This window comes from Falco rusticolus, chromosome 8 (genome assembly GCF_015220075.1).
Source record: "Falco rusticolus isolate bFalRus1 chromosome 8, bFalRus1.pri, whole genome shotgun sequence".
Classification (NCBI taxonomy): domain Eukaryota; kingdom Metazoa; phylum Chordata; class Aves; order Falconiformes; family Falconidae; genus Falco; species Falco rusticolus.
The window spans coordinates 59315374-59436631 of NC_051194.1; the positions used below are offsets into that span (position 1 = coordinate 59315374).

General features: G+C 55.9%; 3 protein-coding genes across 40 annotated transcripts; 2 read left to right on the forward strand and 1 right to left on the reverse strand.

The window, feature by feature from the left end:
- The first annotated feature begins 3815 nt into the window (after window positions 1-3815).
- COL18A1 (collagen type XVIII alpha 1 chain) lies at window positions 3816-45472 on the forward strand. Of its 4 annotated transcripts, XM_037396503.1 has the most exons (43): window positions 3816-3885; window positions 4218-4285; window positions 31203-31747; window positions 34669-34749; window positions 34841-34900; window positions 35083-35221; window positions 35339-35442; window positions 35530-35556; window positions 35658-35828; window positions 35911-35937; window positions 36028-36090; window positions 36198-36284; window positions 36448-36501; window positions 36580-36729; window positions 36875-36937; window positions 37104-37148; window positions 38084-38224; window positions 38315-38386; window positions 38502-38528; window positions 38657-38701; window positions 38846-38908; window positions 39313-39348; window positions 39426-39515; window positions 39690-39719; window positions 39829-39855; window positions 40047-40109; window positions 40261-40335; window positions 40437-40472; window positions 40595-40648; window positions 40923-40997; window positions 41205-41276; window positions 41484-41526; window positions 41677-41739; window positions 41829-41872; window positions 41980-42102; window positions 42198-42342; window positions 42443-42516; window positions 42596-42724; window positions 42907-42942; window positions 43136-43408; window positions 43496-43693; window positions 43897-44012; window positions 44103-45472. In XM_037396503.1, exons 1-43 carry the CDS (start codon window positions 3875-3877, stop codon window positions 44314-44316), a joined length of 4059 nt encoding a protein of 1352 aa, XP_037252400.1. In that variant the 5' UTR covers window positions 3816-3874; the 3' UTR covers window positions 44317-45472. The 4 variants fall into 4 exon arrangements, with proteins under 4 accessions (XP_037252400.1, XP_037252401.1, XP_037252398.1 ...); XM_037396504.1 differs by lacking the exons at window positions 3816-3885; window positions 4218-4285 and adding an exon at window positions 19311-19512; XM_037396501.1 differs by lacking the exons at window positions 3816-3885; window positions 4218-4285 and adding an exon at window positions 25832-26746.
- Window positions 45344-51248, reverse strand: SLC19A1 (solute carrier family 19 member 1). 6 transcript variants are annotated; one of them, XM_037396512.1, is made up of 6 exons: window positions 51022-51248; window positions 48265-48454; window positions 46754-47501; window positions 46284-46476; window positions 46059-46200; window positions 45344-45959 (listed from the first exon to the last, which is right to left on the reverse strand). In XM_037396512.1, exons 2-6 carry the CDS (start codon window positions 48439-48441, stop codon window positions 45777-45779), a joined length of 1443 nt encoding a protein of 480 aa, XP_037252409.1. In that variant the 5' UTR covers window positions 48442-48454; window positions 51022-51248; the 3' UTR covers window positions 45344-45776. The 6 variants fall into 6 exon arrangements, with proteins under 6 accessions (XP_037252409.1, XP_037252407.1, XP_037252405.1 ...); XM_037396510.1 differs by having other exon boundaries at window positions 48265-48575; XM_037396508.1 differs by lacking the exon at window positions 51022-51248 and adding an exon at window positions 50316-50853.
- A 6068-nt stretch (window positions 51249-57316) lies between these two features.
- On the forward strand, window positions 57317-119160 carry PCBP3 (poly(rC) binding protein 3). Of its 30 annotated transcripts, none has more exons than XM_037396542.1 (16): window positions 57317-57332; window positions 64562-64643; window positions 65945-66055; window positions 84780-84851; window positions 85158-85181; window positions 86085-86117; window positions 86761-86877; window positions 87300-87431; window positions 87757-87885; window positions 90451-90594; window positions 93541-93582; window positions 98594-98672; window positions 99432-99491; window positions 102575-102627; window positions 105647-105816; window positions 115807-116230. In XM_037396542.1, exons 4-16 carry the CDS (start codon window positions 84783-84785, stop codon window positions 115850-115852), a joined length of 1098 nt encoding a protein of 365 aa, XP_037252439.1. In that variant the 5' UTR covers window positions 57317-57332; window positions 64562-64643; window positions 65945-66055; window positions 84780-84782; the 3' UTR covers window positions 115853-116230. The 30 variants fall into 30 exon arrangements, 29 of the variants coding, with proteins under 29 accessions (XP_037252439.1, XP_037252440.1, XP_037252410.1 ...); XM_037396543.1 differs by having other exon boundaries at window positions 65945-66050; XR_005105643.1 differs by lacking the exons at window positions 57317-57332; window positions 115807-116230 and adding an exon at window positions 101190-101360 and having other exon boundaries at window positions 65945-66050; window positions 105647-105688.
- The last annotated feature ends 2098 nt before the right edge of the window (window positions 119161-121258 follow it).

The following is a 121258-nucleotide window of genomic DNA, read 5'->3' on the forward strand; positions in this document are numbered from 1 at the left end:
AATCCACACTGTCCTGTCCTCCTCACATCTGCAGGAGGGATGCGGGTGAGACCCTGGAGCATTTCTGCTGCCGGCCAGGCCTCCTGCCGCCCCCATGACACCTCCTTCTGCCCTCTGCAGCTCCTCACTAATGCATCCACCAGATCTGGCTGCTGGGGCCAGACACAGTGCTGCTACACACCTAGTCTCCCGGCACCCCAACCTGGCTTAGCTCATCCCCCGCCTACATGGGCGGGTAACGTGCTCCCCACTCAGTAAAGCTCTTGTGCTTGCCAGCTTTCCTTGTTGGGAGAGTATCTGGATTTCCAATTATTCCCACTCCCTGTCTGAGCTCCTTGGGTCCTTCCCAAACACCCACCTTTGTGGCTGTGCATGCTTCGCCTCCGGAAAGGAGGGATGCCTTTTTTAGACCAAAATGCTGTCACATCATCCCTTGCCAGATCCTCATTGAAAGTGTCAGCTGAAGGGAGAGCATGGTGCTGCCCTTTGCAGCAGACATCCTTCCTGAGCCAGCTCACCCACCACTGTCTTGGTGGGTCTGGGCCATGAGCAGACACTGGCTTCTGAGCCAGAGCAAAAGATGTGGCAGAGATGCAAAACTGACTGGTGCCAGTGGTTCTGAGCACTCACACCCAGGGGCTGCAGCCAAGAGGTGGCTTTAACACAGACAAATGGCACATCAAAGTGGCAGGACCATCCACGGCCACCACTTGGGAACTGGCACAGATGGGACAGCCCTGCCTGTTGCTGCTTTTCTGCTCCCTGTTTGCCGCAGCCTTTGTTTTTCTGTATGGACACTTGCCAAATACTGTCTTTTGCCTTCTTGTCCCTTATTGCCCCCTTAGCCCTAATCCTGTGGCTCCTGCTGCTCCCCACCCTTCCCACTAAGCCCCCCGTGGAAAAGTGGTGCCACAGTGGTGGCAGGACTAAGCCCCCTGCCCACATCCCAGCTGCGATTCCTAGGAGCATCTCAAGGCAAACTGGCACTCCCACAGCACACGTGGGTCACGGCTCCTTGGGCCACCCAGCAGCCTGGGGACACACTGCCCTTCACAGTGCAGGGGCAGCACCGTGCCAACGCCACTTCGGGAGGGGGACATGGGCAGAGGTCATGTGTGCTGGCCCCAGAGCCACTGCCAGGGATGTGTCTGGGCCATGGCGGCTGGTGTTTCCAACCCCTCCTCTCTGCCCAAAGGAGGGAAAAACAGGCCAGTCGTCCTGCAGGGTTGCCAGGGTGACATTTTTTTGGCTGCCGCTCTGTCCCAGCCGCTGAGCTGGCAGGGTCTGTGTACTGGGAGCTGGGGCAGTCCCTCTGTCCCCACACCAGGGTGCCCCTACCCAGGGCCACCCAGCAGCATGGAACCACCAGCCACAGGATGCAGCCGTGAGGGAGACTGTGGGAGCCAGACGCAGGGGTGGGGGTACAGCAGGACCCTGCAGGAGCCATGCAGAGATGAAAAATGCCAAAGCTTTGCTGGAGCTTGAAGCCTGCGGGGCAGGAGGGCCTTTTTGGCTGGGGCTTGGGAAGTCGTGGCTGCAAGCGGCTGAGCCTCCATCGGAACACTGCTGGTTTCCATTTGGTCGGCTTTCGAAAGAGCTGTCTCCCTGGCAGCATGTCCCCCCCTCCCCACGGCGGGCAGTGTTTGTTTGTTTGGGAAAAGATGAGCCTCATTATCTGTCCTTTGTGGATCTCCAACTTTAAAGCACAGCAGGAGGAAATTTTACGATGGGAAACTGCCCTGGTGTCAGCCAAGCGCTTTGCACGGAGGTCTGCTGGGGGGAGACAGCCCCATGGTCATGGGGCCGGCACTGGGGCAGAGACCCGCTGGCAGGCACAGGGAAGGCAGGAGGGTGGGCAAAAGGTGATGCACTTGAACCTGCCCTGTGTCTCTCCCTGGAGAACAAGCACAGCAAGAGCTGGGGGAGCGTGGCAAGGTCAGGCAGAGCCCGGAGGTGCAGCAAGGAGGAAGTCTGGGCTGTAAAGCAGCTCCACATTCACCTGCACGTGGGTGCTGGCAGCACCCAGCGATAACATCTCTGCTCTCGGTCAAGTGCCGGCCACGAAAGTGTGTGGGAAGGTCTGGGCAGGTGGTTGGGGTAGCCCTCTCCAGGTTTGCACCTCCTGGCCCACGCAGCACTGATAACGATAGGAAGAGCCAGAGCCGCAGTTCCCCGCTGAGCTACAGCAATGCCCGGAGCAGCCGCCCCGGAGCCTCCCACAGGCTCTCCCACCCACTGGAGCATTTACCTGCCTGCTCCCATCAAGCCCATTAAAAGCCGGCTTACTTTGAAGAGACCTCTGCTATCGGGGAGGATCATTTTCTGTTTTCAAGGCGATTTTTCCAAGCACCATCCTTTCCCCAGGACTCTCCTCACACTTGCTCCACGCTCTCCAGGCCCAGCAGGATCAGGACCCCTCCGGCAGACCATCCACCTCTCCAAAAACCCCGTGCGAAATGGCAGCGTGGTGACTCAGGGCTGCCACGTGTTGCCTTTTGTGCAGTTCAGGTACTCGGGCAACGCACAGCAACAGCTACCTGGAGGAAAGGAATCCAGCTGTGGGAGAAGAAAGGGGCGGTAAATCACTCAGCATCCAGCCGGGGAAGCATAAATTTAACAGTCCTGACCACGTGAAATCATTCTGCACCCAAACAAAAGGCAGCTTTGGTGTCTATTCATCGCCCCCAGACTGGGGTCGTGCTGAGGGGCTGCCTGCCTTTGGATTCGCGGTGCAAGGCACAGTTAAAAGATTTACAGCTAGAAGACAAATACCGATAGCATGCATCTCTTCAAGCACAGAGCTAAGCAGCTGGATGTCATGGTTTACCCTGCTAGATCCAAACCATGGCTTAGACTAAACACCACCTCTGTCATCATCAGTGAATCACTTCTAGATCCCCTAGAAGTTTCCAGGGCTTGGATTTCAGAAGCTTGCTGCCGCGGGGCACTAAAATGCTGTGGAAGACAAAGCAAGGTGTGGCAGGTTTCCTGAGGATTATCCTGCCCTCCACGGGGCTGGGGCTGGAGGGAGATGAAAGCTGGGGTAAGGAGAGGAGGTGAAAGTGGGCAGCAGCGCCAGCTTTACCTCTTTTCCCTGCCTGGGAAAGGTGAGGTGAGGTGTGCTGCTGCCCAGGGGCTGGCACTCCAGCCCCCCAGCAAGGGCTGTCCCAGGAGGGTGCCCTGGCACCCCCAGGCCCTCCGTGCTGGGCTAGGTTCATCGCATGAACAGCCAGAGCAGCAGGGGAGGCTCACAGGGTTCCCAAGCCCCACACACACGACGAGGAGGAGCGAGGGGGCTGCTGCAGTAGGGAAGGGGCAGGAGAGGAGGGCACGAGGTGCCGGGGTGGGTGCACCCTTCCCTGCTTGGTGTCCCCAGGACTGGCACAGGGAAGAGGAAAGGGAATGAGCTCAGCTCGCTGATTCACTCCCTCCTTCAAGACCAGACCTGGCCTTGCCAGCCAAACCCCATGGGCTTGGCGGAGCAGGAGATGCCTGGTCAGGCCCGGGCTGCCGGTGCCCTTTGGGAGTGAGGGTGCTCTCCGTCCGGCGCCCCGGGGAGAGGATGCTCCTCGGGGACGGATGCTCCGGGGCGAGCCGTGCTGTGCCGCCCGCACACTGGCTGCGCTGGCGCTGGGACAGGGCCCGGCCGCCCCGGGGGGTGTCCCCGACCCCCTCGCGGCTGTAGGAGGCCAGCGGCTGTGCAAGTCCCGGGACCAGGGGCTGGGGGCGGGCTGAGCCCCGGCCCTGGCTCGCCGGCTCCTCCGCCGGCCCGGGGCGGGCCGTCCCTCCCCTGCCCGTCCCTCCCCTCCCCGCCCCCCGGGCCGCGCCGAGCCGCACCGAGCCGAGCCGCGCCGAGCCGAGCCGAGCGGGCACCATGCGCCCAGGGTGAGCGACGGGCCCGGGGCTCATCGGGACCCCGGTGCACCGGGACCCGCGAGCTACCTGGGCTTGGGGAGGGGGCACCGGTACAGCGGGGCTGGGGGGTACCGGTATGCCGTGGGGACCCCGGTACCGCGGGGACCCCGGAGCCACCGGGGCTGGGGTGCAACGAAACCCCGGTGCAGCGGTGTTGCTGAGCCTGGGGTACACTGGTGTATACCGTGGGGACCCCCGAGCTGCCCGGGAATGCAGGGGTGGGGGGCGCGCTGGCCCGGGGGGACACCCCGGAGCCGCCGGGAGAGTGGGTAACATCTTGCTCTCTCATTCCCTCCTCGCAGGTGCCCCCCGCGGCCGCTGCTGCTCGGGTTCTTTGTCCTGCTGGTCCCCACTGCTTCCCAGGAGCCGGGTAACGTGAGCGGGATGCTGGGGAGGGGGGTCCCCGCCGCCATGCCCGGGGTCCTGGACCCTCTTCCTACCCTGGAGCCCCCCATGCCATGGGATGCTCTTCGAAGGCAGCCCAGCTCCCCGGAACGCTCCCCGGCAGGCATGGGGTTGTGTCTTCTCTCGGGCCAAATCCTTCACCCAGTCTGTTGTCCCCAAAGAGAAGGATGATGGGGTGTGTGTGTGTGTTTCCCACAGCCCCCCCCCCCCCCACCCCTTCCACAGCCCCATCCCTCGTGGCTGCTGAGGGTGGCAGGGGTGGGGTCCGGTGTGCCCCATCTCATCAGCAGGGCACCGGGGAAGGATGCTGGGGAAACGCTGTGCTGGGGCAACTCTTGAGAGAGATGCCTGGCTGCAGCGCTTGGAAGCTTTACTGGGCTGAGAGTGGTCTGGTCCATTCTGGTTGTGGGACAGATGGGATGGCGTTACCCCAAAGCGGCCGTGCTCCGTGTGTTAGCGGTTTCTGCCGCGCCTGCAGAAGTCCTCCCCGTGACTGCATGTCCTTGGAAGTGTTGCGAGCGGTAGGAAGCCTCAAACGTGTGCCCCAGGGATGCAACACCTCCCACGCCACTCACCAGCTTTCCTCTGCCTTTGGGGCTCTGTGAAGCAACCCGCTCCTCTCACTCTCAAGCTGCTCTTGCCCCAGGAGAGGGGAATTCGGCGCTGACTCAGCTTTCCAACCTTTTTTTCCCCACGGGGCACGCAAGCCGGTTCTCCCACTGCCTGAGCACACGAGCTGCCTGTTTTCCGGGTGAACTTTACCTCCCCGCCGGGGAAGCTTCCTCCCGGCTGCCAGACGGGTTGAAAACCCTCCTCCCCTTGCAGCCGGTCTGGATGTGTGCCCAGCACTAGACGGCAGAGAGAGCCGTGGCTGACACCGGGACCACCCCCACCTCACTTGCAGTCTGGGAACCCCATTTGTAAAAGCAGCTGAGCTGCAAGTGATGATCCAAAACCAGGCAAGGGTGGCTTTTCTTTGGGGTAACGTTCTGGTTGTCTGCTGCTTGTGCTGAGCGTTGTCAGCTTGCTAGCACGTGGTGAGGCTTTGCCCATGCCCCCCTCTGGCATTGCAGGCTGGGCAGGATGTGTTGGTAAGTGGCTGCCCCAGGTACAGGCGAGCTGCAAGTCCGACAGGTGCTGGGCTGTGAAATTGGTGCATTATTTACTAGAGCAAGGCTTTGTGTCATCTAGGAACAGTGCTGGCATGGCTGCACAGAGCCTGGCTCTGCTGGCGGCTGGGTCACATTGTGAAGGGGAAGAGAGTGGCCTGGGCAGCCGGGATGCCCAGCACTCCCAGAGCGTGTCTGGGAACACTTGGAGAAGCTCTTGAAGTGCCCCAGGCTGGGTTTATGATGCTGCTTTCTCACTTTCTGTGGTATGGGTGCCTCCCCAGGGACTGCGGGAACAAAGCTGCTCTTGGAGGTCTTCAGAGATGGGGACATTATTCCCATGTGAAATCCTGAATTGACTATTTTAGGTCCCTGGAGACTGTCCAGTGCGGCTGAGTTGAGCTGGTTTAACAGTGGTTACTCAGAGCTATTTGTGCACTTTCCACTCCCTCTCCACCGGTGTCCCAGCTCCCAGCATGGCATTGGGGCACGCAGGGCTGGCCGGGACCCTTCGCTGAGCTGAAGCTGCATCCTCCCCACCTTTGAGCAGCTACGCAGGGGGACCCCGTGGAGGTTTCAGGTGGCGTGCAGAGGGGTTAAACGCTGGGGGAGCACCACCCGTGCTGGCAGGGTCACTGCTGGCAGGGAGGTGCCCATTTCACCCAGCTGACTTGGCTGTCTCCCAAGGCAAGCTGTGAATCGGGTTTTGAAAGAATTTGCAAGAGGGTTGGTGTGGCTTTTTTTTCTTCCTTTCTTTTTTTTTTTCTCCTTCCCTTGGTTCAATGTCCAAGGACTGCAGGGCCTGTTCTGCCAGCCCTCCTTTGTGATGGCTCCTGGGGAATGTTTGCTCTGAAGGCTGTCCTGGCGTGGAGATAACCTTTCTGTTTATCTGCCTGCCTTGTAAATTTGGGGGCTTAGCTGCCTAGAGCTGGTCTTGCCTCTTATCCTTGGATCTTTGGGATTCCTCAGCCAGGGCCATGCAGGGGATGAGTATGACACACGTAGGGCTATGGGTGTCCCCCATGCATGGGGCAGCAGCCCAGGCTGGATCAGATGCTGGGGAAATCCCTGTTCCCAGGAGGAGGGGGTGGATCCCTCCACCAGTGGAGGCATCGTGACTTCATTCATCTTCTCTCCTGCTAAGTTTCTCTGCATCAGTTTGGGGCTGGGATGGGCAAGTACATCCAGGTCTTGGTGATGATGAGGATGCAGGCAGCACCTGGGAAGTCAGGCTGCCTCCTGCTGTTAAATATAACAGGTGTCGGAGATGCTTGCTGCTTATGCCTGATTTTATTTCCATCTTCAATGGCTCGTCAGTCTCAGTGGCTGGGATTCCTTGCAAAGCATGTGCCTTCAAAGATGAAAGAGGTGCTGTGCAAAGCAATTTACAGCCTGTGACATAACTGCTTTGGCATTGGCGCCTGGGGATTTTTGACAGGTGGATTGGAGCTTTCACAAACATCGTTTTAAGAATTTCTTCTAAAGAATAGAAGGGCTGTGGGGAATTGGCCACGGGCAGCACCCACCAGCACAGGTTCAGCCTGGGGAGACTTGGCACCTCTCAGCTCTGAGAGCATCATTTGGCTGCTGAGGACCCTGGGATGTGCTGGAGGATGCTGTGCTTGGGAGGTTTTTCATCTCCTTATCAGCTGGTGGGACTTCTGTTTGCAAAACCTTATCTGGGCTGCCGCTCCATGTTGTGGGAGCTGGTGGGGAGGGAGAGCTGCCCTGGGCTGCTGGCAGCTGGAAGGAGCCAAGCCTGCAGATGTCTGCCTGCAGCACTGCTGGGTGCTCCTATGGCTCCTGGTCCATCCCCTCGCAGATGGATCCCATCCCTCCTGCCCATCCTGAGGAGGAGGCAGCAGAGGTGAAGCGGCCCCTCTTGGATGGCACTTTGGGGCTTGAAACTGGGTTTTAAAAGAGACTGAGTAGTCCTGCAGAGCAGCTGTGCTCCCACGCGGGAGTTTTCTTTGCTTCCCTTGGCACAAGCAACGTTTTCAAGCCCCAGTCCTAATTTTCCCTGTGGTTTTGCAGGTCAGTATCTGGACTCGGTCCATCCACAGCATCCTTATCCCAGAGCTCTGACTTGATTTTACGTTTCCATGTAGAGAAAGGGAGCAGCTCTGGTCTCTCCTGACTGTGGGTGCCTGGGAGCTCCCTCTGCACTGTCATGTGTACCCAGGAGGACAGAGTGAGCTGCTTTTCCCTGTAGCTGCTGAAGATCTTGCACACACACTGTGAGAAGTGGAGAACCCAGGAAAAGTGGGGTTTGTGCTCTGAATAGCAGCCTCCTTGTGACATTGCTTCTTATTTATTTTGGCCTGCAGCTGGAATAACCTCTTCCTACAGTGTTTATGTCAATACAGTTTGTGTGCTGTTAAACAGCAAACCCGAGCACTCAGAGAAGACAGAGGAACACATTTTGAAACCTGTTTCAAGTGCTATCATGTGGCATTAAAAAATACATTTTTATCATTAAAAAAATACTATAGGCTTAAAAAATCCCTAAGCACATAACTGTGCTGCTAGGAAACAGTCTTTTCTCTAGTGGGGGGATGTCATCGCTTCTTTTTAAGGAGGCAGGAGTGTGTGGAGCAGGGAGTGAGCACTGGGGTTGGGGACTGATCCAAAGCTAAAGCTGCATCTCCCTGTGAGCATGGAGCCTGCAGAGGATGCTGACCTGGGTATGCGGGCAACACGGTCACAACTGTTGGCAAACTAGCCTTCTGGGCAGCCCAGGGGGTGTCTGGTGGAGCTGAGGTCTGTCCTCGGTCCTTTGGGATAGTGAGGGAGGGCTGTTCTCACCCCAGCTTGTGCCATGGGATGCCACTGTTATGTCCTCTGGCACATCTGCTGCTTGTTGCAGCAGCTCTGGGAGGAAGCTCCCAGGCACGTGGGGCAACCTGCTCTTCTATGCAAGCCCAAGGTATCTCACCCTTGTGCACCTGCAGTCTTACTAATTTACCTACTCTTGCTTTATTGTAGAATAACAGATTGATTTGGGTCGGAGGGACCTTTGAAGACCACCTAGTCTAACCCTCCTGCCATGGGCAGGGATGTCTTTCACTAGAGCAGGTTGCTCAAAGCTCCATCCAACGTGACCTTGAATATTTTCAGTGATGGGGCATCCACAGCTGCTCTGAACAACCTGCTCCTGTGTCTCTCCACCGTCATTGTAGAAAAATTCTTTTTTATGTCCCGTTTAAACCTACCATCTTTGTTTAAAACCATTGCCCCTTGTCCTGTCACTACAGGCCCTGGTAAAAAGTCTCTCTCAGTCTTTCTTATAAGTCTCCTTTATATATTGAAAGGCTGCAGTGGAGGCCTCTCTTCTCCAGGCTGAACAACCCCAACAGCCTCTTTCCATAGGAGAAGTGTTCCAGCCCTCTGACCATCTCTGTGGCCCCCCTCTGAACCTGCTCCAACAGGTCCATGTCTGTCTTGTGCTGAGGACCACAGAGCTGGATGCAGTGCTTCAGGTGGGGTCTCAGGAGAGCAGAGGAGGAGAATCACCTCCCTTGACCTGCTGGCTATGCTTTCTACCTGCTCCCGCTCTGGTTTGTGGTCTTGGTTTAGGTTATTCCCCCATGGATATACCGCCTTCCTTCTGAGCACTGCCTATAAGATGGGGATCTGGGGTTCCCATTGCCCAGCTGTGTGGAAAGCCCCATGGTCCATGCTGGTGTGCATCCTTCTTGTGCTGGAGTCCTCATGTTTCTCACCTGGGCTCCCTCCTGGGGGAGCCGACCTGCCTGGGGGTTCCCTGGTCTCCCATGGCCATGACAGACCAGCATCCACTGTAACCAGCTCAGTAGAGCCTTAGCAGCTCTCCAGATCAGAAAGGTCCATGCAGAGCCCTGTTCAGCCAGGGGACACGTACCAGGGAGGTGGGTTCAAGGAGGGGTACTTGGCCCATGTCTGGAGAGCAGAGGGAGCAGATCCTCCATCTGCAGGCAACCTTCCCGTGTTATTCCAGCTAATGCTTCCCTGCCTTGAGAGATGCTGAGCTTGGGGCTGCTTTGCAGAGGGTGACATCTCTGGGGAGGACACATGGAGCGGGGCAGCTGGAGGAGGCTGAGGAGGCGCAGAGCCATGTGAACTGTCACATGGGGTGAGGGCTTGCTTACACCTTGCTGCTTCTGCTGTTAGACATGTACAGTGCTGGCTTTTCTCCTGCAGTAGTCTGGTCTGTGGCGACTGTTAGGGATGATGCTCTAAGCCCTGAAATAACAATCCCAGCGAGTGCGCTGTGTCTCTTCCAAACTCTGATAGTTTACCAAGAAAAGAATTAATTCTGGCATTTCAGTAGACAGTTCAAAGCACTGAAGGAGACATCTGGGATTAAGTATCGGATGTATATCAGCAGCCCAGAGGTATGGGATTAATAAAGCATTTTAACGATCTTCTAGCGTATCTGATGACATTTGAGAAAAGCGTTGGAGATTAATCCTTTCCAAGAGTGTCCTGCGCATCTCTCTGGCTGTGTATGCGGCCTGGAGGCAGCATCTTCTGTGATGGATGGGGGGGACGTGTGCTGGGCTCCAGCTCAGCCCATTGCTCCATCCCTTCTCTGCCATCTGTGGGGTGCTCTCACTGCCTCTGCTGTCCTCCAGCCACTTCCTCATCCCTTGGGTACCAACGTGTGGTGGTGCTGCCCTCTGGGAAGATGTGCCCTGTCCTGCTGAGAGCTGGTGCTCTAAGGAGGCACAGATGGGTGGGAGGTGGTGGAGAAGAAACCTGCAGTGGTGCTGGCTGGCACTAAATCCCCTTGAATACTGGGGAGTGGGAGAAAGTGCCTGACTTTGTGGATGGAGGAAGGTATGTGGTAGCAGCCCGTGTGTGGTTTTTGGCTTTAAATGTGGGACTTGATTAGCCTAGAGAGCTTGTTGCCAAAAATATAATTGAAGCAAGAAGCTGAATGGGATTAGAAAATGGTTTGGACATTTGTACAGCTAACAGGGGCTTCCGGCGTTGCCTTAATGCGGGTTTGGAGCCACTGGGAGAAACCCGAGTGTGTAGGCTGCGGGTGTGTGGGTGCTGGAGTGGGCTCGAGGGCAAATATAGGTCGTGTTGGGTGGGGGCAAGCAAAGAGCAGAGAGGGAGGGACGTGGTGGTGGGAACGAGCAGAACCTGGCAAACTCATGGATGATGCATTCTGGGTGCTGTTTGTCTAGATTTGGGTTAATGCAGAGTTGCTCAGACACTTGGGAGGCTGTCTCCTGTGCTTGGAAAGAGCTCTGCTATTAATGAGCAGGAAGCCTTCATTAAAGAGAAAGCCACTGGGTATCTTGTTGGGATGTTGCAGCCTGATGTCCCACATCCCTCCCGGTCATCAGGAGCAGGGTTGCCTGTGGGGTGGGTGGCAGCTTGGTGGCACAGCTGGTGGGTTGCCTCAGCGGTACCGGGTGCATTTGTCAGCTCTGCTCACATAACTGCACGTCTCTGTGTCGTTCAGTGTGTTTTCTGTTTCTCGTCTCTATTTCCTTCCCCGCCGGCGTGTGCGAGAGCAGACCGTGGGCCAAAAAACCTCAACAGCCTTGAGGCATGAGCGCAGTTAATAAACCCTTTGGGGATGAAGGGGTGGTTCCTGCAAGCCAAAGATGGAGTGGCTTTTGCCTCCCAGCAAGTGCTGGGGGCTGGGGGGCAAGAAGGGAACCCTCCCCAGGGTTGCATGGTGGGGCTGCTCTGGGGACAATGCTCTGGATACTTGCCATGCTCCTGGCCCTGACCAGCAGCGCCGTTTGGCAGGAGCATCCCTGAGACTGGGGGCTTTCTCAGCAAGCAACATCTGGTCCGGAACACCTCGTGTCTGCTGGTTTTCAGTTGAAAAGGTTGCTTTTGTGGAATTTTTATTGCTTTTTTTGGCATCGCCTCCTAACCCTTTTCTAAGATGGAAATTGCTCATTAGTGGATTTTATTGTATTTTTATTTTATTCCCAAGCTCAATCAGCTGGTTTCCTCCTCCTGGGGGACTGGAAGGTCTGGCTGTTCCTCTGACCCTGTCCCTAGGTTATGGGAGGCTGCTTGAACAGCCTGGGATGGGAATAGCAGCCAGAGCACCTGGAATATGCAGCTCTTAAACCCAGCACCACCATCTCCGTGGTCTTCCCACCATCACCACTGGCCTAAAACTCCATCAGCCCAATGGCCCGGGAAGCTTATCTCTGATTTTATAATTCATAAATAAGCCACCTGCCTTCCCTTCAGTAAATGCGGTAGTCAAACAAATTTATTCTTTTCCACTCTCCTCGTTAGTCTGTAACTTCATTGAGTCGGTGATTGTTGACTTTTGGATAAACAGCACCTTTTTGATAACCCCAGATAAGCTGGCGGTGCTCACTGGCTGCACCCGTGCCATGGGTGGTGGCCTGGGTCCCATCTCCTTTCCCTCCAGCCCAGTGGCGTTCCCAGCCGAGGCAATGCCATGCTGGGGTGCGTCTCCAGCAGGTCAGGGATGTCCATGTTTGATGGGTGCATGAGGCTTCGGCCGTCACTCCTGCTGGCGGGTCCCAGGCCACCACTGCCGCTGGTGGTGCCAGATCAGGGGCTCCGTGTTTTCCCGTTTACAGTAGGTTGTAAGTTATTAAATGGGCGGCATTGTGGATTGCGGGGAAGGCAAGGGGCTGCTGAAAGCCAAGGGCTTCCCCTCCTGGTGCTGATGTGGGACTCACGCCACTGGTGAGATGGGTGGTGGTGGGGTATTGCATGCTCTGCTGTGCCTGCCAGCAGTAGCATTAGCAGGGTCCCCAGGGAAGGGGTGACATGGGCCCCTCTTCTAAGCACCTGTGGTCCAGGATGAAGGCGTAATGAGCGCAAGTCAGAGTAGCAAGGCACCCACCAGTACTTCAGGGTGAAGGTGAAACATTTTGTCTTGCTCTAAGCCAGCTCCCCAGTATGGGAAGGCATCTTTTCAGCTTGGTCCTTCCCCCCCTCTGGCCCCAAAATGCTCCCCAGAGGGCCAGGACCCTCAACTTGGGGAAACCTCATCCCCTGCTGTGTGTGGATGGAGGTCCTGGGCTCAGCCTCGGTGGTGAGTGCTCACATGGCCAGCCTGGCCTGGGGTGGCAGTCACTCCCAAGGCTCCTCGCCAGACCCCAGCATAGGGTCAGCTCCCTGCTGGGGACACCCCCTGGGACCTCAACCTCCCTCTCAACATTGCTCCCAGGGATGGGGTGCCCATAGCTACTGTCCCTCCCTCCCTTTGGGCAGGGGGCTGTGCTGTGGCAATTCGATGGGCTTGCCCAGACCCAGGACCTGTGGGTGACTCAGAGCTGTGGGACACCTCATGTTACCCTCTCACTGATGCCAGCATCTCTCTAGGCAGGTTCTGAAACAGGAGAAGATCTTGCAGTGCCCATGTGCCAGGACCATACGCCTTCAATCCAGCACTCGTTAGCACATGCTCACAATTAATAACCGATTGCTTTGCTCAGGAGATACGTTCATGCTCTGCTATTGAGGTTGTTTGCTCTGGGGAGGGGACAGGTGCTCTCAGAGCCAGGAGGCCCCATGTTTTGTAAGGAGATTAAATCCTGCTGCGTCATGAGCGGGGTTTCCCTCCCTAGAGCCCCAGCATGGAGAGCACTGCATGATGTGGCCCTCCTGGGAGATGCCAGCACAAGCCAGCCTGCCGGAGGGGCCTGATCTGGTGCAGGCACGGACCTGATGGCTCAGCTCCCCGCAGCCTTGTGGAGGTAGATTGACCCGTTCCGAGAGCAGCCTGTGCATCTTCCCGTAAGTGCATCAGCCCAGAGACAGCATCTTTTGTGATGAATGAGGAGCTGGTGTTGGGCTCCACCTCATCGCACCACTCCATCTCTTCTCTGCCATCTATAGGGTGCTCTCACTGACTCTCTTGTCCTCCAACTACACTCCCCATCCCCTGGGTACCAATGTGTGTGGGGCCTCAGTGCTCCTGCCCTCCTTGAAGATGTGCCTCATCTTGCTGAAAGCCATGCTCAGAGGAGGCACTGATGTGTGTGAGGTGGTGTGAAAGAGATCTGCAGTGATTTCATGTGGTACTAAATTCCCTAGAATATCAGGGAGTGGGAGAAAATCCTAGCCCCTGGCACTGTGGATGGAGGAAAGTGTGTGGCAGCGGCACGTGTGGTTTTGGCTTTTAGGTTTTGGCTTTTAGTGTAGGACTTGATTATCCAGTTGTTATTTCTGCAGCTGCTTCAGGGACCTCTGTGGCTGGGGCTTGCTGTTAAATCACTGTGCAGGGACAAGCGAAGCACTCCAGCCTCCAAGGGCATCCTTGGGGCACAGGAAAGCCTGGGCTGGCTCCTCAGGAGCGAGTGCTGCAGCCCCACTTCACCTAGAAGCCTGGAAAGTGGTGCTCATGGGGCCTCTCCTGGCAGACCGGTGAGCTGTCCCCACATGTCCCCGTCCTGTGACTGTGCTCAGGCTGGCCTCTTGCCTGCCAAAGTCCCTGTGAGGATTTGCTCTCCAGATGGCTTTTTGCAGGGATGACTTGCATTGGGCAATGCCCCAGGATTAGGGGAGAGTGGCACTGTTGGGGTGAACAGCTCTTGGGCAGGTGACCTGTCCTGGATTTCCTTGGGGTGGGTGGCAAAAGGGACAGCTGTGGGTTTTAGGTTTTGGCATTGGAAAACAAAAGATGGCCGGAGGAAGCTTTCTAACCTCTTTCCACTAGGTACCCAGAGCACCATCCTGTGGGTTTGTTTTTACAAGCTATTGCATCTTTTTGGTGGGGAGATGGAAGCGTCAGGCCGTGAAGGTGGAGGATGTGGGGGAGCCCTGGCATCCCCCACCACATTTGGTACCCAGTGGGCTGTGATGGGCTCTCCATTGCATTACTTAGCAAGGCAGGAGGTAGAAGAGGTTCGGTGCATGGCATCCCCTGCAGCCACTTGATGGCTTGAGGGAGGATGCTGCTCGCTGAGAGCAGTGTCTGGTCTTGCAGGGACTCTTACAGGGCTGGGCTGGACATAGTGTTGTTCCCTCCCAGCCAGGATGCGGGAGAGTGGTAGTCCTGGTTCTTGCTGGGTCGAATCCAGTGTTGGAGCTCAGGGGCAGAGCGCTGCCAGCCTGCCCCAACAGCACCCAAGGGGACAGTCCTCCTTGTGGCGTCCCATGAGGCTGCGATGCCATCCTGGGTCCAGCTGGCCGCCGGCGGCTGCTGCTGTGGGTGGCTCCTTCCCCACCTGCTCCTTGGGCTCATCCGAAAGAGTTAATGAAACCATTTGAGAGGGGCCCCCAGAGGCAACTGCTGGAGGTAATAATCTTCTTTCGGCTCTTTTTTCTTTTCCCTTGCTAATTGCAGAGTTGACATCGTCTCCTCTTATGAAAGGCTCTTTTGTCAGCTGGGTTGCTGGGCAAAACCTAGGCTTGGCAGCAGGTTGCAAGACCCGGTCAGTCTCCTGCACATCCCTCTCGGGCTGCAGGTAATGAAATGGCTTTCACCGACAGTGATGTCCCTCCCTCCCTGGCTCCCATCTGAAAAAAAAAAAAAAATAAACCAACCCACTGCAAAAAAAACCCTCTTTTTAGCCAGCGGTGCCCGATTTTTCGCCCCGGTTCCACCTCGCAAGCATAGGGAAAGGTCAGCCAGTCTAGACGCTAATCCGTCAAGTGTTGTATTTCTGTGCCCGCGGGTGTCCTAGCAACAGGATTAATGCAGCGGGGTGAGGCGGACATTGGCTGGGTCCTGCTCCATCCCGGGCCGGTGGTCCGGATGTGTGCTGGCTGCTCCGCATGGCTGGGCAGGGGGGAGAGGTGGGCTGGGCTCTGGGGACAGCCCTGGCCCCGCTCCCTGCGCCTGCCCCAGGCACTGCCAGCAGCTCCTGGCAGCTGGCTTCGGTCCAGTGGCAGGGAATTTTGGTAGATGAGTGATAAAACAGGCTTAGGGATGTTTTGGCTGAGTCACATCCATCCAGGGATGGGTGGGTCCGGTCGGTGCTAAAGCATCTCTGCCCCCAGACTGACACCAGGCCTGGTTTGGGGAGCACCCTGGGGTGGGATGCTCCATGGCCAGGCACAGCCCACCCGCTGGCACGAGCTCTGCTGTGACTGCACAGGGACATTGGGGCAGCCCATGTCACCGAAAATGTGACTCTCATGGTGGAAACGGGTCTCCCAGTACATCCCTTGCATTCCAGTGCTCGGGTTTCCCAGTACATCCCCAATGCTCCAGCTATGTGAATAGTCGCTGTGCAAGGGTTGCTGTTAAGCTACCGGTGTCCCTCTGGCCTTGGGGTGCTGCTGACGTGGTTTGGTCTGATGAACCACAGTTGCACAAACACCAGTGAAAGCCCATTTGCTTGGGTGGGGAGTAAAAACTTTTCCCATTTATTTTGTTTTGCTGTTTAATTGCATTGTTGCTGTTTATTCTCTTGATGACCCTCATTTGCTTCTGAGTATTGCTGGCAATGCTTCACTGCCCATGCCTGGGTTCAGGGATGCAGCCATTGCCTGCGTTTGGCACCTGACCATCCAATGCGTGATACCCCAGTGGGTACCACAGTGTGTTGGTGGGTGCCTTGCAGCCAGAGCCCCCTGTGCATGTGGTGCCAGGGCACAGGGTAGCTGCCCACTGATAACATTGTCCTGTTTTAATCTTTTTAAGTCCTTCCTCTGCTTTCCCAGTGGCCCCTTCCGGACTTTCTCCTGCCCTCTTTTCCTTGCAGAGAGGCTAGCAAGCATTTCCCCTGCGAGCTGTACAAGCCTCCATCACTTCCTTGCTATTCCCACCATCCTGTAGTGCTCTGATATCCCTGAAAAGGGGGGTGCAAAGCAACCTCCTCTGGCCAAAAGCAGTTTAAAGAGCAAAATCTGGGTTTAATCTTTTCCCTGCAGCCATGTCACTCTCTAGCCAAGCAAGTGATGGAGAGGAGCTGGGGCCGGCTGGTTCCTGGTGCAACCCTGGAAGCTCCTCCAGGCTTCAGCATCCTTAAAAGCGGGGTGCTGGTCCAGTGGCAGGGCTCAGCCCCGGAGGTGCTGGAGCCCCTGTGCTCTGGCTGCCGGCTTTCCGCCCTGCAAGCAGCCACACGCTTTAATTAGGCAAAGGACTGGCGGGGCTCCAGGGTTGGGAGAAGGGGGGTTTCGTTCCCCCCAAAGCCCAGCTGGGTGCTGCGGGGACAGGCTGAAGCTTGCCCGGAGACCCATAGCGGAGCTCCTCCTGCCTACGTGGGCTTTTTTCTGCAGCTGGGATGGGTTAAGTGGGGTTTTAGGAGCGGTTTCTTTTCTCTTGGGTGCTTAAAACAACAACAAATAAAAACCCACCCCAGTGAAACAGGCCAGTGACGCTGCAAGGAAGGAAAGATGTTGCTCTGCTGATTTATGGGGCTTTTTTTATCTTTACAGGTCACTGCTAGCATTTGTGGAATTGGCCTTGCTGCAGGAAAAACTGGTTTCCAGCTTTCCCGTTAGGAAGAAACTTCTGAGATAGTGTAATTAAAACGCAGAAGAAAAAAAAATAATAATCCCAGAGCAGCTGGTTGTGCTGCTCTTAGCTGGGTCCTTTGGTGGCTGCGTGTTGGTGGCTGCGTGTGTCCTCTGCCTTGCTCTGTCCTTGGCTGTGCTGCCTACAGCCTGTGGCAGGAAAAAAGCACATTTTTTTGCCCCTTTTCTGGTCTTTCTGGCTCATGCACCAGGCTGCAAAAGCAGAAAAAAAATTTTAAAAATCTACATTTTGACCATGGGAGTGTTTTAATCCATCTTGAGGCTGTTTCCAGTATTTGTAATCACCTTATCTGAGCTGGTGCCGGCACTGGGCTGAACTCCTGGTGGGCTGGGGAAGTTGGGTGGGTTGGGGCTGTGACTCCCCCATCCCATAAATGAGAAGTGATGGGTCCAACTCACCCTCATTACAGCCCCTTTGCAGCAGGCAGCAGGGCAGCAGCTACTTGCAGGGCCTCATCCTAAGGGATCCAGGGTCCCCAGGCATGCCTGAGCTTTATAGGAAGGAAGGAAAACCGTGCCTCCATGGGATTATTCATTTTTTTGCAGTTTCTTCTTTGCTGCCAAGCTGGGAAAGGACACACAGTGTAGACCTGGATATCTGGGAGACCAGTATTTTTTCATCTAGGGTGGCAGTGGGTACTGCTCACTCGGGATAGGGGAGTGCCTCCTGTGTTTGGGGCACCTTGAACCCCAAGCATGGCCATCAGTAGCAAAACCATCCCAAATGGCTTCATTTTTTAGGGACTGACTAAAAGGAGGTCCCCAAATGACGTACTGTTAGGCTCGCCCAGCCTTTCCAGCCCGCCCCCCCTTTGAACCCTGTGGTATGTGAATTTCTGCTGGTGTCAGAGGGTCGGCGGCTGCAAAATCCCTCCCGGTTAAAGGGTGGGAATACCAGTGTGTGCAGCTTGGGATAATTACCAGTTGTCAGCAAAACAATAGTGGCATTGTAGGGCAGGAGCAAAGGGAAAGGGCCCCCGTCTTGAGCGTAATATTACTTTTCTATTTACGTTGCCATAGTCTTTGCCGAGAAATGGCCCTATTCTCTTTAATCCTCCTCTTCAGGCATGCCTGCTGGTTTTTTTGTGTGGTTTGGTTTGTTTTTTTTAACCCTTATGATCCCAGAAAACAGCTTGTAGGGACCCATCTCTGTGGTTCTCTGCCTTTAGCCAGTGGTGTTGTGCACATGGGCTGGCTGGCTTTGCTTTGGGACGCCGATGCCGGGGATGGTGCCCAGCCGTGGCATCGTCCCTGTGCTCAGGGCAGGGAAAACCTGCTCCTGAATCCCTGTCTGCCTGTAAGCAGGAACTCAAATTACAACCATCCTTGTTCTTGACATCTGTCACACTGTAGACATAAACTCCAGTGCGTTAAAGCTATCCATTGATGTTGTATTTTGCTTTAAAACCAAGTGATTTGTTGAAAAAGGGAATAATTGGTTAACTGATGGCTTTCAGCCCCCATCTCCTGCTTGTGCTGAGAACAAGATCTCTCACCTGGCATGTTTGGTTGTTGGTTGGAGAGGGACGATGTGTTTTCTGACTTTGTCTGGTTCCTGTTGGCTTTCCCCAGTGTTGAAGGGAACTTGCATGGAGCAGCAAAGTAGCCCCTGACAACATCGACCTGTTTGACCCCTTTACTGTCTGATGCCAGTGGTGCTTGGACTTTCTGAAAAGATCTGAATTTTGTTACTTAAATACTTGCTGTGCCTGTGGAGATGTGGGCTGTCATCCTAGTAGGGAGCAGGGGATTTCAACCTTGGCTGACAGCGAGTTGTCATCGCTCGACTTAATTTCAAGGCGTTCGACGGATTTATTTTTTTTTCTTCAACGCTGGGACATGTGTGACTGAGTAGTTTCAAGGGCTGGACAACACTTTCCCTGTTTACATGGCCCTTCATCCAGGCTGCTAATGAAGGCATTAACTAGCTTTGACCGCAGCATCCATCCGCAAAGGGCCTGCTGGGCATCTCACCCCCTTGTATCCTCACCTTGGGGGACTGAAAGCCGTGGCGAAGTCTGGTGTGAAGCATGGTGCCTGGCAGGCAGCTCTGGGATGGGATGCAATGCCAAAGCAGGATGGCCAAGCTCGGCTGCCTGGTGCAGAGGAAACTTTGGAAAGAGCAGGGAAATGATGCCAAAGTCAGCAGCACAGGCGAAGTATTGTCTGAGGAGTGCAGAGAGGTGGAAGGACCACCGAGCGGACAAGGAGTCTTATTACGAGCACAGCTGGGGGCTTCAGAGGCTCCAAGCTAAACAAAGTCCCCTGCGCTGCAGGGGAGTAGCAGTGACAAGACCAAGGCTGGTTGGACGAGCGGGAGCTTGCAGCTGAAGTCCAAAAACAAAAACTCCTCCCAGATCCCACTTTTCCTTTCCATTCCCTATCAAAATAGTGTTTCTCACCACCTGGCCCTGCAGCAACTGCATGAGCTTGGATTTTGTTCGCTGCAAGCTGCGCTGAGGATGAGGTTCATGAACTGCTGGGTGGCTTTCCCTCGCCATAAAGCTGTGGAAAGGCTCCGTAAAGCATCCACAAGCTGTGGCAGTTGCCTTTTGCAGCAGCACAGACCAGCTAGCACCCAGCATCCCTGGCTCGTGGTGAATGCAGGACGGATGCTGTACCGCAGGATGGATGCTGTACTGCTCCATTGTAGCTTCAGGTACTACTTTGTTTGGTAGCTGTTCTGTATTTTGTCTGGTGAATGGGGTTTTTTAGATGTGTTGGTATTTTCTCCTGTACTGAAGTTCCGAAAAACAGTTGGGAATGGGCTTTCATCCTGCAGCCTTCAAAGCTGGTGGAGGGTTACCCTCCCACGGTGCTCCTGCTGCTGCTCCGTGACATCGGCAGCTTAATGTCCCAGCATGGTTGAGGGGTTTTGTTGGCTTCTCTGCTGCGTGATGCTGGATTTGAGCTCTGGGGATGCATACCCTGCCTGGGTGGCTTGTCTTCCTCTTCTCTGTTTTGCTTTCTGCAAATGATCAGGTTGCGATGGCATCGAGTCAGCTTGTAAACCCTCCATCCCAGCCCTGATCTCCCCTTGTCCTGTGGCACAGCATCTGCCTACGAGGCAGGATGCCAGGTGATTGGTTTCCCTGTATTTTTAGGTAAATAGGAGCCTGGCAGTAGGGATGCACTCCCCAGCTGCAGACCCGCTCAGTCCCTCATGGAGATGGCAACCAATCCCCTCTACACTAACGGAGGGAGCCCCCTACGCCTGCCCAGAGGGTGGTCGGCACTGCTGGAGCCCTCCCGGCTGCCTGCCGAGGCAGGAATGCCAGGAACGCCATTGAAATTTGGGGCTTGCCAGGAGCGTGGCTCCCAGGCTGAGCCAGGACCTTGTGGGGGGGGGGGGGCGGTGAGGAGGGGGGCGAGATCTCCCCCTCCAAGGAGCGATTAGTCTGCAAGGTGATTTATTAACACCAGGGAGGGAGAGCGAGAGGGTCACATTCCTTCTCTCACCTCCTTTCCCCTTATCTCCGGGTGTCGGTTGGCCCCAGAGGGAGGCGAGTGATGGGAAGCAGAGTCGGTGGCCCCTGCGGAGGCAAGGCATTGGGGGGGGGGGGGGGGGGGGGGGGCGGTGATGGGGCTGGGGGCTACAGGTCACAACAAGCTCACCTTGCATTTTAAAGATGTCCTTGCACTTTTAAAGGCTTCCTTTGGGTTCAGCTGTGCCTGGAGGTTGACGGCTCTTCTCCATCATCCATCCCCTGTGGTGGCCAGGGCACCTCGTGGGGTGGCCAAAGTCACCCCAGCCCCCATTCCCTGCTCCTACTGCCTTGTCCTCCTGCTCGTGTGGGTGGGAAAAGGGGGACACCAGCATCTCTTGGCTGTGCCATCTCCAGCCTGTGGCTGCTGGTCTTTGCCAGAGGGTAACAAGTTACAAGGCAAACTCAAGATGCCTTTGGTGAGACCTGCCCCTTGGCTCACTCTTCACCCGGGGGGGGGGGGGCGGGGGGGGGGGGGGGCTCGACCCCTGTGGGTATTTTTAGCCACACTTGGAAGGAAGGCTGTTTGCTTTGCAGTTTGCTTGCCCTGCCTGCTGCCATTGCCCACATAATTTCCCATACATGCTGACAAAAATACTCCTTAGATGAGTAGGATGGATGCCCTGGTGCAGTGGGTGCCTCCGTCTCTGCTCGGTTCAGGAGCAGGAGGAGGATGCCATGCCGGTAACAACATTGGGGTCTAGGCACAGCTGCCCTTTCCCCCCCCCCTCCCCCCGAGGGTTATTTGACAGCTCCTTGAGGCAGTCATGACATTTTCACGGTTTATCTTATCGAGGAATTTTCTGGGAGGATTTTTCTGTCTCTCTGTGAGTAAATGTTTAGGAACGCTGTGGTTCCTGGGGGTCGGCGGTGTTGCGTAGCTGGAGTCAGGGGGAAACTCTGGCCCAGAGGCATGTCCTGGCAAACTGGCACCTGCTTCAGTTTTGGGGCCGTGATGGGTGCAGTAACACACACCGGCTCTTCCCCTGTGCATCCTCATCGCCAGCCCCTGCCTTCCTATCTCCCTGGCTGAGTGGCTGTCCATGCGCCGGGTCCCACTGTCTCTCCCCAGGGGCTGTCTCTGCCTGGGAGGTCAGCCCTCGGGATGTGGCAATATCCTCAGCGTGCATCTATATAAGGGCCTTTTAACTGTTGCTTGGGCTTTTAGATGAAGAACGGATTAAAATCCCAAACATCGATAGGATTTATAGATAACATCTGCTGCTGACAGTTGCTGAATGTTCTTGCTTGGTGCCTGAGTGCTCCCGCCTTCACTATTTTGGCTGTGCCAGTGTCAAGGTTTCCTTCCTTCCCCAGCAGCATCCATGGAATGGGAGATGTACAGATGGGGCATCAGTGGCAGTCCCAAGCGCTTGCTATACCGTGGTTTTGTGCCATTTGGAGGTTGTTGCTTTCTCAAGCAACTTACGGCAGTGTTGCTGTCACTGGTGTTAACCCAGCAAGCTTTCAGCAAGCTGCTGAAGTGCCGGTGGGCTTTGGAAACGTTGTGGGGCTGTGGTTTGTTTGCGTGCTGGGGCTGACCCCAGACATCCTTCATGCTGGTCCCAAGGGGCTGTTTGGTGGAGTACCCTCAATGCAGTGCTGTGTGTGGGTGGCAGTGCTGTGCGTGGGTTAGCACGGCTGCTGGCTCCAGAGGGACTGGGGACATTTTTAGTGTTCAAAAGCAAGGGGCGATTTGCAGCCATCCTGCCTGTGGGCTGGGGGAAGTCAAGGCTGGACTCAGCAAACAGAAAACGGATAAAAATAGCCTGGAAATGGGCTAATTTGTTAATTAAAGCCCCTACTTGCTAAGGGAGGCTCGCTGGGAGCTGTGTCATGGGGATGCTGTGAGCTCCATTCCTCCCTGGCTCCAGGGGCGTATAGCTGAGCAGGGGATGCCCTGGAGGGGGGTCTTTCCTGCTATGACTCAATCTCTTGGCTGTGGGATCCACTATTGGCTTTAAAGCCCTTTCTGCAGCAGAGTTTAATCTTTTTGGGCTCAAGGCTTCTCACTCAGGACATCTTGGACCCGGGGTCCCCCACCGGTTTGTGGAGATCTAAGAAAGGACTCCACAGAGTTTCGAGCAGGAGGAGGAAAGAAGCTGCAGGTCACAACTCCCTGCCTGCGCTCTGTCCTGTTTGCACCTTGCAAAAACTGCTGCCGGTCCCTGCCCGGACCTCCGTGACCTCTGGGCTTGTGGCCAGGATAGGCCACCGGCACGAGTTGGCACCCCTGGTGGGGTGCAGCAAAATGCCTCTCCTGAGGATGCTTCCGTGCTTTGCTCAGCCTGAGGCTCCCTCTGCTGTCCGGCTGCCTGTCTTATCTGTCCATCCATCTGTCCATCTCTGCCTGCCAGCTCTTGCTGAGGGGTCCGACCTTGGACTGCGGAGGAGAGGTTTGTCGGAGCTGGGCTGGGGCAGGGTCCCTGTCCCCTCCCAAACTGCTGCGGGAAGGGCAACGCGGAGCTGCCCCAGCAAGAGCTCAGGACGTGGGTTGGGGATGCAGCGCACGCTGCAGAGCCTGGTGTGGTCGTGGCCAGGTTTGCCATCCCCAGCCACCGCCACGGGTTGCTCCCCCAGCATGGGGACACGCATGGCTGGGTCGCTTGAAACCCAATCACTCAGCCCCACTTCAGCCCCCAAAGTATAACATCATTATTCCTTAACCACTGATGGGATGCTGCAGGTCTGACACCTGCATGAGAGGCTTTTCCCCACCCCCTCAATTTTTTAAAATCTTTCCCCCCCTCATTATTTTTATCTTTTTTCCCTCTTTCTTTCTTTCTCTCCCTTCCTCTCTTTTATCTGTCCCCCTCTCTCTTCCCCTCTCCTTTCCCTTCTTTCCCCCTCTTTTTTCCTCTTTCTTTTCCTCCTTTTTTTCCTCTCCTTTCCCCCCTCTTTTCTTCTCTCTCTCCCCTCCCCTGCCCTCTGCATGCTGTCTTTGCTCTCTCTCCATGCTGCCCCCCCATCTCTCACCCTTCTCCCCCACCCCTCACCCCCCCTTCTCCTTTCCCCCCTCTCCCTTTTCTTTTCTTCTCTGAACGGGACTGAGCCTGCAATGGAAAGGGCAGCCTCGTACCCCTTTTCAGGAGGGACTGAGCTGCACCAGTAGATGCTGGAACCCAGTGCGAAGACGCAGCCCTAGCCTGTTCAGGGAAGAACTGGGACCAGATTGAGGGTACAATTTTGCTTTTAGAGAAGTGCAAGGTCATGATGAGCTTGTGGCAGCATCCCCTGGAGCATGCAAAGTGCTTTTTGGGAGCCTTTAGCCTACAGGAGGCTAAACCAAAGGATTTCCCCTGCCCTGCCAGCAAGCCAGATACCATGGCTTCTCTTTGGGGAAATGCTTCTCCAAAATATTTCACCAGCTGATATGTTCCCGGTCCCTGCTGGGCTGCTTGGTCAGTGGCAGAGCTGGGCACGCTGGGTCGGGATGCTCTAGTGCCACCTGTGCCACTGGGCCACCCTCCAAGCTTTTATTTTGGAGCTCCCAGGTTCCTTATTTTGGGACACCCCAGACCTGGCTTCTTCCCTGGGAGCTGGTGGCATGGAGGTGTGCAGTGAAATGAAGATCATCGACTTAACGAGGGCTGGCGGCAGCTGCCCTCCCTGCGCACGGGGAGGTCCCATGGGATTGCTGCTCTGCTCTGCACTTCTCTGCTATCATGAGCTGTCTAATCCCAGAAGAAGGGAGAAATGGGATTTTTTCTGGCTGGGCATTGTGTCTGCACACGCTTGGGGCATCCCAGCATGGTGCCACCGCCAAAACCCTCCTGGGTGAGATGAGGCAGCTCATCAGGCCTCGTGATACTCTCTTTGGCTCCAGGAGCTGCCCTGCAGATACCATTCAGCTTCAGGGGCTTGGATCAACATCCCTGCTGCAGGCTTTTGCCCCAGTTATCTCCCCCTAGTTTGGGGGAAAGGCCATGGGAACACTGAGCTTTTCCACCTGTCCTCCCCACCAGTGGGAGATGAGATCCCTCTCGGACTTGCTGAGGACGCAGGGAGAGGGGTCCCACACCCTGCCAGGACGCCGCGCCCTTGCCCCAGGGGAGCAGGGCTGGGCCCAGCAGGGTCCTGTCCAAACACGCTGCAGTGGGTTGGCAAGCTGGCTCCTTTCATCAGGTTGATGGGAGCACATGAACATTGGGGGGGCCATATGGAAACTCTGACATACGGACAAAAATGCATCCCGCATTCAATTAGTCGTGGGCTGTTCCACAACATGCGCCCCTAACAGCATCAGTCACGGGGCAAACATATTAGCAACAGCATCCTTGCCGTGCCAGCTACAATTTTAAGGAGAAAACTAACCCGTTTCGCTTAAAAAGTAGTGTGAGAAATGTTGTGTAAAGCAAAACAGACATCTGAGCATTTGTTTCAGTGCTTTTCCTGAATAATTTTAAACCGGTGCATCAGAAGAGTTGTATCTTTTCCTGCTCCATGTTGCAGGACCACATTACCACAGACCGCAACTTTCCTGGTCGCGCAGCATCCTGGCTAGGGGGAGATGAAATCGTCACCTCCCCTTCAGTGTCCCTTCTAGGGAACACTTTTTGAGCCGTGAAAGTGACTTGCTTGGTGTCACAGCAAGAGCAGCGTGACAGTGCAGTCCGTGGGCGTGATGCATCCCTGCAGGAGACCCCCTTGAATGGGGTTTCCCAGGAGCAGGTGTCCTTGTCTCCAGAGCAGGGCAGTGCTGATGTGGGAAGATGGGCCAGATAAGTGGATTTGCAGGGATTTTTTTTTAAGCTGAGGCACAGAACAACTGAATTTTTGGGGGTGTGGGAGAGCATCAGCACTCCTGGGGGAAGATTTTCATCCCGGGCTTCAGGAAAATTTGACTGCTCAAGGCTGTGGTTGCTCAGACCTCCTGGCTTCGAGGCATCGCTGGCGCGTGATGTTTGTGTCGGGGGGGTTGCAAGCACTCCCCTCGCTGTCCTGCGACAGCACCTGGGGGGTCCTGGCCCTGTAACTGAGCCGCCAAGGAAAGTGGCTTAAAAGCACTTGACTTCTGGGACTTGTGTTTCCAGCTGGTGGAAATCTTGGAAATGTTTTCTGGGATTATTTTCCCTCCTTGTTCGGTTTTGCTCTGAGTTTATTGTATTCCCCAAAGACCTGGAGTGGGGGGATCTGTGCATCCTACCAAAGTTTAGGCACCCCTGGGGACTGTGTCCATGCATGACACCCCCATGTACAGCTCTTGACACCAGTAATTTAACCAGAGCCACCGAGCAGGGAGAGAGGATTTTGGATTTTTCTGGGCAGGAAGGAGTTAAAAAGCTGGCAGCAGCAGCTGGGACGGGGAACAGGGTGCGTCTGAGGGGCTGGCTCGGCTCCCAGAGGTTTTGGGGGGTTCAGGTGGGTTCCCAGCTGGGCGGCGGGGTTCTGGGGGGGCCGTGCCGGGTGCGGGGAGGCTGGCGCTTGGGAGAGGAGGGTTTGGCAGAGCCACTCCTCCTGCTGTTCCGCTCTGGTTTGAAGTGTTGTGTGCTGGAGCTGGGGAGGAGAGAGTGATGTGAGTGCTCTGGGAGCCTGACCAGGGCAAAATTCCTGCCTCTTCCCTCCTTTCCTTCCTCTTGCCTCTCCGTTTCACTCTCTGCAGTAACGGGCCTTGTTTTGCCTTCCTAATGGCCCCACCTCGCTTGGGGTTTCTGCTCTTCCTGGCTTGCTGCTTCTCCTCCTCCGAAACGCAGCTCCTGGACTGGATTTGGGGCAGCACGAAGACCACGGGAAACCCAGTGGCACCTGCCGAGGGAACTGCCACACTGGAGCCACTCACCTCTGCAGCAGTTGTCACCCCCAGCGCGTCCCCAGGGGCGTGGGGTGGCCAGGTGATGGACATCACCACCCCACAGCTCCAGGAGCCCGATCCCCGCACAGCAGCACCTGTGAGCCAGGGGACCACAGCTGAAAACACCCAGCAGTGGGACGGGAATGCCACGGGGCTGGTGGAGAGCACAGCACAACCAAGCATCGCTCCTCCCCGCAGCACGTCACCTACCCCTGGCCAGGATGTAGCCAGCAGCTACACCGAGGACCCACAGCTCCTGGGGACAGGGACCACCAAGGATCTGCAGCTCCTGGGGACAGGGGCCACCAAGGATCCGCAGCTCCTGAGGACAGGGTCCACCAAGGACCCGCAGCTCCTGGGAACAGGGACCACTGAGGACCTGCAGCTCCTAGGAACAGGGTCCACCGAGGACCCGCAGCTCCTGGGAACAGGGTCCACCAAGGACCCACAGCTCCTAGGAACCACTGAGGATCCGCAGCTCCTGGGGATGGGGACCACTGAGGACACACAGCTCCTGGAGACGGGGACCACCAAAGACCTACAGCTCCTGGGGACAGAGACCCCCCCAGCGATGGGGACACGAGTGTCCTTGCAGAGACCAGCAGGTCCCCGGCCAGGTAGTGCCCCTTTTCCTTTCCCACCAGGTGACAGTGCCCGTGAGCAGGCAGTGCTGCCCCGGGACCCCACGGCACAACCACTCCAACAGCGCCATGGAGCATCGCCCACCCCACCGAACATGCAGCATGGCCCTGGCCACTGGGGGCTGGCCCTGGCCAGTGTGAACGGGAGCTGGAGCCCTCCTTTGCCTAACAGGAGGATGGCTAACGGTGTGGATCGTCCTCTTGCCAATAACTCCGGTCCTCTCGAGTTTGATTTACTAACCGCCGCTATGCGACTCTATGGTAGTAGTGGCACGGGGCTTGCATCCTCCTTACCCGGACTGATACCGCCAGCCGGCCGTTGCCTGCCCATCCCAACCCGCCTGCCCTTCTGCAGCGTGCTGGGCACCAACCGTTTCAGATTACCAAATTACCTCCGCCACAGCAGCGAGGCGGAAATTCAGGTGGCTTTGCATGAGTGGGAGGGGCTGCTTGAATCGCGGTGCCATCGCTACGTGGAGTGGTTTCTCTGCTTGCTCCTGCTCCCTGGGTGTAGCGCCTCGGTCCCTGTAACCCCCCCGCCGTGCCAGGGCTTCTGCGAGGCTGTCAGAGACCTGTGTTGGATGCACTTGGCTGGTGGGCGCCTGCCTCTGCCTTGTGATGCTCTCCCCGAGGAGGACGAAGGGTATTCTTGTGTCTTTATTAATGCTTCTGCAGGTAATGTTGCTGGGTGATGTCCGTGTGTCTGTGTGTGTGTCTCCCCTCCCCAAACTCCCCCAGCTTTTTAGGTGCTAAGGGATGCTTCTGCCTTGTCCTCATGGGATGGTGGTGAGTCCAAAAACGCTTTCCATCCAGCCTCGGCTTCTTCAAACAGGGATCGTCAGGTGCTTTTGGCTCCCTCAGCAAGGCTGAGCGTCGCCACCCCATGCTCGGGCTGTTTCATCCTCGATGAAACGCAGTGGCCAGGTTCAAAGCCAGCGTCACGGTGGGCCAGGACAAGAGATGCTCCCCAAACGCATCATGCTGGCGTTCAGGGCCAGTCTGCAGGTGCTGCAGTGCACAGCAAAGGGCTTTGTGGTGTCCACCCTGGGAGCAGGGTGCTTGCAAAGCTGGCAGCTCCCCTCAGGGACAGGGGAAGGACCAGGACCCCACAGCCACCCAACAGCAGCAGTATCAGGGGCCATGGCAATGAGGAGGCTTCAAGGTGACCCATGGCTGTGCCCACATGTTCCCCTCTCCCAGAGCGGCCCTTTGCTTTGAGGTTAATGATTTACCCAACAGCTAATGTTTGATCCCCCCCTGCCTGGCAGGCAGGAGAGGTTACTTCACCTCTAGCTTCGTCATTAGGTGGTTGTGACCCTTCTGTGTGTCAGCCAGGGACCGAGACGTGCCTCTTTGGCAGGGCGGCGAAAGGAAGGGAGCGAGGCGGGGACTGGCATTCAGAGAAATGCACGTCGGGGTGCAAGAGCAAGAAGACAGTTTGGGATGAAAGCAGGAGTGGGAGCTCGCTGCTCCCCCCGCCAAGCCCTCTGAATGAGGCTGTGTTCCTGCGCTGGCCCCCTGCACCCCCGGGTGATGACCTGGGGCTGCCGACCAGGAGCAGCGAGACGCCTGCCGCCGTCACAGGGGCAATTTAGCGGGGGGGCGGCAGGCAGGGGTCACGCATGTGGTCCCCTCAGCGTCAGAGTGGCTCTGTTTGCCGGCTGACCCCAGGGGAGTGCAGCGGCATCATGGGGGAGGCATATGGTCCCGGATGGGCAGCACTGGGAATGGGTGGGGGACGTGGAGACTGTGGTGCACCCCATGCAGTGACTCAAGATGCTCCTGCGTGCTGGCGGTCCCCTGAATCCCAGCTGGGATGGGATGCACGGGGCCATGCTGGCAGCCCTGGCTCAGGCCAGCCAGGAAGGTCATGGCAGAGGGAGAAGGTGGCTTGGAGCAACCCTGGCGCCTTTCCAACAGCAACAGGAGCAAATGGCTGGGTCACTGTGTCCAGAGACACCCGTGCAGCTGTGTCATGCCAGCACCCATCCTGAAACCACTGCAGCATCAGCCGTGTCTGGCTCCCCATGCTCCCCGGTGGGTGCTGCCAGTTTGCTGCAGGGAGGGGAGAGGCTGTGATACTTGGGCTCTGGGTGCCCTATGGAGAAAGCAGGCATGGCCTGAAAGGTTTGGGGTTCAGAAGGTGTACTTGGCTTTTGCAGGGGAGCAGCTATTGGAAGGGGTCTCCCCTTACCCCCCTGCTCCCCAAGCCACACCAGACCTCACAGCCCTGGCCTCTGCTTTGTGTGTTGTGCCAGGGATAAGTGTGTCCCCATTTGCTTTGGGAAGCACCAGCACCCAGCTCTCACCCTGGGCTTGGGGGCGAGTGGCATGTTTGGAGAGGAGGGAGGATCCCAGAGCCAGCTGAAATGCCAAGGGGAGCGTGGTTGAAAATTGCATTGCTAACAAAAGCCTCTTTCAGCCTGTCCCCCCGTCATCCCAAGCTCTGGGGGCAGACAATGGCTTGTCTGGCTGCAGAAATTGCAGCACTGGCTCTTATACCCCTGCAGACCCCCGGGAGGAAGCTCTGGTTTCCTCTTCCCTTAAAGCTGCTGTGAATTCGGCTTCCTCCAACCCAAGATAAGCTCCATCCCTGCATCCTGGTATTTGCAGTCGGCTTGACCACAGCTGCCTGCTGCAGAGTGACTGGCACGACTGGGGATGGCACAGCTGGGGCTGGGCAGTGGGAGCAAGCTTGTGGGGTGTCTGAGAATGGGGTGCCTCAAGGGTGGGTGCCAGTCTGGAGCTCACTGCGGGTCTGGGGAGCCCTGCTTGCTCACCCTATAATTTTTGGTGTAGGGCTGCCAGCATCTGGGTGCAAAAGGATGCTGGACTCCAGGATCCAGAGGACCCCACGGACAGCGAGGCAGGGGGACTGCGCTGAGCCCTTTTCCTCTGAGCAGGCTGGGGTTGCACCATGGGCAAGCCCAGTCCGGTGCAGGGCAGATGAGGGGGTCAGCAGCGCTGGTGCAAGACCGGGAGGGAGGTTTCCTTCCATCTGGATGCTCAGTTTTGGCGTGCCAAGCTTGGGAGGGCCTGGGGGAGCAGGGTGGGCACAGGGTAGTTTCAGACCAGCTGGCTCAGGAGAAGATCAGTGGGTCTGGGGTCTGGCGGAGAGAAACTTGCCTCTGCCTCTAATCAGTGGCATTTCTGATGTCCCAGCTGCCTGGGTCCCTGTCACGGGGCTGGTGCTGGCACTGGGGCTCAGCAGTGGGGAGAGGCTCAGGATGTTCTGCGTGTGCAGGTACCCCCAGGCTTTGGAAGAGGCATCCAGGTTTTCATCTCCTCCCACTATCCCAAGAGATGTGTTTTCCTTCCAGACTGGGAGAGGCTGGGCCGATATCTTCTTCTTTTTTTTTTTTTTTTTCTTATGCTCTTTTAGTTCTTTTTTAAGAGCTCTGGAGGACAATGCCTAGCTCCAGAGCAGGGTGGAGGTTCCTGACTGGTGCTCCTGGGCTCAGCACACCTCTGATACCCACTGTTGCTCACATGAAACCTCAGGGATGGAGCTGGGGACACTGAATTGTCTCAGCTCCTGCTCCTGAGTCAGGTCCTGCTCCTGACTCAGGATGGGGCCAAAATCGGCACTAAGCTTGCATGCCCAGTGTGGAGCCCTTAGCCATTTCAAAGCTGAGGTGGCTGGGTTTGCTCACTCCCGGAAAACACAGAGTTAAAAAGCACCCTGCGTGCTCCCATCGAGTTGGCACCAGCCCGAGCAGTTGACATAGGAGAGGAGGAATCCAGCGCCCGGTGTGTGGGCGATGAGGATGTGCCTGCTGCCAAAACAACGGGAGCTGGCGTACAGAGGGCCGGCTCGTCTCGGCCAGATGTTCAGCTGCATCGGGTAGGAGAGACCGTCCCAAGCAGAACTTCCCCAAGCGCCTTGAGAAAAAGGAGTCGGGAAAGCAGGCGAGCTCCAAATTGAGATCATCTGGGAAGCTGACAGGGCGCGCCGGCTGGAGCCTTCTTCCCAGGGTGTTGCAAGGGGATGGCTCTGATTTATTCCCAACCGGGGTGACACTGTGAGCTTGTCCCTGGATGACATGAGGGGTCACCATGACCCAGAGTGGGTACAGATGCAAGACATTTCCTCATGACTCTGTGGTTGTTCAGCATGAGGTGCTCCAGCAGCATTCCCCACTGCCTGCATGGGCATGTTGCTACCACAGGCAAGATCCCTTTGGTTTTATTGCACCTCAGGGGTGTCCCAGCTGCAGTTGGAGCCAGCAGCAGGGAATGGGTGGTGTTTTGGGAGTCACAGCCGAACAGTGCAGTGGGAGTGGCTCAAGGAGTTGCCTGAAGGAAAGTCCTGGGCCTTGGGGAGGGTGAGCAGGGGGGAGGCTGGACAGTGGCATCCCCTCAAGGCATCTTGCTGAGAGTCACCATCCTTGCTGAGCTGGTTGTGACCATCCCCTTTCCCTTCCTCTTGCAGAGGACCTCAGCGCTGACGTCAGCCTCCTGGAGCTGATTGGAGACCCCCCACCAGAGGAGATCCTCAAAATTTATGGCCCCGACAACAACCCCGGCTATGTCTTTGGCCCCAATGCCAACACAGGCCAGGTGGCCCGGTACCACCTGCCGAGCCCTTTCTACCGGGACTTTTCCCTCCTGTTCCACATCCAGCCCACCACCCCCCGGGCTGGCGTGCTTTTTGCTGTCACGGACTCCTCGCAGAGCATCATCTATGTGGGTGTCAAGCTCTCGGAGCTGCAGGCGGGCAAGCAGCAAATCATCTTCTACTACACAGAGCCGGGCTCTCCAAGCTCATATGCAGCAGCCACCTTCACCGTGCCCACCTTACTCAACCAGTGGACGCGCTTTGCCATCAGTGTGGAGGAGGATGAAGTCATCCTCTACCTGGACTGTGAAGAGCATGAGCGGGTCCGCTTCGAGCGCTCCCCGGATGAGATGGAGCTGGAAGATGGCTCAGGGCTATTTGTTGCTCAGGCTGGAGGGGCCGACCCAGATAAATACCAGGTAAGGCCTCGGGGCACCCCAAAGAACGTCTCCAAGAAGCCTGGGTGAGGCTGGGGGGACGTGACACCAGTTTGTGCCTGTTGAACCAACCTTTTTATCCAGAAGACAAACCAGCAGCCATGCTCCGTGTGTGTCCCTGGGAAAGGAGACACTTGATCTGGGGGGGGAAGGGTGGCTTCAGATGCCACCAGCTATTGTCTTGGGTCTCACCAAAGCAAAGCTCCCAAGGTAGGCTGGCAAGGAGGAGATGAGGCTGTGCTACAGCAGCCACCATTGCCCGTACCTTTTCCAGCAAACGGACAGAGCCTCTTTGAATCTCCCCACTGCTAAAAATACCCAACTCCTTTGGTGGAGGAACTGGTTTGGCTGGAGAAATGTCTCTCTTAGCTGGAAAAAATGCTTGGGCTGGAGTATATCTTTGTTGGCTGACATTGGGTGGTATCAGCAGGAAGACTTTGGAGAGCAAGGAGAGAAGGTGATAGCTCAGCCCATGATTTGAGCATGACTTATGTTCTAGATAAGGTTTATGGAAAGTGTGGGGAAAATGCCTGTCTGACGTGGAAATCCCCCACGGTGCTTGAGGAGAGAAAAGTTCAGGATTGCACTGCCGGTTCTCCCTGTGTTGAGCATGGTTTGCCCAGCAACAGAGGCTCTGCTGAGTGGAGCAATGCTTTTCCTGGGGAGCTTTGCAAAGCACGGTTCAGAGCTTAAACGTCATCTTGACTAATGAGCAGCTGCCGCGGTCCCAGTTAAATGGCTTCAGGCAGGGAAAGCTCCCCCAGCAAGGGCTTAATGATTGATGGGCTAGAGACTGGTTTGCACTGGGATTTGCGTTGGTCCACTGAGATTTCAAGAGCAACTTTTTGCTCTTGAACATGCTGGGAGGGCCAGGTCGTGGCCGTGGAGGCCCAGCTGGAGAGGGTTTGACACCATTTGGAAGGCAAAGCAACAGCCCAGAGCAGAGCGAAGCACTGCTGCCTTTCGAACAGGTGATGTTCCCAAGCTTGCCAAACACTCGATCCCACCGCCCACCCCCGGTTTTCCCATGGGGAATAGCCAGCCATCGAGGGAAGGAGTCTGACTGCCTTGGCCGGCTGAGAAGGGAGTGGGGAGCACAGGCTGGGACGTCTCCTTGGCATCTGACTGCCTCGTGGTATTGCCATCGCTGACCAGCCCTGACTTGCATTATCTGGAACTAACGGGGCATCAAGCTGATTAAAACCTGGCTCTCGGTCAAGCCACAAGATGAGCTGCTTGCAGGCAGCTGGTGGGCTCTCAGCTGGCATTGGTGCTTCTTCTCGAGTTGCCTTTGTGTCAACCACATGAAACCTGGAGGGGCAGAGCCTGCAGGTAACGCAGAAGCCCCTGGGGCAGCAGATATCAAGGGGGTTACTGTAAATGGGGTCTCACCTGGGGTCTGGCAGGAGGCTTTGTTTGCAAGTGGATGCATGATACGACCTACGGTGCTGCTGGCCCCTTTACTGGGGCAAATGGGCTGCAAAGGCCCCTTAAAAGCATCCCTCATGGGGATGCCTCGGTTCAGGGCTGGAATCAGATTATTGCTGGTGCCTCCACCAGACCCCAGGATGGGGAAGACTAGGCTGGAGTGTTGCATTTATCAAAGCTTGGGCTTGCTGCTGGTGCTCGGTGGGGAAGAGAGGGATGGATTAGAGTCAGCTGTCACAAGGGTGAGCAGCTGGAGGAGGTCACAACCCACCTGGGGGGCATTTGCTTGTGGGAGGGATTTATATATATATAATAAATATATAAAAATACAAAATGCATATATTTGTAATATATGTATTTCATATATCTATAATATAATGTATTTATAATATATTCATATTATAATGTCACAGCCAGCCTGGCTGAACTGCAGCTGCCCCTGATTCTTGTTTTCTTAAACCCATCATGTTTCCTGAGCACAGCTCTCTTTCCCGGACGTGGTGTGCTCTGCTTTTGACGGAGCCCAAATATTTTTTTAGGTGTCTTGCCCAGAGAAGAGACACCAAGTGGGAGGTATCTGCCCTCTCTGAGCTCGCTTCCCAGCGTGGTCTCCATTACCTCCCCACCAGGATCAGAGGGATGGGCAGCATCCCATCCCAGCAGTTTCCCATCCTGGCAGCATCCCTGTGTCCCATCCCAGCAGTGAGGACCTGGGACAGGCTCTGAGATGCACTGGGTGACCCTGATCACCATAGGAGCTGCTGGTACCCACACACCCTCCCCAGATGAGGCAGGGATGCTGCCCTCCCAGGTAGTACAGGTAGCTTAGCTGTGGGGCTTTGTCTGGATGCAGCATCCTTAGGAAGGAATTTTTGGCCATTTCTTGTGTAAACAAGCAGCTTGGATGCACACAGTGCTTGCAAAACCCAAATAAATGGTAAGGAAGTGCAGATTAGCCTAAGAAATACAAAACTGGGGCTGCGGTGGACTGGGACCTGCCAGCTGTCCTTGCTTGGGACAGAGAGGTTGTCTGTGGCCGGGGAGCCCTCCGGAGAGGGGAAACAAGGAGTACAGCCAAAAAAGTTCCTTTAAAAGCATTGCTGTCTGGCTGCATAGATCCTGGCTGCTACCTCCGCTCAGCTTGCTGGGTGCCAGAGCTGGCATGTGGCTTCTTCCCATGGCTTGTCAAGCCATGCTGGTGGTGCTGGGCACCAGGGCTGCGACTTTGAAACCTCTCAGTGGTGGGTTATGGATGGATGCTCAGGTGGAGAGCGTGCTCTGCACCAGGCAAAAGAGCCTGATGTACACAGGGCCCTCGAGGACGTGGTGGCTGAGTGGCATGGCAGGTCACATCATGCCGCAGGGTGGCTTGCGACACACATGCACGTCCATCCGTGGCATGCGTCCATCTGTGGCACGCATCCATCCATGGCACCTGGCCATCCGTGGCAGCCCTCGGCGTGTTTTCCTTCCAGGGGGTGATTGCTGATTTGAAGCTGCAAGGAGACCCGCGGGCAGCCGAACGCCAGTGCGAGGAGGAGGAGGATGACACCGAGGTGAGCGCTGGCAGCCCGGCTGGGGCAGGCTCAGGGCTGCTGCCCCGTGCTCATGGCTCACCCCTCACCCCGTCTCCCCGGGCAAACGCAGGTCTCTGGTGATTTTGGCAGCGGGGCAGAAGGCGGACACCAGCCCTCAGGGAAAGTTGCGGTGAGTTGGTGCCCATGGGTGCTGCACTCGGTGGCAGGACCCCAAGATTTTAGGGATGAGGAAGGCTGAGTGCCCTCCATGGTCAAGGTCCCGGGATGCCCCATGGGGTCCTGGCGCCTGTCCCTTTTGGGAGGGCACTGGGAAGTGAACAGAACCGCGGTGTCCCCTTGTTGTTGGCACAGGGTGTCCCAGGGCTGGTGGATGCCATCCCCGTCAACTCTCCCCCCGTGGCAGCGGGCAACAGGCCGAGGAGCAGCGGAGGCTCCCCACAGCAAGCTGAGAGGACAAGAGTGGAGGAGACACTGCGGGTCTCCACGGGAGGTGATGCCAGCAGGTTTCCCCTCCCCCACCATGCTGGCCAGCCCCCGGACACACCAGCAAGGACATGGTGGGGTGGCCGTCCCCAAGCACAACTGGGTCCCTTTTCCCTTCCCACAGGCACCGGCCCCAAAGGCGAAAAGGGGGAGAAGGGTGAGCGTGGCCTGAAAGGGGACTCAGGGACCAGCGGCATCGTGGGGACAGGCAGTGTCAAGGGTGAAAAGGTGGGTGAGAGAGTAGACCCCAGGGGCTCAAGGATGTCAGTGACATGTCTGTGTTTCACTCCACTCCTCTTTGTTTCTGTCCCCCAGGGGGAGAAAGGAGAACTGGGCGTTAAGGTGAGCATCGCTGGGGGAGCTGGGGCAAAGCCATGCCTGGCTGAACTGTCACCCCTGGGGATGTGCTACCCATCCCTGTTTCCATCTCCTTGTCTCCCCAGGGCAGCGCTGGATTTGGCTACCCTGGCTCCAAGGGCCAGAAAGGGGAACCGGGTGACCCCGGCCCCCCTGGGACCCTCTCACGGCACGCTGATGGCTCAGTGGTGGAGCAGGTCACCGGTCCCCCAGGGCCACCAGGGAAGGATGGAGCCCCCGGCAGGGACGGCGAGCCCGTGAGTCCCCCACCCCTTGGGTATCCCCTCTCCCCCGACCCTTGCCTGCCTGTGCACTGACCTCTCCCCTCTCCATCCCTAGGGCGATCCTGGTGAGGACGGCAAACCTGTAAGTGGGGTGGGGGGAATGGCAGGGTGATGGGTGCCAGCCACTCCTTTGCCTTGCCACCCACTGACCCGCCACCACTCTCCTTTGCAGGGCGATATGGGGCCCCAGGGGTTCCCTGGGACACCAGGGGAGCCTGGTCTGAAGGGGGAGAAGGTGAGTGCCAGTGCCAGTAGGGGGGGGGCAGCACACACTGCTGTCCCCCCTTCTTCTTGCCATTGGTTTGGCTGCAGTAACAAGCCATGCTCTCTCCTCTGTGCCAGGGTGACCCAGGTGTGGGACCAAGGGGACCCCCTGGACCACCTGGCCCCCCGGGACCACCAGGACCCTCCTCCAAGCACGACAAGCTGGTGGGTGCCCCCTGGGATGCAGGGATTTGAGGATGGGGGGGCGGTCCATCAAGCCATAGAGGAGTGGGATGCTGCCACCAGCCCCTGGGCAGCATCACCACAACATCAGGTACCCTGACCCTGGCCATCTATGCCTGACATCATCTTTGTGCTTCTCCCCCAGACCTTCATCGACATGGAGGGCTCTGGCTTCGGCAGTGACCTGGAGAGCCTGCGGGTGAGTGTGGGTGAATGTTTGTCCTGCCGGCAGGGAGCAGGGGGACACACTCAGCCACTGTCCCCGTCTTCCTTCTAGGGTCCGCGAGGGCCGCCTGGTCCCCCAGGGCCACCTGGTGTGCCTGGTTTGCCCGGGGAGCCGGGGCGGTTTGGAATGAACCGCACGGATCTGCCAGGACCACCAGGGCTGCCAGGCAGGGATGGGATCCCTGGACCCCCAGGGCCAGCGGTAGGTGTATGGGGTGGCCAAGAGGACCCATCCCAGAGCCACTCTGTAGTGGTGGGGCTGTAACTGCCCCCTGTGGTGGTGGGGGGCTGAGTGCCCACCCACCCCGTAGCATTTCCCCTGGTGTCAGCTCTTGGGCATCTTGCAGGGTCCTCAAGGTCCTCCTGGAAGAGATGGGGCAGCTGGGCAGCCGGGACCCAAAGGAGAGCAGGTGAGTGTCTCCTGTCCCTCGGGAGGATGTCGTGGCTCCGCTGTCTGACACTCCTGGCACACCTCCAGGAGGTCCCAGGTCCCTCCATCCCCAGGCTGGGGAGCACCTACCTGCTCCTGCCTAGAGCTGGACAGCTTCTTCATACCCTCTTCCTCCTCCTCCCCAGGGTGACATAGGTGACCTCGGCCTCCCCGGTGTACCAGGACCCAAGGTACTGTGCATAGGGCAGGTTTCTTAGGAGGGTCCCACATGCGTTGCAGATGGGAGGCAAGGATGCTGCATGGGGGGCCACCTTGCACCCGAGCTGGGAGGGGGTGTGCTAGTATTTGAGTTCCTCCCAGAGCAGAGCAATGCCGCAGCTTAAGGGTGCATGGAGCTGCTGACCATCCCCAGGATGCTCACCTGGCTCCCACCACCCTCGTTTGGCTTTGCTCTGGGTGCTGCCGCCTCAGAAAGTGGGCAGGAAAGACGAGCAGGGTGTTTCGAGGCACTAAAGAGGGTTTTCTTGGGGGAGTTTGGGTGCCCACACCCCGCTGGAAAACATCCCATCTACGCATCACTCACCTGCCTGCCCGCTCCAGCTTCTTCCTGCCCCGAATCCCCAAGAGTGGAGGTAGAGGCTTGGTGGGATGCTTCCCTCCCTTGGGGGCTAGGATGCCCCTTGGGATGACCCATCCACCGCAGCCTGAGCTGGGGGCAAAAGCCTCAAGAATTAAGGTTTCTTGATGATGCCAGCACCGAGACGGGGCAGCAGCGGGCATAGGCACTGATCCTGCCACTCCAAGAGCCACAGCACCCCTAGCATACAGCGAGGTGCCTGCCAGCATCCCCCTCGGCACTGAGCTCTGCTGCAGCATCGGAGCCAGCAACATGTGCAAAAAAAATCATATTTATGATTTTAGATGAGCCTCTGGTGGCCACTGTGCACATTGCATGGGGAGCCGGGGCCATCCGAGGACAGCCAGGTTGAAGGATGCCTGAGACGGACAGTGTCCCTTCCCGCAAAGCCCCTCTGCCCTGGGGACAGGGGAGCATCTGTGCCCTGTCCCAAGGGACAGTTTGGGGATGCAAGAGGGGATGCGCTGCCCCCAGCTTGCAGGCTCTGGTCAGGGATCGTTGTCACCTTGTCTCTTGTCCCCTTTGCAGGGCAGCAAAGGAGAAGCGGGACCAGCAGGAGCCCCAGGAGAAATGGGCTTAGCTGGTCTTCCTGGGCCCATCGGACCCCGAGGGCAGCCAGGGCCCCCCGGTCCCCCAGGACCACCAGGGCCAGGCTACGAGGCTGGATTTGTAAGTGATCACCCTTGTGATGGGGGGGTGGGATGAACTGGAGCAGGGGGGAGCAGACATGGCTCAGCCCCTCCTCCTCCTTCCACCTAGGGCGACATGGAGGGCTCAGGGCTGCCATTCACCTCCGGCTCCCCTGGACCACCAGGACCTGAAGGACCACAGGTAGCTCCACTCTTTCCCCTTCCTTCTCCTCCATCCTGGGCTCCCCAGGGCATCCCCTGCCATTGTGTCCCCTGCCACCACCCAATGCTCATGGCCCCCTTCTTGTTGCTTGCAGGGGGTACCGGGACTGCCGGGGGTGAAGGTGAGGAACCCTTCAAACACCTTCCTTGCCCCTCGCCGGAGCCAGCTGCAGGAGCCTGGCTCTATTCAGGCAGGATGCCCACAGCAGCTTGTGGGGATGCTCCTGCTCTGACATGTCTTTCCTTGCAGGGTGAGGTCGGCAGCCCTGGGCAGCCCGGCTTGCCGGGACTGAAGGTAGGAGCACTGGGAGGTTGGGACAGGCTCTGTGTGAGCACCTGGGTTTGCAGGGCACTGGGCAGGACCCCTGTGCTCCCCGACCTGGGGCTGTCGGGAGGATGCTCTGTGCTGCATCTTGCCCTTTCCCATACCTCGTTGCAGGGAGATGCTGGTGTGCCTGGCGTGGATGGCCGCCCTGGCCTGGAGGGCTTCCCCGGACCACAGGTAGGACCATCAGCTCCTCCTTTCCGAAAGCCCCCTCGCTCCAGGCAGGGCACCCATGGTCATTTCAGGGCCACTGGCAGCAGCTCCATGCCCAGCAGCTGAAATTTGCGCCCCCCACCACCAGTGCTCTTGGCTGTTCCCCTGCTCTGGGACCAGGCTCACTGCGTGTCAGGAGTGTCCATGCTGCTTAGGACCCCATCGCCATCAGCTCACCACCCTGTTTGCCACCACCTCCACCCAAAAGCGTCCCAACGTGGCCCACTGCCTGGACGTTGCAGGCAGAGGGGGGTGGCCTGAAAGATTTTGCTGAGCCGTGGGCAGGAGGGGTTCCCTACCTGTGAGCCAGGGTCCGGCTGTATGTGGTGCCAAGCAGAAAGTTCACCCCTACCTGCTCCTCCTTCCAGGGCCCCAAGGGTGACAGAGGCAGCCCCGGCGAGAAGGTAGGTGCCACCAGGCTGGGGACAAGGATGGGGACCGGCTGGGAGTGGCCCAGGGCCTGATGGCTTGTGTCTTCCAGGGTGAGCGAGGCCAAGATGGTGTGGGACTACCTGGCCCCCCCGGTCCGCCTGGTCCTCCTGGACAGGTCATCACTCTCTCAAGTGAAGACGTAAGTGATGACACCTGGCGTCACCACAGCTGGGGGAAGCTAAAATTGGCAGGGGGGAAGTGGTCTGCCCAGCACCCATTGTGGGGGGGGACCGAGGGAGGTCTCTCCAGGAGCTCTGACCTCTTCAGAGCAAAGCTCAGGGTAAAATAACCCCATTTTTGCCTCTTTTTCCAGAAGTCTTTGGCAGTTTTGCCTGGTCCAGAGGTAGGTGCCCTCCTGCCAGCCATACCCACCTCTCCAGCAGTGCCTGGAGGGCACCCAGGTTCTTGGAAAGGAGGGGTTTGCTCTTACAAGCATCTGCTTCTCTCTGCAGGGCCGACCAGGTCACGCTGGCTTCCCGGTGAGTTGTTGGCAGGGCTGGGGACCACAGGGGTGGCCCCGGTGAAAGCTCCGGGCATGGTTTGGTGAAACCTCTGCTTGTCGGTCCTGCCGCACTTTGTCACAGCGGTGCTGGGGGGTGCTGGAGGGTGGGGTTTGGGGTCTGCTTTTAGTGGGTCAGGGCTGACGTGGGCTCTGTGCTCCTCTTTGCAGGGACCAGTGGGACCAAAAGGAGACCAAGGGTCATCTGGTCCCCAGGGCCCCCCAGGGTTGAAGGTAATTGCTCTGGGTCACCTCTGCCCGTGGGGTGGTTGCACTCCTGGTCCCCCATTCTGCGTGACCACTGGGTTCCAGTGGTGATGCCAGCCCTGCCACGGGAGGGAGCCTGGTCCCTTCATCTCCTCTCATGCCTCTGTCTCTCTTGCAGGGGGAGAAGGGGGAGCCTGGCGTCATCATCAGCCCCGATGGGACCGTGGTCACTGCGAAGGTGAAAGGAGAAAAGGTGGGTGTGCTGCAGGAATGGGGGGGGGGGGGGCACATCCCTATGCAATGGGTGCCACATGGTCCCGGTGGTGATGCCCTTTCCTTTTCCACTGTCTGAAGGGGGAGCCAGGGCTACGGGGACCGATGGGACCTTCGGTAAGTCACCATCACCATCCTCCTCATATCCCTTGGGGAGCGACGGGGCTGATCCAGGACAGTGGGGCAAGGGGTTGCCCCCACTCTTGAGTACCCTCATCCTCATCTTCTCTCCCCTGCAGGGTCCCCAGGGACGAGCAGGGATGAAAGGAGAGATCGGCTTTCCAGGCAGACCCGTAAGACCTACTCCTGGTTTGTTTGTCCCCTCAGCCACCCTCCGCCTGTCCCCCTCCACCTCGTCCACCACATCCCTCTACCCTGTTTGCACGTCTTGCACTTGCTGAACCCCAAACCTTGTCATATCCCCAAGGGACGGGGTGATGCCAGGGTGTCGGAGGCAATGCCTGGGTGTCAGAGGTGATGCAAGGGCATCAGAGGTGACACCAGGGACATCACCCTAGGATTGTCAAGGGGATAGGGAGGAGGCTTACCTGTGCTACTCATCCACAGGGACGTCCTGGCATGAATGGGCTGAAGGGTGAGAAAGGTGACCCTGCGGATGTCAGTAGCATGCTGGGCTTGCGGGTGAGCACTGGTGCAGCCCCCTCCCCTGACCACTGGCCCAGCAGAGCTGGGGAGACGCACTGAGGATCTCCCTGTGGACCCAAATCCCTTTGGCAAAGGGCACGTGCCTCACTGGTTGCTCCTCTGGGGCAGGGCATGCCTCCAGTGTCCCCTCCACAGGGACTGTCCACTTTGCAGAACCCTGACACATCTTCTTTCCCCCTGCAGGGTCCCCCAGGACCCCCAGGACCTCCTGGCCCCCCTGGGCCACCTGGCAGCATAGTCTATGACAGCAGCAATGTGAGTAACAACATGGTCACCATGATAGGGGTGCTGAGGACTGGTGACTGTCCCCCCAGTGCCCCCTGCCTGGTTGGAAGGGATGGAGGATGCTCTGGTGGCATCCCAGCCAGGGCTGGTACATGAGGCTGTCATCAGCATCACATTGAGGGGTGTCCCCCCGAGAATGCTGCTGTCTCTGCAGCTGCTTCCTTTGCATCCCTGCAGGCCTTCAGCGACTCTGGCCATCCCATGCTGCCAGCCTTCCCTGGTAAGGGAGTCCCAGCCCCCTCTGAGCAGTCTGGGGACCCCGGCAAGGCAGGAGGGAGGGGAGGTGGAGGGGAGGAGGGCAGACCCCTTCTGTTAGAGCTGGGGCTAGGATGCTGCAATGCTGAAATGGCATCTCCACTGCACCCCACAGGTTTCCACCAGCTTCCAGGACAAAAGGGAGAGAAAGGCGATCCAGGAGCCCCGGGACCCCCAGGTAGGTGACAGGTCCCTGCAGGCAGAGGTGCGCAGGGGGTGGCTCTTGCCCATCCCGGCTCTCCTCTTCCCTCCTCTCCCTCTCCGCAGGCCACTTCCCCTACGACCCAAGTCACTTCGGTGCCAACCTGCGGGTAAGCCCTTTGCCTGCTGGTGGTGGCTCGCAGGGCTGGCACTCAGCACAATTTGGGGTACCAGGGTGCGCCCCAGTCGCTCACCCAAAGGCTGTGTCATCCCGCAGGGTGACAAGGGAGATGCAGGTCCCAAGGGTGAGAAGGGAGAGCCAGGCAGCACCCCACTCTATGGTCCCAGCATCTCTGGGCTGCCAGGGCCTCCAGGGCCCCAGGGCTACCCTGGGCTGCCGGTGAGTACCCCATGGCACAGCGTGCGAAGAGGGGCAGGGGTGGGGGCAGCATCCCCGGGTGCTTTGCTCCAGGGATGCTCTTTTGCACTGCCTAGGGTCCCAAGGGGGACAGTATCGTTGGGCCACCAGGGCCTCCTGGACCTCAGGGCCCCCCTGGTATCGGATACGAGGGGCGGCAGGGCCCTCCTGGCCCGCCTGGGCCACCTGGGCCACCCTCCTTCCCAGGTCCCCACAGACAAGGTGAGTACCTGCCCTGCCACCCTCACATCCCTCCCTGCACCCCCTGCATCCCTCCCTGTGCTGCAGCCCTCTCTATTCCACCCTTCTTCCCTGCTCCCAGCTATCAGCATCCCTGGACCCCCTGGACCACCAGGACCCCCGGGACCGCCAGGCACTAGCACGGTGTCCTTGGGGGTGAGTCGGGGCTCTGGCAGAGGGTTGCCCATGGGCTGGCTGGCCGAGCCCTGAGCCGCCCGCTGGGTTGTGCCTGCAGCTGCGTGCCCTGCCAACCTACCAGGCGATGCTGAGCAGCGCAAACGAGCTGCCTGAGGGCAGCCTTGTCTTCCTGACCGACCGGCAAGAGCTCTACGTCCGCCTGCGCGGGGGCTTCCGACGGGTGCTGGTGAGTGGTGGGGGCTGGAGAGGCACCCCGCCTTGGGTTGCACTGTCTGGCTCTGTGGGAGTGCAGATGACATCGCCCTGGGGTTTCGGTGGTGTCTTTTGGCGATGCTTGGGGGTCCCCCACCCATGCGCAAGGAAGAGGAGAGGGGGGCAGCAGGGATCTGATGTGCTGTGCTCTTGCAGCTGGAGGAACACAACCTGATCCCCAGTTCAGCTCTGGTGAGTCCCCTGTCCCCCATGCTCATCTTTCCTCATCCCATCCCCATCTCTATCCACCCCTGTCTCCATCCTCATCCCATCCCCATCTCCATCCATCCCCAGCCACCTCAATCCCCATCCCCATCTCCATCCTCATCCCCATCCCCACCCTGGGCAGCGCCAACCCTCAGCCTGTCTCCCCTTCCGTCCCCAGGACAACGAGGTGTATGACAAGCCACCCAGTGTCCACTATGCTGGTGCCCAGTCCCCCCTCCAGCCCCGTGGACCCCTGCATCCCCTCCGCAACCATGGCCTACCACCCACTGCCCGACCCTGGCGTGGGGATGAGGTGGTGGCCAACCAGCACCGCCTGCCAGAGCAGCCTCTGCTCCATCACCAGCACGAGCTTCTCAACAGCTACTACATCCACCGCCGGCCGGATCCAGCCCCCGTGGCTGCCCACGTGCACCAGGACTTCCAGCCCGCTGTGAGTGCCAAGTGCCAACTGACAGGAGGTGGTGACAGTGGCCAAAGCCATGTATGTCCCTCAAGCCCTGTTGTCCCTTCTTTGCAGCTTCACCTGGTGGCCCTGAACGCCCCGCTGAGCGGTGGCATGCGTGGCATTCGAGGTGCTGATTTCCAGTGCTTCCAGCAAGCCCGGCAGGTCGGGCTGGCCGGCACCTTCCGCGCCTTCCTCTCCTCCCGCCTGCAGGACCTCTACAGCATCGTGCGCAGGGCCGACCGTGCCGCCGTGCCCATCGTCAACCTCCGGGTATTTGTGTGTCCCCATCCCCTTCCCAGCACCCTGTGAGCTCCAAGGGATGCAGGGCATCCCAAAACTTCCATCTCTCTGCATGGCAGTGACCATGAAGCATCGCCTGCCTGGAGGCTGCTGGGGCGATGCTCTCGGGGTGCAGGCAGGGTTGACACTCCCCCTTCCCCCCCCCCCCCTCCTTTCTCCACCCCCTCCACCAGGACGAAGTGCTCTTCAGTAACTGGGAAGCCCTTTTCACGGGTAGTGGGGCCCCACTGCGAGCCGGAGCCCGCATCCTCTCCTTCGATGGCCGGGATGTGCTGCGGGATGCGGGATGGTGAGTGCAGGATTGAATGATGGGGAAAGAGGGGAGATGGGGTCTAGAGCGTGGGGGCCAACAGCTGCCCCCCACCTTTCTCCTTTCCAGGCCACAGAAGAGTGTCTGGCACGGCTCAGATGCCAAGGGCCGGCGCTTGCCTGAGAGCTACTGCGAGACGTGGCGGACAGAGGAGCATACCGCCACCGGCCAGGCTTCCTCGCTGGGCTCTGGCAAGCTGCTGGAGCAAGTGGCCAGCAGCTGCCAGCACACCTTTGTCGTCCTCTGCATTGAGAACAGCTTCATGACTGCTGCCAAAAAGTGACACCTTCCCATCCCCTGGGTACCCCGCATCTCCCTGGGGAGGGGAGGGCCAGCCTGCACCCCAGCACTTCTGTGGTCCTCAGCCCCCTCCATGCACCCACCCTCGCCCCACAGGGTTTTCTTCTCCCGCAGACCTGAAGCCAAAGAGTACTGCCATCGCCCCTGCCCTGGGTTGGCAGGGGCTAGTGTCCCACCTGCAGCAGGGCAGCTGTGGGCTGGCTGCCTTCCTCCCCCTCCTCTCGCTCCACTTCTAACGCCTAATATTTAACCACTTCAGCTCAGATGCTCTTTTTGGGGTGGCTGGGCAGGAGGATGCTCAGCAGGGAGATTTTGGTGCTGCCATGCGGTGTGCCCTCCTGGAGAGCCTGGGGGTGTTCCTCTGACCACTCCGCAGCCCTGCAATGTCCTCGCCAGGAGCTTGGGGTCAGACCCAAATCCCTGCTGCTGGGGCCAGGGGGTCTTCTCCAGCCAAAACTCCGGCATCCCACCCAAGCAAGGGACCATCCCGTGGCAGTGCTGGGGCTCCCCCAGATGGTCTCCGTCCTCCCCAGGTAAGGACCATTCCACCCAGTCCCCCATCATCATCCTCACGTTCACCTCACAGCCAGCAAGCTCACGAGCCCAGGGGAGGGGGTCTGGTCGCCCCCATCCCCTCTGCACACCCTCGGGACTCCCAGCCGTGCCCCCACACCCCGGGTACAGACACACGCAGGCCAGCGCCGGGAGCGGGGCAATGGGGTGGCTCCGATGTGGGGCCAAGCACGCCCTTGGCATGTGTTTACGTGCATGTGCGTGTTGAGCACATGTGGTACCGAGGGCACTGCCATCACCCCCCCTCCCCATGCCACCTTTGCTGCGCCCCAAGGGCCAAGGCACAGCAAAGCTGGTTTGAATCGGTGTGGGCAAAACCAAGGTGCTAAAAAACAAGAAAGAAAGAAAGAAAAAAAAGACAAATCTGTAACTAGCTTTTTGTTATTGTATGGAAATTATTACCATAAAAGCTGTGCGAGTCACACAGTCTCCATTTCTTACAGTCTACTGTATTTTGTGTAATTAATGCAATTTAAAGCCTGTGGATCTTTATTTTTTTTTTTGACAGTTGTGTTCTATAAACCATTTTCTAAAGGCACTGAATAAAGAAATGTTATCCTCTTGTAGCCTGACTCTGCACAATGATGGGGAGCTGGTAGCCGGGAGACCCCCTGGACCCCAGCATCGTACCTGGTGGTGGCAGCCGCGGACATCCTGCCTCTGCTCTGGCAGTGTCTGCAGGTTGGGGGGGGGGGGGGGGGGGCACAGCCCTGCCCCCACGGATCAGAAAACTGATCCCAAGGGGTTATGTCCTCAACGGACCGGCGCAGAGGACAGACGGTGGGACAGGAGACCAAGTACACATTGACAGTGATGCTCATTTATGGAGCTGCGACCCAGCCCCGGGGGTCACAGTGCCAGCACTCAGGCTCACACGGCGCCTGCCTCCAGGCTCTTCTCCGGTGCTGGCACCTCAGCGGGGAGCTGGCACAACTCCTTGGCCAAGGCCTGCTCCGCTGGCTGCTTGTGGCGGCTGTGCCGGATGCCCACGCTGACAGCTGACAGCAGGTAGGTGACCGCCAGTAGTGTGAAATAACCAAAATACACGTAAAACTGCAGGAGAGGAAGGGGGAGAGAATGACACTTGCAGCCCCACCTTTATCCCACACCATTAGGGGACCACCTCCATCCTAGATGTCCCCCAGTCCTTACCTGGGGATGCACAGACAAGCCCAAGCCCCTCCTGTCAGCCACGATGATGGTGATGATGGTCTTCAGCACGGTGGCGAAGAAGGTGTTGACCCCGAAGACCAGTGCACAGAGCTCTTTCGAGAGGGAAGTAGCGATCTGGAAACTGGGAAACAGAAGGGCATCAGTGAACCCCTGGTACCAGCCTGGCTGCCAGGGTGGGAGCAGCTCCCTAGGGGTACCACGCACATGGCAATGGGTACCAGGAACTGGTAGGAGCCACGGAAGAGAACGTAGGCAGTGTAGCACAGCCAGATGTTGCTAGTAGTGTTCATCAGCAGGAGCAGCCCCGCCTGGAAAGCTGTCACCACGCCGATCACCAGCTCTGACCACAGCGCCCAGTGGATCTTCACATAGCCAGCAGCAAAAGAAGCACCAGCCCCTGGGGAGGAGATGAAGGATGGTGTGAGCACCTCGTCAGCTTGGGACCACCTTGTGTTCCCCAGCCTAGTGATGCTCATCTCATCTAATGATGCTCATCTCATCACTACTGCCACTCCCTGCACCCCCCAAAATGCCATAAGGACCGCCAGTTGCAGGAATGCAGCAGGATGGGAGTGTCCCCCTGCATCCCCGGTGTCCCCAGCCACTCCCAGGGGAAGCAGTCAAACTGGGGTGTCCTCCCACATATCTGGTGTCCCCAGCCCAGGCAAGCATACCCAGCAGCGTGGAGGCAGCATCCACCCCTCCATTGTACACCTGGCGTTTGTCTGTGGCAGGGTAGATCTCGTTCCAGAGGATCTGCACATAGTACAGCATCAGGTAGTAACCAGCTGAGTTGAAGACCCACCACAAGGACCAGAGCCGGAGCTGGGGTTGCCTGGCCAACACTCCCACCTCCCGCAGCATACGGCACAGTACCACCTCCCGCCAGCCCCGCGTCCCCCCACCACCACCCCCCCCAGCCATCTCGTCCAGCTCAGCGGGTGCAGCCTCGTCAGCAGCCCCCTCGGGCCGGTTGAAGAAAAGACTGCGCCGGGGCCGCTCGAGGAAGAGGGTGAGGATGAGGCCAAAGCTGACGAAGCCCAACGAGATGTAGTTGAGGGTGAGGAAGGAGACGCCGCCCAAGGTGACACAGAGCTGGCCCAGCACTGAGCTGGTGAAGACACCCAGGAGGACAGCAGAGCGAGAGTAGCTGGCCATACGCTGGTAGCGGGATGGAGTGACAAGGGAGAAGATGTAGGAGGAGTAGGCGATGCGGGCAGCCATGGTGATGCTGTAGAAGAACTCCATCAGCTGCATGGCCAGGACAGAGGTGCCCAACACAAGCAGCAGCCAAATGGAGATATGGCTTAGGCTCTGCAGCACCAGCACCGGCTTGTAGCGCAGGTAGTCCGTCAGCAGGAAAATGGGTACCAGTACGGCCATGTAGGAGTAGGTCAGCACCGGTGTGATCACGTTGGTCACCTGCCGTGCGTGCAAGGAGGGGCTAAGCACGGGACACATCCCTGGGGGGTGCCCCCAGCCCAGAGGAACGCGGTTCGGGTGGGCGTCAGCTGCTGACTACCATCGTGGCGCTTCCTTGGGGAAGAATGTGTCCTGCGGCGTGCTCGGCCGGGGGCCTGGCTGACCCTTGCCCCCTTCCTGTGCCGAGAACGCAGCGTTCCCACAGATGCAGAGCTTGCTGGACTGGGGCCAGCATCCCTTGGTCAGGGCACAACAACACATGGCCCTTCCTCATCTAACCCCATCGCTGCCAGCAGCCTGGTGGTGCCCAGCCCCGCGCCCCCCACTCTGCACCGCGCCAGCATGGGAGGGTCTCGCTGGTGGGATGGGATGGGGCTCCTCCCAGCCACCCCCCCCACCCAGCCACCCTCCGCCATCCCACTGGCTGCCCAGGTGGGCAGGGTTCAGGCATCACCCCCCAGAATTGGCTGCCACCCTGGCCACACGGTCTTACGCCAGGGAAAGTTCAGCCTGGGACTTTGGGGACAGGGCAACCTCACAGCCCAGTGAGACGGGGACATGCTGCCACCTGGACCCATACTGCACCACCTTCTCCCTCCCAAAAAGCATCGCCACGCCTCACCGCGTGCCACCTTGCCCAGGACGTGGCACACCTGCACCCCTCCATGCCCCAGGACCACAGGAGGATGCTCCGGCCAGCCCCAGGGTGGTGACTGTGGCCACAAAGGGGGATGTCGGGGAGGACACGCTGCCTGCGACTCACCTCTGGCTGTGTGAAGTTCTTGTCAGCCCCCAGGAGATATGGGGTGATGAAGCTCTCCCCGGGCCGGATCTGTGTCATAAAGCCATAGAAGCAGAGGTAGAAGACTTGTAGCTTCCAGCGCTGGTCCGGCAGCGTCTCTGATGCTGGCTTTTTGGCATCATCATCCTTCTTGGGCATGGTTCCGCCGGCTCTGCAGCAGGACAGCAGTGTTATCCTGGGGACGGTCAGCTAGATGGGCTTTGCCAGGCCAGGCAGCCCCTCTTTGGCCGCAGGCGCTCTCCGACGCATCGAAAGCCACGCCGCTGCAGTTTCTGGGGAGAAAGCATTTGGCATGGGCTCAAATTCCTCCAGAATCACAAGGCAAATAAATACCACTACCTTCTCCGCAGGACATGTTCTTGCAAGAAGAAAAGCAACTGCGTGTCTCACTGTGCAAAAGCCGGGGGGGGGGCATTTCGGGCAGCATTTGTAAATCTGGTATAAAAGAACCTGGATGCACCAAGCTCTGAAGCAGGGCATGCTTGGCTTCCATCACCTCCTCTTTCTCCCTTTTAAGAGTCAGTGGGGTTTTACCCCCTCCCCAAAGCAACACTTCCCTGAGCCGAGTCACTCTGCTGCAGACCTGGAGACAGAGGGATGCAGATGCCCTGTGCCGAGGATGCTCCGGAGGGAGACGGCAGCAGCCACAGGCACTGCGCCGGTTGTAAAAGCGAGCTAATGTGCACACCGGGCGCAGAGCCGCCCGTGCTGTTATTACACTAGCTGGGCAGTCGGCGGGACGTTAGCCAAGCCACAGAAAAGCAGCTGCCCCTTGGCAATCCCCTGGCCCTCAGCAGTCCCCCGGCAGGTCACAATGCTCGGGTGGTATCGCCTGGCCTGGGGAAAATGCAAAATGCCATGAGGTTCATGGTCTGGAGGGGGATTAAATATTCAAATCCTGAGGTTTGGCTGCAGCAAAGCTGGCAGCACAAAGTAGGGCCGATTAGCAGTCACGAGATGAAGGCAGGGAAGGGAGAAGCCTGGCCTGGGTGTCCTCCCACTGCTCCCTACTTCCTCAAAAAGTGGCGGGTTTTGAGCCATAAATGGTGCTTTTTGAGTCATAAAAATCCACGTGTGCCAATCCACACCATGGGAGCAAGGTCTAGAAACCCGATTACCCTGCTAATTGCAGAACAACTAATCACAGTCATTAAAAATAAGTCCATGGTCCCAGTCCATGCCCTTCCTCTGCCATCCTGCACGACAAGACTGGGGGCCTCACCTCTGAAGAGCCCCCCCAGAAAATGCACGTGGCTACTGGGGGAACTAGCCGGTACCAGTGCTGGCAGGGAAGAACCAGTCATGATCAGCACCAAAAGCAGCAGGGGGAAGCGGGGTGCCTATTTGCCCCAGCAAGCTCACAGGTAGGCAAACTGCCCCTACCTCTTAAATAAATACCCCTACCTCTTAAATAAATACCCCTACCTCTTTAACAGATCCCTGGGGCACGGGGCAGGGATTCAGTGCTCGCTTACCGCCAGCCAGCTATCGCCCAGAGCTGGCTTGGGTGCCAGGTGGAGCACTGCAGCCTCCCCGCTGTGCTGTGAAGGGCAAGGGGCAAGGAGAGGGGGCTAAACCCCCCCCCGAATGCCCACCCCAGTGCTGTGCCATGCCGTGCCTGCCTGGGGCCCCTGCCAGCCACAAGTGCCTGGACTATGCCCCATCACTCGCTCGTCCCCGAACTGGGCTGCGGATGTGAGCGATCGTCACCTCGCTGCGGGGCAGCTCCCCTGCCACACGTGCTGGGACCCCAGTGGGCTGTTTTCCACCCCCTGCTCTAAACCTGTTTTGGAAGCAGATGCTCCCCACTTCCTTTCACATTTACCCAGAATGGATACACGTGCTTTACCCCCAGCTCAAAGGAAACCATGTGCGCTACAGCCAGGATGCAGTTCTGTGCAGCTGCCCCCGTGCCACCGTTCCGGGGAGCGCTGTCTCCTAACTCCTGGCATGTGTACCCCCCCCATGCAGGGATGCCAGCCCTGAACCCATCTGGCCAGACCCACCTGCACCTCTGCAGACCATCCATGGAGCTGCTGCCGCTCGAGGTGAGTGGGTGCAAGTCCCAGGGGGATGCTTCCAACTCGGTGCTGTTGTCCCTCTGCCCTGGTGCAAGCCAGGCAGAGGAGAGGGAGCAGAGCTCGAGCGGTTATCACCGTGTGAACCTGGTTATCGCTGGGCTATCATGGCATGACCTTGACAAGGGATTACTGTCATGCTACCTGGCTGTCAACCCAGGGCCGTGGGCGATGTGGGTGGCCAAGCTCAGGCACGGCTCCGCGGGGACCCATAGCCATCGCAGCCCAGATGGGACAGCGGGGGGAACGCTCTCCCGGCAGCGGATGGCACAGAAGTGATGCTGCGGATGCACAACGCATTTTTGGGGTTCCACCGAGCAGGCAGGGTACGGGGTTGCACGAGCCCCTGGGGCACCTTCCCCAGATAAGGGTGGGAAGCTCCTCAAAATACTCCTTCGCCCACCGTGTGGGCACCTCTCTGCCCCCCACCCCAGCACCGAAGGGATGGGTGGCTGCTTCACGTGGCGGGCTTGGGTGCACGTGGTGGAGGGTGTTGGGGGGGGGGCGGGGCGCGGCACCCGCTAACCTTGAGGCAGGGCACCCTGCGCACCTTGGGGGCACCCCGCATCCCCGGTTCCCCGGGCACCCCAGCACCGGGGGCAGCCCAGCACCCCGCACCCCCCCGCAGCCCAGGCCGTACCTGGGGGGCGGCGGGCATGGGGGCGGCGGCCCGCACCTGCTCGGCCGCGGTGTGGGGGGGTCCCGGGATCCCCGCGGCCCCGCCGCGCCGGAGCAGGATCCGCAGCGAAGGCGAGGAGGACGAGGAGGAGGAGGGTGCGGGGGCCCTCAGGGAATGCAGTCGGGATCCATGTGCGGGGCGGCGGGGGGTGGACCACAAGGCCCACATTGCAGCGGATAGGAGGAAGGGGAGGGGAAGGGAAAGGAAGAGGAGGAGGAGCAGCCCGGCCACTCCCCGGCAAAGCGGCTCCGGCAGCCCGCGAGGTGGGGGAACCCCCCCGCAGCGCCACCTGCGCACCCCGCCGCGGGGACGGGGCACCCGGCTCCCTCCAGCCGCCGCAGCTCCCTGCCCATCCGCCGTGGCCTCTGGGCTGCGGGGCCCTGCATCCCGCCGGGCGGGCGCGGCAGCATCCCTGGGGAGACGCTGCCCGCCGCCCCGGCTCCCCCCCCGGTGATTTAACGCCCCGCTGCCCATAGCCGCTTAGATTTATTTCTGCCCCCCCTTCATCTGTTACAGTCTGGGCTGTGCCACGTCCCAGAGGGTCCCGGCCGTGCCTGCTGGGCTTAGAGCAACATTGCCGCATCCCCTCTCCCCCCGGCACAGCCCCCCCCCCCCCCCCCCCCGAGATGTGCTTTTGGGGTGAGACCCGGTCATCAGGACAACAGAGGCTGGACCACGGCCCTGCATCGGTCCCTGAGGCAAGAGCATCCATAGAGGGAAACTAAGCAGAGGTGGAGACCCTCGAGGATCAGGCCCCGGAGCTGGTGTCCCCACCTCCCGGGAGACGGCGCATCTTCTGAGAGCATCTTTCCCCCCTGCCCCCCTCCCGCCTTTCCTCCCCCTCTCCCAGCACTCACTCTGCCAGAAGCAAATGCAACCTGACAGGGCTCGGCTACTCCCCTGAAATATTTATATGTTCCCGCCTGGAAGTGCGGCAGCAGGATCCCAGATATCCAGGGGTCGTCACGGCCCCCCCGCCCAGGGCTGTGACGGGTACAGGCAGCCACTTCCCAGCCTGGGGCCTTCCCACCCAGACCACTCCCATCCCATTGAGCCCCCCAACACCCATGTGAAGATGCTCATGGCCGAACTTCTGGGGTGGGGGCTGGACCAGCATTTATGTCACTTGGGGTTTTCTCCTCCTTTTCCCCCCAGCCAAACGGACAGAGCCAGGCTGTGTGATCGAGGTGGGGGACATCCCGAGTCCTTTCCTACATGATGGTATGTTTGCTCCCCAAAGCAGTTTCTTCCCTGAGGAGGACACTGGGACAGCTTGGGTGCTGCAGAAGGACCACCTTGTGTCCCCTCCCAGGCAAGTGCTGGTCCTGCAGACGATGGCAAGACCACAGCAGACGTTGCCGGCAGGGTCCCCATGCCCAGCGTGTCCCTCCCTCGGGCCGGGGCACAGCCCTTGGGGGGGATCTGTCTCTCCATGCCCTGATTGCCAGGACGATGGCAGGGTTGGGGCCATGTGCAGCAGGACCTGGGTGCAGGAGCATGCCGGGGTGATGCTGTGCGCCTGGGCAATGCCAGCACCCTGGGAGCACCGGGTGGGCCTTAATCCCCCTGAGCAGTGTCACCTGGGACTCCCACCCCCCCACCGTGTTGTTCCTTACCAAAGTCCTGCTGCTGCTACCAGCCCCAGTCACTGGCCGGGCTCCCTCCAGCCTGGGGCAGCACCCAGGGGTGCCAGGCCCGGGATGGCGGGTGCGTTTGTGCGACGAGGGCAGGGTGCTGGCAGCACAGGGTGCCCCAGCCTCCCACTGGATGGCTCACACAGGGGGGCAACCCCCGAGGGCTAGTATCCCCTAGGGACTGGGACAGGGGCAGGGGTAGGGGCTGGGGCAGTAGCAGCAGGAGGGCAGGGCAGGAGCAGGGACTGGGGAGGGGCAAGGGCAGTGTCAGGCTCTGGTGCTGGGGAAGGGGCAGGGGCTCGAGCAGGGTCTAGGGGACAGGCAGGGGCTCGAGCGCGGCAAGGGCAGTGGCTGGGGCAGGGAACGGGGCTGGGAAAGCGCAGGGACAGGGGCGCGAAGGGGGCAGGGGCAGAGCTGGGACCTGGCAGGGGCAACGGCCGGGGTAGGAGTGCGGCTGGGGTGGGCTTAGGGGCAGGGGCGAGGACCGGGGCTTGGGGAGGAGCAGGGGGTGGGACAGGGCGCGGGGGGGGTGGGACAGGGCGCGGGGGGGGCGGGCAGGGCCGGGGGGCCGGGCGGGGCTGCGGGGGGGCCGGGCAGGGCGCACCCGCTCGGCTCCGGCTGCCGCCTCCCCGGGAGCGATCCCCGCCGCGCCCTCCCGGCCCCACGCCCGGCGCCGCTCCCGCTGCCCCGCTCGGCCCCGCTCGGTCCCGCCCGGCCCGGCCCGTCCGCCCGGCACAGGTAGGGACTCGCCTTCCCGGGGGCGCCGTTTGCTGGGCGGGGGCTCGGGGCTCGGGGGGCCCGGGACGGAGCTCCCGGTGCCGGAGGGGCTGCCCCAGCCCCGGGCGCCGCACGCTGCCCTCGCCCCCGCTCCGGCAGGGTCCGTTCCTGGGGCGGGGGTGGCGGGTGTCCTGTGTGTGAGCCCCCCACGGAGCCCCCGGGGTGGCGGAGCGGACGCGCACACACGCAGCCGCCGGGACGAGGAGGCGGCTCCCGGTGCGGCACCGCTCCGGGATCCAGCCCGGGAGCGGGAGGTGAGCACCCTCCAAAGGCAGGGCGGTGAGTCCCCCATGTCCCTGCCGAGGGAGTCCCCCCTATTCCCGGCCACCTCCCCGAGTGCGCGCCTCTGCCAGGCTGCTGAGTTACCGGTCCCTGCCTCCCAGCCTGGGATGCTGCTCAGCTCCGCAGGGGCTGGCAGCTGCCGAAACAAGCCCCGAAGTGCTTTCCCGGTGGCCCAGGCCCCCAAGTGGGGGGACACCACGGCAGGCAGCTCGCCGAGCCCCGTGCCCGCCGCTGCAGGGAGAAGTGCGGGTGGGGACGGGGACGGCAGGGATGCTGCGCAGGCAAGCCCTGGCCGCTGGCTTTCGGGTGGTGGCTTTTGGTGCGAGCATCCCGTAGGGTCCCGCTGGTGTCCGTCTGGTGGTCGTTTCTGAGACTGAGCTTCGGGCCTGCTGGTCACCAAGCACCCACCGAGCTGCTCATCTGTGCACCCAGCCAGGGCAGGTGCACCCCAACATCAGTGCCAGGGGGAGGAAGGGGGCCCAGGCCCTGTTTCTGGAGCACACACCTCCAAGCTTCCCCCACAGCTGGGCAAATCACCTCCTGGGAAGACCCTTTCTCCAGCCGGGACCTTTCTGTCCTTCCTTTAAAATTAGGCTGGTTCATCGGTATGCGCCTCATGGGAGCACAGGGTGCCCTGCTCTGGGGTTGCTCCCTGCTCCCCACTGGAGCCATCACCCCACATCACAGGAGCTAGATGGAGAGGGGTAGGTTTGTTTGGGTATCGCTCCTGGGGCAGCGGGCAGCATTTATTGCCCAGCTCCTCCTGGCGGGTCCCCCCAGGTCTGGATGAGGTCTTGCTGACCCATCCTGGGGAGGTGGGGGGGCCCGTGCCACCCTTCTCACAGCAGCCCAGCCCTGTGCAGCATCCTTTGGTGGCCGCTGCGCTGCAGAACATCCCCACCCCAGTGCGGATGCTGCATGGCCCCCCGGGAATGGCGCAGAGCCCCACGCCACACGGCCTCCTCCCCCAGCCTGCGGCACAGTGAGCCTGGGGCAGGTGGCGCAGCTCGGAGTAGAATGCCCCAGGGGCTCCCACGGTGCTGGGGGTGTGGGGTGAAGCTGGGTGCTGTGGCCACACAGTGTGGTGCAGGTGTCCCAGGCTTTCCTGGCCTGCAGCTGTGGACGGTGCGTTCTCTCCATCCTTGCAAGAGGAGAGAGCATCTGTGCATCCCCAGGGATGCAATAGCAAGGGAGTGGGTGGTCCTGGTGGGGGATGCACCAGACGCTGCTCTGCGCCAGGATCTTGGGTGGGTTCAGAGGTGGACAGGGGTTCCTGAGGGTGGAGGGGATGGATAGCGGCACTTACTGCAGACCAGCTCTAGCTGTAAGCAAGCACCTTGGGAATGGAGATCCCCGTGGGAGGTGAAGGTGGCACCCAAAATCTCTGTGACCTCATCCATGCTTTCTAGGAGCATTTCCGTATCGGCCTCCGGGAGGCTGTGAGAGCCCCATCTGAGCTCACTTTAAATGATGGCTGGGGAGGTGTAGCACCGCTGTGAAGTTCAGAGCAGGCCCATGCAGGTGCTGAAATGGCTGCCAGACACTGCTGGGGTGGCTCGAGCGATGCTCAGCCCCTGTGCTGCCTGAGCCCCGGGTCCGTGGGGCTGTGGCAGGGGACTCCAGCCCAGGTTAGTGGGTACAAGTACAGTCCTCGGCTCCTTTCCCTTCTCTTTTCAATGGCCCAGGAGAGCGCAGGCTTGTTTCAGCATCTGGCATCCCATGCAGCAGCCGCAGGGTATCATTCCCTGCATGGAGGCTGCAGGGATGCCGGAGACGCATGCCAGGCTGGGGGACAGCATCCATGTCCCCAGGGTGGACCCTTCACTGCCAGCCCTGGGGCAGTGATACCTGGGGACATCCTTCATCCTCCTGCCCCATCCTGGCACAGCGATGCCCATGCCCACTGGCATGGGTTGAGGCTCTCACCTTCCCACACCACAGAAGCAGGACCACCTTCCACCAGGCTGGCAGGCAAGCTGGGTGCCAGCACCTCTCTGACTGCCTGTGGGGAGAATGCAAAGAAGAAAAACTCTTTAATGCAGGAAGTCCCTCCTTTGAGTGTCCTCAAAGGGCTGGTTTCTGTTGAGGGGGGAATACGTGTTTTTCCAGTGGGCAAGTTCCCCCCCAAATTGGGGAAAGCCTGTCAAGACTTGGCACGCTGATCGATGGGGAGCCCTTTACAGGAGCTGTGTTTTGTTAGTGGCTTCCAAAATGCAAGGATTAAAAGTTTTCCTCCGAAAACAGCAGAACAAAGTGCCTTGAATTTTTTCCATTGCTTCTTCCTTTTGCTGAGCCCCAGCCTCTGGCCTGTTTGCTGGGTAAGCTTTGCAGTGAGATACACAGATGAGAAATGCCAGTCCCTGGGGTGGTGGTGCATTTCCAATCCCCTTTGGTCCAGCAGCAGCCCATCACCAGGGTCTCATGGCATGTGCCCCCTCACCCCCTGGGCTTGTCGGGGGAGCATTGGCATCATGTCCACCAGCCTGGTTGGGCACACATGGTGAGGAAACCCGGTGTTGACTGGAGGAGGGGAAAGGGTCCACATGTAAGGGCAAGCAGCTGATGTCTCCCAGGAAGGGGTTAATCTTGAAGCTCCAGATCTGGTATCTTATTGCTGGCTGCTTTGGGTAAAAGCTTTTTTGGCTCTGTTTCAAGGGCAGGCTGGAGGATGACTCATGCATCTCTGCCACCAAGGAGTAAACCCTCTTATTGCGACTTTCCCAGCACAAGGTGATGGTTTCCTGAAAATTCAAGTGCCCTGGAGGGCCCTGGTCTGCTGGTCCCAGGGTTTGGGAAAAGCTGCTTCCCAGCAGTGCTGGGATCAGCTTGTGCTTAGGGAATTGGGGCGGAGGGATCTCTGGCATAGGTGCTGGGTGATGCTGAAGCACCTGCGTGGGTGTCCCTGTGATGGGGACCTGCTGTGGTGGGCACAGGGTGAGCGACCAGCATCAGCGGGGTGGAAGGGAGCAGGATCTTTTCTTAAAAGCTGCTAAATAACGATAAGCTAAGCAACGCGTTTGGGAACATGAGCAACGTGCTGCTGCGAGTGGAGGTAGCAAAATGCTCTGTGTATCCTGGCATTAGCGACCAAGCTGCTGCTGGTGGAAGGGTTGCTCATCCGCTACGCGCACCTTTGCTACACGCGAGGTTTGGAGCTCCCCTCAATGTGTTCCACGTGGTGAACGCTGCGTGAACACCAGGCTCTGAAACACCCAACCACAGCCAGCATGGGGCTGGGGGTGCTGCTGGGGGTCTCCACTCTGAAACCTTCTGCCTTGTGCAAACACGGCACAACATGGATTCTGCCCCCAAGTCCTCCCATGTCACAGGTGCACATTTCCAGTTGCAACATCTTTGCTCCATCACCCTTGCAAGGATTTTGAGGGGTTGCCAAAATTGGGGGAGCACCTTGCATTGTGTTGGGCCACGTTGTTTGGAGGATGCTTTCGCCCTGGTGCAGCCTGACTCTTGTCCCTTTTGTCTGCAGGGACAAAAGCTGCCCGGCCGGCTGCACTGCCACCTTCCCAACGCCACCAGATGTGCCACCAAGTCACGCTGCTCAGGGGACCGGCCCCGGGGGTAAGAAGGCAGGAGCAGCCCTGCTGTAGGTCCAGGGCTGCCCAGGGAACTCCAGACATGGTGGTGGCATCTCCCTCCCTGGCACAGGTCGTGCCAGCTGGTGGCATGGCCAGGCCAGACCGGCCCCATGCTGCTGAGGGGTGGTGTGTGGCTGCTTCAATCCCCTCTTGCCCAGGTGACGTTAGGAAGCTGGATGATCCATGATGAGGTTCCCGCTGCTTGTTGTGCTCCTGAAATTATAAAAAGGAGGGCTTTCGGTAATGGCAGTGGATGAGGGCATCCAGGTTTCAGTGCCTGAAGTGAACATCTCCTCCCTTTTGTGTGTTTTGGGAAAGCCCACAGGAGAGCCCCTCCCTGTGCACAGGCAAAAAGCGGAGGGCTTGGAGAAAGTTTTTGGGTTTCAGGGTGAAATTATTTCATGCCAGGCAGCCTAATCCACCTCTGGAGTGACCCTGCTCAGGGCAGGAGCTGGACCAGAGGCACTCACAGCCTGACTCGCTCTGTGCCTCTGTCCTTCCTTGGAAATGATTCACTATTTAAAGGCTTTTATTTGACTGATAACATGAAGGCAATGTTTTGGAGAGCTGTAGAGAGGAAACCGCAGGGTATCTGTGAAATGAAGCCCTTCCCTGTGATGGTGTGGCTCCATGGGACATACTCCAGCCTCTTTGCTGGGGTAGCCAGTGGCCACTCCATGAAACACACCTCAGGAATTTTGGGAAGCTGTGAAGCCCAAAGCCAGCGGGCAAAATCCATACGTTTCTGACATTTCATAGCTTTGGGGGAGATTCTCCTGATCTGGCTATGTTGGACGCTTTGTGTCAGGGGAGGAGGATGCCTTGGGGATGGCCAGGGTGGGCTCACTGAGCTTGTGCAGGGCCAGGGATCTTGCAGGACACACAGGGCTGTGACGGGGAGGATGGTGAGTGCATGGTGAGGTGCAGAGAAGCAGCCCTGTAGCATCATCAGGGTTTTAGTGTCTGCTGAAAAATCTGCCTAGGGGGGACCTCTTCAGGCACCTCGCTGGTCTGGGCACCTCTGTGACTCAGTTTCCTCACCTGGAAAATGTGTTACCCCTCCAGGGGGTTTTGGGCACCAGCACGTGGCAGGGGAAGAACAAGTGAGGGACCTGAAGTTGCCTGTTTTTTCTGCACAGCTTGGGTGGCCATGGTCCCCAGGGACACACACCAATAGCTCACCCTCTCCCTCCTGGGACATTTCCTTGCATGCAGGCTCTGGGCTGAGGGTCTGGCTCCCCAGGCAAGCGGCAGAAGTGATACTGTGACGTGCTGATGTGTCTTACCCCTCAGCCAGGGCTTCACCAGCCTCTGCCGGCCTTCCATGTTCCTCCATCAGAGGACTAGGGTGCAAACCGTGCCCAGAAGCCATGCATCCCAGCCTGTATGGTTTCTGTCCTTTCCCTGCGTTGCAGCCTCCTCCTTTCAAGTGCTTCTGAGAGCTAACGTGCCTGTTGTTGGCAGCTCTCCCTGCCATGGTTAGAAAACACCCCAGAGTTTTGTGAGTAGAGCTGACAATATCTGGTGAGACATTTCTCCCTTGCAAGCACGCGGGAGTAGTTTTGCCAGCCCTTGAGCAAGGGAAGAGGGGCAATGATAAAGTAAGGATGGAAGGGAAAAAAACAACCCAGAAGAATGGAGGATGGCACTAAATTTGCTGACCTCCTTGCTCTCGATTGCCTCTGGAGCAGAAGGAAAATGAATTGGAGGGGATTGGCTGCTTGTGAATAGCCCCAGGAGCAGGATTGGGCTGTGCAGACCCTGGGGTCTCCTTGGGCTGACCTCTGCTCTGGGTTCTTTTGGGCAGCAAGAGCCTTCTGAAAGGCACAGGGTGGTCTCAGCTGTGAGTGTTGTCCTGAGGAGCTGCTGGTGGCATCTGCTGCTGGGGCTCGGCTCCGGCTCAAGTGCTTTGACGTTGGCGCATTACATCACTCCTAATCCTTTTAGTGATGTTTAGGTTTCGGAGAGAGCTTTTTTAGCTCTCCAAATCCCATCCTGAGGACCTAAACTAGCCCACTCCAATGGACATAATCCCCATTCTTCCCCAAAGGTGGGGAAGGACCAGGGATTCCACTGCAGGTGGTCCGTCTCATCCTGGTGGGCTGTTCCTAAGGCTTCCTAAGCCCACCAAGCACTTCTCGTGTGCAGTGAAGCCTCAGCCCTTCGTGGCCAGGGAGCACTCTGGAAGTTTTCAAAACTCACCAGACGCGGTTTTCCCCAAGGAAACGCCAGCAGCCGTGGCTCTCTGGGTAGGGCACTTAGGGCTTAGCTTGCTGTGACCTAAATGAAATGTGTGCTTGTCCCCAAACCAGGTCTCCACTGGGTACCCAAGCCTCTGGCACTGCCTCCTCCACCCTCCAGGATGCTGGGGTCCCTCTGGGCATGCCGGATGCTGCTGGTGTTTTCCGGAAGAGGGAGGAAAAGGTGAAACGCCAGCTTCCCCCGTCACCAACCGATTTGTCCTCTAGGAGATTAGTCCCCTTCCCTGGCTTACGGGGGGATTTGCGGCCGCTCCATCTGCTCAAGCCCAGCGGGTCAGTGCGTGCCAGGGAGGAGTGGCCGGAGTCCAGCTGCTGTCTCTGCTCCCAGCATCCCAGGCAAAGCCACCCCTGGCTTTGCACCCTGGGTTGGGCATTTCTGGCTGTATGAAAGGAGCAAAACCCCCCGGAGCTGCGCAGGTGAAAATCCTGCTTGCAATGTGGTTTAGACCTGAGGGTGTTTGTTGATGGAGCCAAGGAAAACTGTGTGGAGCAATGGCAAGTTTTTTAAGCTGCTGTTGGCTGGTAGAAAGCCTTGAGGATGCTCGAGGACCTCTCCTTCCACCCAGGATGGTCCCGAGGGGATGATTGCCCTGTAAACCCACTTGGCCTTGGGGAAAGCAGGCAGGCGGGTTGGGAGGGAAGCATCTCAGTGGGGGCTTTCCTGGATGGACCCACGACTTGCCTGCCAGAACTTTGGGGGTAAATGGGGGGAAGTTTACTGGCTCACGAGTGCTTTTAGAGCCAGGTTTTCCGGAGGGGAAAATCAGGAGGTGATGGGAGTGATAAGGGGCTCTCCCTTCTCCCGCTCTGCTGCTCCTGTCTCATCACAAGGTGCCAGTTGAAGGTGGTGGGTGGCAAGGACGCTGGAGGTAAGTTAGGGAAGAGCTGATGACAAGTGGGCTTACGGAGGCTGGATTTATAGGTACTGACTGAACTAGGTTTGTGGAAGTGGCAGGGGGGGCTGCCGGGTGATGCCGGGGGCCGGGGCTTTGCTGAGCGCCATCCTGCTCCCAGGCTGTGGGGACCATGGGGCACGGGAGACTTTGGCCATGCCCAGATCCTGGCAAAGAGTAGATCTGGTGTGTCACTGGATCCAGGAACATGCTCCCCTCATGTTGCTGCCTTTTTAGCAGGCATTGGGCCACGTGGGACCTGCCAGACCCCCCCAGGGATGCTCCTGGTGGGGCAGCTCTCAGAAAGCACTGGTTTCTCTTCTAACGTGGCAGAAAATCACAAAGGGAGCTCCGGGCGGCGGAGATGAGATGCTGAGACACCAACGCTGTCCCCATCCCGCTCACTCACTGCTGCAGAGCCTGGGGGGAACCGGTTTCAGCCCCCCATCTCCATTCTCCTTCGCTTGCTGTTTCGCCAGGAATACCGATGGAGGCTGCCAGGTGTCAGCTTGGAAATCTTTTAACTTTACCTCGTCTCCCCAAATGGACAATGTCTCCGCTCATTAGGTACCTGCCCAGGGGGCAGATGTCATCTCCGCTCATGGGTTTTCTCAGCCCATCTCTGCCGAGACTCTTGACAGCTTCAGAGCGCTCAGGTCCCATCACGTCACGCTGGCTCCTGCCCGGGGGGCTGCCCGCTCTGCCCGCCTGGAGGCCATGCCATCCCGGCAGCGGTGTACCGACACCCCCCACCTTGGGCTCATTACCTCCCCCTTTTGAGGAGTGGGGTTTTGAAGGATGTTTTGTTAAAAGGCTGGAAAATAACGGGCACCGGTGGCACATGCGTGGCGTGCGCGCGCGTGTGTGTGTGTGCGGAGCTGGAATCAGTTTTTCTTGCCCGGGCAGCGCCTGGGAGGAGAAGCCATCTCTGAAGTCTGCCCTTTGAGGCTGATGCATCCCGACAGCTTGTTCACTGGGACATTAAAATCATTGCCTCTGTCTGCGTAAAACACCCAGTAAGGCGGATGATGGGAACACAGGTCAGGGGAGGATCGTTCTCTCCCCTTCACAAGAAGCGGTGGCACTGAAAACCCCAAGCAGCAGAACAAAGTGGATCCCAGCTGCACAGGGGCTGCTGCACCCTGACGGGCTGGAAGCAGGGTCCCCTCCAACATGAAGGGGGCTGGCAGCCTGGGGGGGGCAATGCAAAGGGAGCCATCGTGCTGAGGTTCCCATCTATAAGGTCTACTGTAGCGCAGAGATTTGGTGATACGGTGGGAGAGCATCCCCATCCCCATCCCATCCAGTGCATCCTTCACCAGCTGCACAGCGTGTTTTCTCAAAGAGTTTGAGTTTTCCCTGGAGGGTTGCAGCAAAGCAAGAGGACATCTGCAAGCTCTCCATCCTCTGTAGACCGTGGACCCCACACAGGTGCCTCATGGTCTCAAACACAGTGCCAAGCAAGATGCCCTATGGGCACAAGCAGTCAAGTACTCGCAGGTGAGGGGAAGCTGAAGTCCAGCTTGGCTGAGGTTGAAGAGAGGCAGGCTGGGTGTTGGAGCAGGCTTTTTTGCGGGGGTCAGGGGGGGATACTATGTATTAGGAGATATGGGAGGACCTGCTGGCATTTGGGATGGCAGGATAAGGCAGCATGCCAGGGTCCTGAGGGGGCTGCTTCTGCATCTCCAGCCCAGAGAAGGTGCAGAGATTGGGAGACTGGGCAGGGCTGCTGAAAATCTTGTTTTGCCTGGGAAAGCTTTACTTTGAGGGGCCCTTAAAAGTGACTCCTGATGTGATCTGCCGGTTTGGTCAGGGCAGCAGCACGGCCTGTGAGCTGGAGTGCTCTGGACACCCACCAAGGCAGTGCCAGGGGCAGCCCCCATGCCTAGCTGCTGCTTTGGATGCCCACAGATGTCCCCAAGAGCAGTGCTCACCAGCTCGCTCTGGCTGAGCAAAAGCAGGGGAGTTGTCACAGCCCCATGTGACTGGGCACGGGACCTGCTCACACATGGAAGTACCCACCAGCTCACCTCCGAGGCTGAGCGCGAGCAGGGAGCTGCACACTTTGTTCACCTTTGCATCCTACTGATGCCACATGGTCAAACCCTCTCCAGAGAACGTTTGCCACATCTCTGTGATTCCTCCTTCCCCAAGCATGACTAAACGCTGTGAAATTTTGAGCCCCCTGGTATGGGGTAGCTGAGTCCTCCAGTGCAGGTGGGAAGTGTCAAGCTGAGGATGCTGCCGAGCCGTGGGGTCCCTGCTGCTCAGGGTGCTTGCTGCCTCTCTGGGACAAGTTAAGGATGTTGAAATGTTGTAGTCTACAAAGGTTGACTGTTGGGGGGGCTGGCCACATCAGTGCATTGGAATTCATGGCATTTTCAGGCGCTCTTGTCTGGGAGGAACAGGTGTCATTTTGCTGGGATCTGGACACTTCTGCTGCTCTGCTGTTCATGAGTGGCTCCTTCAGCATCCTGGGTGACCCCTCATGGACACTGCTGACCAAATCTGCTGATGGGACCTAGTCCATATGAGCTAGTGGGCAAGCTGACCATGCAGTGATGGAGCTGTGCTCTCCACTGCCATGATCAGGACAGAGAAAGCTTTTGGCGTGATAAGCTCGCTGGTGTCTTTCTCACAGCACCTATGTGTGTTTCACTGGAGAGAAACAACCAGGAAAAAAGAATAATTGACTCTGCTTGTACTGCCAAAGCAGCCACAAGGTGCGGGGGCTTTAGCTGCGCTGGAGAGAGGGTTTGGGACATGATGGTGAGGGTGATAGTCTGCCAGCAGACCAAAAAGTTTTTTGTCCATAAGCATGTCATGCTGTCTTTTAAGAGAGCTCCTGACAGCCTTGCATCGGTCACTGATGAAGAAGATTCTACTGCTGTGTGATGTGGGGATGCAGGCAGCTGCCACAGCAGCCAGTGCCTCTCTGGCCACAGTGGTGCTTCTGGGTGGCTGCACCCAACAGAGTCCTTCTGGAAACAGCCCCACAGGAGGTGACGGGGGTGCTTAAAGCAGCTGTGGTCGTCATGCTTTGCAGTGCTGAGGTTTCTGCTTGGAGGCAGCTTTTGGATTATTTGAGGTGCATGTGTACCTTTGCTGGAGCTGTGGTTCCCCCAGCATGGCAGCAGTCCTCTGGGAAATGCAGGCATGTCCGTACCTGGAGGTGACCTGCACCTTAATCACAGAGAACATGAATTAGGTGGCTAGGCAAGCGTGCAGCTCCTCTGCACGATTTGACTGACCTGCTCCTTGCATCTCAAAGGGCTGCAAGACATAGAAATGGCAGTTTTTAAGACTGGCTTATGATTCTATCTGCACCAAACATCTAGAGCAAAAACCTGTGCTGGAAACAGGAGTTTCTGTGCGTGGGTCTGCACATGGTGCCCTTGGTCGTGGCTGGGATCTTACCCTGCAGCACGTTGGTGGAAGGGTGGAAGGGTTGTAACGCAACAAGAAGCAGAGCTGCTGGGAGACGGGTCAATATTTGATTAAGAAAACTGCTGGCAAATTCTTTAATGATGTGTTTCCTGAGTGCTAAGCCTTGACTTGGGATAAACTCAAGCCTAAGACATGGAAGGCACAGAAAAGTATCTTTCCTTGTGAATTTGTGGGCTGCGTTGCTGTGGGTCGCTGCTCTGTGCCCACGTGGGTGATGAGGAGGCAGATTGTGCCTGTGGGGCTGGGATGGAGTGGCTTGCACCTCGCTGGCGCTGGGGAGGAGGGCAGTTTTCTTGCAACCCTTTGTCCTTCCAGCATCCTGAATCCTTGTCTGACCTCTCTTGTTCCTGTGTGTTTTGATGAAGCTGGTGCCGGAGTTGGGGTTTTTCCTTCTTTTTCTCAATACTGGAATCATTGACCAGAAGTTTGTGCTGATTGGCATCAAAAAATTACCAAGATTCCTCTGCCCGGGGCTGTTTTGCCCTTGTGCTTCTTCATTCCTCAAGTTGCCCTTGGCCATGGCAGCAGTGCTGGAAGGATGCTCCTGGGGGTTCCTGGGTTGGGGGGCTGGCCAGGCACTCCGAGTGCTGAGATGTCATGCTGTCTTCCAGGTCCTCCCCTGCTGCCTCCACTGCTGACCCCCAGCCCTCTGCCCCACGGGATCCCCAACCTGCCCCTGCTGCTTCTCCAACGGTGAGTTGTAGTTTGGGGTTTCCATCCTTTCTGGTTTGTTTTGGCTATTTGGATTTTGGGGGTGGGGGTGGGGTGGTGTTTGTTTTTTGTTGGGTTTTTTTGTTGTTGTTGTTCCCTCTCTATCTTTTGAGAGTCCATGGGGAAGGGTGTTATGATTGTGACAGTTAGTGGGATTTAAACTCTGTTTTGCTTGTGTAGGCTCAGTGGAGAGTAGTGAAGTTCCTCAGGATCCATCCTAGGACCTGTCCTGCTTGCAGGTGACACCAGCTGGGGATGCAGCCACTACCTTGGAGGACATGGCTGCCATTCAGAGCAACATATAGGGTATTGCAGGGAAAAACCCCATTCATTCTGAGGACAGCTGGTTGCTGAGAGAGGTTATATAGTCTCCACCCTTGGAAGTTTCAAGCCCCAAAGGGATAAAGCCTTGGCCAACCTGCTCTGACCTTAGCACTGACATTGCTGTGAGCAGCAGGCGGGACTGAAGGCTGACCTCAGGGGGTCCCATGGGCTCCCCTCCCTCCGGTGGGCTCCTTCCCATGGCAGCAGCGTCAGCCCCTCCTCGCTGGGGACAAGCACGGTGGTTGCTGACTCACTGGGAAGAGGAAGGGTTCCCCTTAAAACACACAGGCTGCCCTGGCTCGTCAAGAGCAGTACCAAGTCCAGGCAATGAGTGGTGCCTGCAGCTCACCCACCCTGCTGCCCAAAGAATATTTTGGGCAATGGAGAGGTTTTTCTGCCCTCTGGCACTCAGCTTATTAATGGCTCAGGCTGCCCGATTGATTTTATTGATGGCTAATGCATGCCCCAGTTAACTTATTGGGAGCAGCAGCAAAAATAAAGCAATAAAAATAACCCGGCGCCCATGTCACTGAAACGTGCTGGATTATTTCCATTGACGTTTGATTTCTGGAGGAAGCCGGCCCCTGGCTCGTGCTCCCCGCTGTGGGGGCAGTTCCCACAGCCAGACTGCTGGGCTGTGGTCACCTGGGGGGTCTTGCTGGGGCTGTGTCCTGGGAATCCCTTCCTCCACAGCCCAACTCTGCGTGGCTTCCCTTGGTTGATGAGTGATGGGGCAGGACCTGCCCAAACCTACTCCGAATGTAGAGAAAAATACAGGCAGGGCTTTGCTGCCTGACCCATAAACAACCTGGAGGTGACACTTCCAAGCATTTTGTTGCCCCCAACGCAAACCATGTTTTATTTCTCTCTGAAATTCACTTTTCCTTGATGGTAAGCAGCTGTTGGGTGGTGTCCTTCTTCTGTGCTGTGCCTAACCTCTGCCATGTCCTGCTCTGCAGGCTCGTGCCAGGGGCTGCCGGTTTCCACCCCGCGCTCAGCATGCCCTTTTCTGCTGCAACCGGACCCTTCGAGGAATCGCTCTGGAGCTTGAGGCCAGGCTGCAGGGTAAGGTAAGGCGAGCTCCGTCCCTTTCCAGATCCTGGGAGGGTCTTTGCAGCTGCACGAGGTCTCCCTTAGGCTATAAAATGCCTGCAGGGATGACGTGGTTGGGGTCTGCAGGGAGAGGTGCTGCTGCACCGCAGGGACTCGGCTCTGCATGAGGGGCAATGATGTGGCATGGGCAAAAGAGGGAAGGGGGTTTTACTCCCTGCACTGTGAAGTCCTACTAATAGGGCTTGCATGAGAGGTATGTTTTGCTGCTGAGGCCTCCCTCTGCAAAGGGGCCGCTGTGGTCGTGCATCCGTGCAGGTCTCCTGTCCTGCTGCCTCTGCCCTCGTTGCACTCAGCTGCCTGCTTTCCACCACATTGGTCACAGGGGTCCATTAAAACCAGCTAAAGAGCTAAGCTGGGAAGTGCATAGATGGGGTCATTTTCATCGACCACTCTGCTTTTGTTACTAAAATAGATCTGCTTTGGCCTGGGGCCATTGTGTTGTCCCAGGCATTGACTATTGCAAATGGGCGACGGGGCAACATTTTCCATTAGTGAAGAGAAGGACACATGTCTCTGAGAGAGAAGATAGCTCCATAAAGCAGAAATGTTGTAGCAACAGACAAATCCACCTCTTTTCTCTCCCTTTCCTTTTAAAAGTGTCACAAATCCCTGTTTTTTCTGCACGTAAACCCCTGTGAGAGACTGGCCAGAGCAACACCTGCAACAAGATGGTGTTTTGGATAATGGGATGGAGGTTTCTCAGAGGAGCTGCAGGTCACCCAGTAAGGTGCAGCAAGGGTAGAACTTGCCCGAAAACCTGTGAGGAGGCTTGTCCATGGTCACTGGCAGCGTGGTGGGTTCTGGTTATTGCTGCTGCTTGAGCATGCATCGTCTGAGGTCTCTGTCATCACCATCTGTGGCTCTTGTGTGCTGTGGGCAGCCTATTACAAACACATCCATCCGTAGAGGGGTGTCTGAGGGGGGGTGGAGGGCACCTTTGTCTTCCATGCTGGTAGCCCGGAGGCCACAAGCTGAAGGAAGGATGCACTTGGGAGTGCATCCCTGGAGGGCGCTGCCTCTTCCCCACTTGCTGGCATCTCCCTGAGCACGGTAGGGCTTGGAGAAGGGGTCTGCATTGCCAACCCCAGGGACACTGGGACATGTCCTTTCTGGGGGAGCTGAGTATCCTGCCTGGGACCAAGTCCCCAAACTGTCCTCCCACAAGCGCTCATAACCCCAATCTGTCCAGCAAGTGCATTTTATTCTCTGGCTTTAGTGAAGACACTTTTCTGCAGTAAGTGGTTATTAAAGCATCATTTGAATGAACATCACAACATCCCACAGCTCCCACTTCCCTCCAGGAAGGTCACCGGCCTATTTTTTCTGCCCTCCCACGCTCTCTGTCCAACATCCCATCCCTTCTCCCAGGCCTGTGCCCCGACCCCTCTCCCACACCAGCAGGCAGGAGAGGAGCCTGGTGCCCGGCTCTGTGCAAGCCAGCAGCTTCTGGCTCAAAATGCAAAGCAAGGCGTGATTTTCATTTTAAACGCTAAGCCCTCTTCAAGACTGTGTCTTGGGCCTCTTGCCCCATGGGATTTCGTCCTTTATCTCAGAGCTGATGCTATGCGTGTACTACCATGACTGTTTTATAGAAAAACTACAGGTGCGAGGGACACCTGGAAGAGGACTCTGGCTTTGGAGACCACTTGGCAGCGGGAACCTTCTGCTGCTCCATCTCACATCCAGGCAATGTGACGAGTGGTTGCTGCTGGTGCTGGGGGCCGGAGATGCTGTGGGGTTAGCAAGGTGCTCGGGTGGGAAGTGTCCATGCAGGCAAGGGGAAAAGGCTGTGACACAAGGCTGGTGGGGTGGGGGTTGGAGGGTGGGGGGGACAGGGATGTGCCCGCCAGTGGCAAACGATTTCCCAGTTTGACCCTTCTGCTTAATCTGAACTTGAAGGTGAACGAGCAAAGCTAGCAGCATCGATCTGGGATGCGGCTGATGAGTGCCGTGCCCTGCGGAGAACTCGGCCCCCAGCATCAGGTCCCTTTCTCACCATTTTTTTCCTGCCTCCCCTTCACGCCTTTCCAAAGCGATCAGTCAGAGTGCAGCACCCCAGGCCGCCGACCTTGCTGGGGGCCAGGGGGACGCCATATAGGTGCCTGCAGAAAGCTGCCCTGCTGTCTGATGGGCTTCTCCCAGCCGCGGCTGCCTCTCCGCTGCCGGTAAGCCTGGTGTCTGCCTGCCATCAGCTTGGGGGTGTGGGGAGGCACATGCTAAAGGCAAAGGCGTTGGGACTGATGAAGCCCATGCTGTGTGCCGGGAGGCATGTTTCTTGCAGGTAATGAAGTTGTCTGCCGAGCTGCACGCTGATTCTCCTGACGGAGGGGGTCTGATGTCTTAACAAGCAGCGATGTGTTGATGGTGTTTAATTCGGACCCAGCTTGCAGGGCAAAACGTAACTTGAAGCACCTCCGCGCTGCTCTTAAGTCTTTAGATAAAATGCCATATGATCCGGGAAATTGTATTTCTTTGACCCGTCAGGAAAACAAAACCTGAATGTAGGTGGAAAACCTAGAACTTGCCTTGGCTAATACGCAGAAAGCTTGATTTTAGGCAAAGAAAGATGATGCGCCTTCCCTCAACATCTTCCGTGCTTTAGCCACAGATTTTCCGCAGCTGAAAATAACAAACCATTTTAATCTAAGTATTGCTTGTTCTGATCTTTTAATCCAGCTTGCTTTCTATCAACAGAGCGGCCTAAAATTATTTCTCCGCCTGCCTCTCTATTATATAATTATTCAGAAGATTACTCGGGAGCCAGATTTAGCCGGGCATCGCTGGGGAAGGATGAGGGGGCTGCAAACAGGGTGCTGCGGGGCTGGAAGGTGTGGGGGGGTCTTCTCTCCCTTCGCACACCGGCCATGGCAACATGCAGGAGGGGAAGGCAGTGAGCTGAGCGCTTTTGGCTGTGTCCGTAGTTTGCGTTTGAGTATGGCAAGTTTCTCCCTCGCCTTGTATTTGTTGGAATAAAATGCTCCATTGTTTGGCTGGTGGCTGGAGAAGCCTGACCCTCTGAGCTAGGGAGGGTTTCAGGTGAAACCCCGCACTTCTCGGCACCATTTAGGGCGTTTTATGGCTGTATTTCTGTCTTTGGTAGCAGCGTGGTGAGACGGTCCGACCTCAGGTAGGACCTGGAAATAGGGACTGTGCTCCTGATGCTTCCCGTCCCTGTGCAGAGCCGTATGCGGGGGAACAGCTGCAAGAAGAAGCCGGTAGCTGGGCTGCGTGCTGGGTCAGGATGTGGTGGTGATGCCGAGAAGGCAAGGAGGTGGCCAGAGCTGTGCTTTTTCACCAAATCCCAAGCTCAGCTGGTTCTTTGAGGAGCCTTAGGTGTTACCCTTCGATAAGAAGGGCTGGAGCCCTTGGATGGTAGGATGGCTGGGGACAGCTGCTCTGCAGAAGTAACAGCGCTGAAATTCGAGGGCAGATGCCAGAGGCAGATTCACCTGGGGCTTTCCTTTGGCAGGGGTGATGAGCAGGAGTGTTGCTGGCATGAGATGTTGCAGCCAAGGGACTTGTTGGGTGGAGACTCAGGCTGCCAGAAAAATGCAGCTTCTGAGTGGCATGACCGATGTGCTTGAGCTTTGACAGGAAAAATAGGAGGATGTCTTGGCCTCCAGAAATTCCTTTTCCCTTCTCCAGAGTGTCCTGACACTGATGGGCTGGTACCTGCGGGTTACCAAGGGAAGGCCAGGGGCTGCTTGGCCCCGGGGGCTGTGGCTGGCTGGGATTTGGTGGCTTAGAGCTGCTGTCCCCTGGGAAATACAGGGCTGGGGGCAACGAAGGACCCCCAGTGCCAAAGTCAGATGCTGGGAGCTGTGGCTTGGCTTGCCTTGCTCCACAGGGCCTCAGGGAGCATTTTGGGGCAGAACATCCCCAGAGCTGTGCTGCATTTTAGGTTTAGTGAGTGCCTGTGGTGGGACACTTTGGAATGCCCTTTGAGCCTGGTGTGGCCATGGGGTGGTGGGAGCAGGCGATGCCCACCCGGAGCATGCCACGCTCCCTCTGTACTTGGTCCTTCTTCCAAGAAAGCTGTTTCAGCAGACCCTCTGCCCCCAAAGCAGGAGAGCGGTCATCTCCCGGAGCAGTTGGTTGGTGCAACCACCGTGCATTAGCCAGGAGGGCAGCAGGGGAGGGGATCCGCCTGGGAGGGGTCAGGAGCAATGTGGGGGGATAAGATAAAATCTTGTTTTGGTGATGGAGCAGCTGTAACACATTCCCTTCCTCTGAGGCTCAGGGAGCCAGCTGAGCTCTGGGGTCTGCAGTCAGGGCTTCAGGCTGGTCCTTCCTGCCGCCGCTGCTGCTGCTACTGCCTCTGAGATGAGGGTTTAGCACAGCCCATCGCCAGCAGCCAAACGTGCCTTGCTGTATGCCCTCCTCTCTCTCCCAGAGGCTCCATCCCTGGAGTGGGTGGGCAGGCACCGCTCTGCTGATACCCTGGGAAAGCATCCCCAAATTTCCCCCAGCAGACAGGCAGCACCCCGCTGCTTGTCTCATTCCCGAGCTCCTTTCTCCTTCATGTTGAAAGCGTTGGCTGGTTCGCCCTCATCGCCTTGAGGCAACCCGATTTGCTCAGTGGCCTTTAAAAAAATAAAATTTAAAAAAAAAAAAATCAAAGCCCACTGAAATAACAAGAACATCAGCAGTGGGTGCATCCCCCTTTCCAGCAGACCGAGGGATTTGGGAGAAAATAGGTCACGTGCTCTTCATACCGTGCCACGTGGTGGACCTCCCAGGGCCAATGAGGTTCGGAGCCCTCTGCGCTGTACGGCAAAAAAAAAAATCACTGGGATTTTTTTTCCCCCGTAGCATTTTTCATCCTTTCCAAACGTGCAAAGACTGGCCATCTGTCTGGACCCCCCTCACGCCAAATCGGCACTAAAGCGGCTCTTTGGGGAAGGTAAGAAGATTTAAAAGATTGTGTTGGTGGAAGACCACCTGCCGCGTGCAACTTTTCCTACCGATGAAAATCAGGGAAGAATCATGAAATGGGTCGGGTTTGGGGCTCCAGTGTGGGTTAGAAGAGCTCTGAACGCTTAAGAGCCATCTTAAGTGAATCTCTTGTAGAGGAAATCTAAGTCTGTGTGGCAGGGAGGTGGGATTATGGGGAGAAATAGGTGCGCGAGCAAGGGGGTTAGCTTAACTTAACGGCTGCTCTTCACGTCTCTCCTGATATTGGCAAAATATTTGTGCAAAATCGTTTTGCAAGATACTTGTGCAAAATTTTTTTTGCAAAAATATTTGTGCAAATTTGTCTTGCAAAATTGTCGTTCTCTGTTGGAGCATGTGCGTTATTTTAACAAAATTCAGTTTTAACTCTGTTTTGCGGCAGATGCCAAAGGCTGTATTCCTGGGTAGGGGAGCGTCCATCTCTGTGTTAACCAGAATATTCAGCCATTCCTAATTTGCGTGATTTACAGTGCAAGCTTTGGACAGTGTCGCTTATGTATGCGCTGGGGTGGGAATAGCACAAATCAAATTGCCTTAAAGAAATTGATACCAAAATAACATTGATGTTAATCACATCTTAGTCTGGCAACGTCATGAAACCCCCAACCCTGGTTGATTTAATTTTTACCTTTTGGTTCTATTTCCATTATTTGTTTTTCCCTTGTGCCGGGGAAATTTGATCTGGAGAGAGGAATACATTTTATTATGAGGCTCGCTTTGTTTTCTTTTCAGTTTGCCTTCAGATACCCATTTTACTCAGGGTGGCTAAATTCTTTCTGATACTGTCACATTTCTGTTGCATTTTCTTTGGTTACACCATTGCTGTATAGGTGGAAAAGCGAACTATGAGTCGAAAAGGTTATATAGGACTTAAATGCTCTTAAAATCAATCCCAAAATATCATCTCCTTATTATAAAGGGAAAATGTTCTTGGACATATTTTTCTTGTAATTCTGAGTTTTCTGGGACAATGTAATTTTAATGTGAACCGTATTAGAAAATCTTATTTTATTAGTTGGCAGTCACGTCCGGCTTAAAAATAAACAAGAAACGGTGGATCAAGGGCATTGTGTTTAAGTTTCCATAAAATGATTGACCTTTGTTTTGACAGATGCAAAGGCAGATGCTAGCCTGCATTTTGACCAAAATGACAGAAACCAAACCCTGAAAACCAGCAGTTTTTCCTAATATCTGGCGTTTTGCTTTTAATACAGAATTCCAAAATAATTCAGTAATTTTTCTGAAGCTCTTAATCTCAGACTTTCCCCCTCTTTTATGCATTAATTTGTATAAAAAAAAATATTATTTTTGGATACAAAAGCAGATTTGAAATTCTTTCTTCCTTAGAAATAACTGTAAAAAATGTTCTTTTAATCTTGCTGAATTAAGAGGACATTTCCTTCTGAAGAAAACCAGTCATTTTGGGGTGGGGAAAAAAGGGTACTCATCAAGACCAAGGGGAAAAAAATGCACATATTTAAGGGGGTTTAACATTATTTTAATGCCTTCAAAATGTGTTAGAGAAGCTGGGGATTTTAGTGCATAGGATGTGAAAATACAAATGCGGTCAGAATTGGTGGCCCAGGTTGTGCAGAGCAGACCGAGCAAACCACCTCTGCAGCGGCCAGCACCGATTTGAGGTGGAAGCGGAGGGGACCAGGGCACCTGCACGGGGAGATGCTCACCACCTTGCAGGATGCTCTTCTGGGTAGTGACCAACGATGCTTTTACCCTCCCTGGTCTGGTGGTCCCAGGACCACTTTTCTCAGGCAATGATTATTTTTTCCCTCCAAGTCAGACACCCGCTTGGAAAATGGACGTTTGCTGTGCAGCAAGCAGAGCGGGCACCTTGCCGGTGGCACGCTGAGGGCCAACGTGGCTCCTTGCAGCAGGGGCTTCATGCCCGGCACATGGGGATGAGCTCGGTCCTGCTGGCAGCAGAGCGCTTGCAGCCCCGGATCCAATGTGTAGCAAAGCGATGTGTCTGCTTTTGGTGAAGCAGAGGATGCTTTCCCAGCCTTAGGACATGCTGCACAGGATGGCACCTTTGGCACTGAACCCCCATTCCTGCAGTGTGAGGGTGGGTGGCAGCGTGCCTGGCTTGCGTTTTCCAGACCTCTGCAGCTTCTTTTTGGCCAGCTGAGATGGAAAGTGAATTTCCCGCGGTGCACTTTTTTCAGCCCCTCACCGAAGGCATCCATCCTGGTACATGCAGTTGTGTACACAAGTGTATCTGGTTTAACTTCTTTATTTCACTCAGGCTTTGCTAAATGAACTGGTAGCAGGCGGTGGGTGCCAGCACAGGGCACCCCGCTGATGCCAGACCTCCTCCAGGGAGGCACTGTCATCCGGAGCTGCCAGGGTACCACTGGTGGCACAGGCAGGTCAAGGCATTGGTGGCACATCTCGCCCAGGATTTTGGCAGAGACCCACAGCCTTGCAGGGATGGGACCCTTGCAGCTAGGGCCAGCTTTGGGGACAGGGTTGCTCGTGGCCCCTTCCCCAGCAGCCCTGATTCCCAGCTGAGCAAATTCACCCATTCCCTGACCAGTGCAGTGTTTAGACCCGAGGTTACAGAGGACCTACCACGGGGAGAAGGAGAGAGGAGAAGGCGGCTCTCCTTGATTTTAATCGGGGTTGAGGTTTAGCTGAAGTGAAAACAGATCGGGAGTGACAGTTTTGGAGCCTGCTGTCAGGGTCTGAGTGCGGCGTGGCAGCGATCCACCCCCGGCCGCCGAGGACCGCCATCGTCCTCCTTGCTGGCCAAACCCGGGGAGAGCTTCTGCTGCTGAGCATGGGATGGGGGCCGTGCAGCCCAACTCCGCCGCTGGCGTGGCCACTGGGCAGCTTGTCACACGCTATCCCCGCAGCCTTCTTCCTCAAGGTGCTTTTAGCTGGGGGCAGCATCAGGCAGGACATGGCCTTGTGGTGGCCACTGAGCGTGGACTCACCCCCCACCTTCTCCAGCCCCATGCAAATGGATGCTTGGAAAAAGAAGGATGGGGTTTGTGCTGCATTCTGACCAATTTGGTTGCTTCTCCAGGGCGGGGAGAGACCCCAAGGGTCTCCTTTCCTGTGTCTCCCATTAGTGTCCCATTCCAAAGAGCATCTATGGCCAGGGTGAGAGTCACAGGTTTAGGTTTGTGGCAGAATGGCACAGGCACAGGATCCAGCCCTGAGCCTGGAGGAGCTGGGATTTATGGGCCCAGGCTGGTTGTGGCCCCCCCCATCGGTCTCACCTGGTCCCCACGCGTTTTGTGTGGAGGGGATCGGCAGAACAATGCTGTACTCAGTCTGTCCCTTATGTCCCCAGCATGGTGGGGGTAATGGGGGTAACCTACCTGTTCCCACATCCCTGGATCAGGAGGGGCTAGGACCTGCCCCAGGTGCTTTGAGGATTTTGGTGGCATTCATGAGAGCAGCTCCAACCGCCCCATCTTTCATCCTGTGCAGCACGATGTTGGGCTGCCACCTACTTCTAAAAAAAACCCCCAAATCATCAGCTAAATCAGCTGGTTTTTGTAGACACTGGGCATGGTCAAAACAGCAGGTACCTTGCCCATCTTGACCTGGCACCTCCTGTTTGTCCCCATGTGCTCTGGGTCGGTCTGTCCGTCTGTCCACCGGCACGTGGGCAGACGCCTCCAGTGCAGCCCATGCCTTGCGAACCTCATCCCTGTTTCCACGGATTAGAGAGAGAGAAATGGAGATGGGATGAGATGAGGCAGTAGATTGCTTCGCTCTTGGGATGAAGGGATTTGTTGACTGCCCCCAGATCAGTAGATTGAAAATGGAGGGAAATTATTGGGATGATGCTGCCTGCAGGATTAAAGCCAGGGCAGCCAGCAGGCTCTGGAGGAGGGGAATGAAGGGGGTCATGGATGGTGGGGCCATGGCGTGCCTGCTGCTTTAAGTTGTGGGGAGATGCTCCTGGTTGCATCCTCATCTGTTTCAGAGGATGCACTGGATGTGGATGCCGCCTGGCCCCAGCTCTCCAGGATGCCTGAAAGGATGTGCAGCATGATGGGCCGAGGTGGAGAGAGATGTGAGGGCACAGGAGGCCATGTCCCTGGTGGCTGGATCAAGCAAAATGGTGGTGGTGGTGTTTGGTGCCCACTCTGTAGGTGTTGTGGCCATGCATGTATCCGTGCAGCAGCAGTTAACAGCATGGGCAACAGTCCTGTGCTGGTTAGGTCCATCCAGCAATTTTAGGTGAGGACTGAGTTACCCCCTGAAGTTATGGTTAAGGCTGTGCAGTCTCTGGCATGGCGGTGGGATAAGCGTGCCCATTGCTTTCTGCTTTTCCAAGGCCCCCGAGGTGGTCTCCTCTCAGCTGCACCTCCCCAGCCCCCCACCCCCAGTTAAAAGGATGCCAGGAGTGTGGTGCCTGAAGCTCTTTGCAGAGCTGTGCCCTCTCATCTCCCTGCTGCTGGAGGACAAGCCGCTTGTCCTCCAAGTTCCACAAAGCTCCCCGTGGTCTCTCCTTTATGAGCAGCCAGCATGGACCTATGGCCACGAGCATGTTTTGGGGTGTCCTTTGGCCTTCCCCTGAAAAATGGCATGTAAAAACTGACACATAGGGGACTTCTATCTGATTGTCTCACTCCTCGATCTCCGGAGGGGTGTTTCCAGTGCTGGCTGTGCTGGCATCCTTTGGGCAAGACATGGGTCCTTCGGAGAGCTGATGCACAGCCCTGGCAGAGCACCCCTGGGGCATCTGTCAAGGTATCTCCCGGTGCAAGGCGGCATCTCCTGGCTCCTGTACCTCTGGTTGGGGGGAAAAAAGGCTAATTTGGATGCATCCCTGAAGCGTGACTGTCCCTGGGCATAGCTCAGTGTCAAGGTTATAAATAGGGCAGTTGTCCAACAGAGGTGAGATTTATTTGCAAATATGCAAATGTTTGTAAGATTTAAACAACCGTAACTGGCAGAATGACATTGTCACCAACAGCACATGACAGAAGCTCTTTTCCAGGGTCTGACCTGGATCTTCACTGCAGTCTAAGCCCCACACTCAAGACCGTTGGCCTGTCTCCCACCCCCTCCCTGTCCTGCAGAGCCTTGGTTCCTCCAGCTGTGTTTGCTGTCCCCAGGGAGCTGGGGTTTCTCTGCTGGCTGGATCTCCTGTGAAGACCCACCTCATCATTCTTGGTTTCCTTCTGCAGATCCTGCAAGTTGAATTGTTGCTCCCAGCCGTTTTCAGGTGGATGGGGAGCTCTGCCTGTTTCTGTGCACTTAATTGCACACTGCCAACCTCAGTACTTTGCCTTGCTGAACTGCATCTTATTGTCTCCCCTTTGCCAAGCTCACTTTGGCTTCTCGCTCTGCTCTCCAAGAGCTTCCCCCACCAGGATTGTCACCTGGCCTCATTACTGCTGCCACTGTACTACCAGTTAGGACATTTACCTGCTGTGTGAAGGCTCATCCCAGGGGGTGTTGATTGCTGGTGCTTTACAGAAGTGCTGGATGAGCTGCCCCGGCACCCTTCACATCACATGAGTGTCTCCATTCTCCAGCAGCTCCGTCCAGCCGCCCTCTGCGGCATGGTTCATGGTGGTTCCCGAGACCTGCACGTTCAGGACTGCTGACATGGAACACGGTGCTGAAGTAGTCATCTTCCCGATCTCCACAGTGCAAGGCGGTGCTGTTTCAGCTAATTCATGAAAGCTTTGGGATTTTTTTCCTGTCACTCGGATGCTGCAGCAGAATCCACCCCACTCTGCAGTGCTGAGCCCGGCGGCAGCATTCAGGCTGGGGGTGCAATGCGGTGCTGCTGGCTCTGCCTTCCCGAGATGACCAGAGCCCCTGGGCTGAGCAGAGACCGAGCTGACGCTTGGTCCTCACCGGTCCATCAGCAGCTTCTCTGGGGCCCTTGCTCCTAGCCTCTCTGAAACATTACCTTGGGCATGGACGGACAGCCAGTATTTCAAGAAAATACTGTAATGGCTCGGTTTTATCTGTTCTTTAATCTTCTGGCAGACTAGAAACAGAGTGACCTTCCTTATCCCAGGAAATCTTATTTTCTCAGCACACGGGGTCTTGAGTCCATCCAGCACTTGCTAAAGGCTCACAGATATCTGAGGATGCTCTTTGTCACTGAGTCGTAGCAGACTGAAGCGAGTAGTGCAGAGCGCTGGCCCTCATCACCCCGTGGGGTGAAATTTCTGGCGTACTTCAGCAGTTTGACATTTACTGAAAATACTATTTTTATTGGCAAATTGTTCCAAAAGGAACTAACAGGGTGGATTGGAAGTGGCTGAATTAAAGTGACTTGTTCCCACCCACCTGCTCACCCCAGCCTGTCAAAAGCAGTTTTAATTAACTACAAAATTAAACAAATTCAGGGAAGATCCATTATTATTCTAAGCAGGGTTATCTCAGCTTGTCAAGCTGGTGGTTTAACAGGTTCAAGTCATTGATTTTGCTCAGGGTCCCAAAATCAGAGCCCTGAAACCAGCCCAGACAGGGTTTTCTGGGTTGCACAAGGGCATCTAATAGCGTGCTCCTACTGCACTGCATTGCCCTGACTGTTGTGTGCCCAACCTCTGCTTGCAACGCTGCAGTGGCTCATGAGAATGAATGGAAATTCTGCGTCCTATAGATCTCTGCAGATAAGTCTCTCAGGTACAGCTACCTGAATTCCCTCTAAACCCGGTAATGAACATAAGCCTCCGAGTTTTGTCTCCTGCAGATGCATCAGGGGCAAGAGGTGGGTGCTATCATCCTGATGTCCTGTTGCATGGGATGAAATGATGTTTGAGACCTTCATGCCAAGGAGATTGGTAGGGAAAAGCTGCAGCTTTGTTTGCTGGCCTTCACACAAAAGATCGTGATGAGGGCACCACCATTGTGACAAAACCAGTTGTTCTCCTTGGACTGGGCTTGCCTGAGAGACGGTGGAGACTAACACCATCTGACGTGAGGGGCCCGATTCTGATTTCACGCGTGATTGCACATCCATGCGCCAGCCATGCCAGGGTTGCACTTCTGTGGGTGGCTGCGGCTGGTCTGGTTTAATAACTGTTGAGGTGCAGTGTGCTGTGATGAGCTGCATGGTGCTCAGAGGACGAGCAGGGGCTCTCACTGGACATCCCTCCCTGGGTTTCCAGGGCTGGAGCCAGGGGTTTGTGCTACTCTTCGTTGTAGAGACTTGCCAGCTTTCCTGGACTGTGCTGGAGGTATGTGATGCTGTGTTTCTATTCCTCTTGGTTTATTCATCAGGTCAGAAATTGCTCTTAAATACGTGGAATCCCACTGAAAATGCTATAAATGTAAGGTGATTCTGCAGAGGCAAAGGAGGCTGGCATGGTCAACACCCAAAGCAGGGTGCCCAGCCTGATACCAGCTTGTGGGTGCACCAGCTGAAGGAGAAACCCAGGAAAGCAGCTGGGAATTTTCTGGAGGGAAGAGCAGGCTCAGCACAGCTCTGGGCTGGTCTGAGAGCAGAGGTGTGTGTTTGGCTTGATGTGGCTGAGCCCACCGCAGTGTGGCAGGGCTGGAGCTGTGGGTTATCACACTATTGCTCCTGAACTTTAGCTAATACCAATATCTAAAGCCAATTTTTCTCCCTGGAAGGCCCTGGAAAAACAATCCTGCTCTCTAGAGGGCAAAGGATCTGGGAAGAAAGACTTGCCGATGGGAAGGGTGGTAGGAAATGATTGTTTAGGAAATAAAGAAGAGCTCCCAAGAGTGGCAGCCAGCTGACTGGTGGGAGAAGCAGGAGTTAGAAGACCACCTGAGGCACAGAGGTGGCAAACGAGGCAGCAGGAGAGGCTGCTTTGATGGCCTTAGCACTGAATTTGTGGGCAGAGGAGCCAGCAGAGCAGAGAGGAGAAGGGAGGGAGTAGAGGGTCCAGAGGAAGGCACATCTGTATCCCCACAATAGTAATTGGGGTCATAGCGGTGAGTGAGTCTGGAAGAGCACCGTGGTGCACATAAGCAAGGAGGGGAAAGCAGGTTATAATTGCTTGTCAGGAGTCAATGAGTGACACCCTGTGCCGTGAGTGGAGACGTCTCACCCAGAGGAGAGCAGGGAAAGGGGAGCAGGTGACTGAGAACGAAGCCTCCAGAGATGCTTGCTGGGAGGGCAAGAGCAGGGATGTTTGTCTCCCATGATGCTTGGGAAGATCAAGGGCAGGTGAGAAGCAGAGATATACTGCTGGCTGATGTACCAAGGTAGTGTGGGACATCTTTTTTTCTTCTTTTTTGGTTAGAGGTATCTGAACTATTTCCACTGAAGCTGGAGAGTAAGCAGAGGAAAGGTCAACCAAAATGACTGGTCTGTGGAAAGCGGCAGCAGCTGGAAAAGCAGCTTTATTGCAAAATGGCATTTGATGTCACTCATTTATATGGTGCTACTGTCCTCTCACAGCTTCGTCTTCTGACAGCAAAACCTGCCGGTGGCTGATGTGTTTCCATTTGGAGCCTGGGTTTGAGGGAATGCTTGACTTTAGTTTTCTGCTGTAGTGTTTTTTCTCCTTCCACCCCTGTCCTGACCTGGCCAGACTGTGTTGTCGTCATAATCCCGAGATGGCTGCATTGCAGCGCTTCCCAGACACTAAAACACAGTGCTGGAAATCGCCGGATTATGTCTTAATGGCAGGATCAAGCCACTGGGAGATGAGTGGGGAGAAAGCTCCTGCTTACGCAGGTGGACAGGCAATGCTCCTTGGGAAAGCAAGCTAGGAAGCATAAAATGTCAGAAAAGCAGCTTCTTCCCAGGCTTCCCCTGCTTTTCTCTCTGTTTAGCACATATTTCATTTTCCAAGGGTCAGAAAACGCTGGTTGGAGTTTTGTGAAGGGGGTATTGAGAGGACAGAGGTGTTTAAACATTTCCTCCCTCTCAATGGAAAATTTTGTCTTGAGTGATGGACATTCTGGCCAAGATGTTAATCCCCGCTGTGAAAGTCTGCCAACCCCATTAGAAATCTGGGCCACGCTGTCGCGTATTGCGGTATACTAAAGGACGCTGAAGTTTTGTGGTCATCTTTAACACCTGGCTTTCTGCTGGTGGGGCTCCTGAAACACCAAAGAAACTGGGATGTCTCCACCAGCATGCTCCAGGGTAGGGTCTCGGGGGTGGTCTTCTGGGCAGGTGGCACGGCATCCCCTACAGACTGGTGCCCTGGCCACCCTGCTCTTTACCTGCACAGCTCGGCAAGGGCTCTTGGTCAACAAGGCTCCAAAGTGTTGGAGTTTATCAGTTTATTTATTGTTTTCTGGAGGCTGTGCAATGGGCAAGGGGAGTGACAGAGACTTGACTTTGCTTGGCAGTGCCCGTGAACTTTCCATCCAAACCTGTCAGGGAGGGAGTGGGTTATGTCTGTGGGACATTTTTGCAGCGAGTTGTCCTCTGTTTGTTTTTGTACAGCTTGAACAAAACATTGCTGTTCCCCAAAACAAATCCCTAGATGAAGCAATGAAATTTGATGTCCGTAATGCCGATGAGAATATTCCATGCCAAGATCTACCAAATAAACCCTACCTTGTGTGTCTGCCTTCTGGCAGGGCCGTCCATCCCAGAGGCACCAGGATGACTTTAGTGCAGATGAGAGAGACCCTCCCTCTGGAGTTGTGGTCTGCAGGCAGTAGTAGTGCTAGTGCCAAAGCAAGAGGAACAGTTTTGTGATGGAGCTCATTTTTGAGAGCCTCAGCCACCTTCTCCAAAATGCAGGCTGCTGCTGCCGCATCCTAAGGTGGCGGGGGCTGTCTTGGGGGAGCTGCCCCCCAGTGCCAGCAGCAGATGCCTCGGTGCTCTGCTGGGTGTTTGCAGAGGAGGCATAGGCAGCATTTGCTGGAGCTGTGCCACTGGACTTGCTCACCTGTGGCCAACGTGCCCAGGGAGCCCAAGTGGATGCATGGGAAGAGGAAGAGGAGGAGGAGGAGGGCTGGCATTGGCGGGTGTGAAGCCAGCAATGTCTCCCAGCCCCTGCAGGGACACTGGCTCTGCCTGAGCTCAGCCGAGCCCCCTGCTATCGCCTGTCCAGAGGGGCTGCGGGGATTCCAGCATCCCCTTTTCCAGCTCCCATTTGGAAACCAGGCTGGAGAATGAATTCCAGCCCAGAGCTCCCCCTATTCTGCTTCACGTGCCGTCTCCTGTCTGGACAATGATCATGGTATTTAATACACAGTGTTCAGAATTCCCCTAATTAGAAGGTTTTGCTTGAATTTTAGGAGAGTGTCAGTATTTGTGCGGTATCAGCCGGCATAACTCAAGAGCACCAGCTTAGACAATCACTCCAACCTCTAAAAAACTGAAAAGGAGAAAAATCAGAGTATGTATGTTTGTGCATGGGGAAGAGGGGTCTTTCTGCTGTTCTGGGTTTCTATATTCCTTCTTCTTCTCCTTCTCCTCAGTCACTGGTGCCTGAGCTGCTTTTTCAGACATAGGGAATTCATAACAGATTAAGGAAATTTCCGGGGATTTGATGTATTTAACCTCAAAACCAAGGGAGAAGGAAGAACCAAATTGCTCTGGGTACTGATGATACCTTCTCCGAGGACTCTCCCAAAAGGCAGCTGCATTTAAAAGGCCTATTTATTCTGTAACAGGATCATCCTTTGGAAAGATGCTATCTGGCAGTTTTGGGGCAGATCAGTGCAGGGCACAGTGCTCCCCACTCTGCAGAGTTCCCCTCAATGTGGTACAAAGACATTTGGCTGTTCCCCATGGTGGCACTGCATGGGAGGATGCCTCTCTGGTCCTCTGCCTGCAGTTTCCCAGGCATGATGCTCAGCAGAGCCTCGCTTGGCTTGCTGTGCAACTTCCATTTTAGGGGCAAATTTGACACTTCTGTCTCCTAATGCTGTGCCTTTGACCTCTGTGGGGCTGCACCTGCTTTGCACTGGGTTGGAGCTGGGCTCTGGATCTGCTCTAGCCATTGGACTGGATGTAATGGTGTCCTCAGGGCTTGCAAGTATATGGACAAAGAAGCCATTTCAAAGCTGCCGTGAACTAGGCAGAATACGACAGTGAAGAGGAAGGGTCTGAGATGGGTCTCTCTCCAGGCAGGGAATGCTCTGAAATGCTCAAAATGGCGTTTGGGGGATAATTTTTCCAAGCCCTTTGTCTGTGAAGAATGAGGGCTCTGGGGGGAGGCACGTGCCCAGGGTAAATGCCTTGGCTCCATTGTTCCCATCATTTCCATTGAGCTTATGAACCCCCATATAAAAGACTTACCTTTCACTAGTATGATTAAGAAAAGGCCAATGTAGCTTTCCCGCTCACTGGAGCATGAAGCGTGTTTAATTTAATAATGCTGATAAATCTTAAAGCCAGGAGCATTTGGCTAACACATGACCCACTTTTTCAATCAATTGGAAACATTTACATAACGGCCTGATGCAGGGTGCCTCCTGTGAGGGATGTGGAGCAAGGGATGGCAGACACCCCCACAGTAAGCGCTGCCGCTGTGGGACATTTGGTGAAAGCAAACTGGTGAATTTGGCCAGTCCTTTAGCAGGGGAGTCATGACCTACCTCATCGGGGCTGCCAGCAAGGATGTGCCTGGGTTTAGAGCACCTCAGCCACCCAGCTGGGCTTTGGGGTCCACCACCATGGTGGCAAAGCCCAAGCTGCTCCAGGGTCCCACCCTCACCTGCCTATTCCCAGCTGTGGGGCTGGCACCCTGGGCTCCAGCTCCCAGGCCACTGTGGTAGAGCAGCTTGCAAAAAAAAATATCCCTTGGGGTGGTGTGTGGGGCAGGGTGGCTTTGTGGATAGTGCGTCTGCAAGTCATGAAAGCCACTGCCTGTGGATACACCTTGACCATCAGCTGTGAACAGCTTCTACCTTCCTCTGACTGTGCTGGCAGAGGATGCTCCTCAGCCGGGAAGGGGAGCTGTACCTCTGTGTTGGTGTGCACCAGCCTTGTGGGTGCTGCAGTGGTGTCATGGCTTTGTTTCTTTCCCTGTGACAGGGCTAGATTGCTTCTGGGGCAGGACATCCTCAGGGATGGCTGTCCCCCTATGCCATGGGGGCACCTCTGTGCTGCAGGTACTTTGTCTGCTGGGACATCAGGAACACTGGCAATGCTGACCTCCGCAAATCAGCCCATTCAACTTTTTCAGCATTGCCTCCCATGCATGGGAGTCAGCCTGGGGTTAAACCAACACATTTTCCTTTATTGTTCACCTGCAATGGGCTCTGTCTTGAAAGACAACGTTACTGATTTTGCACATTGTGGTATAGTGTCTCAGCCCGTTCCCATTATTCTGGTCCCCAATGTTGTCACCTTCTTCCTCGGAAAAAAATCACCTCCTCCCCGCCCTCAACAGTGCCTTTTGGCTTGACATCTTCAACACATTTCATTTCTTATCCTTCTTGTGAGGATTTTACTTTTTTTCATTTTTAACATCCAGTGGCCTCAAGATTAGCATTTGCAAGTAGGTTATGAGCAACCTCATTCCCAGTGAGCTGGTCTCCTGTTAGCTCGGTGGGAACACCGTTCCCCTGCAAACCACGTGGTTTTAGTCCATTTTGGCTTTCATCATAACTTCTTGGAAGAGGTTTTACATCAAACCCATCTCCCAGTCATGATTTGTGCGTTACTGTATGTTTATTCATCCTGACTGCCTCTTTGCATTAAAGTAATACTTGGGAACTGCTTTACCTCCCATTAAGACGGGGATAAGTCCCTGTCTGAGCAAGGGAAGATGCCAGATGCTCATGACCAGGATGAAAAATCTCTCATCTGATATATACTGAGGGATTAAATAACATGGTGGAGAATTGCTACGTATCTCTCGGCATTGCACATAGAAGGATGATGCTGGCATCTCCCTCTGAGACAGGACCAGTCTCCCCGTGCAGTATGTCAGAGGCATTTCATATGCCAGGTCCTCTCACGGAGATACTACTGAGGAGGCATCAGGAAAGAAAAAGGAAAAATTTGTTGCTGTTCTGTGATTTTTTTCCCCTCTGCCTTGAAAACATCAGTGGCGTTTTTCCCTCTAGAGGGCAGAGGAGGAGAGAGAATGGGAAGGAGAAGGAACACGACAGCACCGGGCCACTCGCAGAGGTTTCTTTAGATACATGCCAAGCAGGAATGACTGGAAATGACATGGGTCTGAGATGCAGTGCCCAGCTGGGGTGCTCACAGATCAGGATGAAAATGCAGATGTGTAGCAACTGGGACACCAGCTCTGGCCTTCCCACTCTGTACTCGTGGGGTCAGATATATTTCCTGGTTACTGAAACACTGGTTTTTGATTTTCTGGGTGCCTGTTCACACCTGGTGAATCCTGTTTTGCTAGATAGGTGCCCTGGGTCTTTTAAAGTCCCAGTTCAGCCATCGGTCTTTGGCCAGGCTGCTTCACTGACTCCCTGCTCCTGCATCCATGCACTCAGCTGGGCACAGCGGCTTTTTGGCTCATGCAGGTGGGATCTAGCTGTGCCATCTCGGACACTGAATCTTTACGCCCACAATGCCTTTGCATAAAGCAGAACTATGGGCTGCTCCCAGGCTTGCACCCAGCGTGGTCCTTGCAGCCAGCAGACGGCCCAGTCTGTACCCACCAAGGTGCTCAGCCCATGACATCTCCCACAGCTCCTCCAGCTGGGGCTTCCCACACCCTGCTGCTCTGCAGGGTCCATCCCACATCGAGGAACACGCCTGTTTTGAGAGAAGACCTTTCCCCTCTCTGTCTCCAGGTGATACGGCCGTGGTGCTGTCTCCTCCTGCACCGGGGCTGCCCTCCCAGCTAACGCACGTCTCCCGTCCCCCGGTAGGAAATGGAATCAAAGGTCTCCGAAGGCGGCCTGAACGTCACCCTCACCATCCGGCTGCTGATGCACGGCAAGGTAAGGCCTCCTGGCGAGGGGATTTCCTCGTAGCTCCCTCTCCCACCTCCTCTCCAGCTGTGCCTGGGTCCAGCCAGCCCCATGTGCCACCTCCTTGGCCCCGGGGTGCCAGAAGCAGGTGCCCTCCCGCTGATGGGGAGGGTGGCACAGTGACATGGTGCTCCTGGCCCTTCTCGTGCCTGCCCCCCATGCTGTCCCTCTGCTGGGGACAGTGCGTACCAGGTCTTTGCTTCATTGTGGGGTTGAGCTGGATTGTCTTCATGTTTTGTAATGTTGATTCCTTTGTGTTTGTCTTTATTTTGATAGGAAGTTGGAAGCATCATTGGAAAGGTAAGAATGTCTTTTAAATATGTATTTAATGCTATTGCCTGCATCTGTGGTGCTGTAGATGCCAGTCACCTCTTCCCTGTGATGTCCTTATAAGTTTGGTGTGCATGGGCTTGTTGCTGCATTTGTAAGACAGAAATGATGAGAGACCCCCAAAGGGATCAAAGACCATTTCCCTAAAAAAAAACAGCTGCCAGACATACCTAGTGCTGTTTCCAGCTGTGTCCCTGGGCTGATGGATAGCTGTTTATGATCATGTTGCCCTGACTTCATTAAGAGAGACTAAAAAATGCTATGCAGACTCATTTAAATTCTGGAGCACTTGTCTCTGAGGCCACAGGACACCATTTAGCTCGTGTAGAAAAACTTCACGAGGTGCTCTGCTCCCTGGTGCTTGCCGTGGTGGTTTGGAAAGTCCTGGCTATCCAGGATTGTTTTTTTGGTGTTTTTAAAAGGCCAGTTTATGGTGGCAAAGATTTTCAGCCTCAACACCTTTCCCCCATATGGCTGTGCCTTATTTTTCCATCAGCCTATCTAGCCCTGGAAAGATTTACAGTTGTACCTGCTTTATATCTGGATATAAAGATACTAGTTCTCTCTATAGATACTTGATCAGAAACTGCTTTCTGAAGCCATTCTGAAGTGCCAGCTTTTCTCAGCATCAGACCAGTTTCAGAGCTTTTTCTCTGCAGTTTTCCTCTTAATGGGAAATGTAGAAAGGGAGGTGGAGGCTGTGGTTGTGCATTAGTAGCTCTTTTAACTGTTGTGGCGCACAGACACAGGGAGCAGGGCTACGATGGCTTCCACTCTTAGCTCTTCAGAGCTAAAGGCGGGTGTTTGGAAGGGTTGTTTTGAAGGTGGAAGTCTTGAATTTTTAGTAATAGCCTGTGTTTCTGCTTCTTTCAGAAAGGAGAGACTGTGAAGAAGATGCGTGAGGAGGTGAGCAACCTAATGGGTAAAATGATTTGTAGGAGGAGGGGAGAGGAGTGGGAAGGGCCGGCGGGCTCCGCTGCCCAGCAGCGTGCAGCACGACGGCCAGAGCTGCACATCGCCCTGTGCGATGGGTGCAGCAACTCCCAGGGTCAGGACACACACAAGCCAGTTGTCCCCAGAGCTTTTTGGTCCAGTTTTCTTGCTCTATACTCAAACAAACCCCTATCACATTTCTTAGGAGTTTTCCAGAGCCAAGAATTTGCTCTTAATGAAACACTGAAATTAAGTCACTCGTAAGATGCTTGAGTTTGTCCAAGGACTTTGCACATGCAGCTAGCAAGGAATTACCAGATCAGTAGGCAAAACTCTTCCTTTTACAAGCAGTGATCCCACGAGCTGGTCTTTCCTTGGTTGTGTGGGTTTGCATTGCAGTAAAAGACCCAAAGCAGATGCTTGGAAGCCTGTTCTGAGGGTTGGGGCAAGGCAGTGCTGGAAGCATCGCAGGGGGCAAGGGTGGGAGTTTTTAAAGTTAGGGATGGCCAGGGACCAGGCTGAGACAGGACCTGACTCAGAGGAAGGGCTGCACCTCCGGTGCATCCCCGCTGGTTGCTTGGCTGTGGCTATTCCAGGGCTGCTCTTCTCCTTCCAGAGCGGGGCTAGGATCAACATCTCGGAGGGGAACTGTCCCGAGCGAATTGTGACCATCACCGGCCCCACCGATGCCATCTTCAAGGCTTTTGCCATGATCGCCTACAAATTTGAGGAGGTGAGAAATGTCAGCCGTTTGCCCCAGGAGGGCAGAGTGAAAGGGTCTGCACCTAGGCCTTGGGTGGCCTGCCGGCCAGGCAGAGCTCTGGCATTGCCCACCGTTGGGGCCAGCAGTGCAGATGGCCCTGGGTACCTCCGACCCATGTGTGGCTGGCTGGACTTGCTTAACTGGTACATGACCTCAGCACAAAACCTTCCAGACATCTCTAACTAGGCAAGGACTGAGCTTCAGTGAACTGTCCCAAAGGTCTCACAGTTAATTAACTGCAGGGATGCGCAGTGATGCAGCTGCAGACAGAGACCAACTGCAGTCAGGGGGACATGACCCCTCTCCTCTGGCCCAGGGCATTGGGGCTGGCCTGGATGGCAGGCTGCTGGTCAGATACGAAGGGCTGATGCGTTGCACTCTTCCTTCCCAAGGACATAACCAACTCAATGAGCAACAGCACTGCTACCAGCAAACCTCCGGTGACGCTGAGGCTCGTCGTGCCGGCTAGTCAGTGCGGTTCGCTGATCGGCAAAGGAGGCTCCAAGATCAAGGAAATCAGGGAGGTAAGTCAGAGCTGATTTCATTATCGCATGTAATTGCAGCTCCTCAGAGCTGATCCGTAACCAAGGGGGAGCTGCCTTGGAAAGGGGGATCCATATGCTGCTAGCATCGTGCATCACATTGCTTCCCAGGATGATCCTGCTGATGTAGGAGCAGCATCCCATGGCACCTGACCAACGTGGTCCTGTGGGTGCAGGCAGGGTGCCACATCGGAGCTCACGCGGGGCAGCGCAGCTCTCGGGAGGCGCGTAGCGTCGGAGCTGGAGCTGGCTGTGAAGAAAGGCATTCAGCTGTGGGATTTCTCCTTCTCTCTCTTTCTGTCTCCAGTCAACAGGTGCTCAGGTTCAAGTGGCGGGGGACATGCTGCCCAACTCCACGGAGCGGGCGGTGACAATCTCGGGGACACCCGACGCAATTATCCAGTGTGTCAAACAGATCTGTGTGGTGATGCTGGAGGTACAGTCTGTAACAAAGGGGGTAAAGTACATAGGAAAAAAACCCAGCTGGCACCACAACAGCGCTGGGAGCTGTGGAGCGTGTCTCTCGTACCCTTCACCACGCGTTGTCGGACCACTCTCATTTCCTGGTACCTCCGTTTGATGCGCACCTAGTGTGTTTTCCCCACCATCGTCCGTTGTTTCTAGAGTCCCACACTGGAAACCTGCCTGGTCGGGTGCCCCAAAGGAGATGGTTTGTGTCGTAGCCCAGGGTGGCTGCAGGAGAAAGGGGTGCTGGAGGAGGCCAGGTGGGCTGGGACAGCTGTAGCCTGGTGTCCCAGCAGCACCCAGGGTGCCATGGGAAGGGGATGGGGGCTGCAGCCACTCCAAGTGCCTGGCCTCCTCTGCACGGGACTCACGGTGTCCCATGAGGACCATGGCTGGGAGGAGAAGGCCAGTGCATCCCGTGTGCTGGGGGAGCTGGAACTGGGAGCGCAAAGCTGGGCTTCAGTGAGGCACAATGGGAAAGGCAGTGAGGAAGGCAGGTGGAGAGCAGGGCCTGTAGAGTGTGTGGACATGTGTCCAAGGTGCCATTTTCTGGGAGAAATGCTGACGAGCAGAGCTTGAAGATCTCTGCCATGGAGTGATGCTGCTGTGCCAATGGCTTGTTGCCAGGCATGACCACATCCACATGCCCCACATCCACACCTGCCACCCCAGATGGGAGAAGCTCCAAGAGGGAAGCAAATCCAAATGTAAGCAGTTTCACTTTGGCAGCAGCACAGCTAAGAAGGAGTTGCCACGAGCCACATTACCCACCACTGCTGGTAGCGATGCTCAGGCAGGTACGCTCTGCTGCCAGAGGAGTGCAGTTTTAGCTGCATGGTGACTCCAGCTCATGCTCTGGACCGTGGCAGAGATGAGCCCAAGGTGATGCTTGCAGGTGTGATTCTGTGGCTGCTGTTCTTGCTGACCAAAGCAAGGGGTGCTGCTCCTCTGTATGGCTCAGCAATGGGAAAGAGAAAAACCCATGAGTTTTCCTGCAGTTTGAAATCTGGGAAGTCCCCTGATTTTAACAGTTCACAGAGATGCTCCTTACAACCTTTCAGTCTTAAATTATCTTACTGCAGAAATCCTTGCTCATCCCCTCCAATATCTGTAACGCAATAAAAGAAAAAGCAGGTTTGTGATAGTAGAGGCTGTGCTTTGATCGTACAGCTTTCCTGCAGACCTGTGCTTAGCAGGAAGATTTGGATATGACAGTTGGATACAAGTAGGAGTCTCAAAGAATGTACAGAAAAAATGAAGAATTTTCCATGAGATAGCGTAATTTATATTGCCTGTCCTTACACAGCAGTAACTGGGTCATTTCACTTTGGGTAGAACCAGGAAGCTTTTATCTGAAAGCTCTTCTGACCCCTAGAAACCTCCATAATCTCCTTTATGGCCTGTTAGTTACGTCCAGGAGAAAACCAACAGAGATAACTTGGGTAAGAAGATCCCATGCACCGCGCAGTGGGATGCATCACTACAGCTTGATGTTCATCACTACAGCTTCTGCTGGGACCTACCCAGGGACTGGCCAGGCCACAGCAACAAGGAGCAAGATGTCCTGCCCAGCCGGAGCAGAGCTGCTGCCGCAGGAGGGCTGGGAGTGCACGCGGGTCAGTGCCTCTGCTGCTGGCGTCTGGCTGGCTGCTCACAAGGACTGCTACCACCACGCAGCTCTAGGATAAGATCTCTGGAAACTCTGGTGTTGTTGTCGGAGAGGGATTTCCAGCCTCTGGCTCCTCCAGAGCTCAGCACCCTGGACAAAGTGATCACTGCCACTTGGCCCACCAGGGCATGGGAGGTCTTGACCACAATGACGGTGCCTTGCAGCACCCATGTCCCAGCTTGGATGGTGACAGATCACACCAAGTCCTGAAGCTGATCCTGATCCACCAAACCCTGATCACTGATTCCAGCAGTGAGGAAGATGAGAGGGGTCAAAGAGCTTGAGCACCGTGCTGGGTCACTCAGCCGGGCTGCTTACCCCTTCCGATGCCCGTGCTGACAATGCCACGCACAGCTCCTGCGTGCGGCAGGGCTGGTATGGCTCCAGGGCGGGCTCTCGATGGGCAAGAGCTCTCAGGCTGCAAAGCCACTGCACGAGGAGGCTCCCGGTGACCAGGGATTAAAAGCCTGGTCCATGGATGTACCTCCCCACCTCGCTGCTTGAGGGTCTCCTTGGGGTGTTTTGAGGAGGGTGCTGTGTTCCAGCATTGGGCTTAAGTCTAGACCAGGTGATGCAGTTTGCAGAGAACAGAGGTGAAGGCAAGGGAGGCAGCAGAGGTCCAGGAAGCAATTTAGGGGCCCATGCCATGGCAGGGGATCTCCCGTACCCCAGGTTGTCCTTGTTGTCCATTAAACACTGATTTCCCCCGTGTCCTCCTGTCCAGAAACGCGGTTTGCCTGGTGCGGGTGTTGCTGGCGGCGGCCCCGGGGGCCGTGCTCCGTTAGGTGCTTTCTAACGCTCTTTTTGCCGCTGTTTCAGGAAAGCTGTTCTAATGTTCTCTCTCCCTCTCCTTGTCCCTTTTCCTAGTCCCCACCAAAAGGTGCCACCATTCCCTACCGCCCAAAGCCCGCCTCCACCCCTGTCATTTTTGCAGGTGGTCAGGTAAGAGCCGACCCGCTTGCAGCCTCCACTGCCAACCTCAGCCTTTTACTGCAGCACCAGCCGCTGCCCGTTAGTGCACTCAGGTTTCTTGCCTTCTGACTTGCATGGTGTCATCCCATCCGTTGCGTGCCACGGCAGCTGGACTGAAAGCTCTTTGCAGAACCACTGGCTGTTTGCAAGCCCGGGCTGACGGCTTAGCTCCTGTGATGGCTGCTGGAGGATAAGGGAAGGGCTAGCCTGGGGAAAGAGGGTGTTAGCTCTGCCGGGCACTCGTGCACCAAGGAAAGGCTGGGGTTTGCTTCTTTAGACCCAAATTCAGTATTTGCCAACAGTTACCGGTGTGAGGGAGAAAATGAGAAAAGCCTCATTGAACAAAATGCCCTCTCACAGCAGCTGCGAGTGTTTATTTTCTGGCATCTCTAGTCCAATTAAAAATAACTTTGTGTAGTTGTGATTGATCTGAGATAGGAAGGGCTTGTCCCAGCCACTCCAGGACTGTGCTGAGCCTCTGTTCAGGGCAGCCCTCGTGGAAGAGTTATAGCCCCATCACTGGTGCTCGGACGGTTTGGGATGCTGCTTCCCCTGAAAGCCCCGTAACCTCTGCTGCACAGCCGGGCTCAGCTGCGCCAGCGGGAGAGCCTGCATCACATTGCCTTCAATGACGTTGCAGTGGTTGGTCTGCAGGCTTGCAGTCCCGATGTGGTGTTTCTAGCCACCCTTGGGAAGCACCAGCAGATTTTTTCTTTGTCGGCTAGCCGTAGCACACACGTGCCATGTGAGCTGGCAGTTATTCTGCCAATAAAAATCAGCTCCTGCAGCACATGATTTATGAAACAAGCTGAGGAGGCAGATTTAAGAGGGCATCTGAGCCATTGCTTTTCCCACCTCACCTACTCACCTTGCCTGGTGACCAAGGACCCACCTGTAGATGCCACCATGCCATGGTGTACCAGTATCTAGCAGGAGAGGTACTTTACCAGGAGCTCCAGCGGCCAGGTAGAGCCATCACCATGAAGCTACAGCTAATGCCATCCAGAGCAGCTCCACACGAGTTATTTCATTTCTCCCCAACCATAATAAATAGCAGAAGGACAAACTAAGGATGGGAGCAAAGCCCAAAGCATAGGCTATTTCAGGCAGCATGCTCAATTAGCATGTCTTAGTCATTGCCAGAGTTGGGAGGAGTGTGTCATGTGGCCTGAGCAGCCGTCCTGGAAAAGAGCTTTGAGTCCAGCTGCTTGGTGAACTTATCTTCTCAAAAGGGAGAGTAAGGTGGAGGTAATCTTTCTCCTGTTGGCAAACAGTTGGTGTCTTGCACAGAAGCAACGTCTTAGGAAGAAGCAGCCGTCTCAGAAATGAGAGCTCTTCCCTGCCACCCCTGAGGGACCGTTGGCGAGCCCCTTGGCTCTGCCTCAGGGGTGGCATGGGGCAGGTGGGCAGAGGACAGCAGGTGGCACAGTAGTGCTGTGAGGTGCTTGGGGTGGGCTGAATCTGCAGGAGCTCAGCAGGTTCAGGCAGATGCTGTCAGAGTTGAGTTATATCTGTCCAAGACACCTTCCTGCCCTTCATTAGCTTTTTCTAATCAATTTTTCAAATCAAAAACCAACAACCAAATTAAACTGCCAAGAAAGATAACTTTTCACAGCAGCTTCTGCCACGTCCCCCACAGGCACACTGGTCCCCATCACTCTGGGATGCTAGCAGGCACTGGGACTACCATTCCTGTGCGTGGGGCTTTGCCTCCTTCATCCTCCAGGATTTTGGGGGTTTTCCTCACACAAAGCACTTTGCTGTTTGCAAATGATGTGGCAAATTTGCAGAAGTTCAGAGTTTTGGATTTTTTTTATTTTCTTTTTCTTGGCTATCTTTACTCTCCCTTTTTAAAGTGTTATCCATCTCTTTTGCCATTTCTTTCAGAATCATCTGAATGTGTGAACCAGTGAGATACGTTTTGCTAGTTGGTTAAGTTCTAAATATCGGGCTCTCTAGCGTCTGGCTCTTTACCCACAGTGGTGCTTATTTTCAGGTTATTTACAAAAGAGAAAGGATTGCTACAAATGGTGGGAAAAACACTAAACAATTTGCCTGGCAGACATCTGCATGGATTTGTCATTTCTGGCTAGTGAAAGGCATTGCAGCGCAGGCAGCCTGTCCCTGAGCCCTCTCTGTGCTCGGTGAGACACCAGCACCAGCTGGCTTTCTGCACGGCAATGCCTTTCCCCCCAGCAGAGCACTGGAATATACTGGGCAGATGTAAAGCGTGTTGAGAGTTGTGCACCTGAAAATATGGAGAGACTCACTGCACTGGCTTGCTTTCTAGGATCACGTTTAGGCGTGAAGGGCAGTGGTGATGTTACCGTGCATCCGCTCCACAGATAATGCTGGTTTGATGCATATCTTTTGTACAGCCAAGCCCAACCTTATATTCCTGCTCCATGCAATTCTGGCACCTTTAAAAAGCTGTTTCTTTCCTTTTGGAAAAGCCAAACTGAGCCCAAGCCCTTGAAGTTAGGTAGCTCAGCGTGCTCCAGGTCTGATCAGAGGTGTTGACCTCCCTCCCTCCCCAAGGACTCACTGCCCCGGGGAATTTAATGTGGCATGGGGCGGGGGGGACGACGGGGACTTTTCCCTTGGGCTAGCCAGGGAGGTGCACCAAGCAAGCGCTTGCTGCATGGAAAGTGCTTCCCTCATCCCCTCCAGCCTCAAAAGGGAGCTGGTTAAGCCAAAATTCAAAATCCTGCCCCACACCCCCCCTTTCACCAGCAGCAGAGCGAGGGGAGAGGTGTGCCGGAGTCACGGCGCTTAGCTCCCCGTGCTCCGTTATGTGGGGGGTAGCATGGGGTCCCGGGCAGGGCAGGGTGGGGGCTGAGCTCCTTTTTAGCCCCTGCATTGACAGCATTTACCCCCCGTCAGGCAGAAAGGAGCAAAGCCCGGGGACGGCAGTCCCAGCGGAGGCATGGGGCTTTGCTGCCTTCTCCTGCCGGCCCTAGTAACGTCTGTTTTTTTCTTTTGCAGGCCTATACAATTCAGGGACAATACGCTATTCCACACCCGGATGTGAGTTTTACCCTAATTTTTCTTATACCCTTCTATGTCACCTGCATGCTACTGCTAATTCACATAATATTAATATTAGACAATAATATTAATAGCATATTTTCAAAGTAACTGGCCGTGTGTAGTATCTGTAATACCTTGAATAGCCTTTTAACCTATTAGCTCTAAACTTTATGACTTCTGAGGACTTGGCCTGATGCTAAATTGTTTGCATTTCTCAGTGCTATCCCTTTGTTCTGAGAGAAGCTATACTGTATGCATTTTGTGCCTCAAAATGATCAAAAGAAGCAAAAAAAGAAAAAAAAAGATTTTCCCTTCTATTTCCCCCTTGTCCTTAAGAAGCTGCTAAGCCAAAGGGCTTATTTAGGTGCTGAGTGCCTTGGGGAGGTGGGGAGAGGCCAGAGCTCCAGCGGTGCGTGGTTTCTTGCTTGAAGCCTGGGCAGGGGGACGTGCCTTTTTGGGGGTCCTCCTTCGGGTGACTTGGAAGCAGGCACTGAGGTTGGGCAAAATGCCACCTGCATCCCGTGGAAGAGCAGAGAGGACGGTCCCCCACCACACAACTGGGTCTCACCTTGGCTCTGTCTTCCCTGCGGGGGCTGGACCCCAGACCGATGGGGTCACCCTGGGTTTGATGGCTGTCTCGTGGATTTGGCTCGCTGTCGCCCGGGGGGGGTCGGGGCGCTGCAGGCACGGTCCCTGCTTCGCCTCACACGCCTTGGTGCGGAGAATGGGCGCTGCTCAGACCTGCAGCGCAGATGGGCTTTGCTGATGCTCAGATCTCAGATCCCCCTGCTCGTGCCAGGCTCCCGTGCTTGGGCTGGGTGAGGGAGCCAGAGCATGTTTGTGGGGGGACATCTAGGGAACATCTGCTGGCATGTACGTAGAAGTACCAACAGAAATAGAAACTGAGTCTATTTTAAAGGCTTTCTCTATGAAAAGCAGCAGTGACGCATTGCAATGCCAGCAGCTCCTTGCCGGTAGCAGACAGCTGCTCGGCTTTGGGGGTCGTCACAGCTGACCCGTGCCGGGGAACTCTTGGAAAAAGCTGGGATTTTCTAAATGTGTTCCAGAGGGGATAAAATACCTGGTGAGTCCCATTGCAGAGGCTCCTCTTTGCTGGCACACCTGTGAGCCAGGGCTCTGCAGTGGCGGCTGAGCACAAAGTGCCACTGTGGGGACGTGGCTCAGTTGTCAGTGGTGTGGTGTGGGTGGAAAGCCTTCCCAGCCACCCCACGCGTGGGAGGAGTGTGAGGTAGCTCAGTGTTCCTCTTTCTGATGGGCACGTTGGGTATTAAATCATGGGATTACTTTTTGCATGATTGAGAACAGGGCAAGGCTGTTTGAAACCATGAATGCACACTCCCCTTGGGAACAGCTGGGAGCTGTAGGCTGGATTTTGATCTTAGGAGCAGTGATTTCACCCAGTTTAGTGAAGGCTTTGATTTTCCATGTGATACCAGTATGTATGTACTTTGAACAGGCTGCTGTGACGGTTGCTAAGAAATATTCTTAACTGTGTGCGCTTCACTTTTCCTCCCTAAGTGGTATATAAATAAATACACCAGCGTATTTAGTGAGGGTAGATCAATATATTCTTTGTCCCAGTTTTGCTTTGCAAGTGGTGGTGACAGCTTAGTGTTTTTCTCATTATTATATTCCTCTGATTGACAGGAATAAAATACATTTAATACGTTTGCTGCCTGTGCTCTGCCCTACTCTCAGCACATTTGCTGAGATCTGGAAAAAGTTGTTCATGGGGGGGCCATGCGCCCCATCCTTACTCTCGTAGCTCTCTGGCAAGGATCAGTCGTGTTAAACACTGCTCTGTGCAGAATCCAATCTTGAACGTGATTTTAGGGCACTGCCCTTGCTCTCGCAGGTGTCTGTGTTTAGTGGATGCCTTTTGCAGACCCATGACTGCAGAGCGGGCAGATTTTCATATGTCAAAGCTAAAATGCAAGCTCCTGCCTTGATTTCCTCCCCTGGGGAAAAGAAAAAAAACAGATCAGTGGGAGTTTTTGCTCATGAAGAGCTTCAGCATTGACCCGGTACTTGTGAGTTGTTTGGGATGTGATGTGTAGCTACCTGCCTGCATGAGATTTGCAGTGGAGATGAAAGGATGGCCGTGGCGGCTGGGGGTCAGGGGTCTTTGGGAGTGAAGTCAATGTTGAGCACAGGAAAGCTCCTCAACCAGGGTATGCACCAGGCTGGCAGCTGATGAGGCATAGCCGGGCATTGCTGTGGGTACCTAATGATGCTCAGTGTGGCTGTATGTTGGTCCCAGCGCTGCTGTCCTGCCCAGTCCGGTCCCTCCCAGCAGCACAGGTGGGAGAACTCACCTCTGGTCTGCGGGGAAAACCAGAGTTTGAAGAAATGCTCCCAGGGGTTTGCTTTCAGCTTTTTCCAGGGAACAGGAGAGGAGGTGTTTCGTGCACCACAAGCACTCACGTAGCAGCTTTCACTTGAACACCTAGGCGTAGCCATCCTCTCCTCTTGTAGGCTTTTTTGTTGCTGTTATTATGGGTGTTTGCTAAATACCGCTATCCAAACCATGTCTTAAAATTGTGCTAGATCAGTGTTAGAAAGGATTTTGGTGGTTCCTCTGACAGGGGGTGGGGAACCTACCCTAGGGCATGGTTGGAGCCCGAGGGGCTCTGCCTTCCTGGCACTCCTCTGCAGTGCCAGGAAAGAAGCAGGAGGTTTCATCTGGAGTTCTGCCAGTGGGACAAGTTGTAACAAAGAGCTCTGCCAACAGGGTGCACCTGGGTATAATTTGATAGAAAACAGGATAATTCTTAAATTAAAAGGCAGCAGATGCTGATGTCAGCCTGGCCTGGGTGCTGGCGAGGTTATGGAGCAGATCACCCTGACCGCTACGGCACGTGCAGCACGGCCGGGGATCGGTCCCAGCCAGCACGGGGTTATGAAAGGTGGGTGCTGCTTGGCATCCTGATCCCCTTCTGTGACAAGGTGACCTGCCGAGTGGGTGAGGGAAAGGCTGTGGGTGGCGTCTGCCCCGGCCTCAGCAAAGCCGTTGACACGTCTCCCCCAGCACGTCCCACAGCGTGTCCAGAGCCGGGCAGGGGGCTGGGAAGGGGCTGGGGCACAAGGTTGATGGGGGGGCTGGGGGCACTGGGGGGGGGGTCAGCCTGGAGAGGGGGTGGCTCAGGGGGGCCCTGATCGCTCCCTGCAGCTGCCTGACAGGGGCTGTGGGCAGGGGGGGTCGGCCCCTTCTCCCAGGGAACGAGCGACAGGACAAGGGGAAACGGCCTCGAGTTGCGCCAGGGGAGGTTTAGGTTGGGTGTGAGGGAACATTTCTCCACCGAAAGGGCGGTGAAGCCCTGGGACAGGCTGCCCAGGGAGGTGGTGGGGTCACCATCCCTGGAGGGGTTTAAAAAATATGTAGCTGTGGTGCTTGGGGACATGGTTCAGTGGTGGGCTTGGCAGTGCTGGGTTAATGGTTGGACTCGGTGATCTCAAAGGTCTTTTCCAACCTAAATGACTCCATGATTCTATCCAGAATCATGTTATGACAGCTTTTCATATGGTGTCTGTCCCTGCTACCTGCAGGAGCGGTGGCGTGCCTGGTCCTATCCGCAGCTGCCTGTGTTTTGGCAGGAACCCACCGCAGCACACCTTGGGCTTATTTTCCATGCGCCCAGGAGAGGTGTGCCCGCACCTCTTCTCGTGGGGTGACAGACTTCTCCCCTGAACTGGCGGAGGCTGGGAGTCCTCACGCCTCTGCCAGGCAGGGCTCCCTCAGGACCTTTCCGGGGAGTTGCAGGTGTTCCCTCTCCCCACTGCCTCCCTCCAGCCTCTCCTCTGGTGTGCTCAGCCCCCCGGGGCTGCCCTCTCCAGTGCTTCCCCCTCACCGCTGCCAGCCAGACCTCCCTGCTCTCCCTCCCCAGCCACGCTGCAGGAGCAAGGAGGTTTTGAGTACTGTTTCCCCACAAAATGTCAAAATTAAAACTCCCTCGTCAGGGAGGGGATGGGTGCAACAAGCGGTTTGCGTTTGGGGGATGATGCAATCCTGGCAACCCTCTGAGCACCTGTGAAATCATGAGCGGGAGGTGTTAAAGAGCCTCCTTCCTGCTCACTGCTAGACTTCAGCCTGGTTTGTTTTGTTTTCTTTTGGTTTATTGTTGTTTTGGTTTTTGGTTTGGTTTTTTTTTGTTGTTGTTTTTGTGGGTTTTTTTTAATTTGGAGCAGTGAAACAGAGCACAAAATGTATTCCAAATAAACTCCTTGTTATGCAACCGCTTCGTGACGGGGCACGAAAACCTACCCGGCACAACAAGGGATACAAGGATCTGAAATACCTACTGGTCACGGCTGAAGCCCATATTTCCCTGTTCTGCTAAGGGGCCTGTGCTTGTAATGAGCTGACGTTCAGAGCCGCAGTTTGTCCGTCTCCCAGGGGCGCTTCCCACCAGAGGCGCAGCATGAGAGCCTTTGCTGTGGGGATAAGTGGTCACGATGCAGCTCCAGCAGCAAAAAGAGGGGTCTTCTGGCTGCTGGCACGTGATGCCCACCAGCCTGGCAGTGCCTTTGGGATGGCTCCTCCACTCTAAAGCTATCCTGAAGCGAGCAGCAGCCTCTGATTGCAGGTTGTGGAGCCCAGCAGGGGAAGGCGATGGCTGAAAGTGCCGCAGGGAGCAGCCCTGCCACTGCTGCAGCAGCCGGCCATGCACTGAGGCAGCCGCTCGCTCGCCGTGAAGGAGCTGAACCGTTTGACGAGGGGCGAAAACTAAGCATGGGCTTCTTGCTGGTATCGTACTTCAGACCTTGACCAAGCACTTCTGCAAAAGATTTGGGCTTTATTGCATTTTACCCAGGCCAAGTCCTTCTGCTAATGTTTTTGCCATGTCTCACCATGGCTTCCTGGTTTGGTTTTTTTGGTTTTGTTTTCTTTTTTTTCCTTCCATTTTAATTTTGTTCTTGATTTTTGGTGTGACTTGTTGTACTCTATGACAATAACCTTCTTAGCTCTAATGTCCCTCCTACCCCTCAGCAGTTGACCAAGCTCCACCAGTTGGCTATGCAGCAAACCCCCTTTACTCCCCTTGGACAGACCACCCCCGCTTTCCCTGGTACGTACCCACACGCCCTTTCTAGATATCCTTCTCTTCTTACCTGTAGAGTTTCTCTCTCTTTCTAAACTCATGCTATTTAATGGAAACAAGCAGGGCAAGTAAAACTGCAGTTGCAATGTCCGTGGGAAAAGGTTATCAGGGAGACTAGACGGATGTTTGGGGGTTATGGTCCTCATGGGCGAGCTCGCAGCCATTAACCGCGCACGCCTGGACTGCTCCTGTGAAGCCACGCTTACCTTGCTCCCAGCTTTGCTGGCTTTCCCAGCAGAAGCGATGAGTGCCAGCCTCCCATCCTTCCCCACCCAGAGGAGGTAGCATCCCCTGCTGTGTGCTGATCTGGACCCTGGTGGGACATCCCCGCTTTCCCAGGGGGACCAGCTCAGTGCCAGCTGGGTGTGTTGCCCCGGCATGCATGGGGAGCGGTGCTGAGCCAGGCAGGACAGCACCCCCATGCCTGGGGGAGCAATGGGAAGGAGCTGCGGCCTTTGGGAGCTGCGTTGAAGGGAGGACAGCCAGCCCTGGCGTGGTGCAGCAGCCTTGTCCCAAGGCTGGCGTTTTCACGGTGACCTGGGAAGCAGATAGAGCGCAGGGGATGGAGATACTTAAAGTACCTTTGTTTACTTGATGGTCAAAGTGCCGGTTGGAAATGCCTTTTCTGACAGTATGTTCATCATATTTTGAGCTTCCTAGATGAAGTGACATTGCTTATCTCCTCGAAGGCAAAAGCATTAAACCTGTTTCTTCTTTGCTCTTCAGGAGAAAAGCTGCCCTTACATTCCTCCGAAGAAGCTCAAAATCTGATGGGCCAGTCATCAGGTAAAACACAAAGCTACAGGGAAATAAGCAGGCTTCTGTTGAAATATATTTCCTAAATAGGACTGTGCCATTGTTGTGCTCTTAGATAAATTGTGGTACTTGTGCAGAAGACGGCAGGTTTTCTTGGTGGGCAGGGAGAGGCCAGGCAGCACCGTGCCTGCCTTTCTCCTGTGTACAGCATGTCAAAAGAAAAGTGCCTGGAGTTTATTGCCTAATTTTTTGATGTTTGCGTGTAACTGCCATCTGTGTAACAGAAAGACATCAGAGTTATCACCTTATTTAATTTAATTTTGCATAAACTTTGCTTAGAAACAGTAGGAAAATGCCTGTGGGAACAGAAATGGCATGCAATTTTAGCCATCTAAGCCATTCAAGGTGAGCTGCTTTTTTAGTGGGACAGGACCCCGAGGAGCCGAAGCATGGCTGTAATCTTGGAGAAATTTTGATGTCCAATGTCCCGCACATTCATCCGTATGTGCTGAACGTGCTTGTCTCTTAGAACCTACCATTGCTTAGAGGAGTTATCCTGAGACCTGGTGGCTCACAGGCGATGTGAGCCAGACCTGATGTGAGCCAGACCTCCCCTGGGCGCAGCTGGGGCACGTGCATGCTCTGGGGGCAGGCAGGGTGCATCCCGTGCATGCCTCTAAAGAGCCTGGGGACATTGCCTAACTATGAAAGCAAACGTAGCCCTAGTAAATAGACCCCACAAGACCACAGCAAATGTAGATTTCATGATAGTGACCTGCACAGCCTTGTTTTCTCTGCATGCCCTGCTTTGCCCTTTGATCACCCCAGGCACTAATCCTGCCCTGAGCACCCCACCCCACCCCCCAGTACATCGGTGGGGACTGCATGTGCATATCAAAGAGGAAGGATGTGGTGTGCTAAAATAAACAATCCCCAGGTAATGGAGAAGGACTTGTGATGCAGGGGTGGTGCGGTACCACGGCACTGTGGGCCCCAAGGGCTTCTAGCAGCACCCTTGGCATCTGAGTGTGGGGTAGGGGACACTATCTATGAGTCTGAGGAGCCTACCTTGCATTTCCAAAGACCTTGGAGTGCCTCAGTGCTCCTCTGAGCCCATCCCCAGTGCTCTGCTCCCTTCAGGAGACGTTTTCTGCCATACCCAGGCTGCTACGGAGCTGAACCTTGTAACTCATGGTCAAGAGACAGGGACACCCACACCCAGAGGGACACATCGTTGTCTTAGCTGCAGTCCACCTTGCCCAGAACTGTGAGGAGGCTCGGTGTGAAAGATGGTCCAGGGCTGGAGAAGCGTGTCTTCCAGTGCAGGGTGCTATGAAGTCATTGTTAAGCATTGCCCGCTGTGTAAAGGCTGGGCAGGAGCTGTTTTGTGCAGGCTTTGGCGTTAGTGCACCTGGCACGGGTGAAGGAGGGCATAGAGCCGCCGAGTGGAGGATCTGCATCTCCACCTCCTGCATTTCCCCTCCACTGTGCGCTCCCAAGTGAAAAATGTGGTAAAGAGACCTCCTGCAAGCAGATGCCTGCATGGTGTACCCAGGCGTCATGTCTCTGTAAGGGAGTTACAGCTCAGAAGCTGCATTTGGGAAAGCGCAGGAATCATGCATGAGCGCACTGAAGATACCCAGGATTCTCCTTTCTAGAGGGGTGATGCTGAAATGGGATTGCAACGTAAAGCTTCATTTCAGTATTTTAGAAATTTTGCTTTGACAGCGCTGGTACCCAGACAGACATCAGTTCAGACCTGCTGGGTTTTAAAACCTATGCGGCTGTTGCCGGCAAAACTGGATGGGAGCTCCTCTTCCTCAGCGCAGAGGGCCTCGATGGAAATGCAGTCCAGCAAAACTTGACCATTGCTTGCAGTAGCTGCGCAGCACAATTAAGGTAGTGGCATATTGCCGTGTGGCATGAGGAATTCGGTGCTGCTGCTGTCTTGTGTTGTAGCAGCCCAGCACTTCCAGTCTCTTTGTGCTTCTTTGCTCTGTACCTCCTTACTCCCCTCTTTCCTTGGATACAGACCTTGCAGTCTTCCATCCTCTCACACACGCTGCTTTTAAAAACCTTCATCAGTAGTTTATATCATGCGGGTGAGGGTTTTTTTGCAGTCGCTGCAAATTCCTGTGAGCCACCAGACAGCTTGTCTCTTGCAGATTTGACACAGGACATCCCTGCTTCAGTGTTGAGGTGATTTCATAAGGAATCCTGTGGGAGAGGCAGGGTTTGACCTGGCCTAGGAGCATTACGGCATGCTGTCCTCCTGCCTCTGGGGTGCACACACAGGGCAGCCTGTGGCTCCAGCCTTTCCCACTGCGGAGAGTGCTCTCCCCTGACTCAGGAGAGGCTGGGGGAAGCGTATTGCTGCCTTTGCTCCTTGCCATGTAATTCTGTAGGGAAGCAGGCTCTAACTCTTCATACAGTTCACCTTGCTTTCCCTCGGGAGTAAGAGGGATCATCGGTCCTGGGTCCAGCTAGCGTGCACGTCTTAGCAGTTTGGATTAGCTTCAGTGTGCAAATCTGTGGGGCTTTAACTTGCAAAGGACTTTGCAGGCAGCCCTCTACTAGTGATGCCGGATCCCCCGGGAAGCCGGATTTGGGGCACCAAGCTGCTGCCGTAACCGAGCGGCTGTGCCGCTGTGTCCAGGGAGGGCTGAGAGGGTGTGTGGACAGCCCTCCCCGTGGCAGGCTGCCTGCCTCTGGGGCTGGGTTTCCTAGCCGGCAGGCTGTCTGCTGCTGTGTTGAGGAGGACCTCGTGGGAAAGTGCTTTTCCCGCCTCTCTCTGGTGATGCTGCAACCTTACACGATAACGCACCCTCCTCTGAAGGCATTCCCAGTGGGAAGACGGAAGGCGGGAAGTGAGGCAGTCATGGGGCAGCACCTGCGAGGCCAGCTCGAGGGATGCAGGGGAAGGTGGCACCCACCTCCAGCAGAGTCAGGTAGCAACCATCTTCCTCCTCCTTGTACCAAAGTGTGTGATCCCCTTCCCCTCCCAGCCCTGGAGCAGGACGCAGCCTTTGCAGTGTTGACTGTTGCAGGAAAGCAGTGGAGCTCCGCCGCGCTGCCTCTGCAAGCTATAACCATTTTCCCTTGCATATGTCCAGGTTTGGATGCCAGTCCCCCGGCCAGTACTCATGAACTCACCATTCCCAATGATGTAAGTAAATCCAAGTGCTTCCTCAGCATGTGTGTGTGTGCGCGTGTGTTTACACATAGATATACATGTCTTTGTGTGTGTGTGTGTATGTGTGTATATATATATATATATAAATAAGCTGCAGGCACATGACTTTGTTAATTATGATTAGAGATGCCCCTTCACCAGGTTCACTAATGCCCTGTGCAGTCTGTTGGGGATCAGCCTGTAGCATAAAGCGCCTGTTGGACTACACCCCGTCGGTAGCTTTCCTAGGCATAATCCCCCTTAATGGTCCTTTTCCCTTTCCAAGTGAACTCAGTGCTCATGAAACATGCCCAGTTGACAGCACTGGGAAGGGGAGCGAGCTCCCGAGCCAGCCCTGATTAAACCACAATTGCTTAATCTAGCACGGGCAGATCTGAGATGATGTTTCAGCTCAAGCGTAGTTACTGGGGGGTGGGGCGGGGCGAGTTGAAGAGGAGGTAAGTAAATAATTTTTCTGATGCCACAGAGTGCCACACAAGCGTCTGAAGGATGGTGCGTCTCATCTTAGTACTGGTGGCAGGCAGCTTTTGGGTCTTACGGATGGAGGCATTGTGGGAAAGTGGATGTTGGACTGGGATATTCACTGGAAGGAGGCTGGAGTCATGCTGGGCATGGAGCAGTGTGAGGAGAGTGCGTGGGGATGCTCAGGTGGGAGGAGGAGGGATGGAGAGCCCAACACAGCTGGCACCTGAATCCATGGGTCTCACTTGCTTCTGGACTGGCCCGTGGGTCTCTGTGGGTTAACTAGCCTGCGCTCAAATCAGGATCGGGGCAAATGGTGACATGGCTTCCAGTCTCTGTCCCCATCTGGATCACATGTAAGCATCTTCAGCCCGTCCTCATCAGGAGTTTCTGGATCGGGTCTGGCAGCTGTCGCTACTTCTTCCTGCTGTTCACCAACACAAGACAGTGCAAGGGAAGAGCAGCAACCTGGCTGCAGCTGCTGGGCACCTCTGCTCCTCCAGGATGTGTACCCAGGCCTCCTTCCACCTGAGAAACATGGCAGTGAAACAGCTTCCAAGCATCTGCTGGCTGAAACCCTTGGAGATGCTTTGCCCCAGGGCTGAGCACTGTGGGAAGGCTATGCAGAGGAGCCTGTGGGATACAGCAGCAGGGCTGATCCTGGATCTGTTTCTGTCCATCCAGCAAGGATCCCCCTTGAGAGGCTGCAAGGAGCTTTGCAAGTGCTCCTTAGGTTGCAACAGTCATGTCTGTCAAGCATGGGGGACCATAGCCCTGGCAGCAATGAGGGTATCTTCAGGAACATCAAATACCCTTGCAAAAGGGCCCACATGGGAGAAAAAGATGCCAAGAGACCTCCCACAGGACCCAGGAGCACTCGGAGCATTCGCTCACCAGAAGCCCAGCTCTCATCAGACCTGCACAGCACTGAACATCATCACCTGCATCCCTCTGCCCACTGAAAAATGCCTCCTTAGCTCTGCCTCCTGTTGTTTTGAAGGATTTTGAACACTCCCTGTCACCTTCCCTGGAAGTGGAGGACAGGTTTGGGTTTCTTAAAGCAAAGGGTCTACAGGTGTGGTTTAGTGGTGTAGATCAGCTTGGGGTTGTGCTGCAGTTCAAGGAAATCTGATGATACTCATCTTGTTTCTCCTCTGACTGTCAGGAGAAACCTGAATGCTGTTCAGCTTGGCTGTTGCTGAACTTGTGTCTAGTCTGGCTCCTCAGGTCTCCCCAGCAGGTTCCCATCTGTAAGGGATTTTCATTTGCTGTAGCATCTCTGAGTTACTTCTGCGTCGTGAAGACCAGAATGGGCAGCTGTTGGGCCAAACACCCCACTGCAGCCCCTGAGATAGTTGATACCCTTCCAGCACTGCAGTGGGGTTTATATTCAGGTCCATATGGGACAAACCACTAAGGTAGCCCCATGATCTGACAAAAGGGCCGGTGAACATTTGGAGGAGTAGTTGTCTGCACTTCTACAGTGACAGAAACCCAGCAGCTCTCAAGATGGATGTCCCACGTATAATATTCCCAGGTGCGACCTTGGTAAAGAGCTCAAATGCTGATGGCCAAGAGAAGCATGCAGAAACACTGCATGCCTGTGTTGGTAAAGTGGACATCTCAGTATGTGCTACCAAGCTGCGGAGGTGCTTGAGGGAACCATAGTTTGATGCACAAATGAGCAAGAGCAAAGATGAAGACTGTTGAAGTTCAAGCCATTGAGGACCATTGAGGAAAGTCAAGGGGCAGGTAGCTGAGGAAATTCAAACCTCCAGCTGGCTCTGATTTTTTCACAAGCGTGTGAAAGACATGTTTTGAAGTAGGATTCTCTTCCTCTGCTGGTGCCACAGCCACACGGTGCTCTCCTGTCAGTGGTGTGCGTGCTGGAGAGCCCTTGTGTTGCCCCAGAAGAGCTGAAGGGAGTATCAGAGGCAGTGAGGATGTCCCAGCAGGGTAGAAGAATTGTGGGATGGGGTGAGCAATGCAAAGCTATCAGTGGTGTGTGGCTGCACCAGCTGAGGAGGGGCTCTTGGGGTTGGGCTGTCCCTGGGGAAGGCAGTGGGCTTGTTTTCTTCTGGTAATGCACCCTGTATAGCCACCGTCAGGTCTGCTTGATTGGCAAGGGGATGAGTGCAGAGCACAGTCTGAAATGTGACTAACTCCCATCCTTGCAAAACGTTGACCAATTATTAGACCATGAAAATTATTATTACCGAAATGAGCCGGTATAACACCTCGGCCTTCTTGAAGCCCTCTGAGATGCTGGGCATTGTGTGTGGATAATTGAAATTTGCCCCCGAGGAGCAGAGCGAGGCAGGCTGCTGGACTTGCCCTGGGAGGACCATGCTCACATGCAGGTGGGATTCACCCCGGGGCTGGCTGTCTCCTGTTTTCATGAGCATTAAGGTCACTCGCGCCCCAGGGCAGAGGGAGGAAGGCTTCTGGCCAGCGCCGTGCGGTTGTGCTCATGTCTGGTGACTGCCAGAGCTGCCGCTTCTCAGACGTTCCCCCCGTGCTTTTTTTCTAGCTAATAGGCTGCATAATTGGACGCCAAGGGACCAAAATCAATGAAATTCGGCAGATGTCGGGAGCGCAGATCAAAATCGCCAACGCCACGGAAGGGTCATCGGAGCGCCAAATTACCATCACAGGAACCCCTGCAAACATCAGCCTCGCGCAGTACCTCATCAACGCCAGGTGAGACCCCCCCGCCGACCTCCGCCGCCTCCTGCCACGGCCGAACCCATCCTGCCAGCGTGGTGGGAGCAGCGCTCGCTCCCGGCACCACGGGCCAGGAGGGGCTTCCTGAGGCCAGCTGGGACGGATGGTGGCTTGCTGAGACCTCTGAGCGGGGACCAGATGTCACCAGCGGGACCTCTCCCCGCACCTGGCACTTTGGCTGGGGACTGGGAGCTGCTTCGCTGCCGGCGGAGCGGCCACGGGTTGCGCCGGTCGTCTGCCCACCCACCACTCTTGCTCAAGGATTTTGGTCGTGGGTGGGAAAAATCGCCGCCATCTTTCCCTGCGGATGAGGCAGGGGACAGGGACGGGGACAGAGCTGAGCCGGTGGTGGGGAGGCATCACTTGGGACCTGCTCGCTGGGATCCCAGCATCGCTTACTGCCACCTCGAGCCTCTTCCGTGTGCTTCCAGGCCTCCCAAAGGCTTTCCTCCATCCAATGAAAATAATCAGTCCAATAAACACGAGACATGGGAACGGCCTGATTGCTTCCTTTTCATGCTCAAAAGCTTGGTGCAGCAGGACTTTGCAGGGGCCAAGGGTTCCCAACACCACCTCCAGCTGGGGGGTGATGCTGCCTGTGCTGTGAGGGGCCGGGGGTCTGGCAGGGGGCTGCGAGGGGATTGTATGGGAGGGGTGCGTAGCTGGAGAGCAGTTGGTGACCAGTTTTGTGCTGGCAGTGAGCCGTGTCCGGGGTGCTCACACAGACCTGTTTGCGTCTACGGACTTGTGGATGGGGAGTTTAAGGGGAGACAGGGCCTTCCACTGGCTTTGCGCCTGCTTGGCCCAGCTGTGCGAGCTAAGGCCACTCGCCCATCCGTGCCCTCCGCTGCGGGCAGAGTCGGTGCCGTGCCAACCCGCCGCCAGCCCAGGATGTGCACGGCTGCAGGAGGCTGCCAGCAGGGTCCTGAGGATGGGGGGCTGTCAGTGGCGACTCTGACGTTCGTTGGGGTGTTGGCTGGGAGAACCGGTGAGGTCTGTATGTTCTTTCTCCTCCTTCCACCCAACCCACCTCAGCCCCTACCTGAAACAGACCTCCACCATCCCCCCCTGCCCCCCTGTCCCGCTGCCCACACCCATGGCACCTCTCCAGCCACTCAGGAGAGGGATGGGGCCGGCCGCACGGCCGAGTGGCTTTCCCTGCAGCTCCTTGCCAATCCCCCCCACCTCTTGAGACAAGAGAGAGAAAGAAAAGAAAAACAAGCGGCTCTGTTACGGAAAGGGCTGGCTGAGCTGCCGCCTATGCTGTGGCAGAGATCACCTGGCAGGGGCAGGATGGAGCATAGCTCAGCCTCTCCCATAGTTTGAAAAACCAGAGCAAAACGAAGAAGCTGGGGGAGCTGGGACAGCTGCCTGTCCTCCATGGGAGGGATGCTGGTGCAAGTGAAGCCGTGTGCTGGGATGTCTCCTGCCAGCACCCCTGGTGGGTGGCACCTCTGCCACAACGCAGTGCTAGGGACAGGCATTACCTGGCAGCAGTGAGGAGAGGGGAAGGCAGCTGGCCATCGAGCTGACTTTGTGCTTCAGCCCCCCTTGCCCTCCACGGGGACCTCCAAGCCCCATGCACTCAAGCCACCCAGTGATGCTCTGCCTCCCGTCTGAGCGGGGTGTAGGCAAGAGGAGGAGCGCTGCCCCGCAGGGTCTTCGTTTTCTTTTCTGCTCCAGTTATTAAGCGCTTGTTTTTGTCTCCCCCCCTACCCCTCTCTCTGCCCCTGTCTATTCTAGGCTGACGTCTGAGGTCGCTGGAATGGGCGCACTCTAATTTCCACCCACCATCCTCCACTCCGCACCACCCGACCCTCTCCAGCCACCGGCACTCCACCCAGCCTGTACTGCCTGTACATTTACCGTCTTCCCTTTGCCTCCACAGATACTCTTTTCTTTACTAACGAATATATATATATATATAAATACACACGCATATGCACACACTGGAACGTTGCATTATGAACTCCTAACTGTGCTCCTGAGGCTGCTCCCAAACTCTTTGGTTATGGTCCTTGTTTTCAGCGTATGGTGTTATTACTTCATCTGCTTTTTGCGGGGGCGGGGAGGGGGGGTTGGTTTTTTTCCGCTGGCAAGACTTCAGAAGATGATGGGGTCTCTAGTGTCAGTCTAGTGTAGCTACTTACACATTTGAGTTGACGTTGGCGGTACTTGCTGTAGCCTATGGACATGTGACACCACCCAGAGCTGTGTGTGCTTCAGGGTACTTACTTTTCTCACCCTTCTTCCTTTGATGTTCCCTCTTCGCTTTGCTTGTCCTGGCTCACCTTTGCGACCTCGCATCCCTGCCCTCAGGGTAAGGTGTGGTTTTCACCCTGTGTTATTTGGGAAGCAGGATGTGCGGGAGGCAAGCCAACGTGCAGGCACGGGTTCACCCACAGACTTCTCTCTTTGCAACATGGCAGGGTCCAGACAAGCCATTTTTCATACTAAACAGAGGGAATCACACACACAGGTACACACAAACAGTCCTCTTTTTTAACTAATGAGCAACTGGAAGTGGGAAGAATTCAGCTGTACAGGATTCACACCCCCAGGGGCCTTTGCAAGCACTCTTTTGACAATCCCCACGAGCAAAACCTTTGGACGATAGCTCAGGAAGCTCTGTGAGCCGGCTGTGTTTGTCGCTGTTTGTGTTCAATAAATGTCTGTGCAGCTCTGCTACCGATGGGCTCCGACTGTTCTTCTCCTGGGTTGCCCCACCATCTCCAGCCCCATCCTTCCCTCTGCCTCTTTCTGCACCTTTTTAGCTGCTTGGAGGGAAGGCGGGGGTTGTATACCAAACTTCATTATTATTATTATTATTATTATTATTATTTATTACTACTACTACTATTATTATTATTATTACTATCGTCATTATGACCATCATCATAATTTTATTTTATTGAGAGAAGGTCCCCATCAGTGATGCACTTCCTGAGTGATTGTAAGCTTTCTTTTTTTCAAAAGGGAGGGTATTTGGCTTGCATAATGCTGTGCTTTTCCTGAAGATTAATTTACAAGTTACAGTATAACAACAAACATCTCTCACTGCCCCCTTGTCTGGACGGATCTGCCATGTCTGTGCCCCACACCCTTCCCCAAGACCCTCTATGCCCAGTCCTGTCTTCTGCTTCCAGCCTTTACTCCTCTCTCCTCTCTCTCAAACAGGGAAACAAATATATTTTCCATCTGTTAATTTCCTACTGTACAAAAAGTATGGTTACATGGTTTTTCTGTATTGCAAATGAGGGGATCATGACGCACCATGTCCCCAGGCAGCAAAAGCAGCGACACAATATATTTTTGCACCATGCCACATGGGAAATATATTGTTTTTCCAGGTGAGCCCCAAGACTTCATGGCTTTCCCTCTCTTCCTCCCCTCATGCCGGCAGGCACCGCTGGCAGCTCCCTTCCCTTCTCCTGCCAGGACACTGGACCGATGCTGCTGTCACCAGTGCTGACAGCTCAGCACTCACACAGGGCTGCGGTGGGGACCCCAGCTGATGCCACCGCATCAGTGGAGCCAGGGATGGGCAGGGGGTTATGGGCCCCAGCACCAGCACAGGGACTGATGCAGCTGCTCGGTGGCTGGCAGGGATGATAGCATGGTTCAGAGAGGGTGAAGGGAGGGAGTGTGCTTGAGCAAGACAGTATGTGCCTGCTATCTGTGTGCATCAGGCAGCATCGTCACCTCCCCTTAGAGGTCTATTCTAGCCTAGGAGCCCACTACTGGCAAAGCTCCAGCAAGGTGGAAGGAGCTGCCAGCCTAGATGTTGTAAAACCCATGCGTGCTCAGCTCTCTGGAGCATTCCAAGCCTCTGCATTTAAAGGCACTTCCAGCTTCTTCATAAGATGCTTTGCTGCCCGTTCTTAACACTTTGCTCAGCTCTCCCTGGCAGCTTGGATTCAGGTGTGCCTCTCAAGATCAAACATGCTCAAGAGCATCCCCATATTCCCCATCCAGGGGAGCACAGATGCTTTGGGGAGTGCCACGAGGGCTCAGGTGGAGCCAGTAACCTCCCCTGGTAGCAGCCCCGACTCGTATTTGTGCTGATTCTGGAGGAGGGAGGGAGCCCAGGCACCACATGCTGCCTCCCCCAAGCTGCTGGCTGGCCAGAGCAAGCACAGAGCCGCTCGCCAGGTTGGTAAGTCAGCCGTGAGCAACCGGCATGCCTCATCTTCTCCTGTTCCTCACTCTGGTCTAGCCCAAGTATTTTTCCTGTTAAAAGAACAAAATACCTTTGTGTGAGACCCAGCATGAAAAGAACCACCCACCGGCATGCTGGAGCCACCTCGTGGGCTGGGTGGTGAGCTGGGGTATGTGCTAGCCAGCAGAAGCTCTGCATCCCCCTGTCACCACCCTCCAAGCAAAGCGATGGCAGCCAGTGGCTTGGGGCGATACCCTCCTCGGAGAGGGATGGTGCATGGAGGGACCAGCCCATCCTGCCATGGCTTAGCTCTCCTGTCGGGCTGTAGCACAAGTCAAAGCATGAGCAGGTCTTGCAGGCGATAGAGGCACATGAAAAGCAAACCGAGGTGTGTGGCAGGAGCAGCCTGACTCTTCTTGTGCCACTTTCTTGGCATGCGGGAGCACTTCAAAACGCTGGCACACAGGGCACAGTCAGAAATCAGCAGTAGCATCACATTGACCAAGGCTGAGAAACATCTTAAGCCAATGTGTTTGTGGCGTTCGTGTATCTGTCAGGCACTTATGCTCTGAGTTCCTCAGGCATATTAAGACAGGGGACCTTAATAGCAAGCTAACTGCAATGAATTTGGAAATGGCTTTGCACAGGGACCTGCGGTTTCTGCAGATCGTGTCTGCCCTGAATTTCTTCGCTGCATGTGCTGTGCTCCCCATGCTATTCCCCACCTCTGCTGAGACAGCGCTGCCCAAAATAGCAAATGCCAGATTGGGTCTGCCAGATGCAACTGAGCTCAGAGGCTACTAGAGAGGAGGAGCAGGCTGCAGCAATACCTCTACACCCACCCCCATGCCAGTGAACCCGCAGATAACATCCACCATCCCAGCCCACTGCAATGTCTGTCACCCGGTGAGACTGCGCCTCCTGGTAGAGCCACCACAGGAATCTGTGGTGAAGGAGAGGAGCTCAGATACGGGCATCATCGCTCTGGCATCAGGCGGGTGTCCGAGCTGTTGTGTCAAGTCGCATGCAGCAGCAGGGACTTGCTCATGGGAGCAGCCTGGGGAGCAGTATGCGGGGCTGCCACCTTATAGGAGTGCTGCGTCCTTGAAGCATCAGCTCTGCGTGGAGCAGCGGGAGAGTCTGGCAAATCTTCTAGCACCTAGATAAAAAGCATTGCTGCTCAGGATGTGGTTTTTAAGGACTGTCGCTGAAATGTGCCGTCCCAGGGGTCAGAGCGTAGGGCTGGGTTTTACCTTCTCCCCGTGGCATCTCAGCTCGCGTTATCTGAACAATGTCTGCTTGCGTCATCGTTAAATCTCGAGGTCTTGCCATGGGACTTCAGGAGGCAAAAGAAGCTTGATGTACCAAACTGCTCACAATTCCCTTTTTTGCTCTGATACAGGATGCATTTTTGGTTTAGCTTTGTGGAGACTATTTGTAACAGAAAAAGCCACTTGAGCAACTCTAGCTGGGAAATGCCAGCCCTCCTGCAAATGAAGCTGGAGGTTTCTCAAACCAGGCATGCAAAAAATGATAAATCTATACTAAGCCCCTACAAAGCAAATGCTTATTCTTCTTCCATTGCTCAGGAATCCCCTCCTCAGTGGAGGGGGAGATACAGCCAAGCTGTGGAAGGGAGTGGGAAGGAGCTGAGCCTTTTGCTGTAGGGCTGGGGAGAGAGGAGCCTGTGGAAAGCACCAGGTGGGATCCTGCAGGAGAGGGCACAGTGAAGGATGCGGTCGTACTGGCGTGGCTGAGGCATCTCTCCTTCTGACATTACCTTTGACACTGCGACTTTTCTTCAGGGTTGCATTTCCCAGGTTATTTTTCAAATTGAGAAAAAAAAAAAAAGGGGGGGAAACAAAACTCCAGTGTTATGTGGGAATCTAGCAGCTTATCCATCATCAGCTGGGCTTGAGCGAGGCCTGGAGAAAGAGGTGTTTAAACAATTGCAGCATCTCCTGGGAACATGTTGGTGACAGTAACGATAAAAACAAAATCACAAGGAATTTATCAAACTCAGCTTTATTTGGTATGGCTCAAAAACAGATTTGCAGTTTTCTTTGGAAGGACCTTCAATGTTTTTTTACTTGTGAGATGTCTTGGGTTTGCATTTTATACGAACTTAAAATGCTCCAATGATGCATCCACAGCCATGCCACTGGGAAAAGTATATGTACATCTCTAATATTGGAGTGAATATTTAATACAAACTGAACGTCCCAGTTAATCAACAGAATAGCTTTAATGCATTGCTTTTCTCTCTCAAAGCAATGCATGTTATCCAGACAGAATGATTCAAGGTTTCTGGAAGTAACCGACTCAGTGTTACTCAGTCAAACACTTTGGCAATGTGTTATTATGTGGGAAACGGTTACTTTGGCAGGAAGATGTTGGTCCAGTGCCTCACCCTGCCCCTGAGTGTGGTGGCTTTCCATCAGAGAGGGGCTGGCTGAGGTCTCCACCCCCCCCTCATATCCTTCCCAGGTCATGCTCCTAGATAATTGTTTGGAGTATTCTTATGTGCATTTTTTTCCCTAGACTATATTTGAAAATCTGGTACGTAATGGGTTTGAAAAAAATAGATTGTTTCCCCTGAGGGAAAGTGACTTTCTACCAGGGAGACTCTTTAAATTTAATACTCTCTTTTAGTTGTAAATCAGGGGCGTTTATGTATTCATGCTAGTCACTTTTAATTATGCTAATTTCAAGCTTATGGTCTGTTAGCAAGGGTAATTTCACCCCCGCAGTGCTGGCAGAGGTGGGGTGTCTGGGGGATCGCTCTGTGCTGTGGAAGGGATGGATCCTTAATCTCATTTTCTCCTTGGCCGCAGAGGTGGAAGGATGGTGCAGGCTCGGTGCAAACCCTTTCTGACACCTTTCTCACGCCCTTTGCAGAAGATGAGAGCCCAGTAGCCCACCTCCCTTAGCCCTGCCTGGCTGCAGCCCCCAGCCCCAGGGAGGTGCCCTGGTCCCCGGGCCTGGGGACCCCCCCAGGCTGGTCACTAGGTGTCCCTCTTGGCCAGCTTTCCGCACGCATCCTGCCCTAGCCCAGGCAGCCTTTGGATGTCGGATGCTCCCAGCCTCTGCTCCATCTGGTTGCAGAAGACATGCCATGCTGCTGGACATGAGAAGGGAGTGGTTATTTGTGTCCCTCTCACCGGTGACCAGAGGTGACACTCACCTAGCAGGCAGCTGGCACTGTGTGCCACTGCAGGAAAGGTCCTGGCAGTGATGCCCACTTCACAGAGACACCCTAGCCCATCTAGGCAACTGCGCATAGCTAGCAGCTCCCTCGGCCATGGGTGTCCCCATGCTCTCCGGTTATACTGGTTGTGCCAAAGGATGAGGTTGGTGGCACAAGCCCCCACCTTACGCTGGCCCAAGCCCATTTGGTCTCGCTGGCCTGGCATTTTGCAACAGAGGGACAGGGTTTTGCTGGAGAGGTCCTGAGGGTCCCCAGCCCTTGCTGTTCCCAGGGAGGTTGGCGTGTGCATGCGGGGAGCACCGTGCCTCACCCCGTGGCAGGAGCATCTGCAGCTGGTGAGAGCACCGAGCTCAGCGTGGAATGACTTGCAGAAAGGTCATGGTCTCAGTGCAATTCCCCTGCTCCCATGCAGGATATCACAGGGAGCTGGGGCTCTGCTGAGAGGGTTATTTTTGCTTTCCTTTCAAGAAAAGTGCAGCTGCGGATCTTAATCTGCTGTGCTATGCGTCGAGCCCTAGGCCTCCGTCCAAAGGGTAACGTGGCAGTAACTTTCAGGAAGTACTGGATGTACCAGATGTGCAACTCCTTCAACTCCAGATGTGCCGCCCCCCTCCCACTCTGCCTCAGCACAGTTGTCCTGCAAAGAGAAACGAGACACCAGATCGCTCAGAAAGCATCCCACAGATTAAATGTAGCCAAGTGCAAACCCAGGCTGATTCTGGATTCCCACACTCATGTGTAGGCAGTTTAACCGCAGGGATGTCTCTTCCCAGAAATGATGCTCGTGCCGGCTCCGCACATGGGGAGCAAAACCAGCTAGGAGATGAGCAGGATAAAAATGGACCTGCACGAGAAGGCTTCGTTTCTGAGCCTCATGCCGAACCGCAGCCTGTTGCTGATTTAAAACACACGTGCTGTTTCTAGAAGGAACTGCTTTGATCCCAAAAGGGAAAGCCGGGATGTGCATGAGGACTTGAGTATTTGAAGCACTCCTGGAGTGCTGGATTCTGGTCCCCTGCAGGCAGCATCTCAGCAGCACTATTTATTCTGGGAGTAAAGCCTTTGTCTAAGAGCATTTGAGTCTGGACCAAAAAGGGAATGAGTGATGCTTGACTCTGGAGCCTCTCTGAGTTTTGATGCTTCAGATGAGACTCCAAGGCGCGGGATGCTCCAGGGAAGCATGGGCATGATGACGGCAGGCCACCAGCCAGCTGGCAGCGTGGCCAAGCACGAAGAGCTCAGGCAGAGCGGGCTGGAGGGATGGAGCAGTGTTACCCCTGAATTCAGGTTGAGTGCGTGGCTTAGGGTCGATATCCAACAGGATTTCCCAGTGCAAAGGAGAGCAAGACAGCTTCGTGACGTGTTCACCCAAACCCCTCTCATTTAGTTGTATGAGGGGGTTCTTTGGTAAGGCTCTTCAGGGAAGAGCTCCCACCCAGACATTGCGATGATATAACCTGAGGCTACTATGGCAACCAGTGCTGTGGTTTTCCCAAGGGATGTTGCTGTGCGCTAGTCGGCACACAGCCATGCTCCCAAGTCTCTTACAGGAGCGCTGCAGAGGGATGGTGTGCTCCTTCCCACTGTCTATAAAAAGCCAGCTAAAGATGTAAACCTGACACTCCAGGGAAACCACCATCTCTGTCTTTAAAACAAATTTTCAGTTGCATACTAACATTTCTTTCCTTGCCTCAGGTAGATTTCCCCTCCCAGTATTTCAGGCTGAAATGCAATGATTTCAATATGCACAGGATGGTGCAACGCATCTTTAAATGCAGCAATGCTCAGAGGGTTTTTTTTGACTGAAAAAGATTCAAGCCTGTGATACTTGTCCCTGTTGTGCTGGGGCAGCCTGGGGCTGCCTGACCGTGGCTCCTTGTCAGCCAGATCATGGGCAGGGTGTGCTTTTTTTTCCCCTTAATGCAACACCAAGTATAAAATCTACTCACAGGCTTTCTGCTGTTCACAGGCATAAGTTGGGCAGGGATATGCTCCTCTGCCGGCTTCTGCCCATCACCCCCAGCCCCTCGATGCCCTTGCCCATCACCCCCCAACCTGGCTGCCTGGGCTGATGGGGGCCAGCAGCACCAGCCCTCCTCAGTCACTGTCCCCACAGCCACGTTTGCGGGGCAGAGTGAGTGAGGCAGGCAGGCAGGGGTGATGCTCAGCCTAGGGACATGTCAATGCGCGGGGTCAAGGCATTTTCCCTGTGCAAAGCTTGTGGCCTCACTATGTTCAGATTGCTCCTCCAGAGCTCCCAAAAAGCCACTCAGCACCCAGTGAGAGCCCACAAGGCAAACCTGCAGCACACTGGGCAGCCACCTCGGCTCACCCAGCAGCGCAGGGTGCTCATGTAGGATGTTTTTGGGCACAAGCTCCCATGGCAAAGGGAAGTTTGCATTGGTTTATGTTGGTAGCAGAGCTCAGCCTGGGTATGGCTCTCCCAGGCTTGGCCTTTGGGTTGCAGGTGATTTCAGCATCATGCTGGAGAATTGCTCAGGGCATTGTGCGAGGCCACGCATCCGTGTAACCCAAGGGGCTGGGAGCAGGAGGCACAGTGTTTCTGAGCCCTGACCATCTCCTTTGATTGACCCCTTAGCTCTCCAGACCCTGATCCTCACGGGAGGAACACCTTCACCGCTTGACCGGAGCGCCGCAGCGGATGTGGTGCCAGTGGCTGATGCTTGAGCCCCCGCCGAAGATGCTGCCGGCTTCCCGTGAACTTCTCCCTTTCCTCCGTGGCATCCTTTGGGCCAGCTGCCCGAAGCCTCCTGCCCATGGCAGTCCCTGTTCCCTCAGCTGTGGTATGGGGCAGCAGCGGGACCGGGGGGCTTGAGCAGCAGCTCGCAGGAGGACAGCGGCTTGCAGCTAGCGTGCAGCAGTGCCTGCTTCTGCAAGCAAGCATTTCCTCATTGCCCCCTTCTGCGCTTCTTCATCACCCCTCGCTCCCCTGCTGCTTTGCAATGTATTTTGTGGCTTAACTGTGTAATTGCAATAAAGCTTTTGTTGCTTGAGGTACCCTCTATGGTTAGCTGGAGGGGGTTGGTGTGACACTGAAAAGGGGGTCCCCAGAGGGTGCACACGCTGCTCAGCTGGCACAGCCGTGGCATGGGTAGTGGGTTATCCACAGAGAGGGTAGTAGGATGCTGCAGGGGGGTGGGGGGTGGAGGTTGGAGACAGGGCAGCAGCACAGGAGCCTCTGTCCCCCCAGAAGGGTTAATGGGTAAACTCAGCCTTTGCAGCCTGTGAAGCAAACCACGACTAGCTGGAAAAAGGGCCTCAAAGCCCTGGCTCCGCTCAGCATCAGGAAATAATCCCATGCGGGAGCCAGGAGGGGAGGGGGAGTGGGATGAGGGGAGCACTGTGAAGAAAATCCAGAGCTTTCCCTGAAGGCAGCAACGGCCAGGATTCATTATCCGTCAGGAGACGTGTTTATAGCAAGTGTGAGTCACTGTTGGGCCCTGGATGGGAGCAGCCTACAGCGGGGGCTGCCAGCGGTTCAGATGGGGTATGGGCTGCCCATCCAGCCCCACACAATGGCAACTCTCAAGGTCTCCCCCCACCCAAGCAACCATGTGCCAGCCCCAGACCTTGGAGCAGACCCAGTGCTATTTTGGACCACTTTGGGGCACGTGTTTCCTCTGGGATGCTTCACTTTTTTTCACTTTCACTCAAGAAGTGATGCCAGAGTACTGCCCCTCCCTGCCACACAGCCAGCCCTGGCAGTACCCCTCCACCCATGCCCACCCGTGCCCATGCCAGCCTCAAGCCCAGGGTATCACCCCGTGATGATCAGCAGCGGAGCGGCTGGCTTCACCCCCGGCACTGCACATTGCCCTGATGCAGCGGGGCTCTCCATCCCTAGCCGGTCCAGCCCCAGGGCTGAAACACAACTAGGCAGCCAGGAGAAACCAGCACTGCCTGCCCGGACTTCTGTCCCCTGGGGAAATAAAGGCAAAAATGCCCATTTTGACCTTTTTCTCCATTTGGAGTTGTATTTTCCACAATGCACGTCACCCCTGCTCCCACCTGGCCCTGCAAAGGGGCTGTGGGTAGGTGACAGTCCCTCTGGGTTTCGGCAGCTGGCCAAGCCCCCGTTTTGCTGCGGGAGCCTGTTGGTCACCCCTGCTAAACCTGCTCCACTGGGAGCCAAGTCTGTATGGGCTCTGGTGCTTGGCCCAAGTGCCTCCGAGTGGGAAGTCATCTTCCCCTTGCCTATGCCATCCCTGGCACCCCCTTCACTGGGCGCCCAGCCCCACGGCCGATCGCACTGGCCCTGTATGGAAGTGTCAGCCTGTGGCACCGTCTGGGGAGGTCTCAGTCAGCTCGTAGGTAGCATTATGGGCCCACAGGCAAAGAATGTGCTCATTCCCACCCCATCCCAGCATCTGTACCCCAGAGCATCCCCAGAAGGAAAACCCTTGCCAGCTTGCAGAAATTCAGGGAGCTTCTGTAGTTAAAAGTCAGCTGGCGCCATCCTTAAAAGCATGCTGTTATCTTGCCTGACACAGGAATTTGCCTAGAAAAAATCACTTTGCTCCTGCTTTCCTTCACAAATCTATTTTAGATGAGGTGACACAGCAAAGGCAACACTTGCCAGGGACTGAAGATGCACACTGCTACCCATGCTGGCTCCCATGGTGTGTTGGTGCCCGGGGTGCCAGCTGCCAGCCCAGTTCGGTGCCTGGCTCAGGCAAGCCACAGTCACCCACAACACGCAGCTCCAGGCCTGGCACAAATTTTAACTAAACCCCAGGTTTTCTGGGTTTCTCCTCCCCCAGCAGCTGGTCACATGCTTTGACTTAGAGAAAAACTCATGTCCCATTGCTCAGAGCAGCAGTGCTGTGGAGACCCTCCCAAAACAGGGTGTCACCTACTGAGACCAATGCTGCAGGAAACATGGGCCAGCCTGGCTCAGGGCTGCTTTCCCACCTCCCCACAAGCCACAGGCCATCTATGAGCAGCTTGCATGGCCACACACCCTTGTGCAGTGCTGGGAGATACTGCCAGAGCAGCCCCAGGGAAGAAGCCAGTGGAGCTGTGAGTGCAAACACCTGGGACTCAGCCCCAAATACTCCTGCCCACCCACAGGGCTTGAATCCCTGTCCAGGCTGGAGAGGTGAGATGTGGAAGGATGTTAACCACTCACATCCTTCACCTGTGTGTGCTGGCTTTTCCTCTGCAGGATGCATCAGCTGAAACACAAAGCATCTGTGCTCCTGTGAAGGCATTAAGTGATTCAGGTGCCCCACATCGCTTCCTATTGCCTCCAGTCCTCTGCTGCACAGCAGCTGGCTGCAGCACTCTGTGGCTCTCTCCTGAGAGGGGTAAGTGTTTGGAGGTTTGAAACAGCCTGTTTACCTTTGGCTGCTCCTCTAAAAAAAAAAGCAGTGGAAGAGATTCTTATCTCGATGACCTGCTGGGATTTCCCTTGCTTTGGCTTGTGCTGGAGACCTCTGGTCTGCTGCCTTCTCTGTAACCCCTGTTTCTACTCCAGGATGGAGCAGCTCAGACTTTCCTTGTGTGCTCTGTCTCCGGTCTCCTGGCCAGCCTGGTATCTTTAAAAGATGGCTGCTCCTGCCCCTTTGCAAGGGGGTCATGCTAGAGCTCTCCTTGCAGGGTGCATGTTTGCAGGACCAAGGACCAAAAGCGCTGCCCCTCCTCAGCGGTGCCCCTGAAGGACAGCTGCCCTCCTAGCTTCCCTTCCAGCTCAGCATTGTCTGTGCTCTCTCAGCCACAAATAAGCATGGAGCAGGAGAAATAGTTTTGAGGACAACAAAATGGCTGGATGGTTTACATTTGCTCTTAATTGTCTGCAAAAGATCCGAGGAGGATGTTTGGCTCTGCTTGGAGTGGGCTGGGAAGGCGTCCTTGCCAGGAAGGGTAGCTGACTTGTTTTATGCTTCTAGGAAAAGGCTGCAGGCTGGGTCTGGCTCTGGTGTAAAAAGAGCTCAGCTGTAAGCCTTGCTGCATCCTAGGGCTGCTCTCAAAGGCCATAACCACCCCAGAAGCTGTGATGGCTGCTGGAGTGGTATGAAAAAAAAAAAAAAAAAAGGCATAAAAGGTGCATGCTGAAAAAAAAAATAGACAGCAGAAACAGTCTGGGAATGAGCTAACAGGGACCTCAGGGAGTTTGCAAGACCTGCAAGTTCCTGGGCTGGGGTGGCTCGTCCACCTGGAAAAGCATGGAAAGGGGTCAGGCTGCAAAGCCAGCTGAGGTACGTTATCTGGAGGGTACCCAAGAAGCAAGATAGACTTCTGTGCTTCCTAGGGCTTTCAGGCTTGCTGACTACACTGAGGGAGAATGAAAGCATGTTCAGGGGAGTGGAGGGTGTGGGAGAGCAGAGGGAAGGGAAATGAAAGCAATTAGGGGTGGTCTTTTGGCTCTGCAGAAGAGATGAGCTGTGCTGTAGCACCACTGCAACTTGAAAGACAAGACAAGCTGGTAGGGAACGGGCGAGAGGTGAAAGGAAAAACACAGCACCGTGTGGGCATCGTGGGTTTTGCTGTGTGGCTTCAGGAGCAGATGGGCACTGCTGCCAGCCTTGTGCCGCCCCTGCCACCCGAGGCTTGCTGGGACCAGTCCTCAGCACTGTTGTGCACCAACAGATGTGGAGAGGGGGGCCTTAGAAGTGGTGCTGTAACCCATGGCAGGGAAAAAACAGGTTTTCTACCCTGCTAGCTCATCTTTTTGCAGTTTGTGATGCAAGCTGGCCCAGCTGCTGCAAACCGCAGGGTAGGGGGAGCCCTGTGCCACCCCCCAGTGTGGGACTGGGTGGTAGCTAGCGCTTCCAGTCCCCCCAGCTGGAGCCAGGGCTGTGCCTGGCGGCTGCTCGGCTGTTCCTCGAGCGCCTGGTGCCTCCCTTCCCCAGGAAGATGTGCCCAGCCTGGAGAGCACGCTTCACTCCCTGGGAATTGCCCAAGTGACGCGTTTTATTGCAGAGAAGTGGAAAATATTCTCCGCCCAACTGCTGGAGGGGTTAGCGTGTGTTTTTCCACCCGGTTTTCATGCCGTGCCTGCTGGATGTGCTCCACGAGAGGCTGCATGGGGGAGGTGGTTGCTCTCTCCCCTGTTCTGACAGCGGTGTCCCCAGGGTTGGGGTGGCATGTCCTGGGCTGTGCTGACACCACGTCGGCTGGCTGGGGCAAGAATGGTTGCCTGCCAGGAGCTAAGGAGTAACAGCCCTCAGACATCCACCTTCAGTTTTTCTTCTCTAGCTTTTCAGAAAACCAGACACCCACACCTCGGTGTTGGTTTCTCCAAGAACAGGAGGACGGTGCAGGTGTTGCCCATCTTTCCATTTTGGGCCAGTTTTATCCCCAACTTGTGATGCTCCCAAGCCCCCAAAGCCTACACTTCAGGCCATTTCTGTTTTCTGAGTGTAAAGCGTACCTTTTCCCTGGAGAAAATTTAAAAATGAGACTTGAAAGTGAGCTTTTCTTTGCTCTCCTTCAAGACTCCGCTGCGGGGCAGGGGAAGAGAGGGTGAGTTTCACCAGGGGAGTGTGGGGAGGCCCTTCCTGGTATCCCGAAAGCGTGACGTCCTGGCATCCCACGGGAGCCCTGCGAGGAGAGGATCCCGGCGAACCCTGGGAAGGGGGGCAGAAAAAGGAGCCTGAAATCGTTATCTCCTCTCCTCAAGCTCCCACGCTGCATCCGCAACCTCCCCTCTCACTCGACCCTCTCATCTTTCCTAAGAAGCTGAGCCAGCTTTCCCACAGACGCAGACAGCTATTAGAGAAATATTATTACCAGATGGTTTGTTTTTTCCATAGGACCAGAGGCCAGCGTGAGGTAACAGGGAAAATATTAACCCACCCCACGCCAGGCTGGGTGCGGGGCTGTGGCTTTGCTGGTGGTGCTGTGCCACGTCCCAGCTGTGCCGGCGTGCAAGGGGTCTGCAGAGGAGGGTGGCGGGGGGGCACTTGCACCCCGCGCCGCTGGACCGGCGGGGTGGCAGGGAGAGCTTGGGAAGGCTTTGATGAGGAAGGGAAAAACGTGTCCCCAAATGGTGCTGGAAGGGAGGGAAGGGTCCCCCCAGGCCAGCTCGA

Bases quoted from the DNA above. Each gene is read 5' to 3' on its own strand.
- PCBP3 (XM_037396543.1), top strand. From the start codon at position 65,985: ATGCCCTTTTCTGCTGCAACCGGACCCTTCGAGGAATCGCTCTGGAGC. The intron at 86,878-87,299 runs GTGAGAAATGTC...TTCCTTCCCAAG, and splicing joins TCGCCTACAAATTTGAGGAG to GACATAACCAACTCAATGAG. The intron at 90,595-93,540 runs GTTAGTGCACTC...TTTCTTTTGCAG, and splicing joins TGCAGCACCAGCCGCTGCCC to GCCTATACAATTCAGGGACA.
- COL18A1 (XM_037396501.1), top strand. From the start codon at position 25,966: ATGGCCCCACCTCGCTTGGGGTTTCTGCTCTTCCTGGCTTGCTGCTTC. The intron at 40,473-40,594 runs GTAAGTCACCAT...TCTCCCCTGCAG, and splicing joins GGGGACCGATGGGACCTTCG to GGTCCCCAGGGACGAGCAGG. The intron at 44,013-44,102 runs GTGAGTGCAGGA...TCTCCTTTCCAG, and splicing joins GTGCTGCGGGATGCGGGATG to GCCACAGAAGAGTGTCTGGC.
- SLC19A1 (XM_037396506.1), bottom strand. From the start codon at position 50,332: ATGGATGGTCTGCAGAGGTGCAG. The intron at 48,455-50,309 runs GTGGGTCTGGCC...GTCCTGCTGCAG, and splicing joins GATGGTCTGCAGAGGTGCAG to AGCCGGCGGAACCATGCCCA. The intron at 45,960-46,058 runs GTAAGGACTGGG...CCTCTCCTGCAG, and splicing joins GCTTGTCTGTGCATCCCCAG to TTTTACGTGTATTTTGGTTA.